The sequence below is a fragment of the Talpa europaea genome (genome assembly GCF_964194135.1).
Source record: "Talpa europaea genome assembly, chromosome: 8".
Lineage (NCBI taxonomy): Eukaryota > Metazoa > Chordata > Mammalia > Eulipotyphla > Talpidae > Talpa > Talpa europaea.
This window is the reverse complement of record NC_140075.1, coordinates 4,050,836-4,195,014: the sequence shown is the minus strand read 5'-3', so window position 1 is coordinate 4,195,014 and position 144,179 is coordinate 4,050,836. Positions and strand designations below refer to the sequence as shown.

The 144,179-nt window shown below is 38.5% G+C and overlaps 5 protein-coding genes and 2 pseudogenes across 7 annotated transcripts; 1 reads left to right on the top strand and 6 right to left on the bottom strand.

Moving 5' to 3' along the window:
* Positions 1-21,910: 21,910 nt before the first annotated feature.
* LOC311176166 (olfactory receptor 14A16-like) lies at positions 21,911-22,752 on the top strand (annotated as a pseudogene). The gene has a single exon. The product of its transcript is annotated as an olfactory receptor 14A16-like (transcript).
* A 40,776-nt stretch (positions 22,753-63,528) lies between these two features.
* On the bottom strand, positions 63,529-64,485 carry LOC311175991 (olfactory receptor 10AG1-like; the record flags this gene model as incomplete). The annotated part of the gene is made up of 1 exon (XM_084241276.1): positions 63,529-64,485. The coding sequence occupies one exon, from the start codon at positions 64,483-64,485 to the stop codon at positions 63,529-63,531; it is 957 nt and encodes a 318-aa protein (XP_084097402.1).
* Positions 64,486-70,995: 6,510 nt separating this feature from the next.
* On the bottom strand, positions 70,996-71,891 carry LOC311176165 (olfactory receptor 10AG1-like; the record flags this gene model as incomplete). The annotated part of the gene is made up of 1 exon (XM_084241474.1): positions 70,996-71,891. Exon 1 carries the CDS (start codon positions 71,815-71,817, stop codon positions 70,996-70,998), a length of 822 nt encoding a protein of 273 aa, XP_084097600.1. The 5' UTR covers positions 71,818-71,891.
* A 12,085-nt stretch (positions 71,892-83,976) lies between these two features.
* Positions 83,977-100,071, bottom strand: LOC311176163 (olfactory receptor 10AG1-like; the record flags this gene model as incomplete). Its single annotated transcript, XM_084241472.1, is given in 4 exon segments — positions 83,977-84,086; positions 84,089-84,716; positions 95,208-95,392; positions 100,044-100,071. Coding segments are annotated over 4 exon segments (951 nt in total).
* A 3,165-nt stretch (positions 100,072-103,236) lies between these two features.
* LOC311176162 (olfactory receptor 10AG1-like) lies at positions 103,237-104,193 on the bottom strand (the record flags this gene model as incomplete). The annotated part of the gene is made up of 1 exon (XM_084241471.1): positions 103,237-104,193. One exon carries the CDS (start codon positions 104,191-104,193, stop codon positions 103,237-103,239), a length of 957 nt encoding a protein of 318 aa, XP_084097597.1.
* A 16,295-nt stretch (positions 104,194-120,488) lies between these two features.
* On the bottom strand, positions 120,489-121,385 carry LOC311176161 (olfactory receptor 10AG1-like; the record flags this gene model as incomplete). Its single annotated transcript, XM_084241470.1, has 1 exon — positions 120,489-121,385. A coding segment is annotated over one exon (897 nt), but the record flags the coding sequence as incomplete, so codon positions are not given.
* Positions 121,386-130,046: 8,661 nt separating this feature from the next.
* On the bottom strand, positions 130,047-131,451 carry LOC311175990 (olfactory receptor 10AG1-like; annotated as a pseudogene). Its single transcript has one exon. The product of its transcript is annotated as an olfactory receptor 10AG1-like (transcript).
* Between the last annotated feature and the right edge of the window lie 12,728 nt (positions 131,452-144,179).

Below are 144,179 nucleotides of genomic sequence, written 5' to 3'. Positions count from 1 at the left end.
AAAGATGGTTGGTATAATTTCAGTCTTGGTGTATCTGTTGATGTTTGTCTTGTGTCCCAGTATGTAATCGATCCTGGAGAATGATCCATTTGCACTTGAGAAATCTGATGTGTACACAGAATTTTTGGGGGTTTAGTGTTCTATAGATGTCTGTTAAGCCCAAGTGCTCTAGATCCTTATTTAGAGCTTTAGTGTCATTACTTATTTTTTGTCTTGTTGATCTATCCATTGTTGATAGTGGTGTGCTGAAGTCTCCCACTATGTATGTGTTTTCTCTGATGTCTGTTTTCAGAGATGAGAATAGTTGACTGATATATTTTGATGTTCCTTCATTTGGTGTATATATGTTAATGAATGTTATTTCTTCTTGAAGTATTGTTCACTTGATCATAATGTAGTGACTGTTGTGTTCTCTTTTTATCTTTTTGAGTTTGAAATCTATTTACTCTGATATAAGTATAGCTGTTCCTGCTTTCTTTTTTGGTCCATTTGCTTATAGGATTGTTTTCCATCCTTTAACTTTGAGTCTATTTTTATCTTTTGTAGCTAAATGTGTATCCTGGAGACAGCAAAAAGTTGGGTTTTGTTTCTTAATCCATCCTGCGACTCTGTGTCTTTTTTATTGAAGAGTTTAGTCCATTTACATTTAGAGTTAATATTGATATATAAGCATCTGTATTTGCCATTATGTTTGTCTTTCCTTTGATTTTATTTATTTATTCTTTTAATACCTTTTTTTGGCCCACTTTTTTTTTTTGGCCTTCTTTCATTGTTATTCGTCCCTCTGAGGTTCTGGCTTCAGGATTCCTTGTAGTATTTTTTGGAGGGGGGTTTAGTCGTAATGAAATTCCAGAGTTTCTGTTTGTCTGGGAAGGTCCTTATTCTTTCTTCATAGAGGAAGGAGAGCTTTGCAGAATAGAGTATTCCTCGTTAGCATCTGTTTTCTTGGAATCTGTTGACTATGTCCCTCCACTCTCTCCATGCCTGTAGTGTTTCTTCGGAGATGTCTGATGTAAGTCTGATTGGTTTTCCTTTGAATGTTTTCTGCTTCTTCCCTCTTGTCAGCGTCATCATTTTTTCCTTGTCCTGGATTCTTGGGAGCTTTACTGTTATGTGTCTTGCTGTATTTTTCCTTTCGTTGTGGAAGTTTGGTGTTCTTCTTGCTTCTTGTATATCAATTTTCAGCTCTTTTTTTTCATGTTTGGGAAGTTCTCTTCAATTATCTCCTTGAATATTTTCTCTGTTCCTACATATATCTCCTCTCCTTCTAGGATTCATATAACTCTTATATTTCCTTTCCTCATGGAGTCAGATAGTTCCCATAGTCTTTCTTCAGTCTTTTTCCTTCGTACTTCTCTTTTCTTTTCTGTTTTGGTTCTTTTTATTTCTGTGTCTTCAAGAGTTCTTATTTGTTCTTCCATTTCATCTATTCTGCTTTCATTGCTTTTCACAGAGTTCTTTAGCGCCTCCATTAATTCTGTGATCTTCTGCAATTCTTTTACTTCCCTCTTTAGGGACTCAATTTCATTCTTCTGTTTGTTGATTATTTTTCCCTTATCATTGTTTTCCTTTATGACTTCTGTCAGTTTTTTAATCATGGCAATTTTAAATTCTCTTTCTCGAAGGCTCAGAAGTTCTTCCAAGTTACTGTCGTTGCAATCTGGGTGGTGGTTTTCTTTTTGTGGTGTGCTTTTTTCCTGAGGAGTTGCTGGGTTGCATATGTTTTTTTTTTTCTCTTTACTGTTTGTTTTCTAATTTGCCGTATGCTTTGGGACATTGTGTTGCTGGTACTGGCCGGCATCTTGGGCGAACTTCCCAGCTCACCTCTGGCTCTTCCAGAAGCCATCTGTCGGTTTCAAGCAGGCTTTACTGAAGAAATGTACTTGTTCTAAAAAGGTGATGTGGGTTCACACTCCTCTGGGTGCCTGGTGGGTTCCTGCTCACCCTCTGGCCTGAGACATGGGTAAAATTCCAGGCACACCTCTGGCTCCTCCAGGCGCCTTATGTCGTTTTCAAGCAGTCTTTACAGAAAAAAATGTCCCTGTTCTAATGTGGCAATTTGGGGACGCACTCCCTGCATGCCCAGTCTGCCCTGGTGGTGGGTTCTGCTCCTCCTCTGGGCTTGGACTGCAGGGCAAAAGGGGCCTGGAGTGGGCAAACTTTGAGCAATTATTTTTTATATCTTTGGAAAATGTCGTTGAAGTTTTTAATTGGGGTTACACTGAATCTGTAAATTGCTTTGGGTCAGATGCACATTTGGTATGTTGATTCTCCCAAGCCAAGGGCAGGGAATATATTTCCATTTCTCTGTCTTTTCTATTTCTATTGACAATATCTTACTCTTTTCTTTGCATCTTTACCTCCTTTGTTATGTTTACTCCATGGTACTTTATCTCATGATTATATGTGGGATTGTTTTCTTAACTTCTTTTCTAGTTAATTTTGTGCATATAGAAGGCAATTGATTTTTGTGTTTCTTTTAAAGGTTGGTTTATTTATTAAGTTAACACAAGTTGACAACATTGTGTTTTTTATCTATCTATCTATCTATCTATCTATCTATCTATCTATCTATTTATTGATTGATACAAGCACTGGGTACAGTCAGAAGCACAGGAGGGTGAGAGAACTCACCAGAGCCAGAGCACAGAACAGAACAGGCAGACTGATGAAGTACACTGCTGAGGGGAGCAGCGGTTGGCAGGAGAGGTATGCACGCCATGAGGGACATTCATTGGCGGCTGGGGATTGAACCGGCACTGCAGAGGCTGTGGGAAGCTTTGCAACTCAGAGCTGAACCACTGTGTCACTGGGGAGGCCTTGTGTGTTGATTTTTTACACGTTCAACTACACTGAAGTGGCTTATTATTTTAATTTGTTTTTTTCCAGTGGAATATTTTGTTTTCTTAGTGTAAATTACATTGTCCACAACAGCTTTAATTGTGCTGAAATGTTCAAATCCATACAACCGAGAGACAGTTAATGTTTTATTATTTAAAACAATTTAATTATGTTACTCAAAACTGAAAAAGTGTAGGCAATGAATAGTCTCAGTTATGTTTATAATAGTCTGATTCATCTTTTTCATTCAATAAGTGTATTGGATTCTCATTATATCCCATAACCTTCTTTTGATATCCCATAACTTTTATTGACCTGTAAACTATGACAGTAACTAGAATTAATATTAAGAATGCTATCTATCATCAGAAAAAATAAAAATGCCAATGATTTAAAAGAACAGCAGCAAGCTGTCAACCCAGAAGTTCAAAGATGGAGATGTTGCCATCTTTTAACCATTCCTGGCTGCCTCCAAACTGACAATGTGCCCACATGGGCGTCACCTGGGCTGAAGGCAAGATCAGCCTGATTAGCACCCTTAGAGCATAAATGTCTGAGAATGAGTTAAATGTCTGATACCCAGTTGGAACTGCATATTATCATGAAATATTTTTGTGTGAAATTTTCAAACATTGGATGTCACAGATGGGCAAGCAGGGGTCGATGCAGTCAGCAGACAAGAGCTGAGGCCCCACAGCAGCCACACACTTGGGCAATTCACTTCCCAATTTTAAATCTTCTTCAAATTCTTAATATCTTTCCATCTACACTAAATGATAGTGTTATTTATGATATGTGAATCCGATGAGATTTCGCTTTTGAACTACTCCACATGGAAACACAAACATTATGAGATCCCATAATAATGTGTCCAAAAGGACATTGTCCTCAAATTCCCAGAAATTCTAGGAAATTAAATATGTGGGGATAAACACACAAGGAAAGTGTGGCTTGATGTTGTGAGCACCCTTCCCCAACTATCTCTGGAAATATTAGAATATTGTGTAGTCCACTAGCTAGTATTTTTTTTTACCATTATAGCTTTCAAAGTGTCTTTATGGTTTCTTGAAAAACCATACTCACTTTATTTTAGTAAATTTTTAGTAATTATACTGCACATGAAATTAACAGCTTTAACAGCCACTGTCTTATTTCTGGTGTCCACTGTGTGCTGTGTTTATGGTAAAAGCCAGTGACATCCACACCAGAGCCTCCAGAGGGGTCTCTACCCCATCATGTGTGGGTCCTTGTCCACAGAAGGTCATGACCACTCAATTTCCAACTTGGGCCCTCAGGCCTTCCTTATGTGATGAAGGCCTCACTCACCAAGTACAGGGGCCTCTGTCCCATACATAGCCCCTGATCCCACACATGACCATGAGAGTCAGTAACATGAAAAGGGAAGTGCCTTAGAGACTGGAGATGCTGACCCAGTGAGAGAACTTCTGCTGATGACTGAGATAAAACCCAACAATCGCCCCTCGGTTGAGAGCACGGAAATGGAGAACAGAAGACAGATGCTGAAGTTAGGTGACCTTCATTGTACAGAGAATATCAAAGTGCAACTAAGTGTTTAAGAGGAACAATCAATGCTAATTGAGTGAATGAGCAGAAAAATATATGAAGTCATTTTGAATATATTTTAAAAATGAGCATATATATTTAAATTGTAGAATAGAATTATTTGAAATTATAAGAATATAAAGGTGACAATAATGTGAAAATTTAAAATAAGTGTCTCATAATTTTGTTATGAACTAATTTTCTCTATTACGTTTTGGTGAGTCTCCCCTTCATCAGTCTCCCCATGGCCAACTTCATGGCTTGGTTCCTCAGACTGTATATGACGGGATTAATGGTGGGGGGCACCACAGCATAGAAAATAGAAATGACCAGGTCAGGCATGGACGGGGTCCCTGAGGTCAGCTTCAGAAAAGCAAATAATGCAGTTGAGAGAAACAGCACCACAACCAGCAGGTGGGGAAGGCAGGTGGAGTAGACCTTGACCTTCCCTTCTCTGGATGGGTTCTTCCTGACAGCAGAGAAGATGTAGACATAGGAAATGAAGATTAATATGAAATAGCAGAAATCCAACACCACACCGATGGCAAGTTTATTCAATACATTTTCTGAGCAGGAAATAGTCAATAACTGGGGGATGTCACAGAAGAACTGGTGGACCACAGTGGACCCACTGTAAGACAACAAAAAGGTTCAAGCTGTGTGCATCACAGAGATGACACCCCCACCCAGCCAGGACACAGCTGTCAGCTGCACACACCTGTGCCTGTTCATGATGACATCATAGTGCAGGGGGTGGCAGATGGCAGCATAGCGGTCAAGGCTCATCACCGTGAGCAGGTGAAGCTCTGTAGCTCCTGAAACCATCACCATGAAGACCTGGGGGACACAGCCCAGGAAGGAGATGGAGCTGCTGTGCCTCAGAGAGTTGGCAATGGACTTGGGGACTGTGGCTGAGATGAGGCAGAGGTCCGAGAAGGACAGACCCCTCAGGAAGAAGTACATGGGGGTGTGGAGGTGCCAGTCCAGGGTGGAGATGAGGATGATGAGCCCATTCCTCAGCAGGGTGCACAGGTAGACCAGGGAGAAGAGCAGCGGATGCAGGATGTCCATGCCCCCCTGTGTGGGGAACCCCAGGAGGATGAATTCTGTCACAGCTGTGAGATTGGTCTCCCCTGGAGACATCATCTGTGTAAAAACATCGAGCTGAATAAAACATGACACCTACAAGGACAGTCACATACCTGTCCCAGCAGTCACTCTGAGGCTATGGAGTGAAGCAGCTCCATGTCTCTCACTCCCTGTTGAGCCTTTTCTGTTAAGCTCCAGAAATGCACCTTTATGACACTGGATCTGGGGTTGGGAAGGAAGGACATTTTGGTGATCATAGGATTCTGCTCTGGTTGACCTCGTAACCCGACTGACAGACCCTCCCCACTCCCCTAGCCCCACTCTCCTGCCTCCTGCCCAGGCCCCAGCATCTCTGCCCAGCACACCTCCCAGAGGTTGTCCAGAGCACAGCCCCAGAGGACACGTGAACATGCCCAGCCCCTCCCCACCCTGGAGAGCCTGTCATGCTCCTCCAGCACAGCCCTGGTCTGGGGAGGCCCCACAGCGATAGGTGTGCTGGGAGATGATGTGTGCAGGTCCCCGTTTTCCTGCTCCCCAGGATCCGACACTGTCCTGGAACTGAATGATCTGGGTTCGGCATCCCCATGTGGCATGTCCTGATGCCTCCTCTGTCAGATTCCTGCCACTGTGGCCTCACTGCTGCCTCCTGGTCCGTCCCTTCTTCTCCTCATCTCCCTGCCCCTCACTACCCACATCCGAGGACCCAGAGACCATGTTTCCCGCAGAGTCTCCTCCTGGGTCACACCTACATGTCACTCCTGCAGGATGGGTTCGTCCACCCCAAGTCCCTCCCGGCCCTTCTGTCCCCTCAGACTCATGTGCATCTGTGCAGGGAGGAGGCTGCTCCGGGGCTGAGCCGGACAGTCTGTGTGTGTGGCTGTCCCTGCTGGTCCTAGAGCCCCGGGTCCCCTAGGTGGGGGTTTGTTCCTCCCCCCAGGCCCATGCGTGAATGGGGATGTCTGGACACAGGACACAGCCCTGCCCTCTCTCCTCCTCCCCAACCTCATCCTCTCCCCCCTCTGCAGGGTGGCGGAGGGGCAGTCCCTGGGGAGGCAGGGCAATGTCGGGAATACATTCATGGAAATACAGTGTTGGACAAACATTAAAATAATTTAATAGAACTAGAGGATAAATGAATATACCAGGTGGTCATAGATGGAAACATGTCTTGAGTGATTTAGAATAATATTTGTAATGATTAAATAATTTTTCCAGGCAATATTTTTAAGGTCACATAGTAATATCAAACAATTGCAACACGTTGGTGGAAATCTTCCCAATAATATAATAAAATCATGGAAATAAATCAAGATATGCAATGGTCCAAGATGTTGACATCTTTCAAGTGATATGAAACATATATTTATTGATGACAGAAACTCTGACATTTTCTCTTCCTGTGCAGTATCAGTGACGACCCCTGAGTGGGGGTTTGGGGAAAAACCCAAGTCCATGTCTGTAAAGAGACCTGAGTCCACACCCAAATTCTCTTAGTGCTGGAGCCATGAAATGATCAACGAAGTTGCTGTAACATTTGCAGAATTTATATTTGACTCTTAGGTCTGTCGTAATATGTAGGCAAAAGGCACAACATTCTGACAATAAGTATCGTATTAACTTTCCCCTGGAATTTCTTCATCACAATGTAATTCCGCTAATTGCTGTGCTTTTATAAAGTGCCCACAACTCAGGGTGCTGAATGCTCAAATGCCAGTTATGTAGCATTAATTGTCACATACATCAAAATCTTCTAACATATAAAGGTACTACGAGTCAATCTTTGAACACTTTAAACTCAAGGAGAGAATATTTCCTCTGATTGAGACTCATCCAGCATGATAAGGCAGTGGGGCACTGAGAAACTTGTGCACCTTCAGAATTTATTGGTTTTCATGATTTATAAAATGAGTGTTTTAATTACCTTGCTTTCTCACATCTAAAATGAAGCTTGCATTCTAAAAACTTTCAAGTCTGAATGATTTCCATTCTGAAAACTGCCTAAGAACAGAATACCTGCAAATTGTGGGGCAATTTCCCGCTGCCGTGTTGAGTCTCTCTCCTGAGGATATCCCCATGGCAGGACAGAGGGCGTCCCGGCCTCTCACTCCATGGTTGGGGCTCATGGGGAGCCTCTGAGCACTCAAAGGATGTCACACCCTGTCCTGTGCCGCCTCATGGACAGAACAGGGCCTCAGGGCTGGGCTATTTGAGCTCTGGAGCTGGCGTCTGTGAATTGGGCACTGTCCAGATTCCAGACCTCAGGGACCCTCCTCCAGAGGGAAAGAGTGTGTTTACTCGACTGTGTTAATTGGGTCGTCCTGTAGCACATTCAGTGAGCAATTAGTGCACTGAGAGTGTCAGAAGCAATTTTGTTAGTTTTTACACCTGTGAGTACATGTCAGTTTTTACTCCTTGCCAGTCTCCATCACCCTGCACTGACCGGCCACGGGGGACCTGGGTGTGGCCCAGCAGACTTCATGCTCTTGCTCTGATACCATCCTGGTTTTTGCTTTTGTTTCTTTATCAGCCTTAAAAGCCGTCCTTAGAAGCCACATGATGTGCCACGTCCAAAGGGACCTGGAAAGTCACCTGCACCCACCACGCGCCAGTTGGGGAGGGTGATGGTGCGGGGTGGAGGCAGGGGCAATGGATGGGGGTAGCGAGGTGGAAAACTCAGCAGATGTGAAGTTTAATGGGTGGAGCCTGGATCTTCTGAAACGTGTGTCTTCGTGTCACTTAAATATTATTTATGAGATTTGTTCCACTCTCGATATCTGTAACTCTGCATTTCCGCTTGTGTAGTTACTATTGTTAAGCATTTTGCCTTTACCTTAATCAACAAGATAGGTTTTGGGCTTCTGTGCATGTCGGCTTTTCCTGGGGTCTTGATCTCATGATCAGAGTGGCTTTTCATGTTGGAAAGTTCTTGGAAAAGACCCTTTTTATTTATGGATTTAAATAGTGTAATATGGTTAGACACAGGCTCATAAAAATTAAAGACATATTTATGTGACAACATTAGCTAGATTCAAGGTGACTGTGTGTGCATGGGTGCGTGGGTGTGCATGTGTACATGTGTGTGCACACGCGGGTGTGTGGGTGTGCACACGTGCATGCTCTTTGCACTCTCCTTGTGGGGAGGTTGGAGCACGGGTGATAAGTGACCACTGTGGTTCTGCCAAATCCCGTGGTGTGCATGGTGTTATCCACTGAACATCCCAGCGTCTGTTAACACTCATATGTGATGGGTCTCGTGGGCTTGAAGTAGTTCTGGTTATATTTCAACATGACACAGATGTTACAGTAACATTTATGTCAAACTTAGATTAAATTCATTTCCCATCAACTACTGAAGATAATTTCAATACCCTTTCAAAACACACAGTAAAGGAAATGCATTAGTAAAGTCAAAACTTGATTAATTTCTGAAGAACAGAAGACCTGTGCACTGTGGGTTGTGCAGGACCTGGAGCAGCCTGGCCTAGGGAGCGGGGCCACATCCCATTCAGTCCGTGCTCCCAGCTTGGGGGACTTTCGTCTTTGGTCAAGTGTTTCTGTAGATCTTGTGTCTGTTTTTCATTGAGTTGCTTGTTTTTTTGTTGACTCTTTGTCTGTGTGTTTATATTTCTTGGTTATTAAGCCCTGGTGGGATGGTGGTTTGCAAATAGCTCCCCCCATTCAGTAAGTTGACTTTTTCTTTTGGATGTTGGTGGTGGAGGAATTCTTGCTCTCATCTAAACCTGGGTTTTTGCTTTTGTTTCCTTTGCTGCTGGCTTTGAATCCACACAGACATCTCTGAAGCTGAAGTCAAAGAGTCTATGTTTTCTTCCCTGTAATTTATTGTTTTATATCTTACATTAAAATAATAAGTGAATTTATTAACTTTTGTATATAGTGCGAGATAATGGTCTAGTTTCCTTCTTTTGCATGTGGTTGTCCAGACTCCCCTGAACCATGTATTGAAGAGACCACCCATTAGTCATTGCTGCAAGAGTTGTGTGTATATATGTGTGGGGCCTTGTTCCATTGATCCATGTGTGGTTTCCTCCCAACAACGTGCTCTTTTGATTACTATCACTTTGTAGTATGGTTTGAATCAGGAGCATGAAACCTCCATTTTGCTTTTATTGCTCAATTGCTTTGCTAGTCAAGATCTTTTGTGCTTCCTGCAAATGTTAGGAATTTCTTTGTTCTAATTCTGTGAAGAATGCCACTGGGATTTTGATAGGCATTATATGAATTTGTACATTGCTTTATGGATAATGACCATTTTAAAAATGCTAATTTTTCTGACCCATGAGAAAAGTATGTTTTCCTATTGCTTTGTCCTTTCTAACTTACTTCATTGCTGTCGTAGATCTTGGTGTGTGGGTGTTTAACCCACTGATTAAACTTATCCTAGGTATTTTATTCTTGTTTATGTCATTGTAATGGGCTTGTCTTCATTTCATTTTCAGATAGATTTTGTCTGTGTACAGAAACATAACTGAAATTTTTATAGTGAATTTGTAGCATGCAACTTTGCACTATTTATTATTTTCTTTTTTTTTTTTTTTATAAATTTTATTGTTATATTCCCCATACAATTGCAGCCCCCCATTCTGACCCCAATACCTCCCCCCCCGCCCCCGCTCCCGTAAAAGTGTCTCTGGTTCATAGTTTTTTGTTGATTTTGATTTTCACTTTCTTATAGTTATTCATTTTCCTGGTCCCTTATTTAAGTTTTCTAGATTCCTGCTATGAGTGAGACCATCCGGTATTTTTCTTTTTCTTTTTGGCTTATTTCGCTGAGCATGATCCCTTCCAGCGCCATCCATGTTGCAGCAAATTGCATGTGTTTATCTTTTTTGAATGCTGAGTAATATTCCATGGTATATATGTACCACATCTTCTTGATCCAGTCATCTATTTTTGGGCATTTGGGTTGTTTCCAAAGCTTAGCTATTGTAAACAGTGCTGCTATAAACATAGGGGTGCAGGTGTTCTTTGGAATTGATGTTTCTGTGTCCTTTCAATTTGTTGCTTGAGTCATCAGGGTGTGCACATCTGCCTCCATGTCACCTGTACAAAGGAGCCACTTTACTCCACTCCAGATACCCTTTGTGTCTCGTACCTGCCTGACCCCTCTGCCCGGACCTGCAGCAACAGGTTGAGCAGCACTGGTGAGAGAGGCCACTCAGTCTCCCTCCTGACTTTAGAGGAGGAGATTTCAGTTTGTTTGTTTGTTTGTTTGTTTTTTTGCCACCAACTGTGATGTTAGGTATGGATCATCATTTATGATTTATTTATTGTTAGTACTTGTTTCTTATACCCATTTTATTTAGAAGATTTTTTTTTCTGATAAACTGGATGCTGTGTCTGGCCAATTGTCCCTTCTGAATCTATTCAATTAATTTTATGATGTCCCTTCATTTATATTACATTGATTTGACCAGAACCTATGCAAAGTTTAACTCCAAATGGATCACTGGCCTTATGTAAAACACCATAGCATAAACATAGCACTTGGCACAGCCTGAAGTCTAGGTAACCTTGAGTGTGGTGATTCTTTGTAGATACATTTCCAAAGACATGAAGCATGAAAAGGAAAAATGATACCCTGGAGTTCAGGAAAATTAAAAACTTACCTGGGGAGGAAAATAACAAGAGAGGAGGAAAAAGCCATGCTCTGTGAGAAAATACCTACCAAAGATGCACTTGACAAAAGACCTTTATACAAAATAAGCAAATGCTTGTAGGACTCAACAAGAACAGAAATAGTTCCGGGCCTCCCCTGGTGGCACAGCAGTTAAGCGCTGGGGTGTGAGGCTGCCCACAGCCTCTGCAGTGATAGATCGATGCCAGGCGCCAGCGAGGGTCCCACACACACACAAAAAAAAAAAAAAAAAAAAAGCAGAGATGGTTCCACCAGAGGGGCCGGCAAGCTCACTAGACACTCTACAGAGCAGGTGTCACCCAAGCAGGCTGCTGAAAGTCGTTTCCCCTTGTCCATCACCAAGAGCCGCAGAGGGCATTTGAGATGCCCCCACACACTTGCCAAGAAACCGAACCCCACACACTAATGATGAAAGGAACATCAGGGCCTCTCATATGTCCCCTGTGGGAAGAAGCCCACTGGACACTCATTTATAAGACAGTTTAATGGGGGTCTGAGGAAACTGAAGTGTCTCTCACCTCGTGGTCAAATGTTCACTTACTCTGCATTAACCCAAAGGCGGGAGAAACTTCTGAACTCACACAAAGCTTCACAAGTGTTTACGGTAACTTCATTCTTCTTGCCAAAATTTGGAAGGAAGCGAGTCACACCTCAGAATGGATAAATGGTGGCCGGGCATGCAGACGATGGCTGTCACCCAATGAGAGCAGAGGGAGCTCCCTGCCTAAGAAAGAAGTGAAGGAAGCTGAGCTGGACTCTGCAAAGTAGAAGTCAAACTGAAAAGTGGGACCTGTCCATTTCCATGGTGTTCTGGAAAGACCTGAAATATGGAGACAGGGAGTAGATCAGTGGTCTGCATGGCGAGAGGGTGACAGCAGCAGGGTGCATGTGGTCGGGGGACTGGTGAGGGGCACTGGGTGCTGTGATGATGATGAGTGTCTGGCACAATACATTGGCCCAAACCGACAGAATGCAAAACACCGAGGGGGAAGAACGAGAGTGAGCCATGGGCTGGATTTCATTACAAGGTGCCAAAGTGGGCACATCCTTGGTTAAAACTGCAAGATTCTGAAATTCATGCTGCTTTGGGAGGGAGACGGTGCATTTGTGAGTTGAAGAGAGTATGGAAAACCTGCATCTCCCTCGCACTATTTTTGTTTAGAAAGAACTGCAAATCTTCAAGTCTTGGAAAACAAATATTTGAATTAAAATATTAAGAAATATTGGAAATAGAGCTGTACAAGGTAACTATTATTGTAAAGAAGAAGTAGAGTTTTCACATTTTGGTGAGTAACCCCTTGAACAGCATGGCCACCGCCGAATTCATGGCATGGTTCCTCAGACTGTATATGACGGGATTAAAGGTGGGGGACACCACCATGTAGAACATAGAAATGACCAGGTCAGATGTGGATGGAGTCCCTGAAGTCAGCTTCAGGTAAGAAAAGCATGCAGTGGAGAGAAACAGCACCACAACCAGCAGGTGGGGCAGGCACGTGGAATAGACTTTGGCCTTCCCTTCTGTGGATGGGATCTTCCTGACAGCAGAGAAGATGTGGACATAGGAAATGATGAAAATAAAAGAGCAGATACTCAACACCACACTAATGAGAATGGGGACAAGATTGCTCATTACATTTCCTTAGCAGGAAATAGCCAGTAACTGGGGGACGTCACAGAAGAACTGGTGGTCCATGTTGGACCCACAGTAGGACAAGGAGAAGATTCTAGATGTGAACATCACAGCATAGAGGCCCCCACCCAGCCAGGACACAGCTGTCAGCTGCACACACCTGTCCCTGCTCATGATGACGTCATAGTGCAGGGGGTGGCAGATGGCAGCATAGCGGTCAAGGCTCATCACCGTGAGCAGGTAAAGCTCTCTAGCTCCTGAAACCACCAGAGTGAAGGCCTGGACGAGACAGCCCAGGAATGAGATGGAGCTGCTGTGCCTCAAAGAGTTGGCAATGGACTTTGGGACCGTGGCTGTGATGAGGCAGAGGTCCGTGAAGGACAGACTCCTCAGGAAGAAGTACATGGGGTTGTGGAGGTGCCAGTCCAGGGTGGTGATGAGGACTATGAGCCCGTTCCCCAGCAGGGTGCACAGGTAGATCAGGGAGAAGAGCAGCTGGACAGTCGCCCGTCACCCTCCGTGTTCCCTTAATGGAGAGGCCCTGGGGATGTGCGTGAGGGGGATGCGGGAAGGCCTGAAGCCGGAGGGAAGGGACATGGAGAAAGGTAGGAGGGAGCCCAGGGAGGGGAGTGGGGGGGGGAAGACAATGGACGTCCAGCAGAAGTGAGTGACCCTGGGGGTCACCAGCCCTTTGGGAAGAGTAACTTTACTCGTCTCTGAATTGTGTATCCTGCGGTTCTTTAACACCCCAGCCCCTGTCCATGCACTTACATTAGAATTGACTTTTTGTTGAGATAATTTGCTTTTACCCTTAACAAAATAAAGTAGAATATTATGGTTTCTGCTCATGGTGTCATATCCTTAGGTTTGCTGCATGACGATGGTGACATCCAACATGGAAACAGGCGTTTATCTGCTTGAGTTTACTCTCCTGTAGGGTGTGTGGCAGGACCTGCTCACTCTGCTGCGTGTGTCTGTCTGCTTCTCCCAGCACCATGTCCCCACTTTCCCTTCTCCAGTGCCTGCTCTGGCTCCTCTGTCATAGAGTCACTGTCCTTCCTGATGAGGGTGGGTTCCAGGGTCCTTGTTGTATCCGGGGGTCTGTGTGTCTGCTATTCTCCAGTACCATCCTGCTTTAATTATTATAGCTTTATTGTATAGACTGGAGTCTGAAAGTGTGCTTCTCCCTGTCTTAATCATTTTTGTCAAGACTGTTTGGATAGTTGTCGTCTTTTGTAGTTCCATATGCAGGCTCATCAGCAGTTTGCTCAGGGGAGGCACAGCCAGCGCCGGTTCGGTGGGCCTGACGCTGCCTGCCCTAAGCACTTCAGTGTATCTGGGCTGGGATGCAGGTACCTCACTGCCAGCTGAGAAGTGGGTGCAGCCACTGAGTCTGGGCTCAGAGCCGCCATGTGACAGGGAGTTCCCTGGGCCTGCTCTCCTGTGGCTCATAACATACTCCCTCCAGAAAATACTTCTTTTAAAAAAATCTGTGTCAGAAAATCTCTGAAGTTATTAATCTTTCCAATGCAAGACCTTGATCTTATGTTTCTCCTCCCGGGACTTCATTACTCTCTGCTCATGTCCTTTACATACTTTCTGTCTTTCCTTTGAAGAAAACTCTAAACTGTGTTGAGAAGAGGATCTGACTTCAGGAATGGGGTAACATGGGTGTCATGTTAATTAACAATTACTGCTTAAAGGAAATGCTCATTGTCACATCTCTGTTCTCTTATTGCAGACTGCATCTCTGCCCCTCTGTGTGTGCGCGTCTCTCCTCACACTCTGGGGAACTCCCACATGAATACCCACTTGTTTCCTCTCCTTATCCCACTCCTATTCCCAGTTGACTAGTAACAGTGAATTTATTCACTAGTGCAAACAGGTTTTGCTGTATTTTGTAATGTCAGTTTTCTGTATTTTCTTTTTTTTTTTAAGATTGATTTATGCATACAAGAACGGGGGCACAGGCCAGAGTTGTGAGGGGTGAGATGATTCATCAGAGACAGAGTGGAGAATAGAACAGGTGCACTGAGTGAAATACACTGATGAGGGGAGCAGCACACGAGGCAGGAGAGGTCTGCTGTGCCACGTGGGATAGCTCCCTGTCCAGGGATCGAACTCATGCTGCAGTGGCTGTGGCTGGCTTCATAGGTTGCATCTTAACCCCTTGAGCTACCAGGGAGGCCTGGTTTTCTGTATTTTCTATCCCACAGATGAAAGAGACCATCTGCTATCTTTCACTAACTGTTTTTTTTTTTCACTTAACAAGATAACTTAATGTTCTACTCACCTTGTCACAAACATATGATTTGATTTTTATAATTGCTGTATACAATTCCACTGACTATGTTCCAACAATTACTTTATTCACTCCTCTGTTGAAAGCCCTTGGGCTGGTTCTGCAATGGTGCACGGTGTTGTTGTGACACCGGTGCACATGAGTGTCTCTGTATTGTAGAGTTTTCACATTCTGGGATAAAAACTTAGCAAAGGGATTGCTAGTTCCTATGGGATTCCCATTTTTATTTACATAGGACATCTCCAAACCATATTCCTAGAGGCTTGACCTACTTACATTCCCACCAACAGAGGTGAGAGTTCCTTTCTCTCCACATCCACACAACATCATTTGTGTTCAGTCTTTTTGATTGGCCCATTCTCATAGGGGTGGGTGACAAGTCATTGCAGTTTTAGTTTGTGTTCCCCTTATAATTAGAGCTACTGAACAATATTATTTGGATTAAAGATTTGGATGTAACAAATCCATAAATACTTGAGGAACTATGCCACCCTACTGCACATCCACCCCACAGATGAACTTGGGGACACATCTCCAAGGCCCCAAGGACAAGAAAAATGAACATGTAGGAACAAATGTGCCCCACCACACTAGAGAGTTCATAAACCACTAGAAAAACAGGCCCCTGCACTGGGAGAAAATATGTGCACATCATGCATCTGACGTGGGGCTGGTTTCCATTAATACAAGGCATGTCACAGCCCAGCAACAAAAAGCAGACACTCCAATCAAAAGTGGGTAAGAAACCAACATAGATATTTCCAAGGAGGACACCCAGTTTCCCTGCAGAGTTGTCGGCAGATGTTATTGGGCTTCCAAACAATGCCTGCTCCTGAAATTTGCCTGCATGTCCTGACACTGGCTGACCTCGAATGCGTTTTGTTAAATCCCCGGAGATTAGCACATCTTCCATGGAATAGCTGTAGTCTAGTTCATAATTTTATAATTATATAATATAAACTAATAATGATGGATTAGTTCTGTCATACTGTTTCCTTGAGATTTTGAGTGATTCAAATTATGGTGTTTTAATTCATCACATCTAATATATACTTTACAACATTTTCATTTTATCTTCACACATTGTACATGTACACCTGAGTCTGTTCCCTGATACAGCATGAAAGCTCTGTAAATATCTACTGAAGTCTCCAAAATTATCTTTGTGTCTGTGAGAGATGACAACAAATCTACCTAGCTTTGGATGTTTGAAAAACAATTGGCATAGTTGGCAGGATATGACTCCGAGAGCAGACATATCAAGTGGCATCTACAAATGGAGTTAAAGACAACATCAGAGTTGCTGGAGACAGGTGGTGGACAAAGTCCAAGAAGAGCTAAAGATGCTGAAGGAGCACAGAAGGTGGACAAGGTCTGGGAGATGGAGAACAAGTCCTGGGAATCATCTTGGACCTTGTGGGGAAGAGAAGAAAACCCTGCAAGGCCCAGCCCACCATACCCCTGAGGCAGAAGACTTTTCAGGAAAAAAAAAGGGGACCCCATCCATCATCTGGAGCTTGCCCAGTGACAAAGATGACACTGACTGACTTGCACAAACAATCCTGCCAGAAGGCGGAGAACTTTGGGACCTGGGGGTGGACAGAATCATTTGCCCACCACAGGAGATGAAGATCAAAGGATGGGCCTGTCAGCCTTGGTAGATTAAAGCAAACTTATCTGCTGCCCGGCACTCCCATGGCCACAGGGTGGCTGTGCCAGGCACTAGGGGGCAGTGAAAAAAATCCTGAAGTGGTGGATTGGAGGGTATATGAGGTAAAAGTCAGGCTTTTTGCCCCCTCCTGCCATTAGCCTCTGTGGCTGGCACCCAAAGTCTTGTACATATACAAGTGAGTGTGGACACCTGGGCCCAGAGAATTTTGGGTATGTGTGTATGTAAACCAAGGGATGAGGCGGTATAAGGGCAGCGTCACTCTGAATTCCAAAGCATTTCACACAGTGAAGGCCACCCACAAAAGGCCTCTTACCATGCATTTGAAGACACAATAGTCATGACATCAAACCCCAGGAATCTCAAACCATGAAGAACTATACACAAGAACCACTCCAACTGCAATGGCCCCTCTCCTTGTGAAGATAAAGGACACACACTCACCGGCATTAGTGATGCAGGTTCAAAGAAGACTTGTAGATGCTGAGAACGGACCGTTAAAAAATAAACCAAAGCACACACATGGCAAATTTGTGATGACATGAACCATTTCTACTTCAGAAGATTGTTTTCTTCCCATCTATCGTTCAGTTATGTTGAATTTGTTTTTGTCTTCCTTCCCGCTATCCTTTCTCCTTTAGTTCCATCCTACTTTATTTCCCTTCCTCCTTCCCCAACCTCCTCACAACCACCTCTGCAGGTTTCCCCATGAGGGAGCACAGGGGATGATGGTGGCTTTACAGTTCCCTGTGGATGTGGCTCTGATAACAGGGCCACACCTGTGTCCCCATGGCCACTCACTGGAGGCTGATGGAGCCTGAGGTGGGAGAACCACAGTCCTGCTTATGGAGTCTCCTGTGACCCCCTGGCTGTGCTGATGACTCAGGAGGCTCATTACTGGGGACACCTTTAAGAAATCCACGGGGACAAGGGACACCTGGTCCCCTCAGGGTGAAGTCCCTGAGGAAGGGGACCTGGAGATGGTGTCAGGGCCTGGGGGGCAGTAGGAGAAGGAGATAGTGAGCCCTGTGGCCTGTCTGATGGAGTCTGTGAGCCAGAGACCTGGACCCCAGACACTAGAGGCCAGCACAGCAGAGGGCAGTGGGTGACTGGGACATCAAGTGAGGTTTGCTTTTCCTCCTGTCTCTGTGAGGGCGAGAATTTTGTGGGAAGCAAACTTCTGGGACAGCGGGTGTGTCACACCAGATTGAGGTGTCTGTCAAATAATTTTAAAAAGTACGATTTTTAAATCTTAAATTTTTAATTTACTGACATTCCATTTAACCCATACATCAAAGTGTTGGCATTTCAACATGAAATATTTATGTTATTGTGTGTGTTTCCAATGGTGACTTTGTTTCTTTATTGAGGTAACAAAGTTTTACAACACAGTATCACTTCAAAATGCATATTGTATTTCAGGATAACAGTAGCTAGAATATTCATCTTATTAATGGAAAATAATAAATTATAAAGGTGGATTATGGTTCAGTTTCAGAATGCCATGTTGTTCTGGGATAATCTTAATTTAAGGTTTTCCGCAGATTATTATCTTTCATGCATTTATTATTTTATAATATTCTGGCCTAGGGTATATAGGACAATTATTGTTTCATAACTAATTTTTTAACATTTAGCACTCTGAGTTAAAAGTATATAATGTTACATGAAATCACATTTAATGGAAGTATTTAGAGGGCAGTGGGGAAAATCTGAAAGGAAATTTAAAATACTGCTAATTGTTTATAAAGTGAAGGTACACATCCTCATCCCTAAAATATTATAACAATAAAGGGAGTCAGACAGAAATTCATGACTTTTTCTTGTTATCTTTTTTTTTCTTTTTTTTATTTTACACTAACATTTTACAATACATATTTTTATTTTATTTTTAAACAATGATTTGCTTTCCCCCACCCCCTCAGGTTGAGTCCCCATAGAATTTCCTTTCCCAAGGCACCGTGAACCATCACCTCAGTCCCCTGTGCACCTCCCTCCCTCCCTCTGATCCCTCTCCCTCCTCCTCCCCTGCAGGATGTCTCTGATTTATAATTGCTGATTTTGCTTTGTTGTGTTTTTTTTTAATATTTATTTATTTATTTATACAAGCACTGGGTACTATCAGAAGTGCGGGAGGGTGAGAGAATTCACCAGAGCCAGAGCAGAGAGCAGAGCAGGCAGAAGGACCGAGGTACATTGCTGAGGGGAGCAGTGGGCAGCAGGAGAGGTCTGTGCCATGTGGGACTCTCGCTGGCAGCCGGGGATTGAACCACTGCTACGGAGGCTGTGGGCAGCTTCACAGCCCAGTGCTCAATCGCCACTCCACCGGGGAGGCCCAGTTTGTTGTGTTTTGTACTGTTACTATTATTTTTTACACTGATGTCTTACTGTGTTGGATTACACTTATTTTCATATGTTGAACCATGCTTGTGTCCCTGGACTGAATCCCACTTGATCGTGGTGTACTATCCCTTTGATGCATTGCTGGATTCTGTTGGCAGGATTTTGTTGAGAAATTTTGCATCAGTGTTCATTAGGGAGATTGGCCTGTAATATTCTTTTTTTTTAATAAATTTTATTGTTATATTCCCCATACAATTGCAGCCCCCCCATTCTGACCCCAATCCCTCCCCTCCCGCCCCCGCCCCCCTAAAAGTGTCTCTGGTTCATAGTTTTTTGTTGATTTTGATTTTCACTTTCTTATAGTTATTCATTTTCCTGGTCCCTTATTTAAGTTTTCTAGATTCCTGCTATGAGTGAGACCATCCGGTATTTTTCTTTTTCTTTCTGGCTTATTTCGCTGAGTAATATTCTTTTATTGTGCTGTCTTTGTTTGCTTTTGGTATTAGTACAATGTTGGCTTCGTAGAACATATTTGGTAGTATTCCTTCTTTTTCAATTTTTTGAAAGAGTTTGTGTAGGATAGGCACTGATTCACTGCTGAACATTTGGTAGAATTCATTTGTGAAGCTGTCTGGGCCTGGGCTTTTGTTTTTGGGGAGTGCTTTGATTACTGCCTCAGAGACCATATTTGCTGACCTGTGCTTTTCCCAGTGGTTCTCTGAGAAATGGAGGAGGGGCGGAGGGGAGCACCTCAACACAGGGACTCTTATTCAAGCTGGGTGTTCTGTCTGCCCCATGTTCACCGGGTGCTGTGCCCACATCTATATGGATCCTGTGCCCTGAATTCTGTGTTGTAGGTCTCCGTGGCAGGGCTATCAGATCCAAAACGCTGGCTGTCACTCTGCAGTGCCTGCTGCTGTGGCACGTCCCACATCCTGGATCCTGCGCCTAGCTCTCAGTTCTAGAATGGGTGTCTTGCCCCATGCCTTATTTCCCTTCTTAGCCCCGTTTGCATGGCCCATCCTTTCTCAGAGCCTGAGTGTGTTTTTGGGATCCCTGGTTTCCAACTATCAGGATGTTGGTGATTTTGCTCTGGTCGCTAGGTGGCGGCAGAGATCTTTCTTTCCCAGTGTCCTTGGGTCTGGGGAACAGATTGGGGGTGTCGTGGAGCACCTCAGCAGCATGGGGGTACCATGTCTTCCCTGTGCCCCACCGTCGCGGGGATCCGACACCCTGAATTTCGTGTCCCGGTTCTCAGTTTCAAAGCCTCAGATACAGGCCGTGGGCGGTAGCCAGTTCAGTGTCGGCAGAAATGGTGCCTTTTGAACCCCACTCCTGTGTCTGGATGCCTGGTTTCTGATTACTTGGTGAGGGACATGCACTTCAGTGACAGCTCCGGTGCATCTCCCCACAAATCTAGGTTGTGGGCGCGGGGACCTGGGCAGTTGTGATACACATATTTTCTTTTAAGATTTATTCATGTATTTATACAAGAACCGGGGTACAGGCCAGATGCATGGGAGGGTGAGAGGATTCACCAGACACAGAGCGGGGAGCAGAACAGGCAGACTGATGAAATACACTGCTGAGGGGAGCAGTGGGCGCAACAGGAGAGGTCTGCACGCCATGTGGGACCCTCGACTGCTGGCCGGGATGGAACCCGTGCTGCAGAGGCTGTGTTCAGCTCCACAGTGCTGCACTCAACGGCCTGGGCCACCACGGCAGGCGCGATACACATGTGCTTTTCCAGCATGTGTCGTTTTTCTGCACAAGCTTACCAGCTGGCCTTGGGCTCTTTGCAGGTCTCTGGAGGAGTCCTTGTCTTCCTTTAATGGTAACTGGAGCTGTTCGCTCACTTCCTGGCGATTCCTGCACGGTTCTCCACAGTTCCCATTCACGGGGTGCGGTGCCTGAAATAGTTCTTTTCTACGCAATGTCCCCCTTGATCTGTAGTTTGTTCCCGTTTTATTTTCTTTCTTTCTTTTTTCCTACTTTCTGTTGGCCAGAGAGTGGGTGGGGAGGGTAGCAGGGTTCTCTGATCTGTCATGTTGATATTGCTAGTTCCTTCACACTAAAGCAGAGACACCTGTAGAAATCTATTATGGATGGGATCTTGTTTTTTTATTTTAATTCCACACAACACCAGAGCTATGTAAAATCTAATTTTGTGAATATAAATATGGATTCCAGACCACTGAAAAAGTTTTTTCCCTAGGCTACAACATTTTTTGAGTTAATTTTTTTTTTGCTTTCATTAAATTAACTGGAATTGTTTCTCTTATATCTTGCAGTAATTATATACTACTCCATTCTCCTAAAAATCTTACAGTCACCAGGACCTGCCCCTCTGTCACCCCACAGAGGGAGGAGAGGACGAGATTGTGGGGAGGAGGGGAGTGGGCGGGGTTGCCCCGTGTCCAGAAGTCCCCACTCACACACGGGCCTGAACAAACCTGCACACGGAGGGTGAGCAGCGGGCCTGGGGCGATAGGGAGGGACTGTCGGTCGACTATGAGATTCAACCGGAGCAGAATCCTAAGATCAGCTTAAATGTCCCTCATTTCCCAATCTCAGTTCCTGTGTGATAAAGGCGCTTTTCTGGAGCTAAACACAAAAGGCTCAATAGAGAGCGAGTGACACGGAGCTGCTCCACTCCACACCCTGAGAGTGACCTGTGGGGCACGCCTGTGACTGTCCTTGCAGGTGTCATGTTTTATTCTGCTCAATATTTTTATGCAGATGATGGCTCCAGAGGTGACCAATCCCACGGCCGTGACAGAATTCATGCTCCTGGGGTTCCCCACCCAGGGGACCATGGGCTTCTTGCACCCGATGCTCTTCTCCTTGGTCTACCTGTGCACCCTGCAGGGGAAAGGGCTCATTGTCCTCATCACCACCCTGGACCGGCACCTCCACACCCCCATGTACTTCTTCCTGAGGAGTCTGTCCCTCTCGGACCTCTGCCTCATCTCAGCCATGGTCTCCAAGTCCATTGCCAGCTCTCTGAGGCACAGCAGCTCCATCTCCTTCCTGGGCTGTGTCCTCCAGGTCTTTGTGCCGATTCTTTCAGGGGCTGAAGAGTTTCACATCCTTGTGGTGGTGAGCTATGACCGCTATGCTGCCATCTGCCACCCCCTGCACTATGATGTCATCATGAGTAGGGACAAGTGTGTGCAGCTGACAGCTGTGTCCTGGCTGGGTGGGGATGTCATCTCTGTCATGCACATAGCTTCAACCTTTTCATTGTCCTACTGTGGGTCCACTGTGGTCCCCCTGTTCTTTTGTGACATCCCCCAGTTATTGGCTATTTCCTGCTCAGAAAATCTAATTAGCGAACTTGTCCCCATTCTCATTAGTGTGACATTGCATGTGGATTATTTTACTTTCATCATCATTTCCTATGTCCACATCTTCTCTGCTGTCAGGAAGATCCCATGCACAGAAGGGAAGACCAAGGCCTTCTCCACCTGCCTTCCCCACCTGCTGGTTGTGGTGCTGTTTCTCTCCACTGATTCTTTGCTTATCTGAAGCTGACCTCAGAGACTCTGTCCATGTCTGACCTGGTCATTTCTATGTTCTACACGGTAATGCCCCCCACCTTTAATCCCGTCATCTACAGTCTGAGGAACCAAGCCATCAAGTCAGCTGTGGGGTGACTGCTAAAGGGTCAATGCTATAAGATGTGAGATTTTACAATCTAAAATTACAGCCCCTCATTTATTCAGTTTTTCCCTTTAACTCTATATGTTATCATTTATAAAGTACAGATTTCTTTTTTTTTAGTTTTTTTAACTTTATTTTTTCAAATGTGATAACATTTTTTTTATTTTAATTTTTTTTTGTATTAAGATTTTTCCTTTTCCAGAAATTTATATTCTCATATTCTTCCATAAGCTGTGGTTTCCTAATTACTGCTATCATTTGTCAAACCTCCAATTATGTGATGTTCATAAACTGAATTCCCACTTATGTTTGAAAACATAGAAAGAATGGCATAGAGAGAATGCTCTAGAACTCACACATCACCAACATTTATGTGAAACCAAGCAGTAGTAAACGGGGTTTGTCCACGGGAGCACACTGTCACTGGACCCTAGTCCTGGGGCACTTGGTTCCTTCAGCCTGCGTGTGTCTCCACTGAGGGCCCCATCCTGTGGAGGGTAGGGGAGACAGCTGAGTGGGGTCCCCCACCCCTTCCATTTATAATGGGGCTTCTCCCTCTAAGAGACATTCATGTTTCTGTTCAAAATACAAATGGAAACCACAGTTGACTTTGCCAGAAATGGAAGGATGGAAGCTTCCTTGGGGAATTGGAGTCTATGCTAAACCCTACAACTCATGTGATTATTAATTTCTATGATGCCTGATTTGATTGTAACAGGACTACACTGTTTAAGTACTATAATAAAATTAAAAAGTGTATGATATTTATTGAGGAACTACATTTTTACTTTTAAAATGTTTTTTTATAAACATCATTTCTTTATACACATCGAATAAAGGGTTTATTTTCGGATTCCCTTAGTTTTTGAAATTATATTTTGAGTCTTACACCAGGACTTCTTGTTGACTCTGGAAGATGGCATTCACTTCCCTTTTCTTCGACTTTGGAAGTAACTATTTATTATACTATATAAAGAACATTATATAAAGGTTAGCATGACACTATTCATAAATATTTATTCTTGTACATCATTTGTACCCTAAATACTCAGCTTCTCATTATTGTCTTCCTTCTACTGAGACCATGAGCTGGGTTGATGTTCTTCCCTCAAGAGTATTTTCAGGGAGCAGGTCGCTGAGTCTCCACAGTCTCCTGACTGATCATTACATACTCAGTCCAGAAAACATTTCTTTAAAAAATATATATGGGAACCACCAGACCAAGTCCATTCAGATTTCAGATTTCTAGCACTAACATGTGCTAGAAAATCACTCAAATAAGCATTCATTTCAATGAATGTATTTGAGCAAAGATCTATCCCCTTGGGATACTTATTTCAGGCTCCTCTGTTTTTTAAAATATTTTCAATTCTTCACTTGGACAAAACTTCTGTCTTTTGAGATGGGGATTTGATTTCATGAGTGACATAATATGAAGTCATGTGAAGTTATAACTTGCCACCATCAAATAAATGCTTTATTCACGGATTTTGGTGGCTTTCATTTGGGGGTTAGTATACCACTCTGTATTCACAGGGCCCCTGCACTCCACAAAACACCCATTACTACCTCATCTACTTCCATGTCCACCCTCCACCCCCTGTTACCTCTGGTAACTACATGTTTTCCCTAGTCCAAAATTTGCTTTTGCCGCATTGTTTACTATAGGATTTCTGTATTTTCCATTTCCAGATGAGTGAGACCATCTACTATCTGTCTCTTGCTGTCTGTTATTTCACTTTATAAAATCACCACAAGGTCCATCCGTGTTGAACCATATACATGAGTTCATGTTTTTAATAGCTGTATAGTATTCCATTGAGTGTGGACCCACATCATTTATTCCTTCCTCTGTGCACAACACTTGGGTTGGGGCCATGAACAGTGTGTCTGTGAACACAGGTGCATGTGGTCTGCCTTGTAGTGTCTAGGCATCTGGGACAAATAACTAGCAGAGGTTGCTCCATCCTATGGTTGTTCCGTTTTTTTTGGTCTGAAGAAATCTCCAAGCCATTTTCCCAAAAGAGATGAGAGGCTCTTTCTCTCCCTCCCTCACCTCCTGTCATGTCCAGTCTCTTGACTGGTCCCTGCTTGCAGGGGAGAGTGACAAGTCACTGCATTTTAACTTGTGTTCTCTCACCCTTAGTGCTGTTGAACAATATTGTGAGGATTGAAGTCACGACAGGTCCCAAAACCATAAAATAGCAGAAAGAAGACATGGGGTGATATCCTAGTGGACACAGACCCCAGAATGTTTACAGAGACACAAGTCTAAGGAGAAAGGGACAAGAGCATGTAGGAACAAGTGCCCCTCCCCACACTAGAGCGCTCCTGGTCCTCAGAAACTGCTGTGAGCACAGGCCCTGTGCGGGGAGAAGCCACGTGCACCCCACAATCCTGGCAAGGGTGAGTGTCCATCACACAAGTGTGTCCCCACCACAACAGTGAGCAGCACTCCAGTCGAGACATGGGCCAAGGCCTAGGCAGACAGTCTCTAAGGAGGTTGCCCGGTGCCTGCAGAGACGCGGGCAGGTGGATTCTGATCCAGACCCTGCTCCGAGCTCACTGGTGCGTCCTGACCCCTGCACGGATGTGTTTGTTCCCGTCCAGGGATGGGCTCATCCTGCAGGGCCAGTGGAGTCCAGGGCGTGATCGTGTCATTATTCAGCATTGAAGTCTAATAAGCTGGGCGGACGCTGTCCTGCTGCTTCCTGGGACCACTGAGAGCTGCCAATGAAGATGTTTCAGCTCCTCACACTCAGCCCACACTTTCCACCATGTCACTTTCCTCTCACAGAGTATGCTGGACACCCAAATCCACGTGGTCTGAGTCTGTTTTCCAAGAGATTTAAATGCGGGGAATATGCTCGTGGATGCCGAGAAGCTTTTCTCAGCCGAGATTAGCAGGAAGGACTAACTATACTTTTTCTTAAGTCATGAAGAGAACATTCCGATGACACAGATTACCCCATGATACCCGGGGGCAGCAGCCCCAGTTGCCCCTCCCCCAGGTACCCCACAACCTTCACCCTGAACCCCTATACAGACACCATCCCAGTGTTATCTCCTGGCCCTGTTCCCACAGTAATATCCTCCGCTGAGTAGGAGCAAATGGGGTGTCCTCTCCCCAGAGGGTACCTGCCCACAGAGTGTGCTGGGGACCCCCTCCCTGCAGGCTGGAGCCTCCCAGGGCAACCAGAAGAGCCAGGCCCAACCCCAGGTAGGGAGCTGGGGAACAACCTCTGGTGGACAGGGGGAATTGCGGGCCTGGAAGGAGGGCCTGTCCTCAGCGACCACATGCCAGAAGCTGAGGTCAAAGCTCTGTCCCCTCGAGCATGGGTCATGGACCCCATGGACACTGAGCTGGGCCCAACCACCACGTGGACCCACACTGTCTTTAATAATGGGACCAGCACCTGGTCCCCACAGCAGGTCAGGGGAGGCTGATGGAGTCTGAGGAGGAGGAACCACAGTTCAGTCCCCACAGGAGTCAAGACTAACAGAACTGCCTCTGGCACCCTCATTGCACTAATTATCACTGGGATGTGCTGCAGGATGATGCCAATTAAGACCATCAACAACAACAAAAAATGCACTTGTCCCTCTGGAGGCAGGTCTCTGAGAGCTGGAATCCGGACCGTGTCCAACACGCGGACACCAGCTCCAGAGCTCAAATACCCAACCCTGAGGCCATGCTCTGTCCATGAGGCAGCACAAGATGGGATGCAACATCCTGTGAGTGCTCAGAGATGCCCCACGAGCCCCGACCATGGAGTGAGAGGCTGGGACACACTCTGTCCACGTCACGGGGACATCCTCAGGACAGAGACTCAACACGGCAGCAGAATCTTTCCCCCCAGACTGCAGGTATTTAGCTCTTAAACAGTTTCCAAGGAGAATCCATTCAGATTGAAATATTTCAGATTTCAAGCTTCATTTCACATTTCAGAAAGCACCGTGGTTAAAATATTCATTCAGATTGGAAATACACATTCTCAAGGTTCCCAAATAGTTCCGTTTCACACCACAATATTTTTTATGGGATAAGTTTCAATGGGAGAAATTAACTTTTTCATTAACTCTTCTAAAGTCTGTGACATTTAATACATTTATCATAGAGAATGTTTTGAATTGTGGCCAATGACAATATTGTTTAAAAACTGATTTTAGCATTCAGCACAGTGAGTGAATACCAAGTATTAAATAAAATCACAACTAATGGAATTATAATGATAAAGAAATATAAGATGAAAAAAATAGTAATATAAGATGAAATTTAAAATATTTATTGTTAAAATTCAGAGCTTTATGCCTTTTTGTCCCCAAATTTACAACACATAGGTGTCAAGCAGAAATTCAAAAACATTTTAAGCAATGACTGTTGATGGTTTCATGGCTCTGACACTAATGTGAGCCTGGCAGGGATGTCTATTTATGGACATGAACTTGGAATTTCTCCAAAACTCCGTCACTCACAGATTGTTAGTGAGATTGTAAAATGAAGAAGTGACAGTAGTTTAACAAAATTATATGTCAAAATTTGTCTTATTATTATAAATATTTAAATCAATGAAAAGATTTGACATCTAGAATATTTTGTGCCCTTATTGATAATATTATTTTTATTAAAGTACTTTTAAATGTTCAAACTAATGTATACCTACAAGTTTATTTCCCACAGTCTCCTTAAAAGTCCGGCCTCCCCAGGGCCTGCCCCTCTGTCACCCCACAGAGTGGGGAGAGGGATTTGCCATTGCGTTCGTCTTTCCTTTGATTTTATTTATTTATTCTTTTAATAACTTTATTTTTTGCCTTCTTTTGTTGTTATTCGTCCCTCTGAGGTTCTGGCTTTAGGATTACTTGTAGTATTTTTTGGAGTGGGGGTTTAGTCATAATGAAATTCCGGAGTTTCTGTTTGTCTGGGGAGGTCCTTATTCTTTCTTCATAGAGGAAGGAGAGCTTTGCGGGATAGAATATTCTTGTTTGGCATCTGTTTTCTTGGAGTCTGTTGACTATGTCCCTCCATCTCTCCTTGCCCGGAGTGTTTCTTCGGAGAAGTCTGATGTCAGCCTGATTGGTTTTTCCTTTGAATGTTATCTGTTTCTTCCCTCTTGTCAGCTTCATTATTTTTTCCTTGTCCTAGATTCTTGGGAGCTTTACTATTATGTGTCTTGATGTATTTTTCCTTTTGTCATGGAAGTTTGGTGTTCTTCTTGCTTCTGGTATATCAATTTTCAGCTCCTTCTTCACATTTGGGAAGTTCTCTTCAATTATCTCCTGGACTATTTTCTCTGTTCCTACATCTCTCTCCTCTTTTTCTGGTATTCCTATAACTCTTATATTTCGTTTCTTCATGGAGTCAGATAGTTCCTGAAGTCTTTCTTTGTTCTTTTTCCTTCGTACTTCTCTTTCCTTTTCTGTGTTGGTTCTTTTTATTTCTGTGTCTTCAAGAGTACTTATTCGTTCTTCCATTTCATCTATTCTGCTTTCATTGCTTTTCCCAGAGTTCTTTAGTTCCTCCATTAATTCTTTGATCTCCTGCGTTTCTTTTGCTTCCCTCTTTAGGGACTCAATTTCCAACTTCTGATCATTGTTTTCCTTTATGAGTTCTGTCATTTTTTTAATCACGGCAATTTTAAATTCTCTTTCTGGAAGTCTCAGAACTTCTTCCAAGTTACTGTCGTTGCAATCTGGGGGGTGGTTTTCTTTTTGTGGTGTGCTTTTTTCCTGAGGGCTTGTTAGGTTGCTTGTGGTTCATCTCTTCCCTACTGTCTGTTTTCTAATTTGTCGTATGCATTGGGACACTGTGTTGCTGGGACTGGCCAGCATCTTGGGTGAGCTTCTCCGCTCCCCTCTGTCTCCTCCAGGAACCATCTGTCGGTTTCAAGCAGTCTTTACTGAAGAGAGGTGCCTGTTCTAAAATGCCGATGTGGGGACACACTCCCCTGTGCTTGGTCTGACCCGGCTGTGGGTTCCCGCTCCCCCTCTGGGTTTGGACTGCAGGCCAGAAGGGGCCTGGCATGGGCGAGCTTCCCCACTCACCTCTGGCTCCTGAGGGAGCCTTCTGTAGGCAGTCTTTACTGAAGAAATGTCCCTGTTCTAAAATGGTGATGTGGGACACACTCCCTGCGTGTCCAGTCTCAGGCACACACTTCTGCATGCCCGGTCTGCCCCGGCTGTGGGTGCCCGCACCCCCTGTGGACTCAGACTGCTGGTCTGAAGGGGCCTGGGGTGGGCTAACTTCCCAGCTGGCCACGGGCTCCTCCAGGAGCCTTCTGCTGGTCAAGCAGTCTTTTCTGAAGAAAGGTGTTAGTGACTTTTTTTCTGGTCACTAGGTGGCGCCAGAGATCTCTCCTAGAGCCCTTGGGGAGCTGTGTTTTTCACCCCGTGGGACAGGGAACAGAGTGGGAATGGTAGGGAAAACCTCAACGGCTTTGGGGTGCTGTGTCTGCCTTGTGCCCCACCGACGTGGAGGGCACACGCCCTGAATTTCGTGCCCCGGGTCTCAGTTCCAAAGCCCTCAAGTCCAGGACGTGGGCTGTAGCCCAGTTCAGTGGCCCCAGGAATGGCGTCTTTTGCACCCTGCTCCCGTGTCCGGGCGCCTGGTTTCTGATTACTCAGTGAGGGACTTTCACCTCAGTGAGGGCCCCCACGTGTCTCCCCGCAAGCCTAGGTCGCAGGCGCGGGGACCTAGGCAGCCGCGATCCTGATCCACGTTTGCTTATCAAGCGCGCCGCTTTTCCGCTTTTCCGAGCAAGCTTACCGGCCAGCCCGGGGCTATGTGCAGGTCTCCAGAGTCTTTGTTGTTCTCTAATGGCGCCTGGAGCCATTCGCTCACCACCGTGGTGAATCCTGCAGGGTTCTCCACAGCTCCCGTTCACAGGGTGTGGTGGCTGAAGTATTTCCTTTCCACTCCCAGTCCCACTTGCTGCGTGGTTTGTTCTTGTTGTTTGTTTTAGTTTGTTATTTTCCTCCTCTCTGCTGGTTGGAGAGTGCCGAATTTGTGGGTGGGTGGGGGGGCAGGGTTCTGCACTTCCCTCCCTTCTCATCCTCTTTTATGGCAACTTTCTTCTTTGGGCAGTTTGCTGGAGTCGTCCGTTTATCTTCCGTGTCCCAGTTCTCATTGGGACCTGCCGCCTTTCCTCCCTATTAACTTTTTTTTTTAATGGGAGATCTTACTCGCAGTGTCTCCTCGCCGCCATTTTGCTCCGCCCTCCTATTTATTTATACATGAACCAGGGTACAGACCAGTTGCCAGGGAGGGTGAGAGGATTCACCAGAAACAGAGTGGCAGACTGATTGTAGGCCAAATGGTTTTCAGGCTTTTCTGCCCTCCCACCATCAGGACTGCCCTGCCTGATGGGGCACCTGCAATTGTTACATTGTGGCAAACTGTCTTCTTTACTTCTGTGGGCCATGAGAGGAGTCCTGAGAGATAGTCACCAAGAGAAGCAGAAGCAGGAGAGAGGAGAGAGACAAAGAGACAGAGAGAGAGAGAAGGGGAGAAAAGAAGCCAGAGAAGCCCAGAGTGAAGACTTAGGGCTTCGAGACCTGCCGGCCTCTTGGCCCCCTGGCACCCCAGCCTGCCGTGTACCTGGTTGCTGCAATGCATGTAAAGCTCCACAGAAGCCTGAGAAAGCCACTGAGGACTCCCAAGACTCTCCTTAACCTGTCTGCCAGATCAGAGAACCTGCAATGTGCCTATCCTGCCACTACACTGCTGAGGGGAGCAGCGGGCGCCACAGGAGAGGTCTGCAGTGTCATGTGGGACCCTTGTTAGCCAGCCGGGATCGAACTGGCACTGCAGAGGCTGTGGACAGCTTCACAACACTATGCTCAAACGACTGGGCTACTAGGGGAGGCCCTCAAATTTATATTTTTAAGAGTGACTTGTTGGCTTTTTTTTTATGTACCATGAGATATACAGGAGAAGAGACACATTAAGATCTTATTTTATAGTTCGCTTATTCCTGGACTCTCACTAGAAATCTGATTTTGGGGCCTCCCCGGTGGCACAGCAGTTGAGCACTGGGTTGCGAGGCTGGCTGGTTCAATTCCTGGCTGCCGTTCGAGGGTCCCACATGGCGCTCAGACCTCTCCTGACACCCGCTGCTCCCCTCAGCAGTATACTTCGTTGGTCTGCCTGCTCTGCTCTCCCCTCTGGCTCTGGTGAAATCTGTCACCCTCCTGCACTTCTGACTGTACCCAGTGCTTGTATAAATAAATAAATAAATCTTTAAAAAAAAAGAAATCTTAGGTTTGGAATTGAACTCGCAAGAGCTGAAATTTTCACTCTATAGCTTTAGCAGGCTAAGTACTTTTAACAAAACTTTACAGAGACCCGATAAGCAATTTGGAAGTTTTCTCAACCATTAGGTGTCCTGTATAGATTATTAGAATTCCAAAGTAACTTAGCAATTTTTACAATAAACAGTCAGATTTTAAGATTAGGAAAACACAGGAAAATAGAAATTTATACCCATAGAATTTGTAGTGTAGTTAGTATTGCTAGTAAAGAGAGTGAAGATAGTATTGCTGGTTGAGTTAAGTTAGCATTGTCAGTATTTAGTGAGGTTTAGTGAATACTTGAGTACTATTAGTACTATCACATTTATTAATATCATAGGAGAGTCAGTTGTCAGTGGAGGTAGCACAAGGGCAGTGAGCACAGTCAGGGCTGGTGAGTGCTGACCCGAGAGGGAAAAGTCAGGCTGGCAGACTTCGGAATCAGCGTCCAGGGCTTCAACCGGGCGCTGAGCACGTGCTGCTGTCGCCCAGAACACAGGGACCCCGTGGTCTACCTTGGCCAGAGGTACAAAGGCCCCAAGGTGGATGTGTGGAGCCTGGGCATCATGCCCTACCAAATGGTGACCGGCGCACTGCCCTTCAGGGGGCCCAGCCTCAGGGCGATCACGGAGTGCGTCCTGGGTGGGAACGTCCACCTGACCTCCTACCTCACGGTCCAGGGCGGGGACCTGCTGGCCAAAATGCTGGCACGGGACCCCTGGAGGCTCCGCCCCCTGGAGAGCATCCAGCAGCATGCCTGGGTAGCAGAAACGAGCAAGGGACTCCTGCCCTTCAGCGAGCCGCCACTCTGCCCCCAGGACCCAGCCATAACCAAAGGTATGGAGCGCCTGGGCTACCAGAGGCAGGAAATTCGAGAGGCCATTGACGCTAACAAGTATGATAAGGTCATGACCACCTACCTGATCTTCCGCTCCAGGAAGCAGGCGGGGGAGGAGGACTATAAGGAGGAGGGGGAGGAGCGGCCGAGGCGCGTCACTTTCCAGGTGCCAAAGTGTGTTACCTTCCGGGAGCCTGGTGACCCAAAGTTTCAGGAAATACACAAAGCCAAGAATCCAGGACAAGGAAAAAATAATGAAGCTGACAAGAGGGAAGAAACAGATATCATTCAAAGGAAAACCAATCAGGCTGACATCAGACTTCTCTGAAGAAACACTACGGGCAAGGAGAGAGTGGAGGGACATAGTCAACAGACTCCAAGAAAACAGATGCCAACCAAGAATACTCTATCCCGCAAAGCTCTCTTTCCTCCATGAAGAAAGAATATGGACCTTCCCAGACAAAGAGAAACTCCGGAATTTCATTACGAATAAACCCCCACTCCAAAAAATACTACAAGGAATCCTAAAGCCAGAACCTCAGAGGGACGAATAACAACGAAAGAAGACCAAAAAAAAAAAAAAAAGTTATTAAAAGAATAAATAAAATCAAAGGAAAGACAAACATAATGGCAAATACAGATGCTAACATATCAATATTAACTCTGAATGTAAATGGACTAAACTCTTCAATAAAAAGACACAGATTTGCAGCTTGGATTAAGAAACAAAACCCAACCTTTTGCTGTCTCCAGGAAACACATTTAGCTACAAAAGATAAAAATAGGCTCATAGTCAAAGGATGGAAAACAATCCTACAAGCAAATGGGCCAAAAAAGAAAGCAGGAAAAGCTATACCTATATCAGATAAAACAGACTTCAAACTCAAAAAAATAAAAAGAGACCCCAATGGTCACTACATTATGATTAAGGGGACAATACTTCATGAGTTGATGTCTTAATTGGCGTCATCCTGTGGCACAATCAGCGGGTAATTGGAGCACTGAGTGTGTCAGAGGCAGTTTATTGGTGGTTTACACCTGTGTGGGGAGGAATGTAATTCATCCCCTTTCCAGGCTCCATCACACTCCACTGACCCAGGTGCAGGCCCTGTCCTCAGAGCACGTGTTGAGGAGGGAGCGGGAAAGTCACCGTCCCCACTGTGTGCCCCTCATGGAGAGACCTGGGAAGCTTGGTGTGAGGCAAAGTGAGGAAGCTGTGGAGGCAGCAAGGAAGAGAAGACATGAAGGAAGGAAGGGGCGAGGGAGGGAGAGTGAGGAGGGGGGACAAGGAGAAACTCAGCAGAAGGGATTGGCCAGGGGATGAATACACAATCATCTGAGAAAGTGATTTATTCTTGTCACTTAAAACCTGTTTATTCATGTAATTCTGTTCTGTTTTCTGCACTTGCAACTCTGCATTTAAATTATATTAATTATTATATGTTTTAATAATTATTCATTTATCCTTAACATATAGGAGTGATTATTGGGGCTTCTGTACATGTGGTCATGTTAGTTGAGTTTCACTGTCAGGATTATGGTGACTTCACATATTTGGAAAAAAAGTAATTTAATCCATTTTGAGGTTTTTGTGGGGGTGTCTGTTGGGAAATTGTGATGTTTCATTATTTTGCACGTGGCTGCCCAGTTTTCCGAACCCCATTTCCACACTCTCCTTGTTGCAGTCATACTCTTGGCTCCTCTGTCGTAGAGTAACTGTCCATCTGATGTGGGTGTATTCCTGGGCTCTCATTATATTCCAGAGCTCTGTGTGTCTGTTTTTGTCCCACTACCATGCTGTTTTAACTACTATAGCTTTATTGTATAGATAGATGTCTGGTGGTGTGATTCCTCCATTTTCCTCATTTTTGTCAGGATTGTTTTGTCTGTTTGGGGTCTTTTGTGGTTCCATATGCATTTCAGTATTTTTGTTCCATATCTTTGAAGATGCTATTGAAGTTCTCACTGGGGTTACCTTGAATCTGTACATTGCTTAGGTTGGGTTGGCCTTTTGACAATGCCGATTCTTGTAATCATTGAAAAGGGAATATATTTTTTCCATTTCTTTGCATTTTCCAGATCTTTAACTATATCTTACAATTTTCTTTGTGTAGAGCCTTCACCTCTTTTGCTAGGTTTGCTCCTAGGTTCTTCATTTATGCATTTATGTATACAAGAATGGGAGTACAGGCCAAATGTGTGGGAGGGTGAGAGGAGTCACCAGAGACAGAGCAGGGAACAGGACAGGCAGACTGATTGAAGTACACTGCTGAGGGGAGCAGCAGGGAGACAGGAGAGGCCTGCCACGCCATGTGGGAACCTTGCCGGCTGGCCGGGATTGAACCCGTGCTGCAGAGGCTGTGGACAGCTTTAAAGCACAGCGCTCAACTGCCTGCACCACCAGGGGAGGCCCTGCTCCTAGATGCTTAATTTTGTGACTGTAATAGGATTGTTTTCTTAATTCTTTCCTCCTCTGCCTCTTTTTTTTTTTTTTTTTGCTTATAAGAAGGTAACTGATTTTCATGTGTTGATTTTGTAACCTTCCAACTTAACTGAAATGGTTTATTGTTTTAGTTTTTGCATGGAAATATGAGATACTGATCTAGTTTGACACAATTAATCTTGAGAAAGGAGCCAGGAATTTACACTGGAGCAAGTGAAGAGACTTCAATAAGTGGGGTTGGGAGAACTGGGCGGTAACATTCAAAAGAATGAAACCAGATTTTTGAGAGATCTTAGTGTATATCGTCATGCTATCCACAATAGTTTTAATTGTGAATAAATGGGTATGAATTTGAATTCCTATAACGTTGAGACAGTTAATGTTTTATAAATTTAAATATTTTAGTTATGTCATACAAACTTGGCAAAAATGTTGGCAATGAATATTCTAAGTATAAGGTTATAATGGTTTAATTCAGTTTCATAATTCAGTATGCATATTGAATTCTCATTGCATCCCATCACTTTTATTGACCAGTAAACTATAACAGAATCAAGGATTAATATTCACAAAATTATCTATGGGCAAAAAAATAAAGTCAATAATGCCAGTCATTTACAAGTTGTCAACCCAGAAGTTCAAATATCAAGAATTTGCCATTTCTTCTAACCGTTCCTGGCTCCCTCCAAATTTATATTGTGCTCACCTGGAACTCCCCTGGGCCAAAGGCAAGATCAGCCTGACTTGCTTAACACAGGGTGAATGTCTGAGAATGAATTAAATCTCTGATATCTAATTGGAGCTACATTTTATCATGAAATCTTTGGTGTGAAATTTTGAAATATTGGACATCACAGATGGGAAAGATCTATGGAGTCAGCAGAGAGGATCTGTAGCCAGACAGCCAGCGACACACACGGGGCATTTTATCTTCCAAATTTAATTCTTCTTAATATTTTTAAGACTTATTTCTTTATTTATACAACAAGTACTGGGTACAGTCAGAAGCACGGGAGGGTGAGAGGATTCACCAGAGCCAGAGTAGGGAGCAGAAAGGCAGACTGACAAGTACACTGCTGAGGGGAGCAGCGGGCGGCAGGAGAGGTCTGCGTGCCATGTGGGACCCTCACGGGCCGGCCGGGAATCGAACCGGCACTGCAGAGGCTGCAGGCAGCTTTGCAGCCCAGCACTCAACCACTGCACCACCGGGGAGGCCCTTCTTAATATTCTTTGTGTGTCTTTGTGTCTACACTGAATGATAGTATTATACTAATGCACGCAAATCCCGTAATTTTGTCAATTCGACCCGTACTGGGAAACTCCGGGTCTCTGGGTGAGGGTCCCACGGCGAGGTCCCTCGGGACACTGTTCTAGTTTCCGCAGCGGAAGAAAATGGGCAGATGGGGACAAACACGTGCAGGTGCGGGCGAGGCTGCGGGGCCATCCTCAGTGATGTCTAGAGACACTAGACTACGAGGAGGCTGGTGTTTCTGCTTTTGCTATTATAATTACAAACTTACATCCTCTTATTTGTTCCTCAACATTCCACCTAATACATTTTCGCAATGTTTTCGTCATCCTGCTTTAGGTGCAGTGAACAGCTTTCGCAGCCGCTCCTTCCTTGCCCTGGGTCAGGAGCGCAGACGGCACCGCACCCGGGACAGCAAGGGCAGCGTGGCTGCAGCAACAGCAGCAGCCGCGGGGGGTGAGGAGGAGCAGCAGCGGGGGGGGACAGCGGCCAGGCGGCCCCTCCAGTCACCCGCGGGCGCCTCACAGCACGCGACGGGCCAGCACGCTGACAGCAGACTGGCCTGGGAGACACGGCCAGAGCGCAACCCGCCCCACCCCGCGTAGGCTACTGGGTGCGGACAAGCAAGCGTCCTCCACACTCAGGCACTGCCCGTGCTCAGCTTCTGCAATCCCGCCTGGTGACCTGGTTTCGCGGCTGCAGACTGTGGTGTCCAGGGAGGGGCAGCCGCGGGCAGAATGCAGATATGACACGGTCCGAGACTGCGGCCCCAAAGAGCACCAAGTCAGCCAGGAGCACGCGGGAGGGGCAGGGCGCGGCCTGGCAGGGCCCAGGGCAGCCCCCAGATGGGCGGGTGGGCTGCAGAGGCAGCGGGAGAGGCCCGGGACATGTGTGGTTGGGGTGTCTCTTTCTGTGCTGGATTTGTATGTTTTGCATATTTTGGACACTCACCCTTGTCAGGCGTGTGATGTGCACAATCATCTCCCAGTGCAGGGGCCTATTTTGGGGATGGCTTTTCTGAGGCACAGAAGTTCATTGGTGTGGGGGGGCACTTGTTCCTACGTGCCCTTGTTCCCTGGTCCTTGGTGATGTGTCCCCAAGCTCATCTGTAGGGTAGATGTGCAGTGGGCAGCACCCAGGCATGCTTTCTGGTATCTTAAGGCTTCATCTATTGCAGATTTTTAATCCATTCCAAATTGTTCAACTGCACTAATAAGGAAAATAGATCCAAACTGTTATGAGTTGTCACCTGTGAGAAGGGAAGGAAATAAAGGGCCTCAGAAGATGTCTTCAGATGATGAAAACAGAGCTCCAACAGTTTGGACCAACCTCTGCCGGGTGTTATCGCAGATGTGCAGACTCTACAGTGCAGACCACGTATACCTGTGTTCACAGCTGCACTGACCACTGTTGCTGGCCATGGCCCCAACCCAAATGCGGTGCACAGAAGAGTGAACAAACAATGTGGGTCCACATTCAGTGGAATACTACACAGCTGTTAAAAATATGAGTCCATGTCCTTCGGGACCAAAGGTGGACATTGAGCTGCGTATGCTAGTGAGATAAGTCACAAAGTGAAATATATTGGCTGGTCTCACCCATCTGTGGAAGATAATATAAAAATTCAATAACTGAAAAAGTATGGTGGCAAACAGCACATGGAAATGTTGGACTGAGTGCAAAAGTTTGCTCATTACCAGAGGGAACAAGGGAGGAGATAGGAGTGTGGACGGAGGGGCTGGGCACTGCAGGGCATTTAGTAGATTCTGAGTGGACACTTGTGCGTGTGGGGGAGTGAAAAGTGACCCACGGTGAAAACAGTACAGAGTGTAAATGTCATCCTTGATAAGAACAAATAACATATTAATGTGACATTTCAATTAAACACTCATGGTAAAGATCCCTTCTCAACAGACACTGGATTTGTTCAAAGGAAAAATAAAAAATACATTAACAGGAGTCTGACAAGGGAATGACATCATATCCCAAGGGATGGCGACTGTGATCTCACACTATCACTGAAATGAATATTCCTTTGAGTGATTTTCTTTTTTTTCCCTCAGATTCCTTTTTTTTAAAGATGTATTATGCATACAATAACTGGGGTACAGGCCAGAAGTGTTCAGAGGTGAGAAGATTCACCAGAGACAGAGTGGGGAGCAGAACAAGCAGATGTACTGAAATATACTATTAAGGGGAGCAGCAGGAGAGCCAGGAGAGGTCTGCTGCACCATGTGTGTAGCTCCCTGGCCCGGGATTGAACTGGTGCTTCAGTGGATGCAGATAGTTTCATAGGTTGCAACTTAACCCTTTGCACCACCAGGGGGGCCCCTAATTTGAGTGATTTTCTAACTCATGTTTAATTCTGAAATTTGAATGGACTAGTCAGGTTTTGTGGATAACTATACATATTATTATAACAAATATTTTTGTGGACAAATATGTGATAATCAATCAGGAGAGTTTGGAGACACAGTGACCTGTTCCAGAGAAAGTACTTGAGAGCAAGAACAACAAATCCAGTTCACATTCTCAGGGTTAGGGAAACAATAACACTGAGTGCAGATGTGTAGAATGAACACATATTTCCCTGCTTTATGTTGCATGATGTTTTACATAATAAAAAATAACTAACATAATTCCCATGTAGAAGAAAACTGGGCTTAAGTGTAACCTACAAGAAGGTCGAGAAGAAGACCTGGTATAGGATCAAGATACAATCTGGAAAAATAAGGAACCTAAAAATAAATACAACAATTAAAATTGTAAACTTTTAAGTAGAAATGTAGCTCTTCAAAAATAATTCCAATAACTTTACTTTTGAAAATTCCACATCAAGGGAATGTTAGTTACATTAGCATCAAAAGAGGGCATCATATAAATTAATGTTCCCATCAATTTCAGGATTCAATCACAGATTCCGACTAACCAAGGAACCTCCATCCTTCTATCTCTGGCAGAGTCAAATGTGGTTTCCCTTTGTCCTTGGAGCAGAAACATGAACTTCTCCTAGAGGAAAATGCTCTGTTAGAAATTGTGAAGGGGCCTCCCCTTGTAGTGCAGCAGTTGAGCGCTGAGTCCCAAAGCTACCTGCAGCCTCTGCAGTGCAGGTTCGATCCCAGGCCGCCTGTGAGGGTCCCACGTGGCAAGCAGACCTCTCCTGCCACCCGCTGCTCCCCTCAGCAGTGTTCTTCGTCAGTCTGCCTGTTCTGTTCCCCACTCTGTCTCTGGTGAATCCACTCACCCTCCCGCACTTCTGACTGTACCCAGTGCTTGTATAAATCAATCAATTAATCAATCAATCAATAGATCTTAAAAAAAAAAAACTTGAGAGGCCAAGTTCATCAGCATTTAAAAAAAAATAAATTGTGAGGGATGCGGGGACCCCACTCTCTGTCTCCCTCCACTCCACAAAGATGGGCCTCCCAGTGGAGACACACATCGGCCGTGGGAACTCAGTGCCCAGAAATGGGATCTCGTGACCATGCACTCTCAAGGACTACCCCTTTTACCACTGCTTCATTTTTGTAAAATTGGTGATGCCTGAGTTCTAGAACATTCTTTCTACACCAAATACATGTTTTTAACCATGAGCTGGTTTCAGTCTATGCATACCATGTAGGGAGGGGTTGGGGAAAGGATTGTAGTATTTTAGGAAACAGGAGTTTATGGAAGAATATGATAATATAAATTTATGGAAAAGGAAAAATTTCTATGCTTTATAAATGATGACATGTAAGAGTTAGAGGGGAAATGCTGAATTAATGAGGAGTTATAATTTTACATTATGAAATCTCACATCTTAGAGTATTTGCCATTTATCAGTCTCCCCACAGCTGTCTTCAAGGCTTGGTTCCTCAGACTGTATATGATGGGATTAAAGGTGGGGGGCACCACCGTGTAGAACATAGAAATGACCAGGTCAGACATGGATGGGGTCCCTGAGGTCGGATTCAGATAAGCAAAGCATGCAGTGGAGAGAAACATCACCACAACCAGCAGGTGGGGAAGGCAGGTGGAATAGAATTTGGCCTTCCCTTCTGTGGATGGGATCTTCCTGACAGCAGAGAAGATGTGGACATAGGAAATGATGATGAAAATGAAACAGCACATACCCCAGACCACACTGATGAGAATGGGGACAGGTTTGTTTATCAAATTTCCTGAACAGGAAATAGCCAATAACTGGGGGATGTCACAGAAGAACTTGTGGACCACGTTGGACCCACAGTAGGACAAGGAGAAGGTTCCAGCTGTGTGCATCACAGCATCGAGACCCCCACCCAGCCAGGACACAGCTGTCAGCTGTACACACCTGTCCCTGCTCATGATGACCTCATAGTGCAAGGGGTGGCAGATGGCAGCATAGCGGTCAAGGCTCATCACTGTGAGCAGGTGCAGCTCAGCACCTACTGAAAGAAACAGCACAAAGACCTGGACGACACAGCCTGGGAAGGAGATGGAGCTGCTGTGCCTCAGAGAGTTGGCAATGGACTTGGGGACCGTGGCTCAGATGAGGCAGAGGTCCGAGAAGGACAGACTCCTCAGAAAGAAGTACATGGGGGTGTGGAGGTGCCGGTCCAGCGTGGTGATGAAGATGATGAGCCCGTTCCCCAGCAGGGCACACAGGTAGACCAGTGAGAAGAGCAGCGGGTGCAGGAAGCCCATGGTCCCCTGTGTGGGGAACCCCAGGAGGACGAATTCTGTCATGGCCGTGAGATTGGTCACCCCTGGAGCCACCATCTGTATGAAAGAGAAGAGCAAGAATTGTCAAATCTTCAAGTATTGAGCATAAGATGAGTTATAAGTATAGGATAATGATTCAATATATTGACCAGGTAATTACTCCTTCTAGGTGCTATGGCGTCTCATATCCTCCTCTGCGTGTCCTGCTAATTCAACCTTTTATTTCCCTCTCATGTGTCATTATTATGTTGTCCAAATTGTTTCTGAAATTTGGTTAAGACCAGAAAATTTCAACTCTCCCCCACAAATTTGAACAAATTAGAATCTCACTTGTGTCAATAAACCCAAGTGAATGCCCCTCCCACTGCCCCAGTCCCACAGCTCCCCCGCCTGCCACACCCAGTGTCTCCGCCCAGCACACCTCCCAGAGGTTGTCGAGGGCACAGTCCCAGAGGACACTTGACCAGGCCCAGCCCCTCCCCACACTGGAGATCCTGTCCCTGCTCCTCCAGCACAGCCCTGGTCTGGGGAGGCCCCACAGGGACGGGTGTGCAGGGAGGTGGGGTGTGCAGGTCCCTGTTTGCCTGCTCCACAGGATCCAACACTGTCCTGGAACTGAATGATCTGGACACGTGTGGCTTGTCCTGATGCCTCCTCTGTCAGATTCCTGCTCCTGTGGCCTCACGGCTGCCTCCTGGTCCATCCCCTAGTCTGCTCATCTCCCTGCCCCTGACTCCCCCACATCTGTGGACCCAGAGACCATGTTTCCCACAGACTCTGTTCCCGGGTCACACCCACACGTCTCTCCTGCAGGGTATGCTCGTCCACCCCGGGTCCCTCCAGGCCCCTCTATCCCCCTGAGACTCGTGCACGTCGTGCAGGGAGGAGGCCGCTCTGGGGCTGAGCCAGACAGTCTGTGCCTGTGGCTGTCCCTGCCGGTCCCAGGGCCCCGGGTCCCCCGGGTGCAGGTTTGATCCTCACACCAGGCACGTGCATGAGTGGGGACGCCTAAACACGGGGCAGCCCTGCCGACTCTCCTCTCCCCAACCTCATCCTCTCCCAGCTCTGTGGGGTGATGGAGGGGCAGGCCCTGGGGAAGCAGAATTTTTAAAGAGAATGTGGGAAATAAACTTGTAGGTATACATTAGTTTGAACATTTAAAAGTACTTTAATAAAAATATTATTATTAATAAGGGCACAAAGTAGTCTAGATGTCAAATATTTTCATTGATTTAAATATCTATAATAATAAGATAAATTTTGACATATAATTTTGTTAAAATACTGTCACTTCTTCATTTTACAATATCGCTAACAATCTGTGAGTGACGAAGTTTTGGAAAAATTCCAAGTTCATGTCCATAAATAGACATCTCTGCCAGGCTAACATTAGTGTCAGAGCCATGAATCTTCAACAGTTGTTGCTTAAAATGTTTTTGAATTTCTGCTTGACACCTATGTGTTGTTTTCTGTATTAGAAGGAAACTCATAGGAAGTCTGGTGAACAATGCAACAGCCTGAAGGGTTGGTGATTAGAGATTTACAGAATGTGGGTTATGGAGAGGAAAACAATTTCAAAAAACATGTGACTAATAATCACATCTTACAAAATCAAAATTAGAATTTAATAATCTTGAAACCTGCACAACTATTCTATTTCAGTAGACCTATAAAATTATTTAAAAAATAAGCATAATTGGTTATATCTACTTCAATAAGATGGAAAAAGTAACACAGAACCAGAGCTAATTTATTTATTCAAATACTATTCCCCCAAAGTTTTCTCATTCTTCTTGTGCATTTAAAAGCTGTATAAAAAAATTGGGCCTCCCCGATGGTGCAGCGGTTGAATGCTGGGTTGCGAAACTGCCCACAGACTCTGCAGCACCGGTTCGATCCCCGGCTCTCCCTGGCCACCGGAGGAGGGTCCCACTTGGCACGCAGACCTCTCCTGCCACCCGCTGCTCCCCTCAGCAGTGTACTTTGTTCCTTCTGTCTGCTCTGCTCCCCGCTCTGGCTCTGGTGAATTCTCTCACCCTCCCGCGCTTCTGACTGTACCCAGTGCTTGTATAAATAAATTAATAAATCTTAAAAAATAAAACTAGAACAAGGAAAGTAAAAAATAAAATAAAATAAAATAAAAATAAAAGCTATATAAAAAATTAATTCAGCTTTTGAAATGAATGCAATGAGGTAAATGGAGGCAAGTCACATTCTAGAAGAAGACTGGATTCTGGAACAAAGTTATTTTAAAACCTTTTGCATATGTGGTTCATATTTAAGGAATGAGCTACCGAATCAGCAGTAAGAGCAGATGGAATTTTGATTTTTTGACATGATAATTACAGTTAAGTTTCTTGCACTCTAAGCCTTTATGTCTATATTTCATTTTGTATGAGTATAAAGCAAGTTGGGCAGAAGCAGGAAAAATCAATTGTTGTCACTATGCTATTAGTAATCTTTTTGGACCAATAAATTAAATGTTTTTGTAGTCCAGAGAATATATTGGATCTAGAGATATATAAATAAATATTTTTGTGAAAAGAAAAATAGATATATCCCTTTGTTTTTAAAATACCAATATGATCAACAAATTCAATGAATCCAATGACTTATTAATGGCATTGTTAAACTTTATGTTGAATTGGGTATTTATTTGACTTAAAAATAACAGCTGTGTTAACTACATGAGTGATAAATTATTTTAACATAATAGATGATAAACAATTAGCTTGTGTAAAATAAGGAATAATTTTAAGGATGCTATATTTCTGAGTCACAACACAATCGATTTCTGTAGATATTACTTCAGGGCCACCATAACATCTTTGTTTCTCAGACAATGAATAATGGGGTTTAACATTGTTATGAAGATAGTATAAAAAAGAGAGAGGAATTTGTCCATTCCTGTTAAGTGGTTGGTCATAGATCTCAAATACACAATGATGGCTGAGCCAAAGAATAAAGTCACAACCGTGAGATGGGAACAACAAGTCGAGAAGGCCTTGGCTCTGCCAATTGCTGATGGCAGCTTCAGGATGGCGGAGACTATTTTCATATAAGATCTAAGAATCAGGAAAGAAGGTATACTGGTGATTAATGCAGCCAACCCATACAGCAACACTTCTACCATGAAAGCATCCCCACAAATAAGCTGAACAACTGGAGGTGCACCACAGAAAAAGTGATTCAACTGGTTACATCCATAGAAAGTTGAAGTGAACACCACAGAGATGAACCCTATATGTACAGGAATTGCAGTGGTCCAGCAGACAAGTGCCAATTGAATACATACGGTATCATTCATAATGACAGGATAGAATAATGGGTTGCAAATGGCAACATACCTGTCATAAGCCATGGCAGTGAGAATAAAGCACTCAGTGTCTCCCAGGATGAGAAAGTACATTTGAATTGCACAAGCTAGAAAGGAAATATTTCCATATTGTCTACAGAGATCTGTTAATAATCTGGGGACAGTAACCGATACAAAATAAATTTCCAGAAATGAAAAATTCTGAAGGAAAAAATACATGGGAGAGTGGAGAGAGGAGTCAACCTTAGTTATTATGATGATGAGGCTATTTCCCGTAAGTATAAAGACATAGATTATCAGAAATACACCAAAAAGAAATCCATGAATGTAGGGAACATCAGAAAACCCAATCAAGATGAATTCCACCAATGCAGTGTGGTTCCCTGATGGGGAATTAAGTCCTGTGCATTCCATCTATGAACAAAACAATTTCAAACCTTAAAGTTGATTCAGTTTGGGACAAGCTAAAAATTAGAACTTAATAAATTGTAGATTTCAAGCCCATTGACTAGAATAAATATCTAGTTTTCTTCTTTTTTATTTTTTTCAATAATACATTTCAAATCTGATATCCTAAAATTGAAAGATATAAAAAGAGATAATCTATTTTCATGATCATATTTAAAATTATGTTTATATCACTATACTACCAAGTAAATAAGAGAAAAGCATTAGGAAACCTCTTCTCAAATAGCTTTAGGTAAACTGGGACATTCTCTAATAACAAATGTTTCACCATCTGGTTAGTTTAGTCTCTATTTGGTATTTACGTCTTTTTTTCCCTGTCTAGCACCACAGAATTACAATTTATTTTCATAGTTCTTGCACATTAATTTTGATGTTTCTCCTGTGAACCACTTGCAGGCAGCCCAGGGGCAAACTGGTCACTAAGACTCCACTGCCTGGTCCACTTCAGACAAGCTAGTCACTCCCCAGCTTCTTGTAGAAGAAATAATGCACCATAGCAGGTCCTGTGTGTACATCAAGTCTAGAATGTGAAATAAAATAAGATTCTGTTATAATGCATCCTTAATTCTATTGTAGCCCCCACAGTTTTAAAAATTCTAGGGAATTTACACACTTTAGGCTTTCAGTAATAATTAGTTAAGCTTATCCTTTAGTGGGTAATTAGAAAAAGAAATGGAAAATTAAGTGTAAGAAAATTTCATCAGAGAGTTCACACATGAAGCCAGCTATCTGTAAAATCTGCCACTGTATCCCTTATTTCTATTTTTAATAGAAGTTTGAATATCTATCTATCCATCCTTCTATCATCTAACATTATTAACACATAATGTATACTTCATAAACAATGTATGTAGACTTATCCTAGACATCTCCTGAAATAAAAATGTTTTTTGATCAGATTGTTTGAGTAATTCCTGTGCTGTTAATTTTTGTTATTTCCATCCACTTTTTGTAGCATTTATTCATGTGACATAATGACCTTTTCACAGATTGTTACATTGTCCTAAATCCACATTGTCATGTGTTTCGAAATACAGCCATATTCCATTTCTGTACAATCCCCTTTCTTTCTGGAAGACACCAAGTACCTCTTCCTCCCACAAAGCCAAACCAATGAAACAATTTATAATTTTTACATTTTGTTTCATAGTTCAAGGACTCCCAAATTCTGTCTTAAACTTCTCACAGCACACCCTTAAAACAAAAGCTTCCTTGTGGTTCATCTGTGTTTATGACTCATATTTCTGAAGATAAGAGATCAAATATCGGGATGTTTTAGATTCGAAGAATTTGCTCTATAAATTGTAATTGGGTCAGTCCTTGGACTGCTCTTGCATCACTATGAGAGGTGTTTGGCAGTTTTAAAATGAGACATTGACTTTCCCTTCAACAATTTTCTGTCTTTTTTTTTTAAGATTTATTTATTTGTGCATACAAGAGCTGGGTCACAGGCCAGAGATACGGGGGTGTGAGAGGATTCATCAGAGACAGAGCGGGGAACAGAAAAGGCAGACTGACTGAAACACACTGCTGAGGGGAGCTGCGGGCGAGACAGGAGAGGTCTGCTGTGCCGTTTGGGTTGCTCCCTGGCCAGGCATCAAACTCATGCTACAGAGGCTGTGAATTGCTTCATAGTGTGGTGCTTAACCCCTTGCACCACCAGGGAGACCCCAACAATTTTCTGTCTTGACAGGAAATGGCATAGCTGTGATATCTAGAGAGGAATGGTTATTTGAATTTTTTTTATTATTAATAATTTTTGAACATTGATAATGTGATAATCATGCTGTTAATACTTTACCTGGAGTTGCTCATTGTGCATTTTGCATTCTTTGGGCATTTATTATTCATATTTTGCATAAAGACCCAGATGCATAGAGAGGTTAAATAACATGCCCAGTGTTAAGAAGCTGGTGTCTGACCTAGGTGACTTCAAGCTGAGCAGTGTGAGAAGACTCTATTTTCTTGATCAAAACTCAGAGTTTTTCATGAAACATTCAATAAGAAATGATTTTTGAATGCAATATTCTGAAAAATATGAGTAAAACTAAGTTATTTAAAATTCTCTACAATAGCAAGTTAATTTCAACTCCATTTTATATCTTCTATATGGCTATAAAAATGAATGGCTGCACATATATTTCCAATGTTATTTCATATTTAGCAGATTATGCTCAAAAATTTACAAAAGGAAAGTGTAATTTCAACAACTTAATTACTGAGATTAAAAAATACACTATGATAAAATAAGCATGGTAAAATAATCTCTGCTCACCTTTTTCATATTGTGGAGAAATCACTGATCTGCTTTTATACAGAATAAGCTGTTAATGGCATATAAACTTGTGGTTTTAATTATGAAGTAACAAATTCAGCTATTATTTTTCTCCCTTGAACTCACACTTTGCTTAAATCAAAAGGGCACCTTAGAGTAAAGAGCATCTTATTTGCCATGGGGAATTTATGCTACAAAAAATGTTGACTTTTTTTAATTCAAAGATGTTTATCATTTGGTAACTAGGAAATAACCAAGGCTGTCCTTGTTGGATTAGCAATGCCTGGAAGTTTCTCCCACTGGGAATAAGGGTTGAGGAGTATGAGCCCCCATGACCACTCCTCTGCCTTTGGCTCCCCATCCTCTTATCTTCTGGGAGAAGAGTAAGTCTCCTTTGGGAGAGGCTGTAGGTGTTCAAACTCTTAATGTTGGACTGGATCTATGTATGAAATCTGGGGATGCTAAATTTCAAATCATTAAACATTATTTCTTCAGCTCAAATAATGTTATTTGGAAAATCCCTAGAACTCATGTAGCATCCCTTTTATTGTTATGGCTTCTGATCATATAAGGATATCATTTAATATCAGTTACAGGATTTATATAAAAAAGAAAAAAGGATTTGGATAAGAAGATATAGCACACTGAGGCTTGAGAAGGTATGAACGTGAAAATTATGTGGGTTTTAAAAGTGACGGGAGAGACAAAGTAGAGTGAATTTTATTGTTAATACATTCATTCAATTTTCTATTTATTAATCATCATTAAATATCTAAATATATAAAGTGTTGTGCTCTATTTTTCATCAGACACAATAGTTACCCCCTGCAGGCTGGTCATAATGTTTGATGTTAGACTCCTGTTCATCCTTTAGACTGTTACATTGGATGAAAAGTGACCTGTTATTATTGCCAAGAAAAAGTAAATATTTCAAGTGTGCCATTCTCATATTCCTCCAATATAATTTCCTTTTGGCACTTATTATTATCAATTTAGCTTTTCTTCCATTCTGACATTCTTATCTTTTTATAAAATCCTCAACTCTGATTCATTTGTCTTGTTAATTGTAAACATTTAGCTCCAATTTTGGCATCATCCACACAGTGTATTATAGGGCTCAGTAATTAGAGACTCAATAATTACATCTGGGTTATTTAATTTCCCCAAATTAAATCACTAACAGCATGTATTATGTGAAATTTTCTATTATTGAAAAGGAGTAAAATGTCAGTGAAAGGCAGTATGAAATCAGAACATAATGTAGTTAGACTGGACAAGAGCAGAAGCAGAACAGCCTCTTGGGACTCTAGGTAGGAGATGATATAGGCCAAGATCAGACTTGAAGTTGTGTCTATCCTGTGTGTAATTAATTGTGAGAGGAGGTCACATGATTTACATTGCAATTGTGCAAAGTTCTTTGTCTTGATAAACAACACAGCTAATGTGTTTTTTTTTAATTGTGGTTCCATAACACAAATCAAAACCATGTCAACTATTAATACTTGAAAGCAATCAAATTTTCTATGCACTATAATTTTATGACTCACAGCAAAAGTACCGTGAGATTTGCTTTGTTATCTTCAATGTTTTCAACACGACAGGTAGTTTTGATGTTAGGGGAAAGAGGTAGTGCTACAGGTCAATTACTGGAAATGTTTTTAAAATCCCCCTAGTATTTTTTTTAATATAATAGCTCCTTCATGAATAATTTAAGAACATAATTCCAACCTAGTCATTTATATTTGATAACTTCTTTGACAGTGCTCAATGAACAAAGCTATATTTTGTAAAAATTGAATGTTTTTTTGACATTGTAAATAAATTTTTAATGTTTATTCCCCCATTTTAATTCTACCTAACATGGAATTTTATGTCAGGAAATATTTATTCAGATATTGTGTTGTGTGTACAACCTTATGGAGATCTCTGATCATAACCGTAACGTGAGTGATGGGAAAGGGAAGGTGACTTAAGGTTTCTGTATTGGAAGGAACTTCATGGAAAGTCAAGTGAACAATACAAGAGCCTGGGATGGTTGTGATGAGAGATTTAGAGAATGTAGATCACAGAGAAGAAAAACGATGTGGGAAACACATGACTAATATTCTTACAAAATTAAAATTAGAATTGATCTTTCTTGAAACCTATACAGCTATCCTTTTTCAGTAAGACTTACAAAAATGCTTAAAAATAAAGCATTTTTTTCCACATCAATAAGACAGTAGAAAAAGTAAGACACAACCAGAGCATATTTCTTTATTCCATTACTCAAATATTTTTCCCTTCAGTTTTCTCATTCTTTATGTACACTTCAAACCTGTATAACAAAATTTGATTGACCGTTTGATATGAATGAATGGAAGTGAATGGAATTATGTCACAATCTAGGGAAAGACTGGATTCTGGAACTAAGATATTATGAGGCCTGTCCCATGTGTGATTCACCTGTAGGGAATTACTGATGAATCAGCAATAAGAGCAGAAGGAATTTTGACTTTTTAATGTGTTAACTTGCAGATCAGTCTCTTAGACTCCAAACTGTTACTCTGTACTTGATTTTATATGATTATAATGCAAGTTGGACAGAAGAATAAAAAAAAAATGATTATAAAAGTTGTGCTATTAGCCATCCTTTAGATTAACAAATTTAATAAAATGTCTGTTTTCCTGACAATACATTGGTTCTAGAGATACATAAATAAATATTTTTGTGAAAAGAAAATAGATATATTCTATTGTTTTTAAAATAACAATAGAATCAACAAACTTTAATAATCCCAATGAGTTATTAATGGTATTTCTAAACTTTATATCGAGTTGGGTATTTATTTTATTTTATTTAATTTTTTTAAAGATTTATTTATTTATTTATTTATTTATACAAGGACTGGGTACAGTCAGAAGCACGGGAGGGTGAGAGAATTCAACAGAGCCCGAGCGGGGAGCAGAGCAGGCAGAAGGACTGATGTATACTGCTGAGGGGAGTAGCAGGCGGCAGGAGAGGTCTGTGCGCCATGCGGGACCCTCCTCCAGTGGCCGGGGAGCAGCCAGGGATCGAACCAGCGTCGCAGAGGCTGCAGGCAGCTTTGCAACCCAGCGCTCAACCGCTGAGCCACCGGGGAAGCCCTGGGTATTTATTTTTCTTAAGATCAGAGGGCGGAGCAACATGGCGGCGAGGAGACGCTGCGAGTAAGATCTCCCATTAAAAAAAAGTTAATAGGGAGGAAAAGCGGCAGTTCCCAGTGAGAACTGGGACACGGAAGATAAACGGACGACTCCAGCAAACTACCCGAAGAAGAAAGTTGCCATAAAAGAGGACTAGAAGGGAGGAAAGCGCAGAACCCTGCTCCCCTCCCCCACCCACATGGTCGGCACTCTCCGACCAGCAGAGAGGAGGAAAACAACAAACTAAAATGACCAACAAGAACAAACTACTCAGCAAGTGGGAATGTGAGTGGAAAGGAACAATTTCAGCCACCACACCCCATGAACGGGAGCTATGGAGAACCCCGCAGGATTCGCGGCAGAGGTGAGCTCCGGGCGCCATTAAACAGAGAGCCCCACCCCCCACCAGGAGGAGACAAGCAACAGCACACAGCCCTGCTCCGCCCGGTAAGCTTGCAAGGAAAAGCAGTGCTCTGGAAATGCAAACGCGGATCGGGATCGGGATCGGGATCGTGCGGAAAAGCAGCGTGCTGGAAAAGCAAACGCGGATCAGGATCGTGGCTGCCCAGGTCCACGCGCCTGCGACCTAGGCGTGCAGGGAGACGTGCGCGAAGACCCTCACTGGGGTGAAAGTCCCTCACTGAGTAACCAGGAAACAGGCACCCAGGCACGGGAGCGGGGTGCAAAAGACGCCATTCTGTGGACACTGAACTGGGCTACAGCCCACGTCCTGGACCTGAGGGCTTTGGAACTGAGACCCGGGGCACGAAATTCGGGGCATGGGTTCTCCACGACGGTGGGGCACAAGGCAGACACAGCACCCCAAAGCCGTTGAGGCTTACCCTACCATTCCCGCTCTGTTCCCTGTCACACGGGGAAAAAAACAAAAACAAAAACAAAAACAAACAAACCAAAAAAACAGCTCCCCAAGGGCTCTAGGAGAGATTTCTGGGGCCACCTAGTAACCTGAAACCAGCAGAGGCTTCTGGAGGAGCCAGTGGCCAGCTGGGGAGTTAGCCCACGCCGTGCCCCTTCCGACCAGTAGTCTGAGCCCACAGGGGGAGCGAGCACCCACAGCCGGGGCAGACCAGGCACGCAGAAGAGTGTGCCTGAGACCAGATGCGCAGGGAGTGTGCCCCGCATCACCATTTTAGAACAGGGACATTTCTTCAGTAAAGACTGCCTGCAGAAGGCTCCCTCAGGAGGCAGAGGTGAGCGGGGGAAGTTCGCCCACGCCAGACCCCCTCTGGCCTGAAGTCCAAGCCCAGAGGGGGAGCGGGAACCGCCGGGGCAGAACAGGCACACAGGGGAGTGTGTTCCCACATCGGCATTTTAGAACAGGGACCTTTCTCCAGTAAAGACTGCTTGAAACTGACAGATGGCTCCGGGAGGAGCCAGAGGGGAGCAGAGAAGCTCACCCAAGATGCCGGACAGTCCCAGCAAAACAGTGTCCCAACGCATACGGCAAATTAGAAAACAGACAGTAGGGAGTAGAAGAACCACACGCAACCTACCAACTCCTCAGGGAAAAAGCACACCACAAAAAGAAAAACAGCCCCCAGATTGCAACGACAGTAACTTGGAAGAACTTCTGAGCCTTCCAGAAAGAGAATTAAAATTGCCGTGATTAAAAAACTGACAGAACTCATAAAGGAAAACAATGATAAGGGAAAAATAATCAACGATCAGAAGAATGAAATTGAGTCCATAAAGAGGGAAGTAAAAGAAATGCAGGATCAAAGAATTAATGGAAGAACTAAAGAATTCTGGGAAAATCAATGAAAGCAGAATAATGAAATGGAAGAACAAATAAGTTCTCTTGAAGACACAGAAATAAAAAGAACCAAAACAGAAAAGGAAAGAGAAGTACGAAGGAAAAAGTACGAAGAAAGACTTTGGGAACTATCTGAATCCATGAGGAAAGGAAATATAAGAGTTATAGGAATTACAGAAGGAGAGGAGAGAGATGTAGGAACAGAGAAAATATTCCAGGAGATAATTGAAGAGAACTTCCCAAATGCAAAGAAGGAACAGAAAATTGATATACAAGAAGCAAGAAGACCACCAAACTTCCACGACAAAAAGAAAAATACAGCAAGACACATAATAGTAAAGCTCCCAAGAATCCAGGACAAGGAAAAAAATGAAGCTCTCAAGAGGGAAGAAACAGATAACATTCAAAGGAAAACCAATCAGGCTGACATCAGACTTCTCTGAAGAAACACTACGGGCAAGGAGAGAGTGGAGGGACATAGTCAACAGACTCCAAGAAAACAGATGCCAACCAAGAATACTCTATCCTGCAAAGCTCTCCTTCCTCTATGAAGGAAGAATAAGGACCTTACCAGACAAACGGAAACTCTGGAATTTCATTACGACTAAACCCACACTCCAAAAAATACTACAAGGAATCCTAAAGCCAGAACCTCAGAGGGAGGAATAACAACGAATGAAGACCAAAAAAAAAGTTATTAAAAGAATAAATAAATAAATAAATAAATAAAATATTTTTCAAACTCAAAAAGATAAAAAGAGACCCCAATGGTCACTACATTATGATCAAGGGGACAATACTTCAAGAAGAAATAACACTCATTAACATATACTCACCAAACGAAGGAGCAACAAAATATATCAGACAACTGTGGTCCTCTCTGAAACAAGACATCAGAGAAAACATATACATAGTGGGAGACTTCAACACACCACTATCAACAATGGATAGATCAACAAGACAAAAAATAAGTAAAGAAACCAAAGCTCTAAATAAGGACCTAGAGCATTTGGGCTTAACAGACATCTATAGAACTCTAAACCCAAAAAAAACAGAGTACACATTTTTCTCAAGCGCACACAGATCATTCTCCAGGATCGATCACATACTGGGGCACAAGACAAACATCAACAGATACACCAAGATTGAAATCATATAAACTATCTTTTCTGACCATGAAGGTATCAAACTAGAAATAAACCATAAAAAGAAGGCAAGGAACGTTCCTACCTCATGGAGATTAAAAACCACACTACTGGAAGAGCACTGGACTAACGAGGAGATCAAAGAAGAAATTAAAAAAAAATATTTGAATTGAATGAAAAGGAGGACACCAATATCCTAAATGTATGGGATGCAGCAAAAGCAGTAATAAGAGGAAAATATATAGCAATAGAAGCTCACATCAAGAAACAAGAAAGAACTCAAAGAAACAACCTAATCTCGAAGCTCAAAGATCTAGAAAAAGAACAACAAAAAACCCCCAAAACCAGTAGAAGAAAAGAAATAATAAAAACCAAAGCAGAAATAAAAAAAATTGAAACTAAAAAACAATCCAAAAGATCAATGAAACCAAGAGCTTGTTCTTTGAAAAAATCAATAAAATAGACAAACCCCTAGCCAGGCTCACAAAGGAAAAAAGGGAGAAAGCACAAATAAACGGGATCACAAATGAAAGAGGTGGAATCACAATGGACACAGAAGAAATCAAAAGAATAATCAGTAACTACTATGAACAGTTATATGGAAACAAGTTCAACAATCTAGAGGATATGGACAAATTCCTACAACTCTACAATCACCCAAAGCTAGATAAAGAAGAAATAGAACACCTAAACAGACCAATTACAAGCAGCGAAATTGATATGGTAATCAAAAACCTCCCCAAAAACAAAATCCCAGGACCTGATGGATTTACAAATGAATTCTACCAAACATTCAGAGATGAATTAGTGCCTATCCTTCACAAACTCTTCCAAAAAATTGAGAAGGAAGGGACAATACCAAACATGTTCTATGAAGCCAACATTACACTAATACCAAAACCGAACAAGGACAACACAAAAAAGGAAAACTACAGGCCAATCTCCCTAATGAACACTGATGCAAAAATCCGCAATAAAATTTTAGCTATCAGAATCAAACAATGTATCCATAAGATAATTCACCACGACCAAGTAGGATTCATGCCAGGGACACAGGATGGTTTAACATCAAAAAATCAATCAACGTTATCCAACACATCAACAAAAAGAAATGTAAAAACCATATGATAATATCAATAAATGCTGAGAAAGCTTTTGACAAAGTGCAACACCCATTCATGATAAAAGCCCTTGAAATCCTTGGGATACAAGGAATATACCTCAACACCATAAAGACCATCTATGACAAGCCAACAGCCAGTATTATTCTCAATGGTGAAAAGCTGAAAGCAATTCCATTAAGATCTGGAACAAGACAAGGATATCCACTCTCACCACTGCTTTTCAACATAATACTGGAAGTCCTAGCCAGAGCAATAAGACAAGAGAAAGACATCCAAGTAATGCAAATAGGAAAAGAAGAAGTCAAACTATCACTATTTGCAGATTATATGATAATATACATAGAGAACCCCAAAAACTCCACAGAAAAACTAATTCAACACATCAATCAGTTCAGTAAAATGGCAGGATACAAAATCAACACGCAAAAGTCAGTAGCCTTCCTATACACAAACAATAAATCTGAAGAAGAATAAATAAAAAAAATCCCTTTTATTATTGAAACAAAAAAAAAATCAAATATTTGGGGATAAATCTAACAAAAGAGGTAAAGGACCTATACAAAAAAACTATAAAACACTGTTAAAAGAAATAGAAGAAGACACAAAGAAATGGAAAGACATCCCCTGCTCATGGATTGGAAGAATAAACATTATTAAAATGGCCATCCTACCAAAGCAATATACAGATTCAATGCTATTCCAATCAAAATTTCAATGTCATTCTTCAAAGAAATAGAACAATTATTCATGAAATTATCATGGAATCACAAAAAAACACAAATAGCCAAAGCTCTCCTGAAAAAAAAAGAAGGGAATGGAGGCATCACACTCCCAGACTTCAAACAATACTACAAAGCCATAATCATCAAAACTGCATGGTATTGGAACAAGAACAGACATACAGACCAATGGAATCGAATAGAAAATCCAGAAATAAACCCATAGATTTATGGTCAACTAAACTTTGACAAAGGAGCAAAGACTATGCATTGGAGCAAAGAAAGTTTGTTCAATAAATGGTGCTGGGAAAAGTGGGTCGCTACATGCAAAATAATGAAGCTTGAACACTACCTCACACCATACACAAAAATCAACTCAAAATGGATTAAAGAACTAGACATAAGACCTGAAACCATAAAATATATAGAAGGAAATATAGGCGAAACACTATGTGATTTGCACATCAAAGACATCTTTACAGACACATCACCCAAAGCAGTGATAGTGAAGGCAAAGATCAACAGCTGGGACTACATCAAATTAAAGAGCTTCTGCACAGCAAAAGAGACAATAACAAAAACAAAGAGAAACCCCACCAATTGGGAGAATATTTTTGCACCCAACACTAATGATAAAGAACTGATCACAAAAATCTGCAAAGAGCTGATGAGACTCAACAACAACAAATAAAATAATCCAGTCAAAAAATGGGCAGAAGAGCTATAAAGAAACTTCTCTAAAGAGGAAATGCAAATGGCCAACAGGCATATGAAAAAATGTTCAACATCACTTGCAATCAGGGAAATGCAAATCAAAACTACCATGAGATACCATCTCACACCAGTGAGAATGGCACATATTAAAAAAAAACTAGCAACAACAAATGTTGGCGAGTGTGTGGAGAAAAAGGAACTCTTCTGCACTGTTGGTGGGACTGCAAACTGGTCCAACCACTATGGAGAGCTGTGTGGAGTATTCTGGACCTACGAAACATAGAGCTTCCATATGATCCACCAATTCCACTCCTAGGTATTTACCCAAAGGACACAGAAACATCAATTCCAAAGAACACCTGCACCCCTATGTTTATAGCAGCACTGTTTACAATAGCTAAGCTTTGGAAACAGCCCAAATGCCCAAAAATAGATGACTGAATCAAGAAGATGTGGTACATATACACCATGGAATATTACTCAGCATTCAAAAAAGATAAACACATGCAATTTGCATCAACATGGATGGCGCTGGAAGGGATCATGCTCAGCGAAATAAGCCAAAAAGAAAAAGAAAAATACCAGATGGTCTCACTCATAGCAGGGATCTAGAAAACTTAAATAAGGGACCAGGAAAATGAATAACTATATGAAAGTGAAAATCAAAATCAACAAAAAACTATGAACCAGAGACACTTTTTTGGGAGTGGGGGGCAGGAGGGGAGGGATTGGGGTCAGAATGGGGTGGTTGCAATGGTATGGGAAATATAAAAATAAAATTTATTATTAAAAAAAAAGCTGAGCTTATTTTGTGAGAGATAAAAATATGAGATCATTCCTTCAGAAAAACTGAGATTTTAGCATAATTGATGATAAGGAAATGAAGGTATGAAAATAGAAACAATTTTAATGGTGTTATGTTTCTGAGTCACAGCACAATACATTTTTGTAGGAATTTCTCCAACACCACCATAACATCTTTGTTTTGCAGACAATAAATAATGGGGTTTAACATTGGTATGAAGATGGTATAAAAAAGAGAGAGGAATTTGTCTACTCCTGTTGAGTGGCTGGACTTGGGTTTCATATACACAATGATTCCTGATAAAAAGAATAAAGTCACAACTGTGAGATGGGAACAACAAGTCGAGAAGGCCTTGGGTTTCCTAGTTGCTGATGGCAGCTTCAGGATGGTGGAGATTATTTTCACATAAGATCCAAGTATTATAAAAGAAAGTATACTGCCAACTAATGCAGCAAGCACATAACTTAGCATTTCAACCATGACGGCATCCCCACAAATAAGCTGTATGACTGGAGGTGAATCACAGAAAAAGTGATTCAACTGGTTACATCCACAGAAGGGTGAAGAGAAGACCACAGAGATGAACCCTATGTGTATTGGAATAGCAATGGTCCAGCAGGCAACTGCCAGTTGAACAGACAGCCTATTGTTCATGATGACAGGTTAGAGTAATGGGTTGCAAATGGCAACATACCTGTCATAAGCCATGGCAGTGAGAATAAAACACTCAGTATCTACAAAGATCTGAAAGAAAAACATTTGAATAGCACAGGCCAGAAAGGGAATTTTTCCATAGTGTCTACAGAGTTCTGTTAATAATCTGGGAACAGTAACTGACACATCACAAATTTCCAAAAGGGAAAAAGTCCTAAGGAAGAAATAATGGGGGTCTGTAGGGAAGGATCAACCTTAGTTATCATGATAATGAGACTATTTCCCATAAGAATAAAGACACAGATTATTAAAATTAGACCAAAAAGGAATCCTTGAAGGTTGGGAACATCAGAAAACCCAATCAGGATGAATTCCACCAATGTAGTGAAGTTTCCCAGTGGGGAATTTTGTCCTGTGCATTCCATCTATGGACAAAATAATTTCAAACCTTGGAAGTCATTTCAAATCGTTGGTTTGGACTGAAATTTGGGACACATTATATCACTGGTTTCAGATCCACTGACACAGAACAGATATCCAGTTTCCTTGTTTGCATTACACTTTGGGGAATGCATTTCAAATTCAAGGTCCTAAATTGCAGAATATTAAAAGAGATAATCTATTTTCATGATCGCATTTAAAATTATAGATATATTACTAACACTAAATATAGATGACATTAAAATAAGGGCGAACATGTCAGATACCTCTTCTCAAACAGCTCTAGGTAACCTGGGACCTTCTTTGACAAATGTTTCATTTGGTCCTATTTGGTATTTATTTCTATTTTTTTTCTATCTAGCACCATCAAATTTATAATCCATTTATGTAATTCTTGTGCATTTATTTTGATGTTTCACCTGTGAGGTACTCTCATTCAGCTCAGGGGCAAACTGGTCAGTGAGTCTCCACTGCCTGGTCCACTTCAGCCCACCTGGCCACTCACCAGCATTTGTCCTAGAAATAATGCAGCATAGCAAGTCCGATAAGCACATAGAGTCTAGGATAAAGTAAGATTTTGTTAAAAACACATCCTTAATTAAGCATATTCCAAACTTTAGGATTTTAGAAATAATTAGATAAACTCATCCTTTCGGGGTTAATAGGAGAAAGAAAAGGAAAATGAAGATTGTCAGAATTTGAGCAGAGAGTTCACACATGAAACCAGATATGTGTGAAATCTGCCATTGTATCCCTTATTTCTATGTTTAATTGGAGTTTTGAATATCTTTCCATCTATCTATCACCTAATATTTTAACCACATAATATATAATGTATACTTCATGTGCTATATAATATGATAAGTATATGCTGTGCTTAATCCATATTTAGAATATCTATATCTGAATTTAAAAACACACTGATACATGCAGTTTAGACTTACCCTAAATCATCTTCTAAAATACAAGCATTTTTAGATCAGATTATATTCAGTAATTGCTCTACTATGCTAAATCCTAGGCTTAATTTTTGTTATTTCCATCCAGTCTTTGTATCATTTATTCATGTGAAACGATGACCTTTCCACACATTGGCATATAGTCTTAAATGAACATTGTCATGTGTTTGAAACTATAGTCGTTTTCCTGACCAATTTCATTTTAAACTTCTGTAAAATTCAGCTTCCCCTTCTTTCTCTAAGACACTAACTTCTTATTCTTCCCATAATGAAATAATTCATAATTTCTACATTTTGTTTCTTAGTTCTTTCTAACCTGAAATCCCTTCCTTTTCATTTCAAGGAATCTTGAATTCTGTCTTCATTTGTTCAATGCATACCCTCAAGATAGAAGAAGCTCCCCATGGCTCATCTGAATTTATGACTCACATTTCTGAACAGAAGGGATCCAATACCTGGGATGTTTTAGATTCAAAGAACATGCTGAAAATGCTGAAAATTAGTCATTCCCCATAGTCTGCTCTTGGATCTCTATGTTTGTTTCTCTGTGGCTTTATTTTCTCCTAATTCACAATTTGGTCATGATTTTCCCATATTAAAACTTCTTAAACATTCAAGATTTATATCACCTTCCTAAATTATGTTGTGTTTTTCTTTGAGATTCTATATGTCATGAGATTCTGTACCTCATGCTGTAGTTACAGCAAAAATAGAATTGAATTTCCATTGACCAAAATGTTCCAAATGTATCAGACAGTGAACCCCTGTACATTTTATACTAATTAATGTAGTTTATTATTGATTAAATATTATGTGCAGGTTAAATAGAGTGTGTCAATTGCTGATGGCAATAATAATAATGATGATGAATAATATGAGTTCAGTTATATCTTTACAGGTCTTACAGTGGTGAAGTCAGACGGGAAAGTCAGATGTTACCCTAGAGTAAAGTCTATGTGGGTAGAGTTACCTGGTCTTGCAGGAGAGCCACATTCCAAAGAAAGTGACATTACATTGAGATTTTGTCAGATCACAAAACCATCTTGGTATTATTAACTTTACGGAAAGAGAATAAAAATTATTTTAAGAAAAATAGGCTCTCATACTCACTCAGTTCTAAAACCCAAAATGTCTGGTGTTTACAAGGTGAGTGGTTTATAAATATCTTCTGATGAGTAATAGGAAATGATTTCCCATTGACTCAACAATCATGCCCCATGTAACTAAAGAATTCACTGAACAGATAACTTGATATCGGATTACCTGAAAAAAAAAAATAGAGATATTTTGGTAATATATCCTTATAGTAATTATCATAGCTTATTTTTTTGTTGTAGTTGAAAATATAATATACACAGTGATAATAATATGTAACTCGGGGAATTATTTTAAGAGGTAAGGGACATAATCTATTTGACAGACTGAATTAAAAGACTCCATTTTAGTTCTATTTAGTATCGTTATAGGATCATGATCATACATATTATATTCATCAGTATTGTTTAGTCGTGTATCTTTTTTCTTTATCTTGAATTTTCTCACCTTTTAACCAGTCATGAAGTAGATGTTTCCTGATCTAGCAGGAAAGAAAGTAGAGGGTAGTAACTTGGCAAGAATACTGAGCTTAAAATTAGTAGACTGTTCTATGCTCAGCCGTACAAACCAGCAGCAATGCCTGGAGAAACAACTCAACTTCCTGGGACTTTATGTTAGTTTTACACACATCTGTATTAGTTCTTGAATTTTCAACACAAGAGAGAAGTAGACATATTACAGAAATACAAATAAAATTTAACTCAAAAGCCTAACTCACATCTTATTTAATATATGAAAGCATATCCTGAATTAATATTCTTTTTTTAAAAGATTTATTTATTTATGCATGTAAGAACTGGGATAGAGGACAGGGGTTGGACCGGTTTACGTCCACTCAAGGGTAAAGGGTTCCTTTTTCTTCCCACCTTCAGCAATACTGGTTTCTGTTTTAAAGAGCAGACTTATTAGAGAAAGGGACAAAAGACTAAAAGACACTTGCATAGCCACATGCGTGCAGAAAGAGCTGCCCCCAAAGGGACAGGTTTCCTAAGAGAGGCCTGCATTGTTGCAGGCGGGCATCCTTGAGGAGAGCTGCCTCTGCTGAGGGACGTCAGTGAGGAGAAGCCCCCAGGGTGGTACAGGTCACGGGCTGGCAGGAAGGCTACTGCCCTGCAGAGGGAGAGAGTTGGTGAAAGGAAGCACCCACAGAGTCACGGGTGGGCAGAGGGACTGCTGCCTCTTTTTTTTTTTCTTTGTTTTTGATGTGGACCATTCTCACAAGAGGGAGGTGGTATCTCAATGTGGTTTTGAGTTGCACTTCCCTGACAATAGTGATGTTGACCATTTTTTCATGTGCCTGTTCTCTATGTCTTCGTTGGAGAAGTGTATTTTTAGTTCTTCTTCTTCTTCTTTTTTTTTTTTAATCTGGGTTCTCTGTGTTATATTATTAGAGTTGTATGTATTCAAGTTGTAAATCTTGGATATTAGCTCTTTGTTGGATGTATGATACTCAAATATTTTCTCCCATTTGGTGGGATATCTTTTAATTTTAGTGACAATTACTTCTGTTTCTTAAAGATTTACTTATTTATGCATAAAAGAACTGGGGTTCAGGCCAGAGGTGTGGGGGGTGAGAGGATTCACCAGAGACAGAGTGGAAACATAATAGGCAGATTGACTGAAGTACACTGCTGTGGGGAGCAGTGGGCTAGTCAGGCGAGGCCTGCTGTGCCATGGGGGTAGCTTCCTGGCCGGGGAGGAAACTCATGCTGCAGTGGCTGCAGATAGCTTCATAGGTTGTGTCTTAACCCCTTGTGCACCAGGAAGGCTCCCAAATTAACATTTTTTAATTATTTTCTTTTCTAAAATGAATCTACTTTCTCCATTAAATAACAGAGTAACTGGCAATTTTAAAATGGGTGATGAATTTCCCTTCAACAATTTTGTCTTAATAGGAACTGGCACAGCTGTGATATGTAGAGAGGTCTAGTTATTTTATTTTTTTATTATTAATACATTTCGAACATTGATTATATGATGACCTTTCTGTTAATACTTTACCTGCATTCCCTCATTAATGCATTTTGAATTCTATAGGAACTCATTATTCACATGATGCATAAGTACCCATGCATAGAGAAGTAAATAACCTGCCCAGTGTCAGGAAGCTGGTATCTGACACAGGTGACTTTAAACTCACCAGTGTGATCAGACTCCACGTTCTTTTTTTTTTAATATTTTATTTTATTTTTTTAATTTAATTTTTTTTAGATTATTTATTTATTTATAAAAGCACTGGGTACAGTCAGAAGCACGGGAGGGTGAGAAAATTCACCAGAGCCAGAGCCGGGAGCAGAGCATGCAGAAGGACTGAAGTACACTGCTGAGGGGGGAAGCGGGTGGCAGGAGAGGTCTGCGCACCATGTGGGACCCCCCTCCGGTGGCCGTGGGGAAGCCGGGGATCGGACCGGAGATACTGAGGCTGCAGGCAGCTTCACAACCCAGTGCTCAACTGCTGCGCCACCGGTGAGGATCCAGACTCCACATTCTTAATAAAAACTCAGTGGTTTTCATAAAGATTCAATGAAAAGAGATTCTTGAATGCAATATTCTGAAAAATAACAGTGAAAATAAGTTGCATAAACTTCAAAATAGCAGTTGACTTCAACTCCATTTTATATCTTCCACACTGCTGAAAAAATGAATGGTTGATTAAATGTGGTTACTGTATATATTTCAGGTTTAGCAGATGACATACATAAAAAAATTAAAAAAAGGAAAGTGTATTTTCAGTGACTTTTAATGAACAGGATTAAAAAACACTAATAAAATAAGCAGGGTAAAATAATCTTTGCCTACGTTTTTCATATTGTGGAGAAATCACTGATGTGCTCTTTTATTTAGAATAAGGTGTGATGACACATAAACATGTGGCTTTAATTATAAAATAATAAATTCAACTATCATTTTTTAAACTACTAATCTGTTCATCAGGTGTTAACTACGAAATAACCAAGGCTGTCCCTTGTTGGGTTAGCAATGCCTGGAAATTTCTCTCACTGGGAATATGAGTTGTGGAGTATGAACCCCATGTCCATTCCTCTGTCCCTGGCTCCCATTCTTTCATCTTTGGGGAGTAGAGCAAGTTTCCTTTGGGAGAAGCTATAGAAGATGTTTACACACTTAACATTGTACTAAAACTATGAATGAAATATGAGGATACTACATTTCATATTATTAAGACACCATTTCTTTACCCCAAAAAGTGTAATTTGTATAGCCTCCAGAGCTCATGCATCATCCTGTTGTTATGGACTCTGCTCATATCAGGATAGTATTTTTCATTAGTACAGGGATGTATATAAGAAATAATAATGAATTTCAACAAGAGGATAAAGTACACTTAGTCTTCAGTTTTATATACTGAGAAGGTATGAATGTAAAAATGACCCATGTGGGTTTTATGATTATTAAGAAAGAAAATAAAGTGAATTTTGTTGTGAATTCATGCATCCAATTTATTTTCTTTAATATTCATCAATAAATATCTAACTGAAAAATTGTTCTCTGTTTTTCAGAAGACAAAAACTTTCCCCTGTAGGCTGTTCACAACGTTTGATGTTAGACTCCTGTTCTTCTTTTAAGCTGAGTAGGTATACCACAATGTAAAAGAAAGTGACCTATTATTCCTACCAAAAAAGTTAAATATTTCAAGTGTGGCATTCTCATATTTCTCCTGTATAATTGTTGACCCTTATTGTATGAAACCTTAATAAAATATTTTATTTATTTATTTATTTTTGTGTAGACCTGGGTGTAGGCCAGAGGGGGATTTGAAAGAATTCACCTGAGACAGAATGGGGAGCAGAACAAGCAGCTCTACTGAAATACACTGCTGAGGGGAGCAGCAAGCAAAACAGGAGAGGTCTGCTGTGCCATATGTGGGTTAGCTCCCTGGCTGGGGATTGAACTTGGGCCTTTTCAGTGGTAGCACTGAGACTTAACCCCTATGCCACCAGGGCGGTCACTATTGTATGATATTTTAACTTTTTTTCCATTTTGACATTGTTTCTACTTTATAAATGCTTCATAACTTACTCATTTATCATTTTAATTGAAAAAATTTAGCTCCAAATTGGCATAATTTATACAGACCATTCTGGAGCTCAATGATTTAGAGACTCAATAATTCTACACCTTCTTTAATAAATTAGCTACAATAAAATGTTGTCACCAAGCCTATTCTTGCCTTCACTTTCTATGACTCTAATGGGAACATTGAGCAGAAGCAGATAAAAATCAATAGTTAATCATTTAGTATTCATCCTATCAGTCCAAAAATTAAATTAATTATCTTATTTATCAGACAATATTTTTTTCTGAATATATATGTATAGAAATACTTTGTGTGACATAAAAGGAGCTAATATTCTATAATCTTGAAAACAACTGAATCAGCAACACACATTAAATTTCAGTGTGTTTTGAAAGATATTTCTATACCTTGGATTGAATTGTGGTTTTATTTGACTTAATAAAAAAGGCTGAGTTTATTTTATGAGAGATAAAAATATGAAAACACTCACTCAGAGTAATTAAGATTCTTAACAAAATGGAAGAGAAACCAAATGGAAATTGTGATAAATAAAAAACAATTTTATTTTTTTTTTCTTTCACAGCACAATCCATTTCTGTAGGCATTTTCCCAATGCCACCATAACATCTTTGTTTCTCAGACAATAAATAATGGGGTTAAACACTGGTATCAAGATGGCATAAAAAAGGGAAAGGTATTTGTCCATTCCTATTGAGTGGCTGGACTTAGGTCTCAAATACACAATGATGCCTGATCCAAAGAATAAAATCACAACCATGAGATGGGAAGAACAAGTCGAGAAGGCTTTGGCTCTCCCGGTTGCTGATGGCAGCTTCAGGATGGTGGAGATTATATTTATGTAAGATACAAGTATCAACATAAAAGGCACAGCAACAGCTAGACTAGCAATCACATAAGTCAACAACTCAAGCATAAAAGTGTCCCCACAAACAAGCTGGACAACTGGAGGTGCATCACAGAAAAAGTGATTCAATTGGTTACATCCACAGAAGGGTGATGTGAAGAGCACAGATGTGAACCCTATATGTACTGGAATTGCAGTGGTCCAGCAGACAAGTACTAGTTGTATACAGAACCTACTGTTCATGATGACAGGGTAGAGCAATGGATTGCAAATGGCAACATACCTGTCATAAGCCATTGCAGTGAGGATAAAGCACTCAGTGTCTCCCAGGATCAGAAAGAAGTACATTTGAATAGCACAGGTCAGAAAAGAAATATTTCCATATTGTCTACAGAGATCAGTTAATAATCTGGGAACAGTAACTGACACATAACATATTTCCAAAAGGGAAAAATTCCCAAGGAAGAAATACATGGGGGTCTGGAGGGAAGGATCAACCTTAGTTATCATGATAATGAAGCTATTTCCCATAAGAATAATGATGTAGAGAATCAGAAATACACCAAAAAGTAAACCTTGAAGGTTGGGAAGATCAGAAAACCCAATCAAGATGAATTCCACCAATGCAGTATGGTTCCCCAGAGGGGGATTTTGTCCTGTGCAGTCCATCTATAAATACAGTATTTTCAAGGATTAAAAAGTAAAGTCAATCCTTTGGTTCAAGCTTAAATCTGCAATGGATTAAATGACTGCTTTCAAATCCACTGGCACAGAATAGATACCCAGTTTTCTTGTTTGCTTTATATTTTGTGGAATACATTTTAAATCCAATATCCTAAAATTCCAAGATGTAAAAAGAGATACTGTTTTCCTCCTGCTCGTGTTAGGAATTACAGATGTGTCACTAGCACTACAAAACAGATGACAATAAAATAAGATCAATTCATGCCAGGGAGCCTATTCTCAAAAAGCTCTAGATAACCTGAGATAGTCTTTAATTTGAAGATTCAGGTTATTAATTCTGGTTAATTTGGTCATTTTTTTTTTTCCTCAGTAATACCTTCTCATTTAGAATCTTATGATTCTTGCACATTACTTTTGATGTTTCTCCTGTGAGTTACTTTCAGGCATCCCAGGGGCAAGGTGGTCACTAAGACTCCGCTGCCAGGTCCACTTCAGCCAATCTGGCCACTCCCCAGAATCTTGTCTCAGAAATAACACACCTTAGTAAGTCATGTGAGACCATAAATCTAGAATGTGAAGTAAGATTTTGTTATAATATTTCCTTAATTCTACATTATACCCAACAGTTTTCATAAATAAGTACATACCAAATTTTAGACTTCAGTAGATATTAGATAAGCTTATCCTTTTAGGGAAAAATTAGACAAGAAAAAGAAAATGAAGGTATGTCAGAAAATTTGATCAGAGAGTTCACAAATGACACCAGACTAAGTGTAAAATCTTATAACTTAAACTTTGGATCTCTTTCTACCATCTAATATTAACACATGATACATAATATATGTTACATAACAATATATGCTGTGTAAAATACACACTTTAAATAGCTATATCTGAATTTATAAACACTGCTAAATGCAGTGCAAACTTAACCTAATCAGCTCTAAAATATAAGCATCTTTAAATCAAATTATGTTCAGTAAGTCCTGCACTGTTCTGAAACCTAGATTTTATTTTCTTTTTTTAAAGATTTATTTATTTTTATACAAGAACTGGGGTACAGGCCAGATGCCCAGGAGGGTGAGAGGATTCACCAGACAGAGCGGGAAACAGAACAGTCAGACTGAAGAAATACACTGTTGAGGGGAGCAGCGGGCAAGACAGGAGAGGTCTGCTTCACCATGTGGGATTCTCACCAGCCGGCCAGGATGAACCTGTGGTGTAGAGGCTGCAGACAGCCTCACAGTGCGGCACACCTGCACCACCAGGGAAGCCTGAAACCTAGATTTTAATTTTTGTTATTTCCATCCAGTACCGATGTATTTATTAGTATGCAACAGTGGCATTTTTCATAGATTGTCACAAAATACTAAATATACATTGTCATGTGTTTAGAACTATTGTCATTTCCCTGACTATCTTCACCTTAAATTTCTGTGGAATACAATTTCCCTTTCTTTCTCTAAACTCCTCTTACTGCCCACAAATCCAAGTCAATGAAACAATCCATAATTTCCAATTTTTGTTTCTTAATTCACTTTAATCCTAAATTCCTTCCTTCTCATTTTAAGAATCCTAAATTCTGTCTTTAGTTTTTCACAGCAAATGCTCAAGACAAAAGCTCCCTCATAGCTTATCTGTGTTATGACTCACAATTCTGAACATAAGAAATCAAGGACGTAGGACATGATTTAGATTCAAAAAGTATGCTCTATAACCTGAAATTGAGTCGGTCCCATAGTCTGCTCTCGGAGGTCTACATTTGCATCTCTGTGCCTTTATTTTCTCTGAATTCCAATTTGGTGGTTATTTTCCCATAATGTATCTTCTCAAACTTCAAAGACTTATATTACTTTCCTAAATATGTTGTTGTTTTTCTTTCAAAAACTATACCTTATGAGAGAAACCTGAATAAAAAGAGAATTGAATTTTCAATGACCCAAAATATTTCATAATATATCAGGCAACCAATATATATTTGTAGCTATTACAGTAGTTTGTTATGGATAAATATTAAGCGTGTGATAAATATGAGTGTGCCAAATGCTATGCATCATGATTATAAATAATATTACTTCAGTTATGCCTTCACAGAGCTGACAGACTGATGGTAAAGTCAGATGGATAAGTCAGATGTCATCCTAGAAAATGCAGTTCTATGCGGAGGGAATTACCTGGTCTCATAGCAGTTTCATGTTCCTAAGGAAAAGACACCCAATTTGAGATTTTTGTCAGATATCAGCGTATCCAGAATTATACTGTTATTTTCAATTTTAAGGCAAGAGAATAAAAATTACTTACAAAAAACAGACCTCATATCCTCATTCAATCCTAGAACACAAATGTTCATATTCCAAGGTGAATGGTTTATAAACACCTGCTGATGGGTAATGGAAAATCATTTTTTACTGACTCCACCATCATGCCCTTGGTAGCTAAGGACCTCACTGACTGAATCTTTGATATTGAGCTACCTAAATAAAAATTAGATATAGTTTGGCATTATGCCCTTATTCTAATTATCAGAGCTTGATTTTTTTTTTTATTGCTGGCAACATACACAGTGACAAAAACATGTAATTTAGGCAGTTATTTTGAGAGGTAAGAAGCATAATCTAAACGGGCTGGCTTAAAAAATGCAGTTTTACTTCTACTCAGTATGATCGTTATATGATCGTTATCATACTTACTGCATTTCTCATTATTATTTTAACTTATATCCTATCCGTTTTATCTTAAAGTTTGCCAATCTTTTAACCAATCATGGAGTAGATGTTTAAAAGTCTAGCAGAGGTCAGAATGCACAGGTAGTAATTTGGCAGGGATACTTAACTTAAAGATATTGACAGTTCTATGTTCGGTGACACAAACCAGCATCAACGCCTGGAGGAAACACTCCTAACTTACTGGGCTTTCACATTTAGTTTTACTCACATCTGTACCAGTTTCTTGGATTTTGAGCATATGAGAGTATTACACATATTACAGAAACAGAAATAAAATCTAACTCAATTCTCATTTAATATATGAAAGCATATCCCAAGATTACATTATTTATTTTCTTTTCTAAAATTTATCTACTTTCTCCATCAAATATCAGAGGAACTTTGGCAGTTTTAAAATGGGAGGTGAATTTCCCTTCAACAATTTTCTGTCTTAACAGGAACTGGCATAGCTGTGAAATGTAGACAGGCCTGGTTATTGGAAGGTTTTTTTTTTAATCAATATTAACATTTTTGAACATTTAGTATAAAACTGTGCTGTTAATGCTTTACCTGTCTTTCCTCATTAATTTGCATTTTGAATTCTGTAGGCACTGGTAGTATTCACGGTTTGCATAGAGAGTTTAGATAATACAGATGCACAGAGAACTTAAATAACCTGCCCAGTGTCAGGATGCTATTATCTGACTCTGGTGGCTTCAAACTCAGCAGCACAATGCAGACTCCGCATTCTCAATCTCAACTCAGTGGTTGTCATAAAGCATTCAATGAAAAATGATTTTGAATGCAATATTCTGAAAAATATGAGTAAAATTCAGTTATATAAAACTCTTCACAACAGCAAGTTGGTATCATCTCCATTTTATATATTCTTTACTGTTTTAAAAATGAAAGGCTGATTACTTACAGTATATATTTCATGCTCAGAAGGTGATTCTGACAAACAAAATTGATTGGCAATGGAAATTGTGTTTTCAATGACTATTGATTATTGAGATTAAAAAATACACTATAATAAACAAGGTAAAATAATTGCTGCTCACCTTTTTCATATTGTTGAGAAATTGCTGAGCTGCTCTTTTATATAGAATAAGGTGTTATGTCACATAAACTTGTGGTTTTAGTTACAAAATAACAAATCAACTATAGTATTTCTTCCTTGGATTCATGTTTTACTTAAATCAACAGGATAGCATTATAGGAAATGGTGTCTTAATCAATATGGGGACTTTGTGCTTCAATTCTTATTGCATTTTTAAACTCAATGATCTCTTCATCAGGTGGTAACCAAGGCTGTCTCAGGGTGGATTAATGATGTTTGGAAGGTTCTTTCTCTGTGGGGAATAAGGCTTGAGAAGCATTAGCCCCCTGACCACTCCTCTGTCCCTGGCTCCCCATCATCTTATCTCTGGGGAGTAGACCAAGTCTCCATTGGAAGAGGATATAGAAGACATTCCCAGTCTTCATGTTGGGCTAGATCTATGTATAGAAACTGAGGATACTAAATTTCAAATTATTAAATCATTTTTCTTCAAAAAATGTAACTTGAATAGTCTCTAGAGTTCATATTTCATCCAGATTGTTGTTATGATCTTCTGATTATACAAGGTTATTATTTATCAGTAGTTACAGGGATTTATATAAAAAAGAAAAACAAATCTGGACAAGGAGATATTGGACACTGCATTTTGAGTTTTATACATTGAGAAAGTATGAACATGAAAATGACATTACGTGGGTTTAAAGTGATAGGAGAGATAAGGTAGAGTGAATTTTATTGTTAATTCATTCATTCGAAATTTTCTACTAATTAATAATCAGTAAATATCTAACTATAACTGCCCCCTGTAGGCTGGTCACAATGTTTGATGTTAGTCTCCTGTTCACCCCTTAGACTGAGCCTGCCTCTTACATTGGATGGAAAGTTACCTGTTATTTCTGCAAAAAAGTTAAATATTTCAAGTGTGACATTCTCATATCCCTCCAGTATAATTTCCCCTTTTTCCTTATTATATGGGATTTTAGCTTTTTCTTCAATTTTGGCATTCTTTCCTTTTTATAAACACTCAGCTCTGACTCATTTGAGTTGTTAATTATAAACATACATGATGTCATCTACACAGAACATTCTAGGGTTCAATAATTTAGAAACTCAATAATTGCATCTGTGTTATTTACTTTCCCCAAATTAAATCACTAAGAGCATATAATATGTGTATTTATTCCATTGTTAGAAAGAAGATGTCAGAGAAAGGCAGTGTGAAATAAGAGCACAATGGACAAGAGCATAGCAGAAAGGTCACTTGGGAGATGATTGCAATAATCTATGAAGGTGATGATAAGGCCAGGGTCAGACTTCAAGTAGTGTTTACACAGTGGATTATTATAATGTAAGTGGTGGTCATGCAATTTACCTTGAGCTTAAGCTAAAGATCATTTTCATTGTTAATATAGCTAATGTGTTTTTTTTTTTTGTAAGCTAGGCAGCCTGGTTCCATTTAAATTTGTTCCAACCAATGTCAGCTTTTCATACTCCAAATTATGAAATGTTCTATGCATATTAATTTTATCATTCCCTGCAAAAGCACAATAAGATTTTCTTACTTAAATAATTTTTATATACATATTTTACTGCCTGCAAAATGGGTCCTTTCTATAACTGGTTAATTAGTTATATCAGAATCCATGTGAGGGTGGTGGAAACAAACGTTTTCAGATTAAATGCTGAGAATAGAATTGATAGCTTGAATAATAAGAGAGAAGAATTTCAATGTTTTTCTTGGGAAAAAAAAAACAAAACAACACATACAAATTTTCAGGAAAATAGAATTTTCATTGCCAAATTAAGTTGAAAATCAGTCCAGTTTTGTGATGTTCAGAAATCCTTTTTTTTCTTTTGTGTTTCAAATCCCAACACCACTGACCTTTGTTAGAATCAATTATGAAACAAACATCTAATGGATCACCTTGCTTCTAAACAGCCATTTATAATTCATCCAGTAGTCAAATACTCTGGATTCCTGCTGCAAATTGCAGTCTATGTTTAACTTCTTGTCTTTATATTGTAGAGAAATTTCAATTAACATTTATATTAGTTTTCCTTTAGACATATTTGCAAATTTCATATTTTCCTTTTAACATCATGGGAAAATGGGCCCTTTCAATTTCCATAACTGTCTCGGACAGGTGAGGAAGTGTGGGGATGACCTGCACACAATCAAAGGCTGGCTTAAGGGCACAATGAGAGAAGCACCTGGTTAGATCAGGTTCTGCAGGTAAGTTATCATGCCCAGAGAGTCATGTCACATGATTATAATACAAATAATGAGCAAAAAAAAGAAATACATCAATGGTTAAACCAGTGCTATTTTCTCATCCTTTCCGTCAAATGTAATTAAATGTCCTTTTTTTCCCCACAAAAAAATACTGGGTCTGGAGATGCATGACAAATATTTATTGTGAAAAGAAAAAGAAAATAATAGTCTAAAACTTTAAAATACAACACCAACAACAAGCTTAAATGACTCCTATGTGTTATTAACAATATTATTACACCTTTAATTGAATATATTTGACTTAAAATATATTTGACTTAGAAATTACAGCTGAGTTTATTTTATGTAAGATAAAAATGTGAAAACACTCACCCAGAATAATTCAGATTCTTAGAAAAATTGAAGATAATTAAGTGGTGATAATTAAGATAATTAAGATAATTGACGATAATTAAGTGTGATAATTAAGACACTGTTTTAAAATCTATATATTAGAGTTACAGCACAATCCATTTCTGTAGGAATTTTGCCAATGCCATATTAACATCTTTATTTCTCAGACAATAGATAACGGGGTTAAAAACATGTGTCAATATAGTATAAAAAAAAGAAAATAATTTGTCCATTCCTGATGAGTGAGTGGATTTAGGTCTGAAATACACAATGATGCCTGATCCAAAGAACAAAGTCACAACCATGAGATGGGAAGAACAAGTCGAGAAGGCTTTGGCTCTCCTGGTTGCTGATGGCAGCTTCGTGATGGTGGGGATTATTTTCCCATAAGATACAAGTATCAACACAAAAGGCAGAGTGACAACAATAGTAGCCATCACATAAATCAGCATCTCAATCATGAAAGTGTCCCCACAAACAAGCTGGACAACTGGAGGAACATCACAGAAAAAGTGATTCAACTGGTTACATCCACAAAAGGTTGAGGAGAATAGCACAGAGATGAACATTGTATGTATTGGAATTGCAGTGGTCCAACAGACAACTGCCAGATGAACACATAGCTTATTGTTCATGATAACAGGGTAGAGTAATGGGTTGCAAATGGCAACATACCTGTCATAAGCCATGGCAGTGAGAATAAAGCACTCAGTATCTGCCAAGATCAGAAAGAAATACATTTGAATAGCACAGGGTAGCAGTGAAATATTTCCATATTGTCTACAGAGATCTGCTAACACTCTGGGGACAGTAACTGACACATAACATATTTCCAAAAAGGAAAAATTCCCAAGGAAAAAAAAATACATGGGGGTCTGGAGAGTGGGGTCAATCTTAGTTATCATGATAATGAGGCTATTTACCATAGAATAATGATATAAATTATCAGAAATACACCAATAAGAAATCCTTGAAGGTTGGGAACATCAGAAAAAACCAATCAGGATGAATTCCACCAGTGCAGTGTGGTTCCCCAGAGGGGAATTTTGTCCTGTGCATTCCATCTATGAACAAATTATGGATATAACACTACACACAAAACAGACTTCATAAAATAAGAGCAAAGCATGACAGAAAGCCTATTCTCAAATAGCTCTAGGTAAACTATGATCGTCTGCAATGAGAAGTGTTTCTTCCTCTTTACTAATCTGGTCATTTTTATTTTATTTATACTTTTTTTCTCACTAACACCTTCTAATTTATAATCCATTTTTATGATTCTTACACATTGATGTTGATGTTTCAACTGTGAGGTACTCTCAGGCAGACCAGGGTCAAGGTGATCAGGTGACTCCACTGCTTGGTCCACTTCAGCCAACCTGGCCACTCACCAGCTATTAGTATTAGAAATATTGCATCTTAGCAAGTCCTATGCACACATGAAGTACAGAAAGTGAAATAAAGTAAGATTTTGGCATAATACATATATATATATATATATATATATTCATTTGCCATACTCCCCCAAAATTTTAATAATTCTAAGAAGATTTCAAATCTTAGGCTTTAATAATAATTTAATAAGTTCATTCCTTTAGGGCCAAATTAGGCAAAAAAAGGGAAAATGAAGGATGTCAGAAAATTTGATCACACAATTCACATATTATACTAGGCTAGGTGTAAAATCTGCCATTTTATAGCTTTCTAGTGTCTTTAGTAGGAATTTTGAAAATTTATCTACCTCAAATAATAACACATGATATATATTATCTAATAGATAAATATACGCTGTGTATAAAACACACTCTGAATGTCTATATCTCAATTTAGAATCATACTGCTAAATGCAGTGTAGACTTACCCTAATCAGCTCTAATAAAAACACCTTTAGGGGCCTCCCTGGTGGGTCAGGGGTTAAAGTCTCAGCACTGCCAAGCTATTGCTAGCCACTATGATGTGAGTTCAATCCCCATGCAGGGAGCTAACCCACTTGGTGCAGCAGACCTCTCCTGTCTCACCTACTGCTCCACTCAGCTGTGTATTTCAGTATATCTACCTGTATTCTCCCCACTCTTTCTAGTGAATCCTCTCACTCCCTTCACTTCTAGCCTATACCCCTGTTCTTGTATGCATAAATAAATCTTTTTTTTTAAAAAAAAGCATCTTTAAATCAAGTTATGTTCTGTAATCCTACACTGTGCTGAATCTTAGACTTTATTTTTTTTAAGATTTATTTATTTATTTATTTATACAAGCACTGGGTACAGTCAGAAACGCGGGAGGGTGAGAGAATTCACCAGAGCCAGAGTGGGAAGCAGAGCAGGTAGAAGGACCGAAGTACACTGCTGAGGGGAGCAGCGGGTGGCAGGAGAGGTCTGCGCGCCAATTGGGACCCTCCTCCAGTGGCTGGGGAACAGCTGGGGATCGAACTGGCGCTGCAGAGGCTGCCGGCAGCTTCGCAACCCAGCGCACAACCGCTGCGCCACCAGGGAGGCCCTTAGACTTTAATTTTTATTGTTTCCATCCAGTCTTGGTATATTTATCAATATGCAACAGTGATCTTTTTCATAGATTGTCACCTATTCCTAAATCCATTGTCATGTGTTTGGAACTACTGCCATTTTCCGAATCTACTTCATCTTAAATTTCTGTAGAATACAATTCTCTTCTTCTAAGATAAATTCCTCTTTCTGCCCATATAGCAAATCAATGAAACTATTATAATCTCTACATTTTGTTTCTTGGTTCTCTAATGTTAAATTTTTCCTCCTTTATTTGTCAAATCCTGAATCCTGAATTTTACTTCTCATGGAGCACCCACCGTCAAGGTAAATGTGTCTTGGACACATCTGTGTTTGTTACTCACAACGTTAAACAGAAGAATCAAGGACCTGGGATGTCTTAAACAAAAAATATGTTCTATAACCGGAAATTAAGGCAGTCCCCATAGTCTGCTCTTGAATGCTTACATTTATCTGTACCTTTATTTTCTAGTTCTTTCAAAATTTTCTGTATTACATTTTCTGCATTAAATCTTCTCAAACTTTGAAGATTTATGGTAACTTACCTAAATATTTTGTTTTCCTTTAGAAGCTACACTGAATGAAATACAAAGATAAGGAAAATAATTGGATTCTCAGTGACCCAAAATGTTTCATAAATGTTTCAGGTAGCCAACCAATGTACATTTTATAGTGATGACTGCAGTTTATTGTGGATAAATACTAAGTAACTATAAAATACAAAGTGTTGAAAGTTTTAAGGATATTGAAATATAATGGTGCTTAACATGAGCTGTGTTATGTCTTTAGAGAGCCTACAGTGGTAAGTCAGTTGGGGAAGTCAGATGTCACCCTAGAAAGTGCAGTTCTCAGTGGAGAGAGTTACCCGGCCTTACAGGAGTGTCACATTCCCAGGGAAGTGACAATACTCAATACTCTGAGATTTTTGTCAGATATCAAGGCATTACACAATTATGTTGGTATTTGCAATTTTAAAGAAAGAGGATAAAAATTATTTTGCAAAAAAATCTGCCCGCATATCCTCACTCATGTCTATAAACCAAATATATATCTATAAATCAAACTCTCTGGTGCTTACAAGGCAAGTGGGTTATAAATACCTGCTGATAGGTAGTTGAAAATGATTCACACTGATTCAACAATCATGCCCAGATGACTCCCCACCAACAATGAATTTGAAATTCAGTGACTTAAAATGAAATTTAGATATATTTTTATCTAAATTCTATATTATATATCCTTCTTTTAATTGTTAGCTTCATTTTCCTTGTTGAAAATATACACAATAATAATAATATCTAATGGCATATTTTGCTATTCAGGAAGCATAATCTATTTAATAAACTGGTTTAAAAGATGCACTTATAGTACTATTCAGTATTGTTAATTAATCATTATCATTCTTACTGTATTGTCATTGTTATTTTTACATATTCTTTTTGTTTTATCTTGAAGTTTGCTCTTTTTTTATCAAGTTCTGGGTTAGATGTTTCCCAATCTAGGAGGAAAAAATGTACATGGGAGTAATTTGTTACAATACTGTGTTTAAAAATACTATGTTCAGTGATACAAACCACTAGCAATGCCTGGAGAAAACCATTTTAACATATTAGTATTTTACATTTGGTTTTACTCTGAACTGCAGCAGATTTTCTGAATTCTGAGCACATGAGAGTAGTACACATATTATAAAAATACAAACAAAATTAAAAAGGACTAACTCAAATCTTATTTAATATATGAAAGCATATCTTGAAATAACTTTCTAAAAATTTCTTTTTCTGAATTTGATTGACACTCTCCATTAAAAATCACAACGTTTGGTAGTTTTAAAATGGGAGGTTGAGTTTTCCCTCTAACATTTTTCCTGTAACAGAACCGGGCATACCTGTGAAATGTAGAAAGACTGGTTATTTGAAAGTTATTATTATTATTATTATTATTAATTTTTTAACATTTATTATATTAAAGCCATGCTGCTAGTATTTTACCTGTTTTTGCTCATTAATGCACCTGAATTCTGTAGGCACTGTTAGCATTCCCATTTTGCATAAGCACCCAATGCACGGAGATGTGAATAACCTGCCCAGTGTCAGGAACCTGGTTTCTGACCCAAGTGACTTCAATTTGAGCAGTGTGATAAGTCTCCATATTTTAATCAAAACTCACTGTTTTTCATGAAACATTCAACCAGAAATGATATTTTGAATACAGTATTCTGAAATGTATGAGTTAAACTACATTATATAAGACTTTTCACAATAGCAAGTTGATTTCATCTGCATTTTATATATTCTTTAAGGTTATAAAAATGAAAGGTTGATCACTTACAGTTTCTGTTTCTTGTTAAAAAGATTATTCTGACAAACAATTTTTTTGGCAAAAGGAAAGTGTGTTTTCAGTTATTATTGTTTATTGATATTAAAAAATACACTATGAGGGCCTCTGCAATGGTGCAGCAGGTTGAGCACAGCCTTGTGAAGCTGTCCACAGCCTCTGCAGCACAGGTCAATTATGCGCCGGCCAGGGAGATGCCCACATGGCACGGCAGATTTCTCCTATCGCCTGCTGCTCCCTCCAGCAGTGTGTTTCGGTCCTTCTGCCTGTTCTGCTCCCTGCTCTTTCTCTCTGGTGAATTCTCTCACCCTCCCGCTACTCTGGCTTGTACCCTGGTGCTTGTATATAATAAATAAATCGTTTAAAAAAAAAGATTTATACAAGCACTGGGGTGCGGGCCAGATGTACGAGAAGGTGAGAGGATTCACCAGAGACAGAGTGGGGAGCAGAACAGGCAAACTGATGAAACATACTGCTGAGGAGAGCAGCGGGAGAGACAGCAGAGGTCTGCTGCACCATGTGGGATTCCCGCTGCCTGGCCGGGATAAAACCCACGCTGCAGAGGCTGCGGAAAGCTTCTCAGCACTGCGCTCAACCGCCTGCACCATCAGGAGGTCCTAAAATAAACAAACCTTTAGAAAAAAAATACACTATGATAGACCAAGCAGGGTAAAATAATTGCTGCTCACCTTTTTCATATTGTGGAGAAATCACTGAGCTGCTCTTTTATATAGAATAAAGTGTTCTGCCATATAAACTTGAGTTTGCATTCATAAAGTAAAAAATTCAGCTATCATTTTTCTCCCTTGAATTCATATTTTTTTCTTAAAAAACAGTGCATCTTTGGTGAGAAATATTGTCCCATTCACTGTGAGGACTTTGTGCTTCAAATCACGTTGCATTTTTCAACTCAGAGGTCTGTTTATGAGGTTTTAACTAGGAAATAACTGAGGCAGAGCTTTGGAGTTTCTCCCTCTGGGGGACATGAATTGAGAAGCATTAACTCCTGGCCACTCTCTGTCCCTGAGTCCCCATCCTGTCTTCTCAGGGGAGTGGACTAAGTCTCCATTGGGAGAGGCTATAGGAGTACATAGTCTAACCTAAGACTAAAACTATGAGTGAAATCTGAGGAGACCACATTTCAATTTTTTAAGACACAATTTCTTTACTTCATAGACTGTAACTTGGAAAGTCTAGAACTCACACGCCATCCCATTTGTTGTTATAAGGGTATGATTTATCATTAGTTACATAATTTATATTAAAAGGAAATTAATCTGGACAAGAGGTAAATGTACAGAGTCTCTAGTTTTATTAACTAAGAAGATATGACTGAAAATAACATTGTGTGGGCTTTAAAAGTGATAGAGTGAATTTTATCGTTAAGTTGAAAGGGAACTGCTAAGAAAAGGAAATCTTTCCCTGTTAAAGAGTCACAGACCTGGAAATGTAAAGTAAATAACAAGTTTGCTTTCTTAATAAGCGTATCTAAACAAGGTCTGACATCCTGGTAGGCTGATTGATCTTCCAATCCATCCTCAAAGATCTGTATCTTTCCCCTTTTCCTGTGTCAAGAATTTGTATGCTAACTAACCAATGTTAGCAATGTGAGATGGTTGTATATAAAAGACACCCTTTGTCCCCAGACTGGTGCTCAGACCTTATGGGACTACCCAGGTCTGAGACCTCATGTGTGAGTAATAAAGCTTCTCCTGACCTCACCATTCCTGAAGTATCGCTTGTTTTTCCCCTGCCTGGGTAAAAGGCTATAATTTATTTCTGCAACAATCCCATGCATTCATTTTTCTCTATTTGTTAATCATCATTAAATATCTAACTATATGAAATACTGTGCTCTATATTTTCATCTGAAGCACTAACTGCCCCTCTAGTCTGGTCACAATGTTTTATGTTAGACTCCTGTTCATCCTTTAGACTAAGTCTACGCATTACATTGTATGAAAAGTGCCCTGTTATTCCTGCAAAAAAGGTGATATTTCCAATGCAACAATCTCATATCCCTCCAGGATAATTTCCTGTGGAACTTATTGTATGACATTTTGTTAGGGGGAAAAGGGCGCGGGTGAGGACCCATAGCCAGGCAACCCGTTTTACATCGGGGCTGCTCCGTAACAATTTTAGCTTTTCTTCCATGTTGACATTCTCCCCATTAGAAACTCTGACTTTGTCTTGTTAATTTTAAAAATTTAGCTCTAAATTTGGCATCATCTATACAGTACATTTTGGGGCTCAATAATTAGAGACTCAATAATGTACACTTGACTGCTTTAATTTCCCCAAATTAAATTAATAATTCCAACTATTGTATTTTTTCCCACATTGTTAGAAAGAAGTGAAAGGTCAGTGAAAGAAAGGATGGAATAAGAACACAGTATAGTTAGTCTGGACAAGAGCAGAAGCAGCAAGTTTACTTGTGTTACAGGGAAGCCCCAATATTGAATGGGTTGCCTGGCTGTCAGTCCTCACCCATGCGCTTAAAAAGAACTTATTAATACTCCACTACAGGCACACACAAAAGGTTAATAAAATGTTTATTTACAAGGGAGAAGGAAATAAGGAAAATGTACAACTCAGGGAGAAAATACGGAAATAAAGTCTTTAATGCGTCCTACCTGATCCGCCGACCTGGAAACCCAAAAAGTGCTCTCAGAGCTGGCTGGACGCTGCGAGCTGGTGGAGAGCAAAAATGGGGGAACCCCCCCAAAGCCCACGTGTCTGGCTTTTTACCAACCTGGCTGCTTAACCCCACCCTCAGGTCCCAGCCACCTTCCCTTTGGTGGTGATGGGATTTGAAGTTCCCAGTGTCTTTGGCTTTGGCCTAGGGCAGGGGTGGAGCCCACAAAGCCTGTATGGAACTAGCTTTAGGACAGCCTTTTCCCCCTAACACTTGGAAGGTGATTTTAATAATCTATGTGGGAGAAGATAAAGGCCAAGATCAGATATGAAGAAGTATATATACTGTGTGCCATTATGATGTGGCTTTTGGAGTTAATAGGTTTGGAGAGCGGGGTCCTTGGTTTCACTCTGGGAAAAATTTCACCAGAGCTCCCCTTTCACCAGATACAGCTAGTTCCAAGGTGAGTTTCTCCAGGACAGAGATGTTAGTTGTATCCAAAATGCATAGACACAAGCAGGCAGGAAGAGCTGCCCCAAAAGGGACAGGTTTGCTGAGAGGGGCCTGCATTGTTGCAGGCAGGAGGCCTTGAGGAGAGCTGCCTCTGCTGAGGGAGGTCAGTGAAGAGAAGTCCTGACATGGTACAGGTCATGGGCGGGAATGAAGGCTGCTCTCCTGCAGAGGGACATAGCTGGTGAAAAGGAGGCCCTGGATAGGGACAGGTGGGCAGAAGGACTGTTGCCCCCTGCCAGTGTAGAGACTGCACTGATAATGCATTCTTCTCTTTGGGAGGGGCTCACTACTTTGTGGACTGGTTTGTTTGTTGTTGATTTTGTATAAATTATGTAGAATTTGAAAGCTGTGAGATTTCTACAATGGCCCTAAATCTCCCTATTTTCACCTTCAGGCCTGTGCTCCTGACACCTCCTACAGCAGTCTGAGACCTGCTTGGGTCTTGGCCTTTGTGATCTAGGCATTTGTGCCTAAGGATCTTAGTTCCTATAATTGGGTTAATGGCTGTGTTAATACCTCTACCCCCACCTCCAGATTCTGGCATTGTGAGCCAGGTTCTGATATTGTGGTGCTTCCTTTCCATTTTTTTCTATCCTTGTCCTCCATCAATTATACTGTGAGTTTGTCATGTGGTTTCCATAGATATATACCCATATATTTTATTTTGTTTTGAGTCTCAAATTTACCTTACATAAACCAGCCACTTTAAAAAGTACATTTATCGTTCTCCCTCTCCTTTACCACATTATCTAATCTATCATCAAATTATGCTGAATTGAACCTGAATTTCTTTTTAAAAATATTCTTACTACTATATCACATCTATTGATCACTTTCTTAATTCAAATATAATATTTTTTCTATAAAGTAAATTGAATCATTCCAATTTCCCCTGAATTTTCTTTACTATTCTGGAATCTCATAATTGGATTGTGCATCATGGTAGAGACTGACAAGTTTTTAGAAAATTCAATTTTCTGAAAGGTTGATGCAGGGGCCAGGAATGAGGAAGCCCACATAGAAAAAGACAAGATGGCCCTGACACCAGTACCACTGATTCTGTTACAGGGCAGGGAGAGGGGCAGACCAAACCCCGCAAACCTGCCTATTCTAAATGGGTTCTTCCATCTGCCACATCAACACAAAACATATGAGGCTTTAATGGGAAGGAACTTTAATACAACTAGGAAACAATACAGAAAAGGCAAAGAACATAGTTTCTAAATCAAGCACCCAAAGTTAGCCGTCCCCTCGTGGGTAAAAGTCCACCCAAGCAGGATTGGCCCAGAGCAAGGCCGTGAAGACTGCCACAGGTCTAAAGCATCTTCCAGTGGGGACCCACAGAAAAGCATCAGAAACAACCACACAAGTATGGAGGGAAAAGAGCAAAATCAAAATCAAGACAAAAACTGCCATTGTCACCTCCCCATGGGTCTCTCACCCACATCTCTGTTACCCAGTCCACGACCAAAAGGCAACACAGTTTCTTCACATGTCTCTCTGCTCCATGTGCCTCCTCCAGGTCTCCTTCTGGCTCCATCCTGCTTCCTTCCTTCCTCAGTCTCCTCTGCAGCCTCTTCTCTCTCTGCTCAGCTCCACCCTCCTTTTGGGTGGGGCAGGAAACCCAGAACCCTCCCTTTTCCTGGGGACCACCCTGTTACAATACCATCAAACCGAAACTGAAGCCATATACAGGAGAAAAACAACTCGGCTCCATGAAAAACAACTTTGTTCTGCCTAAACCTGTTTCCCCCCCCTGCTAACCCAATTTTCCTGCCTAACCTCTCCTCACTCTATAAAAGGGACATCTCTCCCCACAATGGGCACTGCTTCACTGACCCCCACCTTTGGTCTGTGAGGTCTGCCTGGGGCAAAATAAATTTTCCCTTCCTTTGAGAAATTTAGCCTGATTCTCATTTTCTTTACCATGCCAAACATTTCATTCTCCTTTATTTCTTCTTTTGTTGCTGCCATAGTAGATGTGATTATTTTCCAACCATGTTGCTGTTAGTATTAATATGTGATTTAAGTCTTGTAATTGAAATAGTTGATCATCACGATCAAGTTAATTTACACACAGATCACTTCACCTAGCTGTCTCTTAATGTTTGATTGAGAATGTGTAACCCATCCTCTGCTAGTGTTAGTGGGAAAATGATGTCCTAAAGCTAATTCCATATAGGCTTTGTGGACTCCACCCCCACCCCAGGCCAAAGCCAAAGACACTGGGAACTCCAAATTCCATCACCACCAAAGGGAAGGTGGCTGGGACCTGAGGGTGGGGTTAAGCAGCCAGGTTGGTATAAAGCCAGACACGTGGGCTTTGGAGGGTTTCCCCCATTTTTTCTCTCCACCAGCTCGCAGCTTCCAGTAGCTCTGATAGTGCTTTTTTGGATTTCCAGGTCCTTGAATCGGGTAGGTCGCATTAAAGACTTTATTTCCCTGTTTTCTCCCTGAGTTGTACATTTTCCTTATTCCCTTTTCCCTTGTAAATAAACATTTTATTATACTTTTGTGTATGCCTGTAGTGGAGTATTATTAAGTCCCTTTTAAGCGCATGGGTGAGGACCGACAGCCAGGAAACCCATTCAATATCAGGGCTGCCCTATAACACTAGCAGATTTCACCTTCACGATGCAGAATAATTAATTATAGTCACCACATAGCACATTAGATAGCCAGAACTCATTCACCTTGTCATAGTTAGTTTGTAGCCTTGTAAACACCTTCCTACTCCACTCCATCTCTCAGCCACTGTTTTGTTCTCTGTATATGTGGATTACCCAGCCCCTCTTATTCTTGGAATTTTGCTCTGTGTGCAGAGTTTCTGCTGGTCATGCTAAAATGTAGAGTCAGACAGGTGGTCTCTCATCAGGACAAAAGTCTTGATATGAGGATACCTGCTGAAAACAGCAGGCAGACTTTATGGCCAGATTAGCATAACAAACTAGAACACCTTGACAGGAAGTTAAGTGTAAACATTTATTGGAGAGAGAATGTTTTGATCAGCACAACAGTGGTAACTCCCAGGCAACAGCCCCACTTCACTACCCCCTAGTTTGTGCCAGACTATTATGATACCAAACAAATGTAAGACTGGGGGGTGAAGGTTGGGGTGGTTGCACTGTATCTCCAGAGATGTAGCCCTTCTAGATCTCTCTTTCTCTCGAAACTTGGACTTTGAGTAGTTTTTCCTGAATCTGGTGCCACTCCCAATGCTGCCACACTGCGAGGTGACATGTGTGAGTTTGCATCTGTTTATATCCCACATAGATGCCACATAGCACTTTTCTGTATCTGGTTCACTTCACTTACCTTCTTGTCCTCTGTTATCACCCATGCTGTCAACTATGGTAGGGTTTCCTTTTTTTCTTCAGACTGAGTAATTTTCATGGTACGTAGAATATGTCCAATCATCTTTATTCTTTCATCCATCGGTGGACACCTGTTTTGTTTCCGAATCTTGGCTATTATTAATGATGTTGCAAGATTCATAGGAGTTTGATATCTTCTCTAAGAATTTTATTTTATTTCCTTTGACCATATCCCAGAAGCATGATTGTTAGGATATAAGGCAGTTCTATTTTATATTTTCTGAGGAACTCTCCATTTTTTTCTTCTTATTGGTTCTACCAATCTACATTCCCTCCAATAGTGTTTAGGACTTCAAAAGTTATCTCTCTGCTCTACAAGCTTGTCAATATTTGTTATGGCTTGTATTTTTGATGATAAAAATATTTCCAGGTGTAAAGATACCACACTTGGATTTTGATTTGCATTTCCCTGATGATTAATGATGTCAAGCATATTTTAATATATCTGTCAGTCTTTTGCATGTCTTTTAATAAATTTCTATTTGGGTACTTATTTTTTTGTTAGATTATTTAGGATTATTGATTTTATTTTTGCTATTGAATTATGATATCTTATGGTTTGTGTATTAACTTCTTATTGGATATATGTCCTGCAAATATATTTCACCCCTTTTTCAGATTTCATTTTCTTGATGCTTCCCTTTGCTCTGCAACAAAAATTTACTATAATATATATAGCCCCACTGGTTGAGTTAGCTATTGCTTCTTGCATTAAGTATCAGATCAAAATTACTTTGCCATAAGCAAAGTTATTAAGCTTTTCCTCATGATTTCTTCCAGGATATTTATAGTATATATGTTATTATGTTTAACACAAATAGAACTGATACTTTTGTAGCATATAAGATACATGGAATACAATTTCATCTTTTTTTTATGTGCCACATTTATTAAAGAAGCTATTCTTCCTTATTGCATGTTCTTGGCTCCATTGTCAAATATTATTGAAGCATGGTATTGGTTTATTTCTGACTTCTTGTTCATTGGACTTAGTGCCTATGTTTATAAGTACCATACTTGTTTAATTAATATAGCTTTGTAATATACCTTGACATCTGGAAGTTTGATAATGATTAAATGTTAAGTACTATGCAGAGACTATTGAAGGGAATTAAGTTGGATTCTGTAGAAAGACTCAATACTGGAGCTAAAATACTATGGCCCCTTTCACATATGCTTGTTCATCATTAGGTAATTAACTGAGGGATCATCAATAAAAGCAGATGGAATATCAACTTCTTTAATAAGTTAACTAACCTTAATGTTGTTGGGCTCCAATCCTTTTCCTTTACTACATTTTGTATGGGTAATGCAGACTTTGAGCAGAATCACATATAACATCTATAGTTAAACTTGTGCTATTAGTCATCTTAACAGTCTAACAATGAACATTAGTTTTCTATTATTTATCAGTCAATATTTTGCTTCTGGAGTTATAGAGATAAATGATTGTTTTAGTGAAAATGAAATTGTAGATAATATTCTTAAATGTTCTGAAAGTAGCAACAACCAGATGTTGTGCAGATATTACCATATCTTGGATAGAGTTTGGGATTAATCTGTTCTGAAAATAAACCACTGAATTTGTTTTTTGAGATAAAAATATGAAATCATTCATTCAGGATAATTCAGATTCTTAGCAAAATTAGAGAAAAACCAAATAGAGAATATGATAGATAAGTTTTAAGAAGTTATTCTTGTGAATCATGGTACAATCCATTTCTGTAGGAATTTTCCCAATGCAACCATAACATCTTTGTTTCTCAGACAGTATATAATGGGGTTAAACACTGGTATCAAGATGGTGTAAAAAGAGAGAGGAATTTGTCCATTCCTGTTGAGTGAGTGGACTTAGGTTTCATATAAACAATGATGCCTGATCCAAAGAATAAAGTCACAACCATGAGATGGGAAGAAGAAATCGAGAAGGCCTTGGCTCTCTCAGTTGCTGATGGTAGTTTCAGGATGGTGGAGATTATTTTCACATAAGATCCAATAATCAATAAAAAAGGCATAGTGGTGACTAAGGCAATGATTGCATACATCAACATCTCAGTCATGAAGACATCCCCACAAGCAAGCTTAACAACTGCAGGTGCATCACAGAAAAAGTGATCCAAATGGTTACATTCACAGAAGGGTAAAGAGAAGATCTGAGAGATGAACCTTATTTGTATTGGAATGGAAGTGATCCAACAGGCAGCTGCCAATTGTATACATAGTCTACTGTTCATGATGACCGGGTAGAGTAATGGATTGCAGATAGCAACATACCTGTCATAAGCCATGGCAGTGAGAATAAAGCATTCAGTGTCTCCAAACATCAGAAAGAAATATGTTTGAATCACACAGGCCACAAATGAAATATTTCCATGTTGTCTATAGAGATCTGCTAATAACCTGGGGAGAGTAATTGAAACGTAACATATTTCCAAAAAGGAAAAAATCCCAAGAAAGAAATACATCAGGGTCTGGAATGAGGGATCAACCTTAGTTATTATGACAATGAGACTATTTCCCATAAGAATAAAGATATAGAGTATCAGAAATAAACCAAAAAGAAATCCTTGAAGGTTGGGGACATCAGAAAACCCAATCAGGATGAATTCCACCAATGTGGTATGGTTCCCCAGCTGGAAATTTTGTCCTATGCATTCCATCCAGTAGCAAAATGATTTCAAGTTTCAAAGTCAATTCAACTCCTTTGACCCAGTTCAAATGGGGACATACTTTATAAATGATCTCAAATACACTGACCCAGAATAGACATCCAGTTTTCGTAACTGTTTGTTTTATATTTTTGGCAACATATTTCCAAACCAGTATCCTGAAACACCAGCATGTAGAAACAGAAACTCTGCTCCTCCTATTTGTATTTAGCTGTATGGATTCATGGAAATAAGGCAAATTAGACAACAATAAAATAAAACCAATGCATGTCAGGAAGATTCTCAAACAGCTCTAAGTGGATCTTCTCTAAGAAGAAATGTTTCTCTTTCCTAATAAATTTGGTCTCTAGTTCCTTTTTATTTTAATTTTTCTGCTTAAGCACCTTTTAATTTAAAGTCAGTTTGTATGATTCTTGCATGCTGCATTTGATATTTCTCCTCTACTTACTCTCAGGTAACCAAGGGACAGGTGATCAGTAAGACTCTACCACCTGGTCCACTTCAGCCAACATGGGCCACTCACCAGTTATTTGTACCAGAAATAACGTTCCAGAGTAAGTTATATAGGCACATAAAGTCTAGAATGTGAAATAAAGTAAGATTTGTTATAATGCATCCTCATGTATACCATAGAAAACAAAAATTTGAATACCTCTAAGAATATTCCAAATTTTAACCCTTTAAAAGTAAGTAAATAAGTTTATGTATTTTGGAAGTAATTTGACAAAGGAAAAAGAAAATATGTAAAAGTATTTAATCATAACACTTACACATGACACCAAACAAAATATAAAATCTGCTACTGTATACATTACTATCTCTAGTAGGAGTTTTTGAATATATATCTCTCTCATACATTATCTTTCTATCTGCCATCTTTCATATAATATAATTAACACATAATACATATTGTATATAAATAACATAATATGAATATAATATATATTGTGTGTAATAGATGTTCTAATTATCTCTATCTGAATTAAAAATACAGTGCTGAAAGCAGTGTAGATTTAGCCTAATCAGTCTTTCCTGCACTGTGCTGAATCTTAGACATCAATTTATTGTTTCCATTCAATCTTTGTATCATCCATTGATGTGAAGCAATTTCCTTTTTCACAATTGTCATATAGTCCTAAATCCATGTTGTCATGAGTTTAGAACTATCTCTACTCCCCAGACCAAATTCATCTTGACTTTCTAAAGAATACAATATCCCTTTCTTTCTCTAAGCACCAAGTGCCTCTTCCCTTCCCCAACTTTCTAGCAAGTAAAATAATTTATAATTTCTACATTTTGTTTCTTAGTTCTCACTAGTCCTTAATTCCTTCCATTTCTGTTCACTGAATCCTGAGTTGAGATTTTCATTTTTCACAGCCCACCATAAAGATAAATGCTGTCTCATGGCTCATCTCTGCTATGACTCACAAACGTCAACAAGGGATCAAGAATTAAGGATTTCTTAGATTCAAATAAGTTCTATCAACTGAAAGTGGTGCAGTCCCCCAGTGTTCTCTGTACCATTGTTTCATGTGTCCCTTATTTTCTCTTTTTTTCACACCTTTTTGTCATTTAACTATTGTGTGTCTTCTCTAATGTTAAATAATATGAGTGCAGTTATATAGTTACAGAGCTTACAGAGCATTGGAAAAGTCAGATACCACCATAGAGAGTGCAGTGCTATGTGGAGAGAACTACTTGGTCTTACAGGAGGTCCACATTCTTAAGAAAGTGACCTCCACTCTGAGATTGTGTCAGATATAAGGGCATCCAAAGAATGCTCTGGGACCTCCCCTGGTGGCGCAGTGATTGAGTGCTGGGCTGTGAAGCTGCCCACAGCTTCTGCAGCGCCGGTTCAATCCTCACCTGCCAGCGAGGGCCCCACATAGCGTGACAGACCTCTCCTGCCATACCCACTGCTCCCTTCAGCAGTGTACTTCATCAGTCTGCCTGTTCTGCTCCCCTGCTCTGGGTCTGGTAAATTCTCTCACCCTCCCGCACTTCTGACTGTACCCAATGCTTGTATAAATAAATAAATAAATATTTATTTAAAAAAAAGAAACAAAGACCTCTCTGGTCAAAGGAGTTGATATTAAATGATATAAAATGAAAATTAGATAGAGTCTGGTAATATGTTGCTATTCAAATTATGAGTTTTTTCCTGACTTGAAAATATACACAATAATAATATGCCACTCAAGATGTTTTGAGATGTAAGCAGTAGAATCTCTTTAACAGTTTAGCTTAATATATGCAATTGTAATTTTTTAAGCATTATTATATGATCATTATCATATTTACTGTATTTGTTTTTATTATTTTAACATACAGTCCTTTTATATCATCTAGAAGTTTATTCATCTTTTTTTTTCCATTCATAGAGTAGATGTTTCCCAATCTAGCAGAGGAAAGAATGTAAAGGTGGCAATTTTGCAGGAATGCTGAACTTTAAATGAGAAGATTATTCTATGTTGGTGGAAACAACCCAGAATGAACCCTAATTTTTCTCTCATCTGTACCAGTTTCTTTTATTTATTTATTTATTTTTTCAGATTTACTTTATTTATTCAAGAGCCGGGGCACAGGCCAGATGTGCAGGAGGGTGAGGGGATTTACCAGAGACAGAGTGGGGAACAGAACAAGCAGACTGAAAAAATACACTGCTGAGGGGAGCAGCGGGTGAGACAGGAGAGGTCTGCTGTGCCATGTGGGTTTCTCAGAGGCTGGCTGGTATCCAATTGGCACTGCAGAGGCTGCGGACAGCTTCACAGCACTGCACTCAACTGCCTGCACCACCAGGGAGGCCCCAGTTTCTTTTATTTTAAGCACATATTAGTAGACATTTTATAGATATGAAAATTAAATATCTACTCAAATCCTATTTAATATATAAAAGCATATCCCAACATAACTTTATTTTCTTTTCTGCAATTGATCTGTTCTGTCCAATAGAGCAAATTGGAAAGTTTCAACCTGGGAAGTTGAGTTTTCCATTTACCAGTTTTATTTTTTGATAAGAACTGGTACGTTGTTGCCTGTACAGATTATGGTTATTTGTAACTTTTTTATTAACAATTTGTGAACATTTATTATATGTTAACCACACTCTTAATAACCTTACCTGTGTTTTCTCATTTATTGCATTTTGAATTAAGTAGGTAATGTTATTATTCATGTTTTGTCTAAATTGCATTCATGTTTTGTCTAAATAACCTGCCCAAGGTCAAGAAGCTTGTGTCTGAGCCAGGTGACTTAACACTCAGCAGTGTGATGCCAACTGCACATTCTCAATCACAGTTCAATGAGTTTCATAAAGCATTCAATGAATAATGATTTTCAATTTAATATAAAAATAAGTAAAATTTACAATATAAAACTATTCACAACAGCAAGTTGATTTCATGTCCATTTTATATCTTCTTTACTGTTAGAAAAATGAAAGGCTGATTATTTACAGTTTAAGTGTATTTATAATAATTAGGTTAAAATAATGGCCACGTACCTTTTTTTATATGATGAAGAAATCATTGTTTTGCTCTTTTAAAAATAATAGTTTTTTGTCGTATCTATTTCTGGTTTGAATTATCTGCAACAAATTCAGCTGTTATTGTTCTTCCTTGAACTCATACTTTACTTAAATGAACAGTGCACCTTAGGTGGAAATAGACCCTTATCCACTTTGGGGACATGGTTGCTCCAAGACTTGCTTCATTCTTAAACTCAATAATTTGTTTATCAGGTGTCTACTAGGAAATTACCACAGCTGTCTCCAGTTGGATTAGTGATGCCTGGAAGCTTCTCTCTGAGGAATATGTGTTGAGGATCATCAGCCCCCTGGCCACTCCTCTGCCCCTGGCTCCCCATCCTCTCATATCTGGGGTGTAGAGCAAGAAGTCTCTACTGGGAGAATCTATATAAGGGGTTCACTGTTCTGTGTATGAACTCTGAGAATGCTGAATTTCAAATTTTTAAAACACTATTTCTTTCTCCCCAAAGAATGTATCTTGGAAAATCTCTAGACCCCACCCATCATTTAGTTTGTTGTGAAGACACTCTGTTGATGTCAGGAATGTAATTCATCATTAGCTACATGATTTATATATGAAAGAAAAAAGAATTTCTCTAAGGAGATATGGGACACTGAGTCTCAAATTTTCTATGTCAAGGTGTGAATAGGAACATGACATCATGAGGGTTAAAAACTGAAAGGAAAGACAAGGTAGAGTGAATTTTCTTCTTCTTTGATTCTCAAATTTACCCTAGATAAAAATCAACCTTATTAAAAAATATGACATTTGTAATGTTCCCTCTCCTTTACCCACATCGTTTAGTCCATCCTGACTTATGCTTAAATTATCCTGGAATAATTTAGAAAATATTCTTTATTTTTTCAGTGCTAGTTCACTTCACTTTCTCCATTCAAGGATTATCCTTTTCTCTAAAGTAAATTGAAGGATGGCATGTTTCTCCTTAATTCCCTTCACTCTCCCCCCTTGCATCTGATAGCTGTGTCATGCACCATGCTAGAGACTGAGAAGCATCCACAAAATCCAGTTCTCCTTCATGTCTTCTTTGTTATTTCCATAGTGGCCAGGATATGTCTCCAGTTCTCCTGCAGCTGAAAGACCATGCAATTTAGTTTTTGACCACGAAACATTGACTACTTTCTTTAAAACAGCACTTGAGGGCCTCCTTGTTGGAGCAAGGAGTTAAGATGCAACCTAGGAAGCTATCCTATCCACAGCCATTGCAGCATTAGTTGGATCCCTGGCCAGGGAGGTGACCCACATGATGCAGCAGACCTCTCCTGTCCTGCCCGCTGTTCCACTCAGCAGTGTATTTCAGTCAATCTGCCTGTTCTGTTCCCCACTCTATCTTTGGTGAATCCTCTTACCCCCCCTAACTCTGGCCTGTACCCCAGCTCTTGGATGCATAAATAAATAAATCTTAAAAAATAAAATAGCACTTGACTATTTTTCTTCTACAGCATTTAGATAGAGTAATATTTTGAAAATGATCATCTGCTATATTCTCACTCCTTTATTTATCAGATGAACCTCATTTAAAATCAAGTATTATTGCACTTAACACCACTAACACTATCGGTAATGCCCTTGTGTAGTGAAGGCTGTATATCCACAAATTATTGTCATCTTTAATTCATTTTATCACAACAATAAAATCAGAAACATAGATAAACCCCAAAGAGAGACATCCACCAAGACATAGTTTTTCTGCTTGTTTTTGAATATTTTTGTTTAATTTAGTGGTCTAGTTATCAAACAAAATGGCCCATCAAAACATTAGTAATTTATTGCTTAAATTATTACATGTAGGCTGAATTATTATTATTCTGTCTAGGATACAGATACATTTTATTTATTTACTCAAAAATACTGTTCAACCTTTACCATACTGCAGGAACTTTATAAACACTGGAACAAAGTGCTGGGAAAAAAAAAAAAAAAACACACTGTCCTCACAGTATTTATTCAGACTCTGGGAAATAGACTGATTTTAACCAAGATAAGAAGTATATTACATAGACAGAGTTTTCATGGCTAATAATGAAACAATAAAATAGAAATGTGTTTAAGAAATGTAATGTCTGGGAGAATGAAAATTTGGGGTAAATGGCCTGGGGAAAATCTCACTCAGAAAATTAAATTTAAAAAAGGAAATAAGTGAGTGGGTGAAATGTGTAAATGTCTGTGTTTAGAACAATACAGGTGGGAAGGGAGGCTGGAGGATGCTTGATTAGTTCAAGCAGGAATCCAAGGCCAATATGTTTGCAAAAGGATAACCGAAATGATATTTAAGTGCTAAAGAAATCAAGCAATGGAATTATTTATTTTTCAAGAAGAATTATTCCTTTAAAATATATTTTATTTTCAATACACTTAAATTCAAAAAAAATATTAGCCTCTATCTTATAGACATTAGCACTTTCATGTTGTCCTCAAATTGATACTTTTTAGTCTTTCTGCGACTATTCATTTAGTTACTTTATAGTCCACATATTAGTGACACCATCCATATTGATCTTTTTCTTTCTGATTTATTTCATTTAGCATTTCAAGTTCCATCCATTGCTTTATAACACTGTATATTTTTTAGGGATACAGGTTCACACCTTTTCAGGTGTATGTTAGCACCTCACTCCCACCACCAAATCACCAATAATCCTTTTAGAAGAAACAAAATTTTGATTCTCATATCCCAATTGAACACATAATTTGAAATGCAAATATTGTATATACAGATACACTCCTCTATTTCAGCTGAAGGGATCTATCACAGCACCCAAACATAATGAACAGATCAATGTTATGGGGAAAGAGGCACTCCAGATATGATATTGCAAATGATCCAATTGGATCCTCCATATGAACCCAAAAGGACAAACTCTAAACTGAGAGAAATGACTTTGCACAGAGTAGTTTATTGAGAGGACCATGAGGGAGTGCACCCCCCAAAACTGAGACCCCTAGTGATGGAGTGCTGGGGTTATCTAAGGGTCGAAGGCATGTGAGGAAAATGCAAGGCTTTGAGTCTCCACGTCTGAGGATGTGCCAGATAATTTAGGTGACATGAGTCTAGGTGTTGGACGTTCCCAGCAGGGGGTTTTCTCAGCATTCAGCAGATCTTTGTTTCTGAGCCACTATCAACCCCAAAGAGACACAGAGAATTTTAGTAGGGGTTTAGCCCAATCAATTTTCCAAGTTCACAGGAAGTCAGGCAGAGCCAGATAATTGTTCACCATGAGGAAGGGGTAGAGGGAAGAGGCAAAAAAGGGTAGTTAGCATTTCACTCTATTTACTTCTAATTTTAGTCTTGGGGAGTTTTTCTTTTGGAAAATGGGGGGAGAGATAGCATGACAACATTGCTAAAAACTTTTTAAAATCTACTGAAATAGACTGCTGAGGGGAGCAGCAGGTGAGACAGGAGAGGTCTGTTGCACCATGTGGGTAGCTCCCAGTATTTGTTTTGATAGGTCTTTCACACAGAATTTAAGAATATCTCTATGATCTATTTACTTTGATAATATCTTATATACTGATGAAAGGTCAAATCTATATTTTAATAAAATTGAATACTGTTTTGATTTTGAAATTTATTTCTTGAGGTTTTTCCCATTTCCCCCCTTAAAATTCAGGTTTTATGTCAGGAAAAGCAAATGCAGAAACGGAGTTATTTGTACCCTCTCATTACCTTGTAAACATCTCTGCTCATTGAGGTGGCATGAGTGATAAAGAGAGGGGACGTGAGTAAGGCTTTCATATGGGAGGGGAATTCCTGGGGATTCTGGTGAGAAATCCAAGAGTCTGGGAAGGTTGTTGCCAGAGGTTTATAGAATGCAGAACCATGTCCTAGCAGAACGGTGTGGAAAATAAAGGTGACTAATGTGGGTCATCAAATTTTGCAGCTTTAACATTCAAATTTATGTTACTTGCACTCTTACACAGACATTCCTGTCATCAAAATCCTGTAAACTTCTTTATAGATCAACTCAAAATGGATTAAAGAACTAGACATAAGACCTGAAACCATAAAATACATAGAAGGAAATATAGGCAAAACACTACGTGATTTGCATATCAAAGACATCTTTACAGACACATCACCCAAAGCAGTGATAGGAAGGCAAAGATCAACAGCTGGGACTACATCAAATTAAAGAGCTTCTGCACAGCAAAAGAGACAATAACAAAAACAAAGAGAAACCCCACCAACTGGGAGAACATTTTTGCACCCAACACCAATGATAAAGGACTGATCACAAAAATCTGCAAAGAGCTGATGAGACTCAACAACAACAAAGAAAATAATCCGGTCAAAAAATGGACAGAGGAACTAAAAAGAAACTTCTCTGAAGAGGAAATGCGAATGGCCAACAGGCATATGAAAAAATGTTCAACATCACTTGCAATCAGGGAAATGCAAATCAAAACTACCATGAGATACCATCTTACACCAGTGAGAATGGCACATATTAAAAAAACTAGCAACAACAAATGTTGGCGAGGTTGTGGAGAAAAAGGAACTCTTCTGCACTGTTGGTGGGAGTGCAAACTGGTCCAACCACTATGGAGAGCTGTGTGGAGATTTCTGGACCTACTAAACATAGAGCTTCCACAGGATCCAGCAATTCCACCCCTAGGTATTTACCCAAAGAACACAGAAACATCAATTCCAAAGAACACCTGCACCCCTATGTTTATAGCAGCACTATTTACAATAGCTAATCTTTGGAAACAGCCCAAATGCCCAAAAATAGATGACTGGATCAAGAAGATGTGGTACATATATACCATGGAATATTACTCAGCATTCAAAAAAGATAAACACATGCAATTTGCAGCAACATGGATGGCGCTGGAAGGGATCATGCTCAGTGAAATAAGCCAAAAAGAAAAAGAAAATACCGGATGGTCTCACTCATAGCAGGGATCTAGAAAACTTAAATAAGGGACCAGGAAAATGAATAACTATAAGAAAGTGAAAATCAAAATCAACAAAAACTATGAACCAGAGACACTTTATGGGGGGTGAGGGGCGGGAGGGGAGGGATTGGGGTCAGAATGGGGGGATTACAATTGTATGGGGAATATAAAAATAAAATTTATTAATTAAAAAATAATAAAACAAAATATTAATGCAAAAAAAAAGAAAGTAAAAACTTAGTCATTTCTACCTCCTGAAGACACCCAAGGGCAATAAAAGTGAAACATACCCAGAGCTATCATTTGAATAGTTTTATAAAAAAGCTTATTTTTTCAGTTACACAAATGAATTTCCCCCAAATTTTTATCATCATTTAGGTGCACTTAAAAATTGTGCATCTTAAGGCATTCAAATCAATACAATAAAAGTGAGGGAATTAGTTATAGAAGAAAACTGATATCTGGAAATAAGGAAGTGTGGCCACTTTTGCATAAGTGAACTCACCTTCAGGGAAATAGCTGAAGAATCACCAATAAAATCAGATGGAATTTCAACTTCTTTAACATGATAACCTATACTTACTACTTCTGTGCTCCAATCCCTCCCTCTTTATGTCACTTTCTGTGATTATTTTTCAAACACTGGTCAGAAGTAGATAAAATATCAATAGTTAAGGTTCTGCTACTACTCAATATACCAATCGAACAAATTTAATTAGATGTCTATTATTATTTTTCAGACTATATATATATATATTACATACACAATGCCTATATACAGTATAATATATGCAGTGCCTATATGAACATATCAATACCTATTGAGAAACAAAATATAGATAATTCTCTAAACACTTAAGAGAACAAAAACTTTTCATGAGTCAAATGTTTGTTTTTCAGATATTTCTATACGTTTTATTGAGTTTATAATTAATTTAAACCTTTAAAAAAACTAGGTTTATTTTATGAGAGATAAAAAACATGAGCTCATTCATTCAGAATAATTCAGAATCTTAGAAAAATTGCAGAAGCTAATGTAGAATGTGATGAGAAACAAGTTTTAAGAGGTCATCTTTTTGAGTCACAGCACAATCCATTTCTTTAGCAATTTTCCGAAGGCCACCATAACATCTTTGTTTCTCAGACAATATATAATGGGGTTAACTATGGATTTCACTGTGGTGTAAAAAATAGAGAGAAATTTGTCCATTCCTGATGAGTGAGTGGACTTAGGTCTGAAATATACAATGATGCCTGATCCAAAGAATAAAGTCACAATCATGCGGTAGGAAGAACAAGTCGAGAAGGCCTTGGCTCTCCCAGTTGCTGATGACAGCTTCAAAATGGTGGAGATTATTTTCATATAAGATCCAAAAATCAATAAAAAAGGTATAGCAACAAGTAAAGCAGCAATCACATAAATCAACATATCAATCATCAAAGTGTCTCCACAAGCAAGCTGAACAATAGGAGGGACATCACAGAAAAAGTGATTCAACTGGTTAGATCCACAAAAGGGTAGAGAGAAGACCAGGGAGGTGAACCCTATGTGTATTGGAATTGCAGTGGTCCAACAGGCAGCTGCCAGTTGAATGCACAGCCTAGTGTTCATTATGACAGGGTAGGTGTAATGGGTTGCAAATGGCAACATACCTGTCATAAGCCATGGCAGTGAGGATTAAACACTCATTGGCACCTAAGGTCACAAAAAATACATTTGAATAGCACAGGCTAGAAAGGAAATGTTTCCACTTTTTCTACAGAGATCTGTTAATAATCTGGGGAGAGTAACTGACACGTAACATATTTCCGAAAAGGAAAAATTCCCAAGAAAAAAATACATGGGGGTCTGGAGCGAAGGATCAACCTTAGTTATCATGATAATGAGGCTATTTCCCATAAGAATAATGAGGTAGAGTATCAGAAATATAGCAAAAAGAAATCCTTGAAGGTTAGGAACATCAGAAAACCCGAGCAGGATGAATTCCACCAGTGTAGTGTGGTTCCCTGGTGGGGAGTTTTGTATTGTGCGTTACATCTATGAACAAAATGATTTCAAGGCTTAGAGGCAATTGAATCCTTTGGACCTAGCTGAAAAGTGGGACATATTAAATCAATGATTTCTAATCCACTAATCCAGGATAGACATCCAGTTTTCCTGTTTGCTTGTTTTATATTTTTAATTCTATATTTCAAACTCAATATCCTCAAATAATATAAGATGTAAAAACATACTCGATTTCCCCTGCTCATATTAAGGATTATGGATATAGCTCTATACTACAAAGCAGACAACAATAAAATTAGATCAAAGCATTTCAGGGAGCCTATTCTCAAACAGCTCTAGGTAACCTGGGACCTTCTCTAATGAGCAGTGTTTCTCCTTCTTCATTAATTTTGTCTCTGTTTGCTTTATATTTCTATTATTTTCTCCCTAGCACCTTCCTATTTGAATCTGTTTGCATGGGTATTGATGTTCTCCAGTATATTACTCTCAGTTAACCAACAGCAAGTGGTCAGTAAGCCTTTAGTGCTTTATCTACATTATGCCAACCTGGCCACTCACCATCTATTTTAATTATAATAATAATTATAGTGAATGATATGAGTTCAGTTACGTTTTTAGAGCTTATAGACCAGTGGTAAACTTAGGAGACAGGGAAGTCAGGGTTCAGAAATCACCCTAAAGTGCAGTTCTATGTGAAGAAAGTTAACTGGACTTATAGGAGTGTCACCACCCTGAGATTTTGTCAGATATTAGCGATCACAGAATCACAATGTTGTTTTCACTTTTATGAAAAACAAATAAACTGAATTTAAGGAAAAATAGGCTCTTATATCATCATTCAGTCCTGTGTTCCAAAATGTTGTCAAGTGCTTCGTATTCTGTGATGAGTGGTTTGTAAATACTTGTTGATGGGCAATTGCAAATGGTTCACACTGACTCAACAATCGTGCATAGGTAACTAGAGAATTCACTGATCACAGAACTTGACATTGAATCATTTAAAATGAAAAATAGCTATACTCTGGTAATTTGAATAGGTCCTTATTCAAATTATTGGAGCTAAATTTTTTCTTGTTGAAAATATACACAGTAATAATAATAGGTAACGCATGGAAATATCTTGAGTTAAGTGGCATAATCTATTTTACAGGTTAATTCAAAGATGCAGTTGTAGTTCTTTTAGGCATTGTTATATGATCATTGTCAACTTACTGTATTTGTTATTATTATTTTAACTGATATTTTTTTTCTTTCATTTTGATTTTTTTTCATTTTTTATCCAGTCATAGAGTACATGTCTCCCAATCTAGAAAGGAGAGAATGTACAGGGTGTTAATTTGGCAGGAATACTAAGCTTTATACTTAAACTAGTGCATGTTGGGTGACACAATGCAGCAGTGCCTGGGGGAAACCACTCTTACTGGGTTGTCACTGTTCATTTTTCTCTCATCTTTAGCAGTATCTTGTATTTTGAACACATAAGAGTAGACATATTTTAGAAATACAAATAAAATTAAATTTAAAACTCTAATTCAAATCTTATTTAGTATATGAAAACATACCCCAAGATAATGTTCTTTAATCATTTTCTTTTCTCAACTTGACTACTCACTCCATTAAAAATTAGAAGAACTTTAGCAGTTTTAACAAGGGAAGTAGAGTTTCCTTTTATCAATTTCCTATTTTAACATAAACTGTCATAGTAATCCAGTCTAGAGTGCTCTAGTTTGAAACTTTTATTATTATTAATTTTTGAATATTTATTATATTTGAACCATACTGTAAATAGCTTTATCTGTAATTTCTCTTCTGTTGCATTCTGAGTGAAGTAGATGCTACTATTATTAACATTTTGCCAAAGATCCAGATGCAGAGAGGGGTTAAATAACTTACCTAGTGTTAAATAGTATTTGACCCAAGTGATTTTACACAATGCTGACCTCACATTCTAAAAAAAAAAAAAAAAAAAAAAAACTCAATCAACTTCATAAAGCCCATTTTTGAATACCATATTATGAAAAATATAAAAGTTGTAGTATAAAATTTTATGACAAATAATTGAATTCAGGTCATATCTTCTTTACTGTCAGAGAAACGAAAGACTGATTACTTACAGTTATGGTGTTTTTTAAAGATCAGAAGATTTAGCTCACAAATGATTTTTATTATAATAAATGAAGCATATTTTAATAAGTTTTGATTCTTGAGATAAAAAAATACATTATAATAAAAAAAGGACAAAATAATCACTGCCTAACTATTTCTTATTGTGGATGGATCACTCTGCTGTTATTTTATAAGGAAATCTTATGTCGTATGAATTTCTACTTCTAATTAACAATTACAAATTTAGCTATTATTATTATTTCTTGAACCCATACTGCACTTAAATCAACACTGCACCTTTTGTAGGAAATAAGCCCTTATTCACTGTGAGGTCGTTCCTCTGAAACATAATGCATTTTTAAATTCAGTTACCTGTTTATCAGATGGTAGTTAGGAAATAACCAAGACTGTCTCTGGTTGAATCAGTGATGCATTGGGGAGTCTCTCTCTGGGGAATAATGTCGAGGAACCTCATGCTGCTTTCCTGCTCCTGCTCCCCATCCACTCCATCTCTGGAGAGAAGAACAAGTCTTCCACTGGGAGAGGCTGTAGAAGTCATTCAGAGTCTTAACATTGGACTCGATCTATACAGGAAATCTGAGGATCCTAAATTTCAAATTATTAAAGTACCATTTCCTTCATTCAAAGACTGTAACTTGGAAAGTCTCTATCATCCAGTTTGTTGTTAAGACCTTCTGCTTATGTAGGGATATACTTTCTCACTGCAGAAATTTACATGAAAAAGAAAAATGAATTTGGACAAGGAAATATAAGACACTGAATCTCAAGTTTTCTATACTGAGAAGGTGTGAATAGGAACATGACATTATAAGGGTTTTAAATTGATAGGCGAGACAATTTTTTGAATATTGTTTTTATGAATCTTTGGTGAACTGTGTAAATAATGCATGCATTCAGTTCTATATTAAGCATCAATAAATATCTAATTATATAAGGTGTTGTGCTGTATTTTTCAGGAGACATAAAAAGTGATTTACCCTGTAATTGGTCACAATGTTTGACTGCTAAATTTCTGTTCCTCTTTCAGACTGAGTTAGTATGTTACATTATGTGAAAGTGATTTATTATTTCTGCAATCAAAGTGAAATATTTCAACTGTTGTACTCTCATAACCTTCCATTGTAACTTCATTTTTAACCCTTAGTGTATATGTTTTAACTTAAATTCCACAATTTGCAATTATTTCCTTGTTAAAAATCCTTGAAGCCAAATCACTGATCATATGTATTGTGTTTTCTTTCTTTTTTCATTGTTGGAAGTAAAATGTCCGTGAAAAGCAGTATGAAAAAACAACACAATTAATATTAATTGGGACAAGAGCAGAAAGAGCAAGGCCACTTGGGAGGTGATTGTAATAATCTATGTGGGAGATGATTAAGGCCAGGATCAGACTTGAAGTAGTGTGTGTTATTTTCATAGCAACTGGAATATATTCTCATTCCTTCATCATTTGTCATGTGTTGTTGCAATCTGAGTATTGAAGGTTGAATATTGTTCTTTTAGAGCATGAAATAAGGGCGCTCCTGAGTAAAATGGAGTCCAGCCAGAATGCCAGGAGTGAGAGAACAGATTTGTAGAAGTGCCCCAGTGTGCTGAAACTGGGGTAAGAGAAGATTAGGAAATGTTGAAAGGCAAATTGAACTGGCAAGAGGCATGTGCTGGCTGTAAGGATGAGGGGCTAGCCAGCTGATGTTAGCTGGACATGCTGGTCTCTTATTTACATAGGCATAGGGAAGGCAGCAGTGGAACAGTTAGTGCCAAGGTAAACGCTAGTTTTTCTGGGAGGAGCTTTTTATAGATGGAGGCAGAGTCCCCCGCCCCTCAGTTGCTCATGGGAAACCCCTTCCAAGGCCACCTAGACATTGTTACTGTCATCTAGTGAACACTAGCTATCTGTCCGATTCCACAGTCTCTGCAGACCACACACACTTCATGTTGCCCCCAGCAAGTCGACAGCCTTGAAGATGAACATGTCATCAGCCAGCCAGTGTTCCTGGAGAATGACTGCCTTCAGCCAGGCTGGTGTTTTTCTTCTGGAGGGGAGGAAAAGCTGTAAGCAGGTGAGTCCTTGGCTGTTGTGGCTGGAATCCCAGGCTGGTACAGGACCCGCTGCAGGTGTTGCTACCACCACAGTCACCACGGTAGGATGCGAAGGTGCAGTCCCTGCTCAAGGCCTGCAATTCCAACTTTCCTTGTTTTCACATAGCTCTGTGTGTGTGTGTGTGTGTGTATAATCTTGGAATTTTGATATATTATTCTTGTTATCCACTCTGGCTCTCTGCCCATCTGTCTATGAAGTTGTCTCTTTTCTCCTTTTTTTCCTTAGTAAACCTTATGTCCCTTTTAAAAGTAGCTCTTTATCTGCATCTATCAAGTTTCTCTTTTTTCCCTAATAAACCTATAAAATGCAGGCTTTGCTGGTTGTATCTATCCAAACATCTCTTACCTTAATAAACTTGCTGTGTGCTGCTGAATGGGAAACTGCCAGAATCTTTGTCAAATAGATCCAAGAACCCAACTCACCAACCCCCACATCCAAGACCATATCCATGCCATGTCCTTATTTCCACCCATCACATATGTCAATGTAAAAAGATAGGAGGCAATAAATTAAAAAGCCAAAACATGTTTATTTGGATCAAAGAGATTTAATTCCATAGTGAAGATTCAGGTAGAAAAGTCCAGTACTTCCCCAAAGAGGGAAAGTGAATTGGAAGGTTTTGTGGCAAGAAAAAGGCAAATGAATTCAGTGGTTAAATAAGTTCATGTTAGCAACTTGAAATTATATTATGCTATCCATAATGGCTCACTGACCTACCCTCTGCCACAAGGTCTATAATCATTAGTTCTGATCTGTACGACTTCTCAAACAACAGCTTGCCTGAGGGTTGCTTCAAATAATTGGTTTTGGGTCAGTCCAAAAGTCTTTGTCTTAGTTCAAACAATAAAACTAATAACTTTGTTTTGTTTTGTTTTTATTTTCGTAACATCTTTGGTAATTGTTTGGACAGTATTTGATTTCTCCCCTCAGGTGTGGTCCCCCACCTCAACTTGTGGTTCTCCACTCAGGGGTGGTTCTTGACATGGTTCTCCCACCATGACAGCACTAGTGATCTGTCACCACAGTCCCTTGTGTTTCTCCCTCCCCTATTCTCCCATCCTCTCCCCTTCTTCTTCCTCTACCTCCCCAGCTTATAACTCAGATCTATGGTCAGCTTGAAAGTTTTGTCTTTTTCCTGATACTTTGTTTGGTTTCTCTATAGTCCCCTTATAGTAAAAACATCCGATATTTATTTTTTTCCCTGACTTGTTTCATGTGATATAATCCTTTCCAACTCTATCCATGTTGCTGCAAATGACATGAGTTTATATTTTTGATAGGTGAGTAGTATTCCATTTTATACATACATATATATGTGTGTGTGTGTGTGTGTGTGTGTGTGTCTATGTTCACCACATCTTCATCCATTTATCTGTTTGGGGGCATTTAGGTTGTTTTCATTTCTACAACTTTTGTGCTTAAATGTTGAGACTAGAATTGGTTGACTTGAATAGTAAAAGAGAGAATAATTTCAGTGTTTGTTCACCTTTAGGGGAAAAATAGCAATGGAAAGTGAGGACTTTCTTGTGAAAAGTCACAGAAAAAAAAAAAAACTGGGAACAGTAAAGGGAAAGGAATTTGAGTGGATTAATAAATCAGTGAAGAATTTAAAAATTATTTTTCAGAGGTTAAATTGTGTAAAACTGTTTCCTTCTATCCCCAACAAAATATTCATTAAAATCTTCTGTGTTCACTAATACAAAGAATGTGTTAGCTGCTGCCGGATAATATCTGAAGAGATATGTGAACTGCCGATTCTGAACATATTTTTTCCATATCGTGTAGCTGCTAAAATGTGACTTAAACAGTGAGTTGAGAGGGATATTTTAACCTCAGCATACATTATGCTCTGACTTGAGTTTACAGCCTAGAATAGAAAAAGCCTGCAGGAGGAGCTGTCCTGATCTAGTTGTTCTCAAGGTAGGGTGTAAACTAAAGACATTGGCTTCATTCCAAATAACCATATTTGTTACCCCATGTACAGACACTTCCAAGGGAAAATGCCATCTTCCCCCACCCAATTTACACTTGCACCTGTCTCAGACCACAAGGCCCAGACAACTTCCTGAGAAGGGCAGGAATTTCTAGAAGTGACACTACTAAAAAATATTTTAAATGTCCTTGTAATATTTGTTATAATAGCTTTTTCACGTAAAAGCTATGAACACTTTTTTGATCTTTTTACTTTTATGTTTGATCTTTTGAAATAATAAAAGGACAAAGATCTATTTTTTTTAAACTGTATTTTATTTTGATCTTCACATTAGTTCTTAAGGTTTCCTTTTTGTCTTGTAAAATTGGGGTTTCTACTCAGAATGGAATGTCAACTTCTTTAGTAAGTGAACTACACTTAAAAGTTTGTTGAGCTCAAATTATTTTTTCCATTACATCTGTATGTTTATAATGCTAATGTTGGTCAGAAGCAGATAAAACATCACTAATTAAATATGTGCTACTAGTCATTGTTATTTCCAGCAATTGTGTTACTTGTGATCTCTCATAACCTTATGAGTAATTATGATCATAAGTGGGATATTAGTGTAGGGGAGGGTGGAAGTGAGTAAAGGTTTCACAACTGGACAAGACCTCATGGGAAGCCAGGTGAGAAATCCAGGCGACTGGGAAGGCTGGTGACAGGAGGCTGACAGAATGCACATCATGGAGAAGAAAACCAATGTGGGAAAACAGTGATAGCCCAAAGAGAGTTTCGTCAAATTTTGTGACTTTAACATTCAAATGTATCCTTGCATTTCTATTTTTTCTCATTAAAAGAATATTCAGCTACTCTTACTCATTAAAATCTATAAAATGAGTGAAGAATAATTATTGCTATTGACCTCAAGAAAACAGAGGGAAGCAATGAAAGTAATAAACCTATACAACTAACAAATTAATTGTTTTACATGAAACTTGTTTTTCAGTTACTCAAATGCTTACCACTGCATAACTTTTATCTGTTTTATGAGCATTTAAAATCTGTATATCAACATTATAATGAAGCTATTGAAATTAATATCATGAATATGAAGGGATTTAAGGGGCACTGCAGAGGAAGATTGGATTTTGGAACTAATGAAGTATGCCAAATTTATCATATGTTTGTTCATCATTAGGTAATTAGCTGAGTAATCATCAATAACAGCAAATGGAATGTCAACTTCTTTAATAAGCTAACTACATTTAAGGTAGCAGGGCACCATGCCTTCCTACTTTCACATCTATATGTATGTTTATAATGAAACTATTGATCAGAGGCAGATAAAACATCACTAGTTATTAGACATCATTATTTCCAAAATATTGAGTGTCCATCATTTTCAGACAATATACTGAATCTGGAGATATATAAATAAATAACTTTTTTAATAAAGAATGTGTAGATAATATCAACAACCATTAAAAAAAAGGCAGTAACAATCCTTAGGATTAAAATGTGTATTTTCGCAAATTTCTATACCTAGCTTGGGACAACTTTATTTTTTTTTAATTTACAATTTATTTATTTTTGAGAGATAAATATATGAAATCACTCATTTAAGAAGTGCAAAATTGAAGGAAAAAAAAAAACAAATGAAAACTTGTCAAATAAGAAACAATTTTAAGAATGTTTTTCACTCAAGGCACATTCACTTTCTGTAGGAATTTTCCCAAAGCCACCATAACGTCCTTGTTTCTCAGACAATATATAATGGGGTTAAACAATGGTATCAATATGGTATAAAAAAGGGAAAGGTATTTATCCATTCCTGATGAGTGAGTGGATGTAGGTTCCATATACACAATGACACCGGATCCAAAGAATAAAGTCACAACCGCGAGATTGGAAGAGCACGTCAAGAAGGCCTTGGCTCTCCCAGTTGCTGACGGCAGCTTTAGGATGGTGGAGATTATATTCACATAAGATGCAAGTACCAACACAAAAGGAATATTGATAACTAAAGTAGCAATCACATAGATTAATATCTCAATCATCAAAGTGTCCCCGCAAGCAAGTTGAACAACAGGGGGTACATCACAGAAAAAGTGATTCAACTCATTAGATTTACAGAAGGGTGAAGAAAAAATTTTGTAGATGAGCCCAATAGGTACAAGAATTCCAGTGATCCAACATGCAGCTGCCAGTTGGATACACAGTCTATTGTTCATGATGACAGGGTACATTAATGGATTACAAATGGCAACATACCTGTCATAAGTCATTGCAGTGAGAATGAAGCACTCAGTGGCTCCCAAGGTCGCAAAAATATCCATTTGAAAAGCACAGGCCAGAAAAGAAATACTTTTATTTTGCCTACAAAGATCTGCTAACAATCTGGGTACTGTGACAGACACATAACACATTTCAAAAAAAGAAAAAATTTGAAGAAAAAAATACATGGGAGTCTGTAGTGAAGGATCAACCTTAGTTATCATGATAATGAGGCAATTTCCCATAAGAATAACAATATAGATTATCAAGAATACACCAAACAGAAATCCTTGAAGTTTGGGAACATCAGAAAAACCAATCACGATGAATTCCACCAGTGTAGTGTGGTTCCCCAGTGGGGAATTTTGTCCTGTGTGTTCCATCTATGAACAAAATAATTGTAAGGTTTAGAGTTCAGTTCAATCCTTCATCCACCTGAAAAGTGTGACTTATCAAGTCAATGATTTCAAATCTCCTGGCAAATGATAAAAACTCAGTTTTCTTGCTGTTTTATTTTATAATTTTTGCTAAGATACCTCAACCATGCATGCTAAAATTCTGATGTGAAAACAGAAACTCTATTCCACCTGCCCATATTTAAAATTATTAGGGGCTCTTATTTACAATAAGAAGAAAAATCAGATAATCATAACATGAATAAAGTATGACAAGAAGCCTTTTCTCAAACATCTCTAGGTCACACAGGCACTTTCCAATAAGAAATGTTTGCACTTTCTGTTTAACATAATCTCTATTTGTCTTAGTCTTCTATGTTTTCTGCCTTCTACCTCTCAGTCACTATCTTTATGGTTCTTTTAAATTGTGTTTGTGTTTTCCCCTGTGAATTTTCTCAGGTAACCCAGGGGCAGTTGGTCAGTATGTTTCCACTGCCTGGTCCACTTCAGCCAACCTGGCCACCCTCCAGCTATCTGTACTAGAAATAATGCACCTTAGCATGTCCTAAGAGGACATAAAGTCTAGAATGATAAATAATGTATGTTTTTGTCAATAATATTCTTAATTCTATCATCATCTCCCTAAATTTTAACAACTCTAAGTGCATTCCACATTTTAACTTCACCTTAAGTGTACTTTAATAGTTTTATGCATCTGTGAGGAATTTGGCAAAGAAGAAGAAAAAGAAAATTGTAAGAAAGTTTGACCTGGGTGGTCAAACATATCCCTAGACTAAATGGAAAATCTACCATTATAATCAACTTTTATCTCTAAAATAAGTATTTGAATAACATTCTGTGATGAAATATTTTAACTCGTAATAAATAAAGTTTCTATTTTATATAGTTAATATATGATATATTTTGTATATGACATGTTTTAATAAGAAATATTATAAATACCTGTATATGAATTCTGAATATAGTGCCTAATACAATGTACTGCTAACAAAAACAATTGTCCAATAAATGTTTTTTAGATCAAATATCTTTAGTCTGTCTTGCACTATGCTGAATGCTAGAACTCAATTTTTGTAGTTTCCACCAAACCTTTGAAGCACTGCCATTTCACAGATTGCCACATAATCCTAAATCCATATTGTCATGAGTTTGGAACTAGCACCACTTCCCATACTAAATTCAGCTTAACTTTCTAGAGAATACAACGTCCCTTTCTTTTTCTAAGATACCAAGGTCTTCAAATCACCCACAAGTCCCAAATAGATGAACAAATTGTAATTTCTATATTTTAGTTCTTGGCACTCCTTAATTATAAATCCATTCCTCCTTACTGCACATAATCCTGAATTCTGATTATAATTTCTCACTGCTCACCCTCAAGATAACAGCTCCTTCACGGCTCACCTACTTTTAAGATTCAATTTCAATAGAAGAATCAAGGAAAAGGGGGTGTTTTATATCAAAGAAAGTGTCCTATATATTGAATTTCAGTGAACTGGCCCTCCCTGGTCTTTCATTCCTAACTGTTTCTAAAGTGTTATTTATTTTCTGCTCCTTTCACCTTTTGGTACTTATTTTTCCCATTTTATATCTCCTCAAATTTGTCAAGATTTGTATCACCCTCCCTGCATGTAAGATTTTCTTTACAAGCTAGCCCTAATGTTAAACAACTAAAATGGAGTATTTAACATAATGAGAAGGATTTTTTTGATAAATACATCAGCTGGGCATGCAATATGAAATATACATTGTAGTCCCTTATGGGTAAATGCTAAGTGCATGTTAAAGACAAATTGTGTTAAATGCCAAAGATAATAATAATAGTAATAATCATTAGCATATAATAGATGCTCATTTATGTTTTTATAGGGCTTACAGACCAGTGGTAAAGACAGGCAGGGAGTCAGATGTCACCCTAGAAATTGCAGTTCTATGTGGAAAGAGTTACCTCTCTTGCAGGAGGGCCACATTCCTAAGAAAGTGAGAGCCACTCTGAGATTTTGTCAGATAACAGGGGAATCACAGAATAATGCTGATATTTTCATTTTATGAAAACAGAAAAAAAGTCATTTCAGGAAAAATAGGCCCTCATGAGTGGTTTAAAAATACCTGCAGATAGGACATGAGAAATAATTCCACCTGACTCCACTAACATGCCCTAAGTAAATAAAGAGCTCACTGACCAAAGGCCTTAATATTAAATGAATTAAAATGAAAGTTTGTTATGTTATGATAATATAACCCAATTCAAATTATCAGTGCTTAATTCTCCATGCTTGAAATCATATAATGTAATAATAAAAATAATAATAATAATAATAATAATAATGTAATTCAAGGAGATGTTTTCAGAATCTAGTAGCACAATCTATTTAGTTGGTTTAATTAAAAAACGCATTTAAGTTCCATCGGGTGTCTACTATGATCATTATCATACTTATTCTATTTCTCAGTATTATTATAACTAATATCACTTCTCGGCATTTTGAAATTTAGTCATATTTATTCAGTAATGGAGCAGACATTTTCCAACCTATCAGAAGAATGAAAGAACAGGGTATTCATTTGGCAGGAATACTGAACTTTAAATTAGTATATTATTCTATGCTGGTGTAAAACAGCAGCAAAAATTGGAGAGAAACCATTTGAAATTAATGAGCTATTATTCTCAGATTTTCTCTCATCTGTACTTGTATATTTTATTTTGAGTACATGAGATTAGACATTATAGCAATACAAATAAAATTAAATTTAAAAATCTTAAGCACATTTTATATAATACTAAGAGCATAACCCAAGATAACTCTTTTTGATGATTTTCTACTCTAAACTGGACTTACACTCTCTATAAAAATTTGGGGTATATTGCCAGTTTTTTTTAAATAATAAATTTTATTTTTATATTCCCCATAAAATTGCAACCCCCCCATTCTGATCCCAATCCCTCCCCTCCCGCCCCCCACCCCCCCAAACGTGTCTCTGTTTCATAGTTTTTTAATGATTCTCATTTTCACTTTCTTATAGTTATTCATTTTCCTGGTCCCTTATATAAGTTTTCTAGATACCTGCTATGAGTGAGACCATCCGGTATTTTCTTTTTCTTTTTGGCTTATTTTACTGAGCATGATCCCTTCCAGCGCCATCCATGTTGCTGCAAATTGCATGTGTTTGTCTTTTTTGAATGCTGAGTAAAATTCCATGGTATATATGTACCACATCTTCTTGATCCAGTCATCTATTTTTGGGCATTTGGGTTGTTTCCAAAGCTTAGCTATTGTAAACAGTGCTGCTATAAACATAGGGGTGCAGGTGTTCTTTGGAATTGATGTTTCTGTGTCCTTTGGGTAAATACCAAGGAGTGGAATTGCTGGGTCATATGGAAGCTCTATGTTTCGTAGGTCCAGAAATCTCCACACAGCTCTCCATAGTGGTTGGACCAGTTTTCACTCCCACCAACAGTGCAGAAGAGTTCCTTTTTCTCCACACCCTCGCCAACATTTGTTGTTGCCAGTTTTTTTAATATGTGCCATTCTCACTGGTGTGAGATGGTATCTCATGGTAGTTTTGATTTGCATTTCCCTGATGACAAGTGATGTTGAACATTTTTTCATATGTCTGTTGGCCATTTGCATTTCCTCTTCAGAGAAGTTTCTTTTTAGCTCTTTTGCCCATTTTTGACTGGATTATTTTCTTTGTTGTTGTTGAGTCTCATCAGCTCTTTGCAGATTTTTGTGATCAGTCCTTTATCATTAGCGTTGGGTGCAAAAATGTTCTCCCAGTTGGTGGGGTTTCTCTTTGTTTTTGTTATTGTCTCTTTTGCTGTGCAGAAGCTCTTTAATTTGATGTAGTCCCAGCTGTTTATCTTTGCCTTCACTATCACTGCTTTCGGTGATGTGTCTGTAAAGATGTCTTTGATGTGCAAATCATGTAGTGTTTCACCTATATTTCCTTCTATATATTTTATGGTTTCAGGTCTTATGTCTAGTTCTTTAATCCATTCTGAGTTGATTTTTGTGTATGGTGTGAGGTAGTGGTCAAGCTTCATTCTTTAGCATGTAGCGACCCAGTTTTCCCAGAACCATTTATTGAACAAACTTTCTTTGCTCCAATGCATAGTCTTTGCTCCTTTGTCAAAGTTTAGTTGACCATAAATCTATGGGTTTATTTCTAGATTTTCTATTCAATTCCATTGGTCAGTATGTCTGTTCTTGTTCCAATACCATGCAGTTTTGATGATTATGGCTTTGTAGTATAGTTTGAATTCTGGGAGTGTGATGCCTCCATTCCCTTCTTTTTTTTTTTTTTTCAGAAGAGCTTTGGCTATTCGGGGTTTTTTGTGATTCCATATGAATTTCATCAATAATTGTTCTATTTCTTTGAAGAATGACATTGAAATTTTGATTGGAATAGCATTGAATCTGTAGATTGTTTTTGGTAGGATGGCCATTTTAATAATGTTTATTCTTCCAATCCATGAGCAGGGGATGTCTTTCCATTTCTTTGTGTCTTCTTCTATTTCTTTTAACAGTGTTTTATAGTTTTCTTTGTATAGGTCCTTTACCTCTTTTTTTAGATTTATTCCCAAATATTTGCTTTTTTTTGTTTCAATAATAAAAGGGATTTTTTTTTATTTCTTCTTCTTTAGATTTATTGTTTGTGTATAGGAAGGCGACTGACTTGTGCATGTTCATTTTGTATCCTGCCACTTTACTGAACTGATTGATGAGTTGAATTAGTTTTTCTGTGGAGTTTTTGGGGTTCTCTACGTATATTATCATATCATCTGCAAATAGTGATAGTTTGACTTCTTCTTTTCCTATTTGGATTCCTTGGATGTCTTTCTCTTGTCTTATTGCTCTGGCTAGGACTTCCAGTATTATATTGAAAAGCAGTGGTGAGAGTGGACATCCTTGTCTTGTTCCAGATCTTAATGGAATTGCTTCCAGCTTTTCACCATTGAGAATGATACTGGCTTTTGGCTTGTTATCGATGGCCTTTATGATGTTGAGGTATGTTCCTTGTATCCCAAGAATTTCAAGGGCTTTTATCATGAATGTGTGTTGCACTTTGTCAAAAGCTTTCTCAGCATCTATTGATATTATCATATGGTTGTTATATTTCTTTTTGTTGATGTGTTGGATAATGATGATTGATTTTCGGATGTTAAACCATCCTTGTGTCCCTGGAATGAATCCTACTTGGTCGTGGTGAATTATCTTATGGATACATTGTTGGATTCTGATAGCTAAAATTTTATTAAGGATTTTTGCACCAGTGTTCATTAGGGAGATTGGCCTGTAGTTTTCCTTTTTTTGTGTTGTCCTTGTTTGGTTTTGGTATTAGTGTAATGTTGGCTTCATAGAACATGTTTGGTATTGTCCCTTCCTTCTCAAATTTTTGGAAGATTTTGTGAAGCATAGGCACTAATTCCTCTCTGAATGTTTGGTAGAATTCATTTTTAAATCCACCAGGTCCCGGGCTTTTGTTTTTGGGGAGGTTTTTGATTACCATTTCAATTTCGCTGCTTGCAATTGGTCTGTTTAGGTGTTCTATTTATTCTTTATCTAGCTTTCGGTGATTGTAGAGTTGTAGGAATTTGTCCATCTCCTCTAGATTGTTGAACTTGTTTCCATATAACTGTTCATAGTAGTTACTGATTATTCTTTTGATTTCTGCTATGTCCGTTGTGATTTCTCCTCTTTCATTTCTGATTCTGTTTATTTGTGCTTTCTCCCTTATTTTCCTTTGTGAGCCTGGCTAGGGGTTTGTCTATTTTATTGATTTTTTCAAAGAACCAGCTCTTGGTTTCATTGATCTTTTGGATTTTTTTTTAGTTTCAATTTCATTTATTTCTGCTTTGGTTTTTATTATTTATTTTCTTCTACTGGTTTTGGGGTTTTTTTGTTGTTCTTTTTCTAGATCTTTGAGCTTCGAGATTAGGTTGTTTCTTTGAGTTCTTTCTTGTTTCTTGATGTGATCTTCTATTGCTATAAATTTTCCTCTTATTACTGCTTTTGCTGCATCCCATACATATAGGATATTGGTGTCCTCCTTGTCTTTCAATTCAAAGAATATTTTAATTTCTTCTTTGATCTCCTCATTAGTCCAGTGGTCTTCCAGTAGTGTGGTTTTTAATCTCCATGGGGTAGGAAAGTTCCTTGCCTTCCTTTTATGGTTTATTTAGAGTTTGATGCCTTCATGGTCAGAAAAGATGGTTGGTATGATTTCAATCTTTGTGTATCTGTTGATGTTTTACTTGTGCCCCAGTATGTGATCGATCCTGGAGAATGATCCGTGTGTGCTTGAGAAAAATGTGTACTCTGTTTTTTTTTTTTTGGGGGGGTGTTTAGTGTTCTATAGATATCTGTTAAGCCCAAATACTCTAGGTCCTTATTTAGAGCTTTAGTTTCTTTACTTATTTTTTGTCTTGTTGATCTGTCCATTGTTGATAGTGGTGTGTTGAAGTCTCCCACTACGTATGTGTTTTCTCTGATGTCTGTTTTCAGAGAGGTCAACAGTTGTCTGATATATTTTGGTGCTCCTTCGTTTGGTGAGTATATGTTATTGAGTGTTATTTCTTCTTGAAGTATTTTCCACTTGATCATAAGGTAATGACCATTGTCGTCTCTTTTTATTTTTTTGAGTTTGAAGTCTGTTTTATCTGATATAAGTATAGCTGTTCCTGCTTTCTTTTTTGGTCCATTTGCTTGTAGGATTGTTTTCCATCCTTTAACTTTGAGCCTATTTTTATCTTTTGTAGCTAAATGTGTTTCCTGGAGACAGCAAAAGGCTGGGTTTTGTTTCTTAATCCTGGCTGCAACTCTGTGTCTTTTTATTGAGGAGTTTAGTCCATTTTCATTTAGAGTTAATATTGATATGTTAGCATCTGTATTTGCCATTGTGTTTGTCTTTCCTTTGATTTTATTTATTTATTCTTTTAATAACTTTTTTTTGGCCTTCTTTTGTTGTTATTCGTCCCTCTGAGGTTCTGGCTTTAGGATTCCTTGTAGTATTTTTTGGAATGGGGGATTAGTCGTAATGAAATTCCAGAGTTTCTGTTTTTCTGGGAAGGGCCTTATTATTTCTTCATAGAGGACGGAGACCCTTGCGGGATAGAGTATTCTTGGTTGGCATCTGCTTTCTTGGAGTCTGTTGACTATGTCCCTCCACTCTCTCCTTGCCCGTAGTGTTTCTTCAGAGAAGTCTGATGTCAGCCTGATTGGTTTTCCTTTGAATGTTATCTGTTTCTTCCCTCTTGTTAGCTTCATTATTTTTTCATTGTCTTGGATTCTTGGGAGCTTTACTATTATGTGTCTTGCTGTATTTTTTCTTTTGTCGTGGAAGTTTGGTGTTCTTCTTGCTTCTTGTATATCAATTTTCAGCTCCTTCTTCACATTTGGGAAGTTCTCTTCAATTATCTCCTGGAATATTTTCTCTCTTCCTACATCTCTCTCCTCTCCTTCTGGAATTCCTATAACTCTTATATTTCCTTTCCTCATGGAGTCAGATAGTTCTGGAAGTCTTTCTTCATTCTTTTTCCTTCTTACTTCTCTTTCCTTTTCTGTTTTGGTTCTTTTTATTTCTGTGTCTTCAAGAGTACTTATTCGTTCTTCCATTTAATCTATTCTGCTTTTATTGCTTTTCCCAGAGTTCTTTAGTTCCTCCATTATTTCTTTGATCTCCTGCGTTTCTTTTGCTTCCCTCTTTATGGACTCAATTTCATTCTTTTGATTGTTGATGATTTTTCTCATATCATTGTTTTCCTTTATGACTTCTGTCAGTTTTTTAATCACAGCAATTTTAAATTCTCGTTCTAGAAGTCTCAGAAGTTCTTCCAAGTTACTGTCTTTGTAATCTGGAGGGTGGTTTTCTTTTTGTGCTGTGCTTTTTTCCTGAGGTGTTGTTAGGTTGCATGTGGTTCTTCTACTCCCTACTGTCTGTTTTCCAATTTGTCGTATGCATTGGGACACTGTGTTGCTCGGACTGGCCGGCATCTTGGGTGAACTTCTCCGCTCCCCTCTGGCTCCTCCAGGAATCATCTCTGGCTTCTGAGGGAGCTTTCTGCTGGTTTCAGGCAGTCTTTACTGAAGAAATGTACCTGTTCTAAAATGGCAATGTGGGACTCAGTCCCTGCGGTTTCTGTCTCAGGCATACTCTTCTGCACGCCCGGTCTGCCCCGGCCGTGGGTGCCTGTTCCCTCTGTGGGCTCAGACTGCTGGTCAGAAGGGGCCTGGCGTGGGCTAATTTCCCAGCTGGCCACGGTCTCCTCCAGGAAACTTCTGCCCTTTTCAAGCAGTCTTAAGAAATTTCCCTGTTCTATGGGGTGTTAGTGACTTTTTTTTTTCCTGGTCGCTAGGTGGCTCCAGAGATCTCTCCCATTGTCCTTGGGGGGCTGTTTTTTACCGCCCCCCACCCCGTGGGACAGAGAACAGAGCAGGAATGGTAGTGTAAACCTCAACAGCTTTGGGGTGCTGTGTCTGCCTTGTGCCCCACCGTCGTGGAGAACCCACGCCCCGAATTTTGTGCCCCGGGTCTCAGTTCCAAAGCCCTCAGGTCCAGGACGCAGGCTGTAGCCCAGTTCAGTGGCGTGGGAATGGCACCTTTTGCACTCCGCTCCCGTGCCTGGGCGCCTGGTTCCTGCTCACTCAGTGAGGGACTTTCACCCCAGTGAGGGCCTCCGCGCGTCTCCCTGCAAGCCTAGGTCGCAGGCGCGGGGACCTGGGCAGCCGTGATCCCGATAATACCATCTTACACCAGTGAGAATGGCACATATTGAAAAAAACTAGCAACAACAAATGTTGGCGAGGGTGTGGAGAAAAAGGAACTCTTCTGCACTGTTGGTGGGAGTGCAAACTGGTCCAACCACTATGGAGAGCTGTGTGGAGATTTCTGGACCTACTAAACATAGAGCTTCCATATGATCCACCAATTCCACTCCTTGGTATTTACCCAAAGGACACAGAAACATCCATTCCAAAGAACACCTGCACCCCTATGTTTATAGCAGCACTGTTTACAATAGCTAAGCTTTGGAAACAACCCAAATGCCCAAAAATAGATGACTGGATCAAGAAGATGTGGTACATATATACCATGGAATATTACTCAGCATTCAAAAAAGATAAACACATGCAATTTGCAGCAACATGGATGGCACTGGAAGGGATCATGCTCAGCGAAATAAGCCAAAAAGAAAAAGAAAAATACCGGATGGTCTCACTCATAGCAGGAATCTAGAAAACTTAAATAAGGGACCAGGAAAATGAATATAAGAAAGTGAAAATCAAAATCAACAAAAAACTATGAACCAGAGACACTTTTTGGGGGGTGGAGGGCGGGAGGGGAAGGATTGGGGTCAGAATGGGGTGTTTGCAATTGTATGGGGGAATATAAAAATAAAATTTATTATTAAAAAAAAACTGAATGGCTTTCTTAAAGCATTCATTTAGCACTGATTTTTGAGTATAATATTTTTCAAAATATAACTAAACATGTAATTTTTTTATGATTAGGTGTTTCATGTCCATTTTCTATCTTTTATACTGCTCTACTTATAGTGTGTATTTCAAGTTCAGCATTCTGTATCACAAATGAATATGATCAGAAGAAAGGAAAATGTACTTTTAATGACTATATTCTGAGTTTTAAAATACACTATAAAATAATAAAAATAAAATTAAAAATATACTATCATAAAATAAGCAGGATACTATAATCTCTGCTTACCTGGTACACATTATGGAGACATCTCTGTGTCACTCTCAATAATAGGATGTCATGTCATATAAATTTCTGGTTTTTATTATCAAGTAACAAATTCAACAACTATTATTCTTCCTTGATCTCATACTTCACTTAAAAACACAGTGAAACTTAGGTAGGAAATTGTGCCTTCTTCACTGAAAGGACAGTGTTTCTCCAGAACATGTTGCTAATCTTTTAAATTCCTTGATCTGTTTATCAGGTGGTAACTAGGAGATGAGCAGGGCTGTCCAGTTGGATCAGGATGCAGTTCAGTTCTCTCTCTGGGTAGTATGGCCTGTGGAGCCTGAGCCCCTGACCACTCCGTGACCCTGGCTCTCCATCCACTCCAGCTCTGGGGAGTAGAGGCTCCCATTTGGCACCGAGATAGAAGCACTCAGAGCATTTCCTTGGAACTATAGCTATGCAAGACATCTGAAGACACTAACATTCAAATCTTTAAAACATCTTTTCTTGACCTCAAAGAATGTAACTTGGAAAGACTTTGGAGCTTATGAAATACAGTGTTTTTTTTTTTTTTAATTATTTTACCCTCTGCTCATATCTCCATATAATTTTTCTTTAGTTACAGGGACATATATTAAAAAAATGAAGCTAATAAGGAGATGATACTCTGATTCTGAAATTCACTCTATGAGAAAGGCATGAAAAAGAAAATGATATTAGGTGGTTTTTAAAACTGTAAGTAACATAGAGGTAAATTTTATTGTTACTTTGAATTTTCATAAACTTTGTAAATTGTGAATTCATGCATCCAATGCTTAATTATTAGGCATCAATAAATATGTATCTATGAGCAATGCTCATCAGCAGACGTAAAGAACATTGCAGACTCTAAGTCGGTCATAAAGTTTGATTGCTAGAATTCTGCTCATTTTTAAATTTAGTTGTCTTGTTCCATTGTATGAAATATTCCTAATATTCTTGCAACTAAGTGAAATATTTCAAATGCAACATTCTATCCCTGTAATATAACATCCATTTGACCTTTATCACATAATATTTTAACTTCCATTCCATATTTTGACACTCTTTTCTCATTATCAACTCTTTGACTGCAAGTCATTTGTCTTGATTTTTGCAATATCTTGCTCTGATAATAGTACATTGACACAGGAAAGTCAGGGACAATAATTTGGAGAATCAACAATTTATAGCTAGGTTATTTAATTTTCCAGAATCACTCATAATATGTAGTATTTTTTTCCTTTGCTAGAAAGGACTAAACTGTCAGTGAAAGGAATTTATGAAATAACATAATGTACTTTAGTGTGGACAACAGCAGAAGTGGGAAAGCCACTTGAGAGGTGATTGCTATAATCCATGTGGGAGATGATAAAAGCCAGGTCAGACCTGAAGTAGTGAGTACATTGTATGTTATTACCCTGTGAGAGGTGGTTGGGTAATTTACATGGATTCTATGCCCAAACATTTGCTTCTGTTTTCAGTCTCAAAATTACCATATGCAAACCAACAACTATAGAAAATATAATATTTGTCAGTCTCCCTAACCATTACCCACAGTGTCTTGCCTCAATCATTTAATTATACTGAACTGAACCTGGAAGACTTTGAAATATTCTTTATTGCCAGGGCTTCAAACCTTTCTTACTCAAAGAAATTCAATAATCTCTTAGTCAAGAATAATGCTTTTATGTAAAGTAATTGATTTTTTTCCTCCAACTTCCTTGACTCACCTTCTCTGGGTCCCAGAGATGTGTTGGGCATCAGGCCAGAGACTGAGAAGCATCCACAGGCTTTGATCCTCCCTCATGTCTTCATTTCTGCCTTGTTTTTGGGATATGTTCCCAGCTTAGTTGCATCTTGCAGGACCACGTGCATTAGTTCTTGACAATAAATTAGATTAACTACAGAATTAGATTTATGCACATATTTATCACCTCACCAGCTTTCTTTCTTAATTTCTGTGTGTGAATTCATAAGCTATACTCTGCTAGCAAAGTTCAGGCACACAATACAGTCTTACTAGGTTAGTTACCATTCTGTACACTAGATTCCCAGAACTGACTCCCCTTAGGGGCTCCCTGGTGGCGGGCAGGTTGAGCACAGTGCTGTGAAGCTGTCCACAGCTTCTGCAGTGTGGGTTCGATTCCCGGCCCTCCAGGGAGTTACCCACATGGTGTGGCAGACCTCTCCTGCCTTGCCTGCTGCTCCCCTCAGCAGTCTATTTCAGTCAGTCTGCCTGTTCTGCATCCTGCTCTGTCTCTGGTGAATCCTCCAACCCTCCGGCACCTTTGCCTTGTACAACAGTTCTTGTATAAAAATAAATAAATCTTTAAAAACAAAAAGGTAATGACTCCCCTTTTAATAGAAAGTTTGTGCTCTTTGACCAACATCATACTATAGCCCCACAAACCACATTTGTGTTTGACTTTTTGTTAGATCACACTTATAAGTGATGCCACTGAGTACTTGTCTTCTGAATCTGGTTTATTTCACTGAGTTCATGAGTTCACCTATATTGCTTATTTCAGTGAGTTCACCCATGTTGTCATGCATGGGTGGGTTTCCTTCAGATAAAAAGAATCCCAAAGCATATAGTATATACCATATCTTCTTTATTCTTGAATCATTTGATGATGATTTGTTTCTATATCTTGACTCTTAGGAAATTTTTTACAAGACACATAGGAGTTTGGTATCTTCCTAAGAGTTTCATTTCATTCTTTGAGTATTCTACCCAAATTCTCTCCCAAAAAGGAGACAATAATATTGAGAATTTAATATAGTATGTAAAAGTGCAAGATTAATTAAGTAGATTAAGAAAGGAATTAATGTTAACAAATTTGAACTATTTGTGGCTATACATCATTGGTCATTGATTTTACTGTCTGGTTTAGACTTTGGTCATCAATTCCTCTGATATGAATGGTCTCTATAGAAGAGAAGCCAAGAGTTTGTCTGATGGTTTAATAACTATTGCTCTTGGTTCATTCCACAGGTCTTCCTCTTATTTAAAACAATACAGCTAAAATGGTTTCTCTGCAATGGTTGCCCAGATCCTATTTAAAATGGTTCCATCAAAGTCAACTTTCACACTCAAAATTTATCAAATTTTATAGACATTAATTTCATTACTTCCTGTAAGCACACTGCAGATTTTCTCACCTAAAATAATATATTTTATATATATATTTGACTGCCTTTTACAATGTATTCTGCTATTAATTTGCTAATGTTGTTTGTAGTCCTTCTGAGGGTCCAAAATACAACTTTTGGACTTAAATACTGACACTGGAGTCATTCACTTTAATAGTATAATGGAAACAATTTTAATGTTTTCTGACTTTCAGGGGAAACGGTGAAATCGGAGCACTTCCTTTGGAAAGTTAGAGACCAGAGCACCTAAGTATTTTAAGGACAAAGGAATCTGAATGACTAATAAATGGTATATTTATAAATTAGTTTTGAAGAGGGTGAGCTTACAAAGTTTGTCTTTTATCCCCAGCAAAATGGTTAATGAAATCTACTTTGCTTACTAATACTAAAGAATTGCTTACTCGTGTTTGGTCAAAACTAATGAGATGCTGAACTTTCTCCTCTGAGTACACATTTTCCATATTTTATAGTTACCAATATAGGACTTCAGTAATAAGACTAAATGACTCACTTAACTTGAACACACATTATGTCTGGATCGATACATAGCCATATGGTAGGAAAAATAGAAAAACCCGCCAGGAGGAAGTGAGTTAATCTAGCTGTTCTCACATCAGGGACTTCACTATTGTCATTGACATCCTTCCAAGTGATCTTAAGTGTCACTCCCCAACTTCCTACACAAACAGACAAACGCACACACACACACATATACACACATAACAGAAGGCATGATTACTCTTATTTCCCACATCCTCCCCAACTGGACTTCCAATAATGGGACACTAATACAAAATATAAGATTGTACTTTTTTTCTCATTTAAAAAAAAAATGTACTCTTTCTTCTGCAACCTTGGTTTAGCACACTGTATTTCTTTTGACCCTAATCCCTCTCCCCTCCCCCCACCACATAGTGTGTCTCTGGTTTATAGTTACATGTTGATTTTGATTTTTACCTTATTATAATTAGTTTTTTTTTCTGGTACCTTATTTAGGTTTTCTAAATTCCTGCTATGAGTGAGACCATCCTGTATTTTTATTTTTCTTTCTGGCTTATTTCACTGAGCAAGATCCTTTCCAGCTCCATCCATGATGCTACAATTTGCATGAGTTTATAGCTAAGCTATGGAAACAACCCAAATGCCCAAAAATAGATGACTGGATCAAGAAGATGTGGTACATACACACAATGGAATATTACTCAGCATATGATATTTCCTTTTTTTAAGATTTATTTATTTATTTATACAAGCACTGGGTACAGTTAGAAGTGTGGGAGGGTGAGAGAATTCGCCAGAGCCACAGCGGAGAGCAGCAGACTGACGAAATACACTGCTGAGGGGAGCAGCGGGCAAGGCAGTAGAAGTCTGCACGCCATGTGGGACCCTCGCCCAGTGGCCATGGATTGAACTGGTGCTGCAGAGGTTGTGAGCAGCTTCACAACCCAGTGCTCAAATGCTGCACCACTGGGGAGGCCCAGCATACCATATTTCTAAGGTGTTAGGTTCACACCTCTTTAGATGCATGTTACTATACCACACCCAATACCAAAGCATCAGTAATATTTTTAAAGAATGCAATAAAATCCTGGTGATCATGTACTGACTGGATTCATGAGTATTTGTAAACCAATGCTCTCTCTCTCTCTTCTCTTGACAGAGTCATCATAGCTTCAATATGCCAGTGTGAAAAGAAGCACTGATGTCATTGGGAGGAGGCAGTTCTAGAGGTGATGATGCTTAAAACATAAAAAAAACTCCAAATATATTTTTTTGATGTTAGTGAATTTTTATTTATTTTATTTTATTTTTTAATTTAAATTTTATTTTTATATTCCCCATACAATTACAACACCCTTATTTTTACCCCAAGCCCTCTTTTTCCTGCCCCCAACCCCCCATAGAGTGTTTCTTGTTCATAGTTATTTGTTGATTTTGATATTTTCTTTTTTATAGTTATTCTTTTTCCTGGCCCCTTATTTAAGTTTTCTAGATTCCTGCTATGAGTGAGACTATCCGGTATTTTTCTTTTTCTTTCTGGCTTATTTCGCTGAGCATGACATTTAATAATATCTCAATGATCTGTTAGCTTAGGTCTGATGAGCTCTTCCATAGAGAAAAAAGGCAGAACAGTATTTTATTAAAGTTGGATATTATTTTCACATTACACTTGTTTCTTAAGTTTTTTCTTCCATTTATTTAATCTTAAACTAGAATTTTAGTTGCAGAAAGAGACATTCAGAAATTGTCTATGTATAAAAATTTAAACTGCCTTATAGTGAATCTTAATCACAGTGTGAGAGGAGCAATGGAGAGGATGTCATTTGGTAAAGGTTCTTGATTGGAAGGAACCTCATTGGAAGCCAGAGGAGAAATCCAGACACTGGCAAGACTGGTGATGAGAGGTCTACAGAAGTGGGTCATGGAGAGAAAAATTATGTTGGAAAACAAGATGACCAAGGGGGTTTAATCAAACATTGCAACTTCAACATGCATATGTATTCTTCATGCATACCATTTTTTTTCATTTAAAGATTATTCAGCTATTCTTTACTCATTAAGACCTTTTAAAATTTTTAAAGGAGGGAAGGGTAATTATTGATATACACTATGAGAAAATAGTGTGAGGTAATAACTGTGACCAACTCATGTATTTAACACATTAATCATTTTACATAAAACATTTTTTTAGTTACTCAAGTTACTTTGATACCACAAATTTCATCTTTTTATGTGCCCCAATAACATATATATCAAAATTATAATGAAGTTATTTAAATTAATGTCATGAATGTAAAGGGTTATGGGTGGCACTTAGAGGAAGATTGATTTTTGGAACTAAGAGAGTATGCCCCATTTAGCACATCATTAGGTAACTAGCTGATGCACCATCTTAAATACAGTTGGGATTTCAACTTTTTAAATAAGCTTATTATACTTAAGTTTGTTCGGCACTGATCCTTACTTCCTTTACATCTATCTATATGTTCATAATATAAGTATTGATCAGGAGGTGATAAAACATCATTCTTAAACCTATGATATTAGTCACCCTTATTTCCTAGTCATTCAAATGTCCATAATTTACAGACTCTATATGGATTCTGGAGATATAAAATGAACAAAATTTTTATAAAGAATGTATAGATAATATACAAGATTCATTAAAGCAACAACTATTAAAATTTCATGTGATATTTCAGTTATCACTATACCAAATATTGCGTTTCAGATAACTTTATTTTTTTTTTATTACAACTGACTTAGTTTATGAGAGATAAATATGAGATTATTGATGCAGAGTAATTCAGATGCTCAGCAGAAGTGAAGAAAAAACAAATTAAAACCTGATAAAAGACAATTTCAAGGATGTTTTCCAGTCAAGGCACAGCCCATTTCTGTAGGAATTTTCCCATTGCCGCCATAACATCCTTGTTTCTCGGGCAATATATTATAGAATTAAACAATGGTATGAAGATGGAGTATAAAAGGGAAAGGAATTTGTCCATTCCTGATGAGTGAGTGGATGTGGGTTCCATGTACACAATGATGCCGGATCCAAATAATAAAGTCACAACCATGAGATGGGAAGAGCAAGTCGAGAACGCCTTGGCTCTCACAGTTGCTGATGGCAGTTTCATGATGGTGGAGATTATTTTCCCATAAGATCCAAGTACCAACCCAAAAGGCACAGCGATTATTACAGTAGCAATAACATAGATCAATGTCTCAATCATGAAAGTGTCTCCGCAACAAAGCTGAACAAGTGGGGGTACACCACAGAGAAAGTGATTCAACTCATTAGATTTAGAGAAGGGTGAAGTGAAAATCTTGCATATGAGCCCTATGGTTGCCTGGATTCCAATGATCCAGGAGGCAACTGCCAATTGGATACACAGTATATTGTTCATGATGACAGGGTACATTAATGGATTACAGATGGTAACATACCTGTCATAAGCCATTGCAGTGAGAATTAAGCACTCAGTGGTTCCCAAGGACAGAAAGATATACATTTGAACAGCACAGGTCATAAAGGAAATAATTATGTCTTGTCTACAAAGATCTGCTAATAATCTGGGTACTGTTGTAGACACATAACATATTTCCAAAAAAGAAAAATTCCTAAGGAAAAAAAAAAAACAAACAAACATGGGCATCTGTAGTGAAGGATCAACTTTAGTTATCATGATAATGATGCTGTTTCCCATAAGAATAACAAGATAGATTATCAAATACATGCCAAACAGAAATCCTTGAAGTTTGGGAAGATCTGAAAATCAATCAGGATGAATTCCACCAGTGTACTGCGGATCCACCGTGGGAAATTTTGTTCCTTGTGTTCCATCTATGAACAAATGTATTTTTTTGTTGTTTGTTTGTTTTAGAACTCTGTTCAATCCTTTGACCCACCTGAAGAGTGCTACATATTAAATCAGTGATTTCACACCAATTGACAAATATAAATCCCCAGTTTTCAGGTGGTTTATAAACTATTTTAGCTAATATATCTCAACCCATATGCTAAAATTCCAGAATGCAAAATCCCTACACTAGTCTTCCTGATCATAGTTAGATTTATTAGAGATCATATTTTAGAGTAAGATAAAAATATAGATAATCCTAACATGAAAACAAAGCATCACAAGGAGACTTTTCTCAAACAGATCTAGGTTACAAAGGCTCTTTTCTAATCAGAAATGCTTCCAATTTCTTTTTCAGGTGATCTCTATTTACCTTAGTTTTCTATAATTTTGCCTAGTGCCTTCTCAGTTCCAATCATTATGTTTTTTTTTTTTTTACATTGTGTTTGATATTTCCCTTGTGAATTTCTTTCAGGTAACCCAGGTGAAGTGGTCATTAAGTTTTTACTTCCTGGTCCACTTCAGCCAAACTGGCCACCCTCTAGCTAGAAAATAATGTACCTTAGCAGGTCTTATGAGCACATAAAGTCTAGAATGTGAAATAAGTATTATTTTGTAGTTACATTATTTTACTGTCATCTCCCCAAATATTAACAACTCTTATATTCCATATGTTAATGATTTAGGAGTATGTTAATAATTTTATGCAACTGTAAGTTTGACAAAGGTGAGGAAAAATAAAAAAGTATAAAGGAATTTCATCTGGAAGTTCATACATTATCACAGATTAAATGGAAGGTCTGCCATTGTAATCATGTTTTTATTCCTAATATGAGTATTTTGAACATCATTCTGTGATAAAATATTGTTAACTCATAACACATGATATGCATATAATATATAGTTAATATATGATATATTATGTGTATAATATATTCTGTTTAAAATATGCATTCTAAAAATCTGAATTCTGAACACAGTGACTAAAGCATTATACAGTTTGTTTAATCATCTGTTCAGTACCTGTTTTCAGGTCAAATTTGTTCAGTCTGTCCTGCACTATCATGAATGATAGACCTCAAGTTTTGTAGTTTCCACCTAACCTTTGTTTCATTCATTTATGTAAAAAATGTCCATTTTAAAGATTGCCACATAATCCTAAATCAACATTGCCATTAGTTTGAAACTAGCTCCACTTCCAGGACTAAATTCAGCCTAACTCCCTAGAGAATACAATTTCCCATTATTTCTCAAGGACACCAAGTTCTTCTGATCTCCCACAAGTCCCAAACAGATGAGCAAATGGTAATGGTAATTTCTATGTTATATTTCTTGGTGCGCTCTAGTCCTAAATCCCTTCCTGCACAGTTCATGGAATCCTGAGTTCTGACTGTGACTGCTCACAGCACAGCTTTCAGATAACACTCCCTTATGGCTCACTTCCTTTTAGGACTCTCAAACATCAACAGAAGGATCAAGAAATAGGGGATGTTTTATAAAAAATAAAGTGTCCTATAAATTGAAATTCAGTGCACATGTCTGGTCTTGCATATATCTGTTAGTTTCTACGGTTTCGTTTATTATCTCCTCCATTCACATTTTACTATTTTCCCATCTTAAATCTTCTCAAAATTTTCAAGATTTATGTCACCTTGCCTGCATGTAGGATTTTTTAGAAGCTATCTCTTATAATAAACAAATAAAAACAGTATTTAGTTCAATGTTGCTAAGTATAATAATAACAGTAATACAGAGCTTATAGACCAGTGGTAAAGTCAGGCAGGGAAGTCAGATATCACCCTAGAAAGTGCAGATATTTCTGGAGTTACTTGTGGAACTCCAGGAGAGACACATTCGTAAGGAGTTGACAAACACTATGATTATTCAGACATCAGGGGATTCAGAATCATGTTGGTTTTTTCAAGGTTTATGAAATAGAAAAGAAATAATTTCAGAAAAAAATAGGCCCTCCGATTCCTCATTGTGTTGATTCCAATTGATTGTCCAAGGATTCCACAGGTGAGAGGTTACAAACACCTGCTGATGGGTCATTGGAATTGATTCCCACTGACTCTGCAATCATGCCTTAAGTCACTGAAAAACTCACTGACAAAAGGCCTTGATACTGAATGACTTAGAATGAAAATTCAATATATCTGGTATTATTCTGGTAATAAAACCAAATTTGAATTAGCCACTTAAATTTCCTTTTTTGAAAACATACACAAGAATAATAATGAAATACAAGATGTTTTGAGATTGAGGAGAATATCTATTTAGCAGGGTTACTTAAAAGATGCAATTGTAGTTTTATTAGACATCATTACAATATCATTATTGTACTTATTGCATTTATCATTATAATTTTAGCTGACATCACTTTTCTTCATTTTGAAGTTTGCTCATCTTTCATGCAGTCATGAAGTAGACATTTTCCAACCTATCAGAGGAAAGAAAGAACAGGGTATTACTTTGCCAGAGTTACTGAGTTATGTTGAAGGAAGCAAACGAGCAGCAAAAACCAGAGAGAAATCATTGGAACTCATAGAACTTTTACTGTTAATTTTACTCTCATCCATACCAGTATCTGGTATTTTGAGTACATGAGCATATGCATATTATAGAAATACAAATTAAATTAAATTTAAATTTCTATATCAAGTATTATATAATACTGACATCATATCCTTAAATAACATTGTTTATTTTCTTTTCTGAATTTTGTCTACTCTCTCCATAAAAATTTGGGATATATTGGCAGGTTTAATATTGTCTATGTAATTTTCCCTTTACCAATATTCTTTTGTAACAGAAACTATCAAAGAAATGCTGCATTGAAAGTTATGGTTATTTGAAAATATTTTTATAGTAACTGTTTTTTCAATATTCATTATATTAAAACCACACTGCTAATAAACATACTGAATTTTCTTGGTTATTATATTCTGAAAAAGTAGGTGCTGTTATTTTTCACATTTTGAATAAAAAACTGATGCATAGAGAGTTAAGTATCATTCCAAGTGTCAAGAATTTAGTACCTGACCAGGTGACCTAACACTCAGCAGGGCGATGCTGACTCCACATACTTAATCAAAATTGAATGGTTTTCATCAAGCATTCAATAAGAAGTGATTTTAATGTGCTATTTTGCAAAATATAAATAAAATCATAACATATTTTTTTTACAAAAACCAAGTGTTTCATGTCCAATGTATATGTTTTATATACTGCTATACGTACAGTTCCAGTGCATATTATAAGTTCAAAATTTTATATCAAAAATGCATTTTATGAGAAGTAAGGATAATATATTTTAATGACTACATTTTGAGTTTTAAATTCACTATAAAATAATAAAATAAAAATTAAAAAATACACTATCATAAAATAAGCATGATCAAATAATCTCTGCCTACGTGGTACACATTATGGAGATATCTCCTTGTTGCTGTTTTAAAAATGGGATGTCAAGTCATGTAAATTTCTGGTTTTTATTATCAGGTAACAAATTCAACAACTATTATTATTGATCTCATGTTTCACATCAGTCCAATGAACCTTAGGTGGTAAATTGTGCCTTGTTCACTGAGACGGTAGTTTTCCTCCAGGACATGTTGTATTTTAAACTCCTTGACCTGTTTATCAGGTGGCAACTAGGAGATCATCAGGGCTGTCCAGTTGGATCAGTGATGCAGTTCAGATTTGTCTCTGGGGTGTATGGGCTGTGGAGTATGAGCCCCTGATTTCTCTGTCCCTGTCTCTCCATCCACTCCATCTCTGGAGACCCCACTTGGCTCAAGGTAGAAGGCTTCACAGTGTTAATGATAAAATATAACTATGCATGAAATTTCCCAAATTTCAAATCATTAAAAAAACATTTCCTTACCTCAGACAACATAACTTGGATAGTCACTTGAGCTCATGAAAAATTTTTTTTTTAAAGGCACTCTGCTCAAATCAGCACATAATTTATCTTTATTAACAGTGACTTGTATAAGGAAAAAATGAAGTTAATACAGAGATAGTTCACTGAGTCTTGAGTTTTTTTCTTTTGAGAAGGAGTGAAAGGGAAAATGACATTAAGTGGTTTTAAAAACTCGAGTTTTTTTTTTTTAATATTAAATTTTATTTTTATATTCCCCCATACAATTGCAAACACCCCATTCTGACGCCAATCCTTCCCCTCCCGCCCCCCACCCCCCAAAAAGTGTCTTTGGTTCATAGTTTTTGGTTGATTTTGATTTTCAATTTCTTATATTCATTTTCCTGGTCCCTTATTTAAGTTTTCTAGATTCCTGCTATGAGTGAGACCATCCGGTATTTTTCTTTTTCTTTTTGGCTTATTTCGCTGAGCATGATCCCTTCCAGTGCCATCCATGTTGCTGCAAATTGCATGTGTTTATCTTTTTTGAATGCTGAGTAATATTCCATGCTATATATGTACCACATCTTCTTGATCCAGTCATCTATTTTTGGGCATTTGGGTTGTTTCCAAAGCTTAGCTATTGTAAACAGTGCTGCTATAAACATAGGGGTGCAGGTGCTCTTTGGAATTGATGTTTCTGTGTCCTTTGGGTAAATACCTAGGAGTGGAATTGCTGGGTCATATGGAAGCTCTATGTTTAGTAGGTCCAGAAATCTCCACACAGCTCTCCATAGTGGTTGGACTAGATTGCACTCCCACCAACAGTGCAGAAGAGTTCCTTTTTCTCCACACCCTCGCCAACATTTGTTGTTGCTAGTTTTTTTAATATGTGCCATTCTCACTGGTGTGAGATGGTATCTCATGGTAGTTTTGACTTGCATTTCCCTGATGACAAGTGATGTTGAACATTTTTTCATATGTCTGTTGGCCATTTGCATTTCCTCTTCAGAGAAGTTTCTTTTTAGCTCTTCTGCCCATTTTTTGACTGGATTATTTTCTTTGTTGTTGCTGAGTCTCATCAGCTCTTTGCAGATTTTTGTGATCAGTCCTTTATCATTAGTGTTGGGTGCAAAAATGTTCTCCCAGTTGGTGGGGTTTCTCTTTGTTTTTGTTATTGTCTCTTTTGCTGTGCAGAAGCTCTTTAATTTGATGTAGTCCCAGCTGTTTATCTTTGTCTTCACTATCACTGCTTTCGGTGATGTGTCTGTAAAGATGTCTTTGATGTGCCAATCCCGTAGTGTTTCGCCTATATTTCCTTCTATGTATTTTATGGTTTCAGGTCTTATGTCTAGTTCTTTAATCCATTTTGAGTTGATTTTTGTGTATGGTGTGAGGTAGTGGTCAAGCTTCATTCTTTTGCATGTAGCGACCCAGTTTTCCCAGCACCATTTATTGAACAAACTTTCTTTGCTCCAATGCATAGTCTTTGCTCCTTTGTCAAAGATTAGTTGACCATAAATCTGTGGGTTTATTTCTGGATTTTCTATTCGATTCAATTGGTCTGTATGTCTGTTCTTGTTACAATACCATGCAGTTTTGATGATTATGGCTTTGTAGTATAGTTTGAAGTCTGGGAGTGTGATGCCTCCATTTCCTTCTTTTTTTTTCAGTAGAGCTTTGGCTATTCGGGGTTTTTCGTGATTCCATATGAATTTCATCACTAATTGTTCTATTTCTTTGAAGAATGCCATTGAGATTTTGATTGGAATAGCATTGAATCTGTATATTGCTTTTGGTAGGATGGCCATTTTAATAATGTTTATTCTTCCAATCCATGAGCAGGGGATGTCTTTCCATTTCTTTGTGTCTTCTTCTATTTCTTTTAACAGTGTTTTATAGTTTTCTTTGTATAGGTCCTTTACCTCTTTTGTTAGATTTATTCCCAAATATTTGATTTTTTTTTGTTTCAATAATAAAAGGGGTGGTTTTTTTTGATTTCTTCTTCTTCAGATTTATTGTTTGTGTATAGGAAGGCTACTGACTTTTGCGTGTTGATTTTGTATCCTGCCACTTTACTGAATTGATTGATGAATTGAATTAGTTTTTCTGTGGAGATTTTGGGGTTCTCTATGTATATTATCATATCATCTGCAAATAGTGATAGTTTGACTTCTTCTTTTCCTATTTGGATTCCTTGGATGTCTTTCTCTTGTCTTATTGCTCTGGCTAGGACTTCCAGTATTATATTGAAAAGCAGTGGTGAGAGTGGACATCCTTGTCTTGTTCCAGATCTTAATGGAATTGCTTTCAGCTTTTCACCATTGAGAATGATACTGGCTGTTGGCTTGTCATAGATGGCCTTTATGATGTTGATGTATGTTCCTTGTATCCCAATAATTTCAAGGGCTTTAACAATCTAGAGGAGATGGACAAATTCCTACAACTCTACAATCACCCAAAGCTAGATAAAGAAGAAATAGAACACCTAAACAGACCAATTGCAAGCAGCGAAATTGAAATGGTAATCAAAAACCTCCCCAAAAACAAAAGCCCGGGACCTGGTGGATTTACAAATGAATTCTACCAAACATTCAGAGACAAATTAGTGCCTATCCTTCACAAACTCTTCCAAAAAATTGAGAAGGAAGGGACAATACCAAACACGTTCTATGAAGCCAATATTACACTAATACCAAAACCGAATAAGGACAACACAAAAAAGGAAAACTATAGGCCAATCTCCCTAATGAACACTGATGCAAAAACCCTCAATAAAATTTTAGCTATCAGAATCCAACAATGTATCCATAAGATAATTCACCACGACCAAGTTGGATTCATTCCAGGGGCACAAGGATGGTTTAACATCCGAAAATCAATCAACGTTATCCAACACATCAACAAAAAGAAATATAAAAACCATATGATAATATCAGTAGATGCTGAGAAAGCTTTCGACAAAGAAAAACTCTAGGAGAGTTTTAAGAGAGAAAGCAGAACAAATTATATTGTGCTGTGACTCTTTGGTAAACTTGGTAAATCGTTAATTCATGCATTCATTGCTAATTTATTAGGCTTCAATAAATATGTAACTATGAATAATGCTGTTCAGGAGACATGATGTACATTGCACACTCAAGGTTGGTCATAAGGTTTGACTGCTAGAATCCTGCTCATCTTTTATACTGAGTTGGCTTGATCTATTGTTGGCTTCATCTACCCAATATGTCTGCAACAAAGTAAAATATTTCAAATGCAACACTCTGTCACTCCAATATAGCTTCAATTTGACCTTTCTAACACAAAATTTTAACTCCATTGCATACTTTTTTAATTATTTTAAGATGTATTTATTTATTCAAGAACTGGGATACAGGCCAGAGGTGTCGTGGATAAGAGAATCACCAGAGACAGAGCGGGGAACAGAACAGGTAGACAGACTGAAGACACTGCACTCTTTTCTGGTTATCAACTCTTTGACTCCAAGTCATTTGTCTTGTTCATTGTAAAGATCTTGCACATTAACAGGCCCATTGACACAGAACCCCCAGAGATTCCATAATTTGGAAACACAATTTACAGCTAGGTTATTTAATTCCAAAATCACTCAAATCATTATGTGTTTTTTTTTCCTTTGCCTATATGAAAATTATAATAAAGCTATTTAAACTAATACAATGAGAGGTAAAGTTGCTTGATAGAGAACTACTGAATTTTAGAACTAAGATCTTTTGCATTCGTGAGGTCATTTTTAAGGAATTAGCTGAAGAATTCCTAATTAAGGAAGAAGGCTTTTCAATTTCTTTAATATGTTACCTATTCTTAACATTGTTGGACTTGAATTATTATTTTCTTTATATCCCTTTATATTATTGTAATGCAAGCATTGGATACAAGCAGACAAAACATCAATAGTTAAGTGTGTGCTCTTAGTCACTCATTCCATGTAATCTAGTATACATAATTAGATGTTTATACAACTCTCAAAATGTTATTAGATGTATATTGCACAGGTTTTTGGACAAAAGCTCATCTTAGTGACTCAGATGTTAATATTAATGTACTCAAAAGCATGGCACATTTAAAAATTCACATGTGATTTTTTTTTACATCAAATATATTGTGTTTGAACAAATCAATACACAATAGCTTATTTTATGAGTATAACATGAACTTATCTGGCTTAAGTTTGGGGGAAGTAAATATATCATGTATACATTATTAAGTGTAAAAATAAAAATTAAGCAGTACGAATAGTGTATTTTGAAATTTTATTTATATTTGGAAAACACTGAAAATATTATTTTTTAAAATATGTACATTTAAACTTGTCATCCTTTCAGCCTCATGCATTTAATTAGAAGTCTGTTATCTTACAGAATATATAATGCTTCTGGACGTATAAAGATGAATTACAATTATAATGTTGATAATATAATGAAATCTTAGCAACAACAACGGAAGAAACAAATGTTAATGAGTCCAATTTGTTTTAAAGATATTTCTTTACCCTGGATAGAGTTTCGGAATAATTTATTCTGTAAAAATAATGGCTTGAGTTTATTTTATGAGAGAAAAATATGAGATAACACACTCAGAGTAATTAAGGTTTTTAGAGTAATTGAAAAAACAAATGGAAACTATAATAAATTAGAAACAATTTTTAAGAAGTGATGTTATCAATGTCATGAATTATTAGAAGTTATGAATCACAGCACAATCCATTTCTGTAGAAATTTTCCCAAGGCCACCATAACATCTTTGTTTCTCAGACAATATATAATGGGGTTAAACACAGGTATCAAGATGCTGTACATAAGAGAAAAGTATTTGTCCATTCCTGATGAGTGAGTGGACTTGGGCCTAAAGTACACAATGATGCCTGATCCAAAGAATAAAGTCACAACCATGAGATGGGAAGAACAAGTCAAGAAGGCCTTGGTTCTCCAAGTTGCTGATGGCAGCTGCAGGATGGTGGAGATTGTTTTCATATAGGATCCCAAGATCAACAAAAAAGGTATAATGACAACAAACACAGCAATCACATAAGCCAGCATCTCAATTACAAAGGTTTCCCCACAAATAAGTTGAACAATTGGAAGAACATCACAGAAAAAGTGATTCATCTGGTTATTTTCACAGAATGGTGAAGAGAAGATCACGGAGAGTAATCCTATCTGCATTGGCTGCAGTGGTCCAGCAAATAAGTGCCAGCTGAATACACAGCTTATTGTTCATGATGACAGGGTAGAGTAATGGGTTGCAAATGGCAACATATCTGTCAAAATCCATGGCAGTGAGAATAAAGCACTCAGTGTCTGCCAATATCAGAAAGAAATACATTTGAATAGCACAGGCCAGAAAGGAAATATTTCCATATTGTCTCCAGAGATCTGCTAACAATCTGGGGAGAGTAACTGACACATAACATATTTAAAAAAGGAAAAATTCCTAAGGAAAAAAAAAATACATGGGGGTCTGCAGTGAAGGATCAAACTTAGTTATCATGATAATGAGGCTATTTCCCATAATAATAAAGATATAGAGTATCAGAAATACACCAAAAAGTAATCCCTGAAGATTGGGAAGATCAGAAAACCCAATCAGGATGAATTCCACCAGTGTAGTGTGGTTTCCCAGTGGGGAATTTTGTCCTGTGTTTTCCATTTATAAAAAAAATGATTTCAAGGCTCAGAAGTCATTCAATCATGACTACCTAGCTGAAAAGCAGAAAATTTAAATTAATTTAAATTAAATTAATCATCTTAAGTGTTTTTTTTAAATGTTTTAAAATAAAGTGCTTTTTTGTAGTTTATTTTTTTATTTTTTTAAATAATAAATTTTATTTTTATATTCCCCATACAATTGCAACCCCCCCATTCTGACCCCAATACCTCCCCTCCTGCCACCCACCCACCAAAAACTGTCTCTGGTTCATAGTTTTTTGTTGATTTTTATTTTCACATTCTTATAGTTATTCATTTTCCTGGTCCCTTATTTAAGTTTTCTAGATTCCTGCTTTGAGTGAGACCATCCGGTATTTTTCTTTTCTTTTTGGCTTATTTCGCTGAGCATGATACCTTCCAGTGCCATCCATGTTGCTACAAATTACATGTGTTTATCTTTTTTGAATGCTGAGTAATATTCCATGGTATATATGTACCACATCTTCTTGATCCAGTCATCTATTTTTGGGCATTTGGGTTGTTTCCAAAGCTTAGCTATTGTAAATAGTGCTGCTATAAACATAGGGGTGCAGGTGTTCTTTGGAATGGATGTTTCTGTGTCCTTTGGGTAAATACCTAGGAGTGGAATTGCTGGATCATATGGAAGCTCTATGTTTAGTAGGTCCAGAAATCTCCACACAGCTCTCCATAGTGGTTGGACCAGTGTGCACTCCCACCAACAGTGCAGAAGAGTTCCTTTTTCTCCATACCCTCGCCAACATTTGTTGTTGCTAGCTTTTTTAATATGTGCCATTCTCACTGGTGTAAGGTGGTATCTCATGGTAGTTTTGATTTGCATTTCTCTGATGGCAAGTGATGTTCAACATTTTTTCATATGCCTGTTGGCCATTTGCATTTCCTCTTCAGAGAAGTTTCCTTTTAGCTCTTCTGCCCATTTTTTGACTGGATTATTTTCTTTGTTGTTGTTGAGTCTCATCAGCTCTTTGCAGATTTTTGTGATCAGTCCTTTATCATTAGTGTTGGGTGCAAAAATGTTCTCCCAGTTGGTGGGGTTTCTCTTTGTTTTTGTTATTGTCTCTTTTGTTGTGCAGAAGCTCTTTAATTTGATGTAGTCCCAGCTGTTTATCTTTGCCTTCACTATCACTGCTTTGGGTGATGTGTCTGTAAAGATGTCTTTGATGTGCAAATCACATAGTGTTTCGCCTATATTTCCTTCTATGTATTTTATGGTTTCAGGTCTTATGTCTAGTTCTTTAATCCATTTTGAGTTGATTTTTGTGTATGGTGTGAGGTAGTGGTCAAGCTTCATTCTTTTGCATGTAGCGACCCAGTTTTCCCAGCACCATTTATTGAACAAACTTTCTTTGCTCCAATGCATAGTCTTTGCTCCTTTGTCAAAGATGAGTTGACCATAAATCTGTGGTTTTATTTCTGGATTTTCTATTTGATTCCTTTGCTCTGTATCTCTGTTCTTGTTCCAATACCATGCAGTTTTGATGATTATGGCTTTGTAGTAGATTTTGAGGTCTGGGAGTTTGATGCGTCCATTCCTTTCTCTTTTTTTCAGGAGAGCTTTGGCTATTCGGGGTTTTTCGTGATTCCATATGAATTTCATCACTAATTGTTCTATTTCTTTGAAGAATGACATTGAAATTTTGATTGGAATAGCATTGAATCTGTATATTGCTTTTGGTAGGATGGCCATTTTAATAATGTTTATTCTCCCAATCGATGAGCAGGGGATGTCTTTCCATTTCTTTTTGTCTTCTTCTATTTCTTTTAACAGTGTTTTATAGTTTTCTTTGTATAGGTCCTTTACCTCTTTTGTTAGATTTATTCCCAAGTATTTGATTTTTTTTTTGTTTTGATAATAAAAGGGATTTTTTTTATTTCTTCTTCAGATTTATTTTTTTGTGTATACAATGGCTACTGTATTTTGTGTGTTGATTTTTATCCTGCCACTTTACTGAACTTATTGATGAGTTGAATTAGTTTTCTGTGGACTTTTTGTGGTTCTCTAGTATATTATCATATTATCTTCAAATAGTGATAGTTTGACTTCTTCTTTTCCTATTTGGATTCCTTTTATGTCTTTCTCTTGTCTTATTGCTCTGGCTAGGACTTCCAGTATTGTATTGAAAAGCAGTGGTGAGAGTGGACAGCCTCATCTTGTTCCAGATCTTAATGGAATTGCTTTCAACTTTTCTCCATTGAGAATGATACTGGCTGTTGGCTTGTCATATATGGCCTTTATGATGTGGAGGTATGTTCCTTGTATCCCAAGAATTTCAAGGGCATTTATCATGAATGGGTGTTGCACTTTGTCGAAAGGTTTCTCAGCATCTATTGATATTATCATATGGTTTTTATATTTCTTTTTGTTGATGTGTTGGATAACGTTGATTGATTTTCAGATGTTAAGCCATCCTCGTCCCTGGAATGAATCCTGCTTGGTCGTGGTGAATTATCTTATGGATACATTGTTGGATTCTGATAGCTAAAATTTTATTAAGGATTTTTGCATCAGTGTTCATTAGGGAGATTGGCCTGTAGTTTTCCTTTTTTGTGTTGTCTTTGTTTGGTTTTGGTATTAGTGTAATGTTGGCTTCATAGAACGTGTTTGGTATTTTCCCTTCCTTCTCAATTTTTTGGAAGAGTTTGTGAAGGATAGGCACTAATTCGTCTCTGAATGTTTGGTAGAATTCATTTGTAATTTTTTTTATTTTTTTTTAATTTTCTAGAGGCATGTCTTATTTATTTATTTATTTATTTGTTTGTTTGTTTGTTTGTTTGTTTTGTTTATACATGCACTGGGTATAGTCAGAAGCACGGGAGGGTGAGAGAATTCACCAGAGCCAGAGCGGGGAGCAGAGCAGGCAGAAGGACCGAAGTACACTGCTGAGGGGAGCAGCGGGCAGCAGGAGAGGTCTGCTCGCCATGTGGGACCCTCCTCCAGTGGCCGGGGAGCAGCGGGGGATCGAACCGGCTGCAGAGGCTGCAGGCAGATTCGCAACCCAGTGCTCAACCACTGCGCCACCGGGGGAGGCCCTAGAATTCATTTGTAAATCCATCAGGTCCTGGGCTTTTGTTTCTGGGGAGGTTTTTGATTACCATTTCAATTTCGCTGCTTGTAATTGGTCTGTTTAGGTGTTCTATTTCTTCTTTACCTAGCTTTGGGTGATTGTAGAGTTGTAGGAATTTGTCCATCTCCTCTAGATTGTTGAACTTGTTTCCATATAACTGTTCATAGTAGTGACTGATTATTCTTTTGATTTCTGCTGTGTCCGTTGTGATTTCTCCTCTTTCATTTGTGATCCTGTTTATCTGTGCTTTCTCCATTTTTTTCCTTTGTGAGCCTGGCTAGGGTTTTGTCTATTTTATTGATTTTTTTCAAAGAACCAGCTCTTGGTTTCATTGATCTTTTGGATTTTTTTTTTAGTTTCAATTTCATTTATTTCTGCTTTGGTTTTTATTATTTTTCTTCTACTGGTTTTGGGTTTTTTTTTTTTTGTTGTTGTGCTTTTTCTAGATCTTTGAGCTTCGAGATTAGGTTGTTTCTTTGAGTTCTTTCTTGTTTCTTGATGTGAGCTTCTATTGCTATATATTTTCCTCTTATCACTGCTTTTGCTGCATCCCATACATTTAGGATATTGGTGTCCTCCTTGTCGTTCAATTCAAAGAATTTTTTAATTTCTTCTTTGATCTCCTCATTAGTCCAGTGGTCTTCCAGTAGTGTGGTTTTTAATCTCCATGAGGTAGGTATGTTCCTTGCCTTCTTTTTATGTTTTAAAATAAAGTGTTTTAATAATTTAAGTCAATGATTTTATATCTAGTGACATAGGTTAGATACTAATTTTCTTGCTTCATGTTTTTGATAATACATTTCCATTCCAATATTCTAAAATTCCTGAATATAATTCAGAAACTTTTCCTCTTAATTGTATTTTTGATTACAGATATGTCAGTGAAAGACACAACAGAGAACAATAAACTCAGAGTAAAACATATCTGGGAACACAGTTTCAAAGTGCTCTGTGTAACATGGGACCTTTACTAAAAGAGAAATATTTTCTTTCTCATAAATTTGGTCTGTATTTGCTTTCATGACTTTTTTCTCCTTCTGCCTAGAAAATTTAATTTGTTCATAGGATTCTTGCATGTTATTTTTGATGTTTCTCCTATGAGTAACTCTCAGGCAGCCCAAGGACAAAGTGATCAGTGAGTCTCCACTGCCTGGTCCACTTCAGCCCACCTGGCCACTCCCCAGATACTGCATTAGGAATAATACATCTTAGTACATGCTGCATGCACATAAACTCTAGAAGTTGGAATAATAAATAATTTTGCATAATATGTTGTCGGTTCCATAATAGTCCCTGCAAATTGTAAAAACTCCAAGTATATTCCAATTTTTAGATATTAGCAGTAATAGGATAAAATTCTCTCTTCTGAATTTAGAAGTAAAGTGAGAAATGCAATGGAGACTTAGCAACACACAAGGTCCTTCAGTAATAAACATATATTCAGACTGCACTGAATCCTCCACCTCAATTTTGTTGTTTCCGTGTACCTTCTATACCACTCACTAATGCAAAACAAACACCTTTTTTCACATATTGTCACATACTACTAAATCCATATTGTCATGTGTTTGAAACATTCCATTTCCTGGAAAAACACATTTTAACTTCTTTTATAAACTTCATCTTCCTCTAAGACACCAAATTCCACTTCCTACAGGGAAATCCCCAACAAATGATAGAATTTATACTTTCTAAATGTGGTTTCTTATTTCTCACTAATCTTAAATTTCTTTCTTCACGGTACATGGAAATATGCATCCTGATTATATTTTTTTTCACAGCACACCCTAACAAGAAAGCTTTCTATGAATTATCTGTACTTATGGCTCAAATATCAAGAGAAGGGATCAAAGACCTGGGTCCTTTGTGATTCAATAATATTTTCTGTAACCGGACATTGAGTGCACATCCCTGTTCTTCTCTTGCCATCTCTAGCTTTGTTTCTCTGATGCCATTTATTTTCTCATCGTATGCCCCGTTTTTGTTGTTTTCCCATTTTATATCTTTGCAAACTTTCAAGTTATATTGCTTTCCCTATATATGTTTGCTTTTTCTTTTAGAAACTATACTGCAAAGGAAAATTAAATTTTCATTAACCCAAAATGTTTCATAGATGTTTCAGGCAGTAACCAATATATAATATAGTAATATATATGATATACAATATAGTAATTACTGTAACTTATTATGAATAATAATATATTGGTTATATTGTATAACCAATTGGTTATTGTATAAACATTATCAAATATAGTAATATATGCAATATACAATATAGTAATCACTGTAGTTTTTATGAACATGTACTAAGTAACCATAAAATGCAAAATGTGTCAAGAGCGAGGGTATTTAAAATAATAGTGGGGAATAACAGGAGTTCAGTAATCTCTTTGCAGAGGTTACAGAGTGGTCATATCAAATGGAGAAGTCAGATGTCACCCCATAAAGTGCAGTTTCTGTGTGAAAAGAGTTACCTGGTCTTGCTGGAGAGTCACATTCATAAGGAAGTGACAACAATCAGATTATGACAGATATGAGGGGATCACAGAATCATCCTGGTATTTTCACTTTTAAAGAAAGAGAATAAAAATTATCGCAGATGATGTTGGCCCTCATATCCTCATTCAGTTCCATACTCCAAAAGATTGTCCAGTGCTTACCTGTGTGAGTGGTTTATGAAAACTTGCTGATGGGCATTTGAAATGATTTCCCACTGAACTCAACAAGCATGCCCTCGGTACTAACCAACACACTGACCAAAGAACCTGATACTGAGTTACATAAAATGAAAAGTGCACACTGTACAAAAATGAGCACAGATGTAAGAAAATATTTTTTTAAAGTTTTTTTAAAAGAAAATTAGATATATTTTGGTAATAAGTCCTTATTCTAATTATCAGAGTTTAGTTATCCTTATTGAAAATATATACAGTAATAGTAATATATAACTCAGGGAATTATTTTGAGAGCTAAGAAGCATAATGTATTTATCAGGTTATCTTACATGATGCCGTTGTAGTTCTATTAGGCATTGTTATGTGATTGTTATACTTATTGAACTGATTATTATTATCACTGATATTATTTTTCTTTCATCTTGAAGTTTGCTTATCTTTAACCAGTATAGATGTTTCCCACTCTAGTAGAGGAAAGAAATTACAGAGTATTAATGTGGCAGGAATACTAAGTTTAAATGAGTTGACAGTTGTATGTTGTGTGGATACCAGCCAGGAATAATATCTGGAAAAAAAGAAAAAAAAATCTTTATCTTATTGGTCTTTACTTCTAATTTTCTCTGTCATCTGTAGCAGTCTCATGTATTTTGAGCACATAAAATAAATACATTTTAATAGAAATACAAATAAAATTATATTTAAAGTCTAACTTACACCTTATTTAATATATGAGAGTATATACAAGAAAGCTTTATGTTCTTTTCTGACTTCATCTATTTTTTCCATTCAGAACTATGAGTACAATGACAGTTTCAAAAATGGAATTTGAATGCTCAGTTTGCCTATTTTCTATTTTAACAGGAACTGGCATAACTAGACATTATAGAGAGATCTGCGAAATTTCCACTGTTATTAACAATTTTTGAACATTTGTCGCCTGCCATTCATGTTGTTACTAACCTTTCTCATATTTTCTCATTGTTACAATTTGATTAAAGTAGGTTCCATTATTATTCACATTTTGCATAAAAACCAAATGCACAGAAAGGTTAAAAAACTTGCTCAGTATCAACAATCTAGTACCTGACCCAGGTGACCTAAAACTCAGCAGTGTGATGCCAACTCCACATGCTTAACCAATGGGTTTCATAAATATTAAATAAGAAAGGATTTTTGAATTTAATGTCCTGCAAATAATAGTAAAGCTAGTAATAAAACTGTTCACCACAGCAAGTTGTTTTAATACCAATTTTACATTTTCTTTAGTATTATAAAAATGAGAGATGGACTACATTTACAGTATATATATTTCAAGTTTAAGAGATTTGGCTCACAAGTGAATTTAGTCACAAGAAAAGAAAGTGTGTATTGTAATCTTTTGATTCAAGGAAAAAATACACTACAATAAAATAGGCAGGAGTAAAATTATCACTGCTTACCTTTTTCATATTATGGAGAAATCATGGTGTGGTCTTTTATAGAGTGTTATATCATATAAATCTCTGGTTTTAATTATTCAGTAATAAATTCAACTACTATGATTTTTCCTTGAACTCCTATTCTCTAAATCAACAGTTCACCTCAGGTAGGAAACAGTGTGGAAATTATTGCTTCAAAACTTGTTTTAAGATCAATAATCTGATGGTAATTAGGAGATAGCCAAGACTGGCTGGCTGGCTTAGATGCAGTGAAGGTTCTGTCTGTGGGGAAAAGGAGCATTAGCCCCTGGCCAATCCTCTGTCCCTGGCTCCCCACCTTCTCATCTCTGTGGAGTAGAGCAAGTCTCTATGTGGAGAGGCTAAAAAGGTTGTTCCTAGGGCTAACACTAGACTAGATTTATGTATGAAATCTGAGGATACTAAATATCAAATGATTAAACATTATGACTTTCCCACAAAGAATATACCCTGGAAAGTCTTTGGAGTTCATATGGCCTCTCATCTGCTGTTTAGGTCTTTTGATCACATGAGGAATTTATCTTTATTTACATATATCACTTTTGCATATTCATTACTATTATAAAAATGAAAGATGGACTACATTTACTTGTATATTTCAAGTTCAGAAGATTTAGCTCAAAAATGAACTTGATCACAAGGGAAGGAAGTGTGTACTTTTAATCTTCTGATTCTTGAGCTAAAAATACACTATAAGAAAACTGCATGAGTAAAATTTATTAAGAATGCAAATAATTTGCACAATAGGATGTAGTACACCTAGTCTCCAGTTATCTGAGTCAAGAAGGCATGGATGGGAAAATGACCTTATGAGAGTTTTGAAACTAATAGGAAAGACAAAGTAGAGTTAGTTTTACTGCTGCTATGAATCTTTAGTAAATTTTATAAAAAGAAGAGACATGTTTGGATTGAATAGAAAGAATGGGAAATGTCAGTGTTTAATAAATATCATTAGAGTTATATTTCTAAAATGTGATTAAAGCAACTTGCAAGAGGATAATATAATATAGTAATATATCAAAATGGATTTTATTTCATATTCAAATGTTCTGTTTTATTTTGGTTTTTGGTTGCTGGCATGTTTCCCTTGCACTCTGAGGTGTGGTCTTTTCCCATCAGGACACTTCAGTCTCCTCCCTATTTCTGGTGGTGTGCCCTCCCCTGCTCCACCCTCCTCGTGTCCCCTGTCACTTTCCCTCCCTGATTCAGATCACATTCTGAGCCCTCAGGGTGCTTATTGATTTCCACTGATTTTTATTTAATATTTCGCTTTACCAAATTGTCTCCAATTTATTTATTTATTTATTTTTTAAATAATAAATTTTATTTTTATATTCCCCATACAATTGCAGCCCCCACATTCTGACCCCAATCCCTTCCCTCCCGCCCCTCACCCCCAAAAAAGTGTCTCTGGTTCATAGTTTTTTGTTGATTTTGATTTTTACTTTCTTATAGTTATTCATTTTCCTGGTCCCTTATTTAAGTTTTCTAGATTCCTGTTATGAGTGAGACCATCCGGTATTTTTCTTTTTCTTTTTGGCTTATTTCGCTGAGCATGATCCCTTCCAGCGCCATCCATGTTGCTGCAAATTGCATGTGTTTATCTTTTTTGAATGCTGAGTAATATTCCATGGTATATATGTACCACATCTTCTTGATCCAGTCATCTATTTTTGGGCATTTGGGCTGTTTCCAAAGCTTAGCTATGGTAAATAGTGCTGCTATAAACATAGGGGTGCAGGTGTTCTTTGGAATGGATGTTTCTGTGTCCTTTGGGTAAAGACCTAGGAGTGGAATTGCTGGTTCCTATGGAAACTCTATGTTTAGTAGGTCCAGAAATCTCCACACAGCTCTCCATAGTGGTTGGACAAGTTTGCACCCCCACCAGCAGTGCAGAAGAGTTCCTTTTTCTCCACAATCTCGCCAACATTTGTTGTTGCTAGTTTTTTTAATATGTGCCATTCTCACTGGTGTAAGATGGTATCTAATGGTAGTTTTGATTTGAAACTTCTCTGAAGAGGAAATGCAAATGGCCAACAGGCATATGAAAAAATGTTCAACATCAATTGTAATCAGGGAAATGCAAATCAAATTGTCTCCAATTTAAATGTCCCGTCTTTGTTAATTTAGCATTTACTTACTCTGCTACATGTTATGCTCCCCAGTTACCTTCATTTGGTGTTAGTATTCAGCAGGTATATTGGGTTTGTCATATTCTTTTGGGAGGTCCTCACTGCTTTTAGTGATTGAGTAATGCCACCACAGAATGTTTTGGGGAGCATTCCATCTACCTCTGTTTTGGGGAGCAGGTACACTGAAGGTGTAGCACTCACTAGTAATTCTATCCGGTCCTGGACTTCTGTTTTTATGAAATTTTTGATGATGCTTACAAATGTTTTGCTTGTAATCGGTCTATTCAAGTTTTCAATTTCTTCCTAATTAAGTTTCACAAGGTCATATTTTTTCAGTACTTTCCACAATTTTCCAATTTGTTGGCAAAGAGAAAGAGATGTGCACTGTAACCTCTTATGATGCTTTGTATTTCTGAACTATCCTTTTGTAATTATTTTATTAATGATTCTATTGGTTAGAATTTTCTCTTACACCATTAGGGGAATAAAAATGCAGAAAATTTAAAAGACAAATGATGTGGGAAAACCTAGATGATCAATAGGGATTTTTAAATCTTACAACTTTATATATATAAGTTTAACTTTCTTGATCCTACACCTATTCTTTTGTCAGCAAGTATTATAAATTTTTAAACACAAAAGTCTGGTATTAGGGGTAGGTAGGAGATAGCAAGGCTGCCTCAGGATGGACTAGTGATTCATGGAAGCTTCACTCTCTGGGAGAATAGGGATGAGAGGTATTAGCCCCCTGACCACTCTTCTGTCCCTTTCTCCCCAATCTCTCCATCCCTGGAGACAACACAGCCTGTTGTTCATGATGACAGGGTAGAGTAATGGGTAGCAAATGGCAACATACCTGTCATTAGCCATGGCAGTGAGAATAAAGCACTCAGTGTCTGCCAATATCAGAAAGAAATACATTTGAAAAGCAGGCCAGAAAGGAAATATTTCCATATTGTCTCCAGAGATCTGCTAACAATCTAGGGAGAGTCACTGAAACATAAAATATTTCCAAAAAGGAAAAATTCCTAAGGAAAAATACATGGGGGTCTGAAGGGAAGGATCAACCTTAGTTATCATTATAATGAGGCTATTTCCCATAAGAATATATATATATAGATTATCAGAAATACACCAAAAAGTAATCCTTGAAGTTTGGGAAGATCAGAAAACCCAATCAGAATGAAGTCCACCAATGCAGTGTGGTTCCCCAGTGGGGAAGTTTGTCCTTTGCGTTCCATCTATAAACAAATGAGTTCAAGGCTTAGAAGTCATTCAATCCTTTCTACCTGGCTTAACAGTGGGAAAATTAAATTAATTTAAAAATTAAGTCTTCTGAAAATTATTGTATAATGGTTAAAAATATAATGATTTAAAGTTAAATGAATGATTTATATCCACTGACACAGGATACATACCAGTTTCCTTGCTTCATGTATTTGATAATATATTTCAATACCAATATTTGAAAATTCCTGCATATAGAATCAGAAACCCTTTTACTCTTGATCATATTTTTGATTAAGGATATATCAGTAATTAGTAAAGCAGAGAACAATAAACTCAGAGCAAATCATGTCTGGAAGCCTAGTCTCAAACAGTTCTAGGTAACCTGGAACCTTCTCTAAAAGAGAAATGTTTTCATTCCTCACAAATTTGGTTTCTATTTGCTTTTTTCCCCTTCTGCCTAGAACCTTTTAATTTGTTCTTTTTATTCTTGCATTCTTCCATTTCTCTTGTTAGTCACTCTCCGGCAGCCCTGGAACAAGGTGAGTCAGTGAGTCTTCACTGACTGGTCCACTTAAGCCCCCCTGGCCACTCCCCAAGTACTTGTATTAGGACTAATTTGTCTTAGCAAGCCCTATGTCCACATAAAGTCTATAATGTGGCCTAATATAAGAATTTTACATAATATATCATCAGTTCCATAATATTCCCTCAAATTTTAATAACTCTAAGTATATTGAAAATTTTAGATATCAAGAATAATGGGATAAAATTATCTCTTTAGGCAGTAATTCAGCTCAGAAAGGGAAAAAAAAAGTTTAAGAAAATCTCATCAGTTAGTTTACACATGGCACCTATTAAAGGTAAAGTCTGTTATTACATGCATATCCTCCTTCCGTCTCTAATATGAGGTCTCAATAGCTATCATCTATTTATCTATAATCTAATTTTATCAAAACATAATATATAATGTATACAATGTTTAAATAATGTTATATGAATGCAATATAGAATGTGTATAATACACACTCTACTTATCTGAATTTAGAAACAGAGTGAGAACTGCAGTGGAGGCTTAGTCATATGTGCTTCTTCAATAATTTGTAGATCAAGTATGTACAGTCTGTCCTGTACTGAGATGAATCCTCCACCTCACTTTTGTTGGTTCCATGCAACCTTTGTACCACTCACTAATGCAAAACAAACACCTTTTTCACACATTGCCACATAGTGCTAAATCCACATTGTATGTGTTTGAAACTTATAATGTTTCCTAAAAAAAAAAAAAATCATCTTAACTTCCTTTAAAATCCACCCTCCCATCTTCCGCTAAGACAACAAATTCTACTTACTACAGATAAATCCCAAACAAATGATAGAATTTATAATTTATAAATGTAGTTTCTTTTTTATCACTAATCTTAAACAGTTCACAGAAATCTGCAATCTGATTATACTTTTTCACAGTACACCCTAAAGAGAAAGCTCTCTATGGCTTCTCTGTGTTTATGACTCAAATATCAACAGGAGGAATCATAAACCTGGGCCTTTTTTGATTCAGTGATAAGTTCGAAGGTGAAATTGAGTGCACACCCCTGTTCTTCTCTTGCCATCTCTACCTTTGTTTCTTGGGTGTCACTTATTTTCTTTTCTTATCACCCAGCGTTAATTGTTTTCCCATTTTACATCTTCTCAACTTTCAAATTATACCACCTCCCCTCTATATGTTTGCTTTCTCATTCAGAAACTATACTGCAAAAGAGAATTAAATTTTCATGCACCCAAAAAGTTTCATATGTCTCACACAGTAACCAAGATACAATATAGTTACATATACAATATACAATATAGTAATTACTGTAGTTTTTACTACTAATAGTACATTGGTTGCATTCTATAACAAATTGGTTATTGTATAATCAACAAACATTATGGTAATGTATACAATATGGTAATTGTTATAGTTATTATGAATACTACGTAACCATACAATGCAAATTGTGTCAAGAGCTAGGCTATTTAAAATAATAAAGGGGAATAATATGAGTTCAGTCATGACTTCACAAAGCTTATAGAGTGGTCACATCAGATGAGGAAGTCAGATGTCACCCTAGAAAGTGCAGTTTCTGTGTGGAAAGAATTACCTGGTATTGCTAGAGAGTCACCACATTCATAAGGAAGTGACATTACACTTAGATTTTTGTCAGATCTGAGGGGATCACAGAATCATTCTGGTATTTTCACTTTTAAAAAAGAGAATCAAAATTACTGCAGACAATATTGAGCCTCATACCCTCCTTCTGTTCCTATTCCAAATGATTGTCCAGTGCTTACCTGTGTGAGTGGCTTATAAATATCAGCTAATGGGTCATTGGAAATGATTTCCACTAATTTTAACAAGCACACCCTGGGTACTTACCACCACACTAAATATTTGGTACTGACCAAAGTATGTCATATGAAGTTACTTAAAATGAAAATTAGACACTGTACAAAAATAAACACTGATGTAAGAAAATATTTTTTAAAAAAGAAAATTGGATATATTTTTTGTAATCTGTCCTTACACTAAATATAGAGC